This window comes from Vanessa atalanta, chromosome 12 (assembly GCF_905147765.1).
Source record: "Vanessa atalanta chromosome 12, ilVanAtal1.2, whole genome shotgun sequence".
NCBI lineage: Eukaryota > Metazoa > Arthropoda > Insecta > Lepidoptera > Nymphalidae > Vanessa > Vanessa atalanta.
The window spans coordinates 8,318,268-8,427,093 of NC_061882.1; the positions used below are offsets into that span (position 1 = coordinate 8,318,268).

At 31.3% G+C, this 108,826-nt stretch overlaps 2 protein-coding genes across 8 annotated transcripts; both read left to right on the plus strand.

Moving 5' to 3' along the window:
* The first annotated feature begins 4,438 nt into the window (after positions 1–4,438).
* On the plus strand, positions 4,439–62,227 carry LOC125067936 (protein unc-13 homolog A). 7 transcript variants are annotated; one of them, XM_047676834.1, is made up of 28 exons: positions 4,439–9,164; positions 11,228–11,271; positions 11,355–11,445; positions 12,103–12,111; positions 12,830–12,904; positions 13,325–13,544; positions 16,336–16,468; positions 17,358–17,464; positions 19,015–19,156; positions 19,276–19,402; positions 19,852–19,992; positions 50,776–50,954; positions 51,240–51,390; positions 52,166–52,324; positions 52,590–52,715; positions 52,831–52,998; positions 53,438–53,551; positions 53,987–54,154; positions 54,807–55,028; positions 55,613–55,779; positions 55,862–56,006; positions 56,661–56,792; positions 57,031–57,174; positions 57,371–57,590; positions 57,697–57,795; positions 58,601–58,763; positions 58,923–59,049; positions 59,196–62,227. In XM_047676834.1, the coding sequence occupies exons 1-28, from the start codon at positions 4,629–4,631 to the stop codon at positions 59,367–59,369; spliced, it is 8,283 nt and encodes a 2,760-aa protein (XP_047532790.1). In that variant the 5' UTR covers positions 4,439–4,628; the 3' UTR covers positions 59,370–62,227. The 7 variants fall into 7 exon arrangements, with proteins under 7 accessions (XP_047532790.1, XP_047532791.1, XP_047532793.1 ...); XM_047676835.1 differs by lacking the exon at positions 17,358–17,464 and adding an exon at positions 17,609–17,715; XM_047676837.1 differs by having other exon boundaries at positions 16,348–16,468.
* A 747-nt stretch (positions 62,228–62,974) lies between these two features.
* Positions 62,975–97,506, plus strand: LOC125067767 (actin-binding Rho-activating protein-like). Its single transcript, XM_047676520.1, has 5 exons — positions 62,975–63,133; positions 77,078–77,214; positions 82,043–82,220; positions 95,270–95,362; positions 96,036–97,506. The coding sequence occupies exons 1-5, from the start codon at positions 63,077–63,079 to the stop codon at positions 96,147–96,149; spliced, it is 579 nt and encodes a 192-aa protein (XP_047532476.1). The 5' UTR covers positions 62,975–63,076; the 3' UTR covers positions 96,150–97,506.
* The last annotated feature ends 11,320 nt before the right edge of the window (positions 97,507–108,826 follow it).

Sequence of the window (108,826 nt, forward strand, 5' to 3'; positions counted from 1 at the left end):
AGCATTAATCGATATTACAATAAACTGAATTAAATGATGAATTAATAATAATAACTAGTAAGGAAAAGTATCATCTCGTTAGTATCTCACTGCTGCGCCATGATCTCATTATCATTCTGAGGAGAAAGTTTAAATCTCGGCTATGGTCATGCACATGGACGAAGGACTTCACTGCCGAACACGAGATGAATTTTTATTACAAATTTAGTACATTAATATCAAGCGGTACTTGCCAGGGCTTTAACCCCCAATCTTTATCATTCACATTTCAAATACTAACACTGAACCATCTCGAATTTCGATAATATTAGTAAAAGACAAGAAATATTTTTGTACGTTTCCAGTGCCCATCTTGAAGCACCACGTCATATAAGTTCGTGACTTATAATTTCATTTTATTCCATAGAAGCTAATTTAAAATCTAACGCGAAAATATCTAAATTAGGATATGTCTACTTATATTAATATGAGTAGCACTCGAGGTTATGATTTATAACACTGGAGTTACTTCTAAGGAATACACGAAAAATATTTTTTTATAATCGATTTGCGATCTTTGGGTCTAGGCGGTAATACAAACTCAAACACAAACGGGGTAGTATGCTATAATTGACAAATATATCATAGATATCCGATTGACTATATTTCGAAAGTATACTCATACATCAAAAAGGTCACAGCGTAGGGTGAGACGTCAAACGAGTTTATTAAACCGCAGCTTTGAAACAATCTAGTCTTCTGCAACATCTGGTCCCATGTTTGAACGGTTGCCAACAGCTGCATTTTCTTTCTCAGCCACCCTTCCATAATAATCTGTAGTCCATTTGTACTACATTGATGTGGCGGAACTTGGCAAGCGTTGTCTATATATTCAAAGGTGATTGGTACCTTTTCGGCAACTGAAATTTTTTGGCCAACTATTGTGTTAGTATTTTCAAGTGTGTTACTAACAAGATTATTTAGAGTTGTGGTTTAAAAAATGTTTACTTTCTATGTATGTACAATGCATTCCATATGTATATTTATGTGTGTGTGTATATAGTGCATGATGAGCAAATACAACAAAGTAACAATTATTATAGGTTGTATTAACGGTATATCTTATTTCATTATTTGTTTTAATAGCAAAATAATAAATACAGAATGTATTTATTGCCGCTAAGGGTAGCTCTTTGTTCGTTAGCTTTGTTGAATGATATATAATATCACATTTATTTATTTATTCATAAAATCGTTTTTTTTTTTTTTTTAATTAAGGCAACTTTTAATTCATACACTTTTGGTCAATGATTTCAAATGTTTTTTAGCTGATGTTTATTGTTTAGCGACCAAAGATATAATCTTCTTTTATTATATTTGATTTGATTTTCAAAATTAGAATGTTGTTTAACTAATCGGTAATCACCCACCGAAGTAACGTATATATAAAACAACGTTCGAATTTTAAATACACCCGTGTATGTCATTTCATACAAAATCTTTTTACTACAGTTATTGTTGTACATAGTACACGTTTTTAGCAATTTATTTTTAAATTAATGGCGCGTTTCAGTCATATTTTACCTTTCATGACAGTGGATTTATGGTGGCGAGTCTCACGCAGGGTTCAGAAACTGCGAAACGTTATTTAAGAAAAACGAAACGAAAATCGACTACACGTGAAATTACGTATTTTTTAACAATAGAAAATGTACTTTAGATATAATTATCATAACTTTAATTGAGCAAAATGACATTGATATGCACTTAGTTCAGAAAAAAACAATTGACGAAATAACAATGACGCTTAGTTTAATTTTTGTTCAGATCATTCAATAAATAGAGACACTAGATTTATTTTTGGTTTAGAACAATCGACAGCATCAGGTCTAATTCTGGAAATCTCGTCACGAATTAGACCCATAATAGCTCTAGGCAAAGCTCGATTAAACGACTACGACTAACATAGAATGATACCTAAGCAATTATTTTATTATTAAATATTAGACCGTAATCAAGAAAAATACTGAAGAAAGTTATTTATATTCGATATTATTTATAAAAATAATCTCAAATAAGTAACATAACATTAAAAATACTTCTTTTTCTTCATAACATATACAATATTTTATTAAAAATTTAAATAGATATCATATATTTATTTATGGTTTTGTTTTATCCATATTATAATATAAAGGATAGAAATATTATAAGTAGGTAGGTTCAGTAAAGATTTCGATATATTCCTTAAAAATGTTTTTAATTTGTATAGTAATTAGGAAACAATATCAAATTAATTGTAAAATAAAAAAGTAGAAGAAAGTAAATATCGGTAATAAGTACATACAAATTACTGCCATTATCTATTTAGCCGTACCGTAAATAGTCCTGACAAATAAAATTGGCTTCGAAAGGGGCAGTCTGCAACCAAGTAAATATAGATCGACTGAAATGGAAGCATTATACATTATTTACTACCTAATTTCTCAGCTTGCCTTTTCAGTTCAATTATTTTTACCGTAGCAGACATTTATGGCGTCTATTTTGGTTTAAAGTTTTGCTTACAGTTGGAAGTTGTATCTTATCGATTTGAAATAGGTACATGAAACATGCTCTTTACCTTAACAAGATTTAGAATATATATTAATATTAACACTTTAGGATCTTGAAAATAATAAATTACTCATGTAAAAAAGCATACTTCTATATATAAGAGGACAAAAAATTAGAAAAAGATTAAAATGTTACAAAGTTTTTTATAGAACTATTTTTTTTTTTGATACAGTTAAAATTAACTAGACATCAGTGCGTCCTAGTTGCTACTAGGGTCTTAATGTGCAAGACTCACTGAGTTTTCAGGTGTTTATCAATGTAAATAATTCATCTCGTATTAGATGGTAAAATAGATGGTGAGGGTCATTGGATATCGTGTGTATCCACCATGCTACCTTTGTTAGATAATATCAGAATACTTTTCTTTATTATATCCTATACATATTATGGGTCACAGCAAAACACAACACTGCGATGACGTATATTAAAAGCGTCAATAAAATATAACTAATTACATTATTCACTAATTAATTAAATTACTTCTTTGTATATTCCCTGTGAAGTAGACTACAAATCTAATTAGTGTTGAGTAAAAGTTCCAGTGGGTTTTGGCCAATCTCCAGCCATTTCAATCGGAGATTGCTATTCTAGAAACTTTATATCCCAGTTCATTGCCACTAATTTAGTTTGGTGTCGTGAGACGCAAGACAATTACTAAGGGATCACTTTGCATCGGTCGTAAAAGACCTTTAAATTGAGTCATCGACTAACTTGACTTAAAGCGTCCCTTAAAGCCCAGTTATATCAATAATAATAAAAACAAAAAACATTGGAATATTTCAATTCATCAATTTACACCCATGATTATACCAGCATTTAATTATACCATCGATAATTATATTCATAAAACATTACATAGCAACCCCAATGACACCATCACCATATAAAGAGTAGTTACTTACAATGAATAGTTTTAATTAAGTATCAATTAAGTTCTAGAACTTCGTCTCGTAATTTCGTGTGGTCTTGTCATGAGTTATGGGTGTGTTGAAGAATCATATTAGACTGACGAGATTCGTCAATAGAACAGAAAGCAGATAGAACGTTCAATATATTTAAATGATTATCAACAACGATTTTATGTTTTAATTATTCTATTCAAATTAATTATTCGCAATTAGTCTTGTTTATAGGGTAATTCCGGTTTAGTATAACTTATCATAAAAATAGGATGAAATGCATATTGATACATCTGTTTGAGATTATTATACTTTGACATCGTTTGACTTATTGACATCAAATGTGGTATATATTTTACATTTTGGTGATTTTAATGCGTTATCTTTAGCTGTAACTCTAGCCACAAGATGGCACGGTAGTTTTACAATTTCTATATCGTCCGGCTGATAGTCATGACAATAATTTAAGATACATTTAAAATATTTAGAAATTAAGTTAATAATAAATTTCCTTATATCCTAAGTGAAGCGGTGGTTGAACCTGGTTACCCCCCTAATTCATATCCCGTCCCCTCCTTAGCCAGGTGACGCCTTCCACCTCTGAGATTTATATACTCATGTGGAATCTTACTCGAACCGCTTAGCTGCCTCGTTTAGAAACATGTCAACTCTTCAAGCTAATATAATAAATTAAGTGTTTTTAATAACTATAAAATATAGCTAAAGAAAATAATTTTTGATATTTGACTAAAACAATATAGTTTACATGTTTCTATGAGGTTTATATCACTCCTTCTACTGGCTTGTGCATAAATCCGTTTATGAACAAACCAGTGTTAACTAGCAGTGGCACTGATACCCATTTTTGTCTTTTTCAGAAAAGTGTTTTACAGTTTTCAATATTAAATAGTATATTTTTGATGAAAGATAAATTAATTTAATTCCGTCTAAGTACAAAGTATACATAAAGTGTTGAAACGTTTTAATAGTTATAAAAGTGAACTAAAGCTAACAATATGTGTTAAAAATTAAAAGTGATAAAATGATCTTAAAAAGAACTGACCGTTACAAGGAACTGTTTTATGTGAAAAGTGTTAAAAGTAAAACGATATGGGATGAGTCATAGTGAGAGATGTTATGTCCAACCCACTGTCCATACAAAAGATGATGCACGAAATTCACGACAATGCTGGAGCAGGTGCAAACGACGTGATGGAGGAAAACGAGGGCGGTGGGAGTGGGGATGCCGAGGTCGATATGGACGATTTCGGCTCCCTCTCACTACCCCCCGATCTTCCTCCATATTCAGGCGATTATATTATCAGTGACTACATGGAACGTCTTGGAACACGTCTCAACATCTTGGAAACCGAACTAAAATATGCGTGGCGAGCTCTTGATCTACTTAGTCAAGAATACGTAAGGATGTGGGATCGATTAGAGAGGCTCGAGTCATTACTTGCTGATCAACAGGGTGTAATATCGACTCTTCTTGATTTTTACGCGTGTCGCACTGTCACATCCAGAGATCCTATGTCCAGGTTAGAGGTAATCAGAGAGATATTAGGGAATGGTACGGTAGAGGATGGTATAGAAGAAGGCTTAGACATAGGAAGGAGTGCTGTACTACTTGACTCTCAAGAAGAAGCGATGGAATCCAATGAGGCCTTTTATAGAAGCTTAAATCAGGCTTATAGAGAAGATTTGGTGTGTGATGAAAATTCAAGACCACCTTCACAATTGGATATGATCTGGGAAGCACCAGAAGAAACTGATGTAGAAATTATACCAACTACATCACGACAAATTTATAGTGCCAGTGATTATAAAAATTACTGTGGATTACAAGGTGGACCCGGTATAAGTGAAAGAGATATGGTACATCTCTCTACCTTAAGTACAATAGATCAAATTACAGTAGATAAATTACATGAATTAGATAGGTTGACAACCCAATTACATAAAGATTCGAGAGAGTTAAAAGACTTGAAAACTAGACTTCTTAGTCCGGAAATAAAGAAGGCAGCAAAGCACGACAGAGATATTGAAGCTAAAACATTGGTGGAAGATGGAAATATCATAAACGAGCAGTTAAAAAATATATATACTGGTGGTGACAACTGGGGTATAAATGACATGATGAAAAGTTTTGATGATTTTATTTTAACAATACCCAAAGAAAATACAATGAGAGACAAATCTCCATCAAGGTTGTCTCTTTCCGAACATTCGGGAACGGATAGGACTTTAGATTATTTGCCACCCACTTTATCTCCTCGACGAAAATATGTACATGAAAGAACAACAACAGAACCATATACAACCGTAACTGGGCGTTTAGCATATAGTTCAGCGGTAGCCAATGCTGAAATAGCAGCAAAATCGTCAAAATCACCTAGCGCAATATCAAGAGAAAGATTTGATTACACGCAGTATCAAGGAACCGATGCGACAAGGCAAAATTATTTTTCCACGAAAAGTACAACTCAAACTTTGACTGAAATATACAAAACAAGTACCGAACAACACTCTCCAGTATCTGTTCATGATATGTATACTGTACCACCAGAAAACATTATAGAGATAAACTTTGAGGAAAATAGATTACGAAAATCTCCCAGTCCACCGCCACCTGCACCTCCTAATGGAACACAACTATTTTCGTCAATCGATAATAACAATGAACTTTTGTCAGCTCACTCATCTATGTTAACAACAACAATACCAACAGAAGGTATGCGTTTAAGCCCTCGATCACCTAAATCTCCTAAGACTTCTCCAAAACACGTAAAAAGAGATAGTACAAATATAGTAGCAGCAAAATCTGATTCCGGACTTTCTTCAATGAGTGGCTGGTCTAGTTTGGAAAAAAGCCCTGGTTCCCCTAAAACAGGTAAAATTGGTCATTCTGTACATGACAGTCACAAGACTAGAATTTCTTCTCCACAATCTGTTCAAAAAATGAATTTTGAATTAGATTCCAAGCCGTACTTAGAAACACTTGTGGATTCATACCAGTATGAAGACAAAAGTGTCCAAAGAGAATATAACTTACGAAAAAGTGACAGCTTTAAAGACACTACTATAGATTTAAATAGGTTACAGGAAAAAATGGATTCTAGTTTTATAAAAAGTGATATTCCATATTCAATAACGGATGAAAGTACACTTAATAATATAGAATATTATTACCAAAATGAAGCTCCTTCAATATACTCTGTGGCCGGAAATAGGCAACCAATTTTTACTACAGTTTATAGTACGCCTAGGGGAATGCTTTCAGAAGATAGACATTTTTCCGAGTTATTAGATAGAAATGAAATTACGGAGCCGGTTCCTAAGCAAATAATTGACTCTTATCCGCCTGAACCTAGTTACCATGCCCAAACTGTTGTTATTTCAGCTTCAAATGTAAATAAGAAATCTTTGACAAGAGCAAATACGGTTGGGCCAAACGATGTTCATTTGCATCAAAATGGATATAAAGCCCAGAATCATCGTTCTGGATACCCAACGGGAAATCTTACTGATGCATTGTCATACTATCCAACATCTACTCGATACGATTCTCCTAAACGTGTTTCTGTTGATGATCGAATATCGTGGCAAAGCAATAGATCACCAACAAGTTCAATGGAAACATCTAGTCTAAAATCTCATTCATTGAATATAACAGAAAGGAAGCAATTTCAAAATCAACTACAACAAGAATACTTTAAGCAACAACAATATGATCAACGAAATGGTAATGTTATGAATGACGTGCAAGATGAATATGATAAACAAGCTTTAGATCATAATATAATGAGGAAAGAACAATATGTTGATTCTACAGGCATATTGGTTTCGGAATCAGGATATTTATCAATTTCATCTAACTTAAAAGGAAAAACACATGATAAACAATCAAAAAAACCGAAAAGAACGTCTTCTTTAAAATCCGCCATGTCTTCTATGAGCCATTGGCTTCCGGATTTACACTTACCAAAAAAGCATAGATCGCATTCTTTGCCTTCTGGAGTAGATACCGTAGAACAGACTCAACAAGAAAAATCTTTAAAAGAAAGAATATTATCGGCTCAAAGACGAAAGAAAAAATATCATTTAGTTGCATCAATGTCAGGGTTGTTGCAGAAAGCTAGACGAAAACAACAAGCTAGTCACCAATCATTATCTGATCCAGAAACTTCTGAAACGGAATGGTCAGGTGGCCGCTCGAGTGCTCAATCAGAGGATTCTGATAGTGTATTTTCTGATTCAACACATGAAGGAAACGTTTTTGCAAAAGTGCCACTAAAACCCAAGCAAAGAAAAGTTAACCACCAAGAAATAATTGAACAGCAACAAATGATTCAAGAGTTACAAAAGCAAGGTGCGGAGTTTCATGAAGGAGATAATGGTGAAAATATAATGGAAGAAACCGAAAAATTCCAAAGTGGAGTATTGCCACGGGATAAGAGTGATGATATTGACTTTCATTTCGCTCGTGTCAGTCAAATGAATCAAGGTAATATAACGGATTTGGAAAAACTGGATATTGATACGGATATATCAAATATAGATCCCTTTGAGGAGGAATTAAAAGATGATAATAGTGGGCCTGCTTCTCTATTTGCAACCGTAGGTGACGTCAAAAAAGCAGCTGCTTCTTTAGATGAAGGATTGCTTGAAAACAATAAACCATATAATGGGAGCTCTCAAGAATTCGCTGTATCAAGAGCATTGGGCAAATATCGATTACGCAAATCTTCATCCGTTTCTGATGATCAAATATCTGACACCTCCCCACCTAAGGCTGATTCAGTCATACCTGAAGAGCCAAGTCATTCAGTAAATCAAAAAGTCAAAAAACCAATGAAAACAAGTCCTCCTGAAATTATCAGTAGCTCAGTTCCTGAAGAATCAATGACATTTTCAGAACGTAGTCCATCTATTCAAAGTTCTCGAGGTATTCAAAATAAGTTTCAACCACGACAACAACAAAGTTTAGATATTCCCAATAAGCACGATGATGACGATAGTAAAAGTACTCATTCATGGAGAAGTGGTTCTCGTGTGTCTTCTAGACGTCAAAGTACAGAAGATAGCATAGATTCCGAAGATGAATGGTATTGCTATGAATTAAAAAAATTAGAAGAAATGGAACAGCAGTCGCATCTAGAGGCAGAGAGACAGAAAACATTGGAAGAAGAACCTGAAATTGAAGAAGAATTACCAGAGGAACCGAATGAAAATTTAAAAGAAAAAATGTCGTTTGTATTAAGGGAATTAAAACTCAAAACAGCTACGATAAAAGTAAAGTGTGATGAAGAACCTGCAGAAGATACATGGAAGGATGTGACAACATTTCCAGTAATAGATGAAAAAGCTGACAGCGATGTAACTCCAGAAAGAGAATCAGATGATGATAAATCGTATGCGGACTCGGGATCGGGTGAAACATCTGGCCCTGATAGCCCAGTCCAAAGTGGTGATGAGTTCGATGAGGATTACGATATGCCACAACCACATCAAGACCCTATCCCAACTGAACCAATTCCACAGCAAGATGCTCCAGTTGGTAGTAAATGGAAATTACTAAAAGCTTTAAAAGACCGTAAAGCCGAAGAAAAAGCAACTGAAACGCCTGTCGCAACTACTCCGTCTACCGAAAAGGATAAAGTTAGCGCTGGTGTAAGTTATCTCATGCAAAAATTTCACGAAATTAGAGTTAAAAGCTAAGACATAAGCTCTTAAAGCGAATAAGGTAGTTGTTTAATACATATTATATGACAGCTTTCAAAAATGTAATAAGTTAGTTCTACAATATTTAGCAGAAAACAAAATAAATTGCTTAAATATTTATACACATATAGCAAACATAAATATAATGTTAACACAAATTAATATCAATACGTGTACATTTACGATACTATTTAATCTAATAGTTGAAGATTTAATGTATTAATACGAAACCATTTCCTTATCACTGATACGATATGATTTCAAGGCATTTGAAAAATATAATTGAAAACGTACTTAAAATTAAAGAACCAAATAAGCAAAGGTTGTGAATTTGATTTATTACTCAACAAATACAACGCAATTGATAGTTAATATTATACATTCATTGAGTCTTAATATAGAAATAAAAATGCATTTACTATTTCAATAAGAATGTTCCTGCCAATATTGGTGTGTAATGATATTCAGGACGAATCTTCCGTTATTGTGAATTTAAATTTTGATCAATTATAAATTAATAATTTAGAGATTGAGCATTATTATTATTATTATAATATACATATAAAATCTGCCATTATTACTTGATAATAAATACGATTGAGGCAATAACTAGGTTTTACCTCCGCAATCCGTACTAAAGACTTTCTATGATATACATTAATAATATTCTTACTAGAATTTTATAAAAGCTTTAGAAATATTCAACTTGAAAATGTTTTTACAATAACTCATTATTATACATTGCTTAAAGTAATCGTATAACTTAATTATGAAACTATTTGTAACAGTATAAAAATAACGTAGTCAGTATTAGATATAATTTAACTACTTGGTGTTTATTAATAGTTAGTGCCGAGCGCTAATTCACAGAGTAAATGAGAAAATACATATGTTCATTTATTATTATTATTGCTTCATACAAAAGTTCGTAAAGCATAAAGGTACAAAATTTTTCGCCGTCATATCACGTCATATCATAAAGAGAAATTCTTCTTTTTATTATAATCAAAATCAGAAAATGTCATATATTGCTTCTATTGATCACATGATATATTTACTCATAAATAATAATATTTTAAAAATAATAATCGCAAAATCTTATTTATGAATACATAAATGGAAATGCTTTAAATGTCTATACAATTTATATTTGTATACCATAAAATATAACAAGACAGTTAAGAATGTTTGATTATTAAAGCTTAAAAGTGAAAAAAATACTTAGCATAACGTGTGAACTTGATTTATATTACGTATCGGTTAAAGACATAAACATAATTAGTTTTTATTGCTGAGGTATTAAAGTCCATTATCATACAATAAATTTACATCGTGTAATGTAGCCTAGAATTAACATTACATAGGTCGTTCAATCATATAGTTATCGACACCTAAAAACTTAGAGGGCACTAAATGTACTATCGTTATTATATCTAGTAAAAATTAGATGTTATACATTATTCTCTGGCCATGGATTTAAATGATTATTAAGAGCATTTGCCATTATTAAAGACGCTTTCGTTAGAAGCAATATTATTATGGGACGCTGTAACAGATCCCGCTTTAGCCTAATAAACTTATTAAAGAAACCTATTGCTTTTAAACGAACTTATTGGAAAATCTATAAAAAAATAGGTACTTCAACAGCTAACACATCTCCATGATAATTATGTTTAGTATTACTTTGTTAATAAGTTTAATTAAGTATGTTAATAGTTATTAATTCTCCATTTGCAATTGTGTGATTAATTGTCTATGATAAAATGTTCATACAATTCATTTTAAAATAATGACGACGTAGCTGATATTTGAATTTTATAGTTGTTCTAATACAGCTAACGTTTACAACAACAATTGTTTTTGGCGTAAGAAACTTAAGAAATGTATGGAAATTATATCTTTATTAATGTTGAGATTATTGTTGTTTTTTTTATTTTGTTATCAATAAATGTTAGCGTTTTGTTTTCTTTTTCTTTTTTTGTTATTAATTGTTATTTTTATTTTTATTTTAGAATGGCACCGGCGGTTTCAACGAGCAAGGCGGCAGGGGGAATGGGTATGATTAGTTTTAGTAAATAAAGAAAAATAAAAACAATTTTGGAGGTGCTTGTAAACATTTTTTTTTTTTCGTTTTATTAGACACCCCGGGGATAATCCTTTCTATAGTAACATTGACAGTATGCCTGACATTCGGCCGAGAAGAAAATCCATTCCATTGGTATCGGAACTTGTAAGTAGCGATTGTAAATGTTTTATGTTATCTAATAATTCTAGTAAAGATCAAATGGAGCTATATCTTTCTTTCTTTGGCCGGTTTCAATTGACTATCTTAACATTACATGTTTCAAATGATAAATGGGGTCAGCTGTTTGCAAAAGGTAGATATTTGAAACTGGTCGTAAATGTTTACAGCTCGCATCGACGTGCGCTTCCTGATGCTTAGTAACATTAGGCGCGTAATAAATGTTTTCTTCTCAACGGGGAGTTTCTATATAATAATTTCTTAAACAATTCACGTACAGATCTTCTAAAGCTGTGACTAAACACATTTCAATATTTTTTATTAATTAATCTCGGATCTGTACGTGTATTGGTTTAATGATTTTTGTTGAAGACTTTCGACGGTCTATACAAACCCTTCTATTTTCTTTGATGTATTACTTTATATCTGTGATTTATGTGACTCCCTTCTAATGCTACTTGTGTAGGTGGTCTTTACCTACGTATTTTTAGAGGGCCTTCCAACACCAAATCACCTGCAAGATATAGTGGATATAGGGGTCACCTGAAATTTATAATAGTGTAGCGGAACCATATAATGCAAACGAAAATTCCTGATTAAAATTAATAATCTCATTGCATTTTACCCCTAACCGTGGACCCGCAGGTTCTCAAGGTATATCTCTCCCAATAACACTTTCTTCTATGCATGGAACTATTAAAATTTAATATAAATGCTTTTGATATGCAGTTTTTGTTAATAATTTTCTAGATAAACTGCTTTTGATTTTTAGTTTTTTCTTAAAGTAAGATATTGTGATGGAAATGATCGCCTCAAGCAATTGCATGAAACTGCTACATGGCTAATGACTTTTATTTCGTTGACTTTATAATTTAATGATGTAAATTCAATTGTTACAATTAATTATAATTTTATTAATATGGATACAATTAACGCAGTGCACGAGCTTCATATTTTTTTTGTTTCCTAGTCAAATATTTTTTGATAGACAACAAACCAAAGACCCGTTCACGTCGGGTGTCAAAGATGCCATTTTTTTATTCTGCATACATTTTATTTTAAAATTTGCACAAAATTAAAAACTTTTTAACGCATTTGTACCTACTTTGTTTCACGAAAAATCGTGCAAAAGCTAAACTTCGATTTTAGAATAATAGTTAAAAACTACATACAGGCTTAAAGAACAGCTTAAATATTATAGCATGAGTAGAATAAAGAAATCAGAATACAAAATCTAATACTAGAAAGTGTTAAGAAAATAAATAATTTCTTATTATTCCACGTAGAACTAATATTTAAAGAATCAAATGAGACATTTCGTTTGATTTGATGATTGTTTGGATGAATTTAAAGCAAATATTGTACTATATAGACGATGGCAGCCACAAAGAGGAACGCAGGTTTAACATCAGCGGTTCATCGGGCTACTTTGAATGATGAAGAATTGGTAAGTTACAATATTCTGACTCCAGTTGGTATTCTGTATTTAGAAACTCGAAACTCAGTGTAAAATACGAGCGTGAAATGTCAAATATATGATCAAAACTGATTGTAAGTTGGTAGTCAACATTTTACGAGTAATATACGAAATTAAATCTTCCAACTTCCGACCGACTTTATAACGTATAAGATTTTAGTACTCAGTCGGATTAGAATATTTGATTTAGCTTGTTATTTCAAAAGCTGGCGGTTTAATTTGGTTGTTAGTATATCTATTTAAATTTGGGTTTCTTATTAATAATAATTACAGTCGAAATGTTATGGATATATCCACAACATTTCCATTATAAGTACTAAAGTATAAAGCGATAATCATTTTTATTTTACTCACTACGGGGGTGGATTTAAACTTTGAAGTGTATTACAGAAAATGCACGTTTACAAGAAGACATTACAAGCGTTAATTTATCCAATATCATCAACGACACCACACAACTTCGTCCTATGGACAGCTACGTCACCGACATACTGCTACGAATGTGAAGGCTTGCTGTGGGGTATTGCAAGACAAGGGGTCAGGTGTACAGAGTGCGGTGTGAAATGTCACGAGAAATGCAAGGATTTGCTCAACGCTGATTGCCTTCAGAGTAAGTGTTGGATCAAAATTATGGCTTATACACTACGTACTGTTGACAATTGGTTTTATTAATAATATATATCATACTATTGAGATCTAATATCAATATAATTTAATTAATGATTCTGTTTTCTATTCTCGTATGATGTTATGTTTATAACGTTCTTTCGAACCTTAAATATAACAGTTACGAATCAAAAACCAATTTTCAAATAAATTGTGAATTTAATGAGACAATTAAAAAATAGTGTTTTTTGAGAAGAATAGCAATATCATACTTTAGATTGTAATTTGTTATTGTCACAGTAAAACACACCATACACTAGGAAGTCGACACAGGAACAAATTGAATGCGATTTACCTAAATGACGGACCCGTCCTCAATGCTAAGGTCGTTACATCATAAAGATATGTTCTACTTCGATGTTTCTACTTTTCTGGCAGCGGCAAAGCGCCGTTCTCCTTATTAAGTTGAAGTAGTGTCAAGATGTACTCGTAGCGGGTGACATCGCAGACAAGATCTTTGTTGCCGAACGACGCCGAAGGCGATCACGTTAATTTAAAAGATTTTATAAATACTTTAATAGTCGTAATGTATAAATATTTAGAATCATTATACATAATAATAACATTTATCCTTTACAAACTATAAGTAGTTCTAAAATAATCGCTGAACAATTATTTATCGCAACATTAAAAATATTTTTCATCGTCATCACATATGACTAAATTTGTATTCTTTTAAAGGTATATTATAATATATCTCTTGACATAATTTTGACACGAAAGTGCATGAAGATAGAGCGGATGTTCAAAGAATATTCCGAACTCTTTTAAACTTAAGGAGCTTTGAACAGCACTTGACAGGTCATCTGACTTCTCAAGATCTTTGTCCTTAACGTTTGACATCAATTAAAATTTATGGTCAGTAAAATAAGTTTAATTATCTGTGCCCAGCTGGTAGAACTAAAATCAATAAAGACAAATACTACAATTCAATGATTTTAAAGTGAAATAAGCTTACCAAAACACAATTCACATTTTGTTGATGATGTAACGATCTCATGTGTATAGTTTATTTCCTACATATAATTAGATTTAGCAATCTAGATGACATCTTAATATAAGGTAACATTAACATTTGTTGTGTGTTTATTGATTGGTTCAACATTAAAATTGTCGTCGTAGTCTAAATTATTACTATTTACAACAAAGTTATGCATGATTTAAATTCCTGCATGATTGTCGGTGGCTATTTGTGAATCAACGGCCTAGGGTTATCATATAATACTATTCAGGCCAATAACATTTTCACATTTTTTTTAATACTTCGTCATCTGAATTCACGTGATTCAAGATACTTGAATTATTCTAATATTTTTTTCCTATTGACGTTGTCTTTTAATTTTACTGTTTCCTTCTTTTATGTGTGACCTCATATAATAAAGCATGAATTCCTCCTACAAGAATATGGTCCTTTTTGCTTAATCGGAGTGCATGGCTATCGGTATAAAGTTCAGTACATTTTCAAAATTCAGATTCGAATAACATTCGTCTAGATTCACATTTGCACCATCATTTAGGCGGGCAGTCGGTCTAGTATTATTCAACTAAATAGTTGTTCTCAACCTTTTATAAATTTGGAAAAAATAAAGTCGACTGCGCGTCATCGTCATAATAGTTTACATTTCAAAAGCATTAATAGTAAATACATTTATCTATTTAAACTTTTCATGAATAGAAATTAATTAATTGGTTTTATCCATATTCTACGTATTGTATTCATTTACTTTTTATTTGATTATATTTTTTAATGTTTCTCAACATTTTAATGTTATATAATAATCTTATTATGCAATTTTATTATTTTTAATAAAGATGTTTGCTTTTCTTAATGTATATGTAGATAGGTATTTTCATAAAATATTTGAGATATATGATATGTTTTTGAAATGTATACTATGATTTTCACTTAGGTAGGGATACCGACCCTGTTTGTTCCTCACGGGTGCCCCGCCCAGCGCCGAAACTCGTCAAGAGCCCTTGAACAGTATTTTTTTTTAATTTTCTTTATATATTACTCAACATTCCACACTTATTTACACCGCTCGTTTTTTTAATAAAAAGAGATGCCTTCAAGCTTCGTGACACAAGCGCCCCAAGTGATAAAAATCCAAATTGTGCCTGTTAGCAATGTGTGCACGCAGTCCAAATTTCTGTCCACTTCAATATTATATGTGGTCTTAGTTTAATTTCTTACGTGTTTTTTATTTATAGACTTCCGCGTTTTATGTTTATTTTTATTATTAGTTCTATGTTATATTTATATATTATCTTCAAAATATTGCATATATTTATGCTGATATTCGTTAACAATGAGCACTGTGACAATATTTAAAATTGGATAAAACAAAAATACTTTTACAATTAAACGCAAGGGGAGTACCACTCTTGATTATCTTAACGCTATTTTCATCATTTTCTTTTGTGAATTATTGATATTTATTTCGTCCATCTTTATTGATAATACACAAAAAGTGATTAATGGTTACTTTGTAAATAGCTTTGGGATACTTTTTATTAAAAGGCGCCGTGCTCAGGTTTGCTCCGGCTGGCGCCGCTCTAGGTCGTCGACTTGATTAGATCCAACAGTAATCAAATCATTATATTATTACGGTTCTAAGTTGGAATCTGATTAGGTTGTGTCCTATGGGTTGTCGTAGCAGGCCTGACTGCAGGGCGGGGAGCCCTCCCGGCGCAACCCGCAGTTTTTAAGAATGGTATTTGCATCGCCTGAGCAGTGTGTTTCGCAGGGGCCGCTGAAAAGTCTTCCAAACATGGCGCCGAAGATAAGGCCAATTCCATCATCACTGCCATGAAGGAACGAATGAAGCAACGAGAGAGAGATAAGCCAGAAATCTTTGAATTAATCAGGTACATCAAATTAGGTTAGGTTATTATTGTGGTTCGGAACATTGAGACTTTGGAATTCTTCGTCAATTTGCCTTAGTTTATTTATTATAATATTATTTAATTATTATATATTTCTAGATTTAATCGCAGAAAAAACAGGTATTATGAAGCAGTGCCTTAAACAAATAATATAAACAATTGTTAAATATTTTTTTATGGTCACAGCACTCACCGAATAATTCAAAATGTGGTTTTCATATTTAAATAAGAATAAAGTCACCGAATACTAATTTCATACTTTCTTATTATATATGTTATATTTTATTAACTAATAACCTTAAAACGAATTCATTTGCAAATGGATAAATGTCTGCAGGAGCTCTTTATAAAAGGATATTTGAAAACGTGGAATGGAAAATTTTGTTATAAAATTTAATTTTGATTTTCAATTTGGAACTGTTTTTATAAAAATATACATGTATGCATGGTTATACATAATATGCTTGTATCATTTTCATTATTACTTCAGATTTGCCATGCCGTGCAAAACCATGCTAAACAGAGCTTAAAGAAAATATAAATCCCAAAGACCTCTTTTGTTATATTAAACATCATATTAACTGCGTTGATATGCGTTGCCGCAAATTATTATGCTTTAAGACATAGGACCAAGGTAATATCTATCCAGCGGCAAAGCCAAAGTGATTTCCAAGAATACAATATACTAAATCCGCTATTGGCGCTATTATTTTTGTTTTCGTATTAATCTCATGTTTATTTAAGGAAAAAAATACAAGTGTAATGTTTTAATTTACCATTTAGTAATTTTCTAAAATAAATTTCTCAAATAGTTCGGGAACACGTAACCGTAATATAAAAGCAGTTTTTGACATCTGTGTATATGCAACAGACAGGTGTTCAGCATCGAACAAGAGGGGCATTCAGCACACATGAGCACCGTGAAGCAGTCCGTCCTAGATGGCACGTCGAAATGGAGCGCGAAGATCGCCATCACAGGTTCGATGATGTGTCGTGGCTAATCACTTCATTTTCAGATATTCTAGGTCTCCCGTCCAGTCGAACCGGTCAAGGACATCACAGAAACACAATACAAACACGACACTAAATTGTTTCGTGTCTTTCGTTTCATGTGGCGGCCAGGCGGACTTTTAACGTCGACCCCGACACTCACATAGACAGCCTCGATCAGGCTGAGCAAATCACTATTGAAGGGACTTCAAAATGGTCCTGCAAAATCGCCATCACAGGTTTGCAGTGGTCTTTTGCGGATACAGACCGCGCGCTCGCAAATTTGATTCTATTAGAAATGACTTCGCCTAATTTCTCTATACCACTTTTTTGATGTTTGCTCAAATTTAATAATACTACAAGTATGTGACCACAACCACAGAATATAAAAATTTTAGCAAATATCAAAACTCTCTCTGCAACCTTACTTTACCTACCTACTAACCCAGTCCATTCACGGTCGTTAGTGCACCGCCTCAACTCACTAATTCTCTTGATAAAATATAGCTTTAAACAACCATTAACACAAGGAAATTCCACGAATCTGACACAAATGATATTTAATTATAGCTACAATAAAAACAATAATATTATGCACACACAAATTTTATGGTATTTCCTACACTCAAAATATTCACATTCAATTTGATCATGACTGCAAACCATAATTTGGTAACATATATTTAAATTGACACGGTTGCATGAATCACATGTTACTAATAATTTATTACTATTACTCACTTCCAGACCCGACACTGTTATGCGGACGATAGTATTGGTTGGTGGATTCACACCAAAATATCAATAATTTATTCCCTTGTAGATTTGTACCAAAATAGGTGAATGCATTTAATTTTAGCGACGAAAGCATGCAGGATACGAAGCCTGTAAGAAAAAAATACCTTTTCTCTTCTTCCTTCTGCTATCTCTTCTAAACAACTTTCGATTCGTGAAAATTCCACTTTAGATTTCATCCCCGTGCATATAATTTATTCATATTTTGAATTTTACTTGACCAAATTTGCATTAGAATTTGCGAATGTAGTCGCTATGTTCAAGTTGTTTTAGACTCGAATTTGGGCATATTTACATAGACAACATTTTGGTAGATTTGTTGCTAGTGTCCTCTTTACGCGTATCGAACAGTACAACAGGATACCAGCATTTAGCCATCGCCGTTTGCCGTAATATTACCATCGTTCCGGTAATAAGGTAAGTAATTTTGCTAGGAAATATTATATGTATATTGGCGTAATTGAATTGCAAATCTCATCTCATAATTGATAAAAGATAAAGCGCAGATTATAATCCAGTGTCATTAATTTGCGTATATTTATATTGTTTTATGTAAGAGCCTGAAAATTGTGTTGCCTATGCCAACAGCTTTGATATTTTTGCTAATTGTAAAGATATAAAGGGTTATACAATTCAAATTGTAAGAGGTAATAGTGATGTAAGAAATTGACTAATATTTAAATGTTTTTGTGTACAATTTTAAGTTTTTGAATATAATACTAAAATTAGTTTTTCATGGACAGTTATCTGCGCTCAAGGGCTGATAGCCAAAGATAAAAGTGGAACCTCGGATCCGTACGTAACCGTCCAAGTAAGCAAAGTTAAGAAGAGAACCAGAACCATGCCTCAAGAACTAAACCCAGTTTGGAATGAGAAGTTTTACTTGTTAGTATATCATTTTAAAAAATATTATTTTATATAAAAGAGTAGTTTTTATAAAAGAATATTACCATAGCAGTTGAAGTTATCGATGTCGCTTTTCTAAAATAGCCGGTCTTTTTTAGCGAATGCCACAATTCCTCGGATCGGATAAAAGTAAGAGTTTGGGATGAAGACAATGACTTGAAATCAAAACTTCGCCAAAAATTGACAAGAGAATCTGATGATTTCTTGGGTCAGACCATAATTGAGGTAAGCATTTAAGACGCCAATAGTTTGAACAAACTTGAAAGAAAAATGTTTTTACTACTTTGGTTCACATTTATTAAAACTGCATTTTATATGTTACACGTAGTATATCAGACAAGGATTTTTCTTTTTTGTTATGTAACAAAATATGCAATGCATATGCAAAATGTGTTTTTTTTTTAGAAAACACTATGCGGGTGTAGCATGTCTCTCGTGTCGCCTGTATTTATAAAAAATGACAGGAGAGATTGCTGTTCCTGTTGTTCGTTTTGCATATGTGTCATGTCACGTTTGGTGTATGACTGACATAACTGGTACCGATACTATATCCATTTATGATATTTCTACAAGGCTGTACCATTTAAATCGGTATATCGTTCCACATAGCAATCTGGATAGTATTTCCAGATAATCTTATGAAAAACAAATGAAACTGTGCATTTTTGCGTTAGGTTCGAACATTATCCGGTGAAATGGATGTCTGGTACAACTTGGAGAAAAGGACAGACAAATCCGCTGTATCCGGAGCTATCAGACTTCACATCAACGTTGAAATAAAAGGAGAGGAAAAAGTCGCACCTTATCACGTCCAGGTAAGTGTTAATGTTACGAAATTAAACTTGGATGCAAAATACTTAATCAGAAATATATGGTATTATTTAGCCGTTTTAAATTTTAAATTAGCTTACAAATTACTGATCAATGGTATATTGTGAAGGTACACGAAAGCTATGAAACCTTTGTGTTCATTTTACGGTTAATTCGTGGTTTCCTAAGGCATTTTAATTGGCATTCATGGTGATGAAGTTTACATTTCATATGAGAAACTCAACAGGTCTCAAAATATTGGCACCATGCCTTATGGCTTATTGCCAACATTTCGGTAATCACTGAGTAGTGCAGCAATTATTAACTTAGAATAAATATCGGAGCCGGATCATGAATAATGATATTAAATGTAGATTTATTTTTTATACTTTGTCCTAATTAGATGGACACCTTCACTTTTTAAACCGAGTCGGCTAAAACTCGTGAATCTTAATTAAAGATAGCGGGGTGAAACTCAGTGAAACACAAGTGAGTTTTCATATTTTCAATCTGTGTTTATGGAATCACACAACTTGAGGTTATGGTGAAAACAATTTGATAAGAATCCTGTTTCAGATGTAAATCTGTTGTCAGATGTAATCAGCCTCACGTATATCTGAGTTATTTGGCCTGAAGTGGGCCACTTGCTGGCTGTTATTTTATTTAATTTAAACAAAATAAACTTTTACCCGAAACTACACATTTCTCTTAACCAAATAATAATATTCTCTATGAAAATTTCAATAAGTATACTATAATCAAAATTATAGGTTGCTGTAAATATGAAATTACGTAAATATTAGGTTTAATCCACGCGGATTGTAGAAAAATCTGTGCCGATGAAAAAAGATACTCTGATAGTTAAAGGCATAAAGTTTTTATTACAATTTTAAGTACTTATAAGTATTCAACTCTTATATATTCTAAATTTCGATAATAATAACCACGACTGATAACAAAGTTTGATGGGCGAACTTTTCATAAATGCTAAAAGTTCGTAGATGCGACTAAGCCAAACTGCTGGGCTGCCGGATAATATTTAAGTATAATTTAATCTCTACTTTTGGAAACATTTAGATGCAAATTTTAATGCGCCAATGCTTTAGTGCTCGGACTCATCAATATAAATATTTTACTTGGTTTTGTATAGATTATAACAAATATACGAATTCTCACAAGCTCCGAAGGCCAGTAAGTAAAGTGTATAAGTCATAAAATTTACGTACAATCACATGTTAAATAAAGTCTCGTTGGCTATTAATTGAATAAATCTATAAAACATTATTTAAAAATAGAACACACGTTTGTATGCCGCTGTAATTGACATCGTCGAAACATCAATACATAATTCTCTCAGGATAAATAAATGTGATTGGTTCAATTTATTTCTGGTCTATTTTAATTAAAATTATATGTTTAAATGTTTTGTTTGATCACAAGAAAAAACAAGCTGATGAACGTATATATTAATATTGTCAAGAAAAAAAAGAGATAAAATTTATCGCAAGTTTAGTTCGTGTGTTTTATTAAAAACCAAAATGTTTAACTAAGAAATTGAATGGCTAAAAAGGATTTTGAATAAACGCAAAATTTTATTAACAAACCCAAAGTGTATCTACAGCATGTTCTGCAATAAAAGCTAATAACATAGGGCGTTGCCATCTTACATCTTTTATTATATAAGAAAATTATATAGCATCCCTCCACTTAGCGGTGCAATGTTCGCGCTCTCGACAAAATCCAATATTATTAAAACTTACACCAATGAGCTGAGTACGAGTTTTAAAAACTTCGGCCTCGCGGACTGTTGCTTCGAAAATTACAAAGTCTGGTTCAGAGAGACGTGATTAATCTTTTTTCTTGGCTTGTTTTCAATAACCTATTATTCTGTTAGTGACAAGCTGTTTTTCAAGAGTTTAATTTTTATCTATGCTTTCGTCGAAAGTGAACGTCGTGAAAAAAACACTGCACGTTTCTTTGTCATGTTTGCCAATAATATTTAAAAACAAAACTGGCCTCGGTAAATGTTTTGAAATTAGAACGTTTTTTCAAAAACATAATATTTCTTTTGACATAATTATAATAATCTACTTTTTAATAAGAACTCACATTAATTCGTTAATTATTAATTTAGGAATTAATTTCACAAAACATATATTTTAAATAACTCGTAAAAAATTTAAATAAATGTGATAGTAACATTTACAGCTGTAAAATGAAAAACAAATTCGCTGTGGTCTCACGAGTCTTGGCGCTGGTTAATTTCTGGATAAATTCGTCCGGTAATTAAAATTGTAATTAAGACCATTAAACGTTTTCTCGCTACAAAATTATGATTTTTAATATAATTTTATTTACGTTTGCAAAAACGTGAAATAAGTATTTTAATCATTACGCATTTTAATAATTTAATAACTTTTACGACTTTATACGTTTTAAGCTTATATTGTAATGGAAGAAAAACGGTAATATAAAAAACGTAAAGTTTACTTTGATTTATTTTATAATTCTAGGTTTTATTTTACCTTTTATAAAATTTATTACGAAATTATCAAAATGAAATATCAACGAAATTAAAAGCAAATTTTAAGCTATAATAAAATATTGTGTTACTTCATTAAAACCTTTTATTTTCTTTAAACATTTCAAGAAAAAATATAAAATACCTTTAAGAAAAACGATACATGAGAGAAATATTATATAAGGATGTTGGATATTTTTTTGCTGTTTTGTGTTCCGTACTTGACAATTTTTTATTTTCCGGGATATAAAGTTCTATTAGGATTTCGCTAGGAAAAAGTGAAGCAGGATTTCACTAAAAAACTCCTCAGACGTACAGACAATAAATATTAAATGTTATAAGTAAAGGTTAAAATTGAAAGACTTATATAATATATTTTTCAATTGATTATTTTTTAATCACTTCTTCGGCCGAATATCAACACCGATTCATTTTAGATGCGAAAAACAGAAATGTCTATGTGTTATATGCTTCCTAATTTTAAAACTAGGTCGCACTCAGTTTAAGACATCTCTCAAGTGGATTACGAACTAAATACGAGTTCTAAAAGTGAAAAATAAAACAAAAATTCCAACGGATATCCGTTAATTCGAAATGCCCCACATCTAGTGAATTACTTTTACAACTTAGTTAAAATAATTCGAAACTAAATTCTTGAGTTTAACTACTAAATACGGCTAATGTGGCGCGGTAAGAGGAGCGTATTCTCTTTTACTGAAACAACATTGTTAACTTAAATTCTCAGACCAATATATTTCTGTTCCAATTGATATTGGGACATGTATATGTTATAGTTTGGATTCGGATTCATCGGGGCCATCTGATAATAAGTGGTAACAACCGCCCATAGACAATGGCGCTGTAAGAAACATTAACCATTTCTTACATCGCCAATGCGTCACCAACTTTGGAAACTAAGATGTTATGTCCCTTGTGCCTGTTATACACTGGCTCACTCATCCTTTAAACCGGAACACAACAATACTGAGTATTGTTGTTTGGCTGTAAAATATGTGATAAGTGGGTGGTACCTACCCGGATGGGCTTGCACAAAGCCCTTCCACCAAGTATTACTAAGTACATGGACATAGTCTGTATATAAATGAATTTCCGTATGTCTGGTGTGAGTTCATATTTCCTTTCGCTTTCCGTAACCTGCGAGAGTGATATCGTGAAACGGACCAATCTAATGATCGGGCGTGGTGCTAGTGCTGGCCGTCGGTACCAGTTCTTTTTCTGAGTACATAATAGTTAATGTTGCTTATTGCTTGCTTGCTTGTTCCCTATTGATAAGCCAAGACAGCCCAGTGGTTGTAAAGCGTACATCTTAACCGATGATTGGGAGTTCAACCCTAATGATGCACCACTGAATTTTCAAGTGCTTAATTTGTGTTTATTCACCTCGTGCTCGGTGGTGAAGGAAAAATATCGTGAGGAAACCTGCATGTGTCTCATTTCAACGAAATTCTGCCACATGTGAATCCACCAACTCGCACTGGAGCAGCGAAGTGGAATATGCTCCTAATCTTCTCCTCAAAAAGGGAAACAGCTTAGTTAGGCCTTAGCCTAGTTGCTGCTTATTGTCCAGGTGAATTGTCAGATATGTTATAGATGTTATCTCACATAAGGTACATAGGTATAAAAAACAATTGTTCGTTTTTCAATCCAAAAATATCCCAAAATCGAATACACCTGATACTATGGTATTGGGTTTAATGTAAGCACGTCAAAACCCTACCTACTTGGCGTAGGCTTTGGTTGGAATGGTATTTCATTCTCTGATTAGTTATTTAAATGATCCTTTATAAACGTTAATACTTTTTTCGTGGTGTGTTCCAAAACGAAGGGTAAATTAATTAGTTTAAGTTTAGTCACAAGGGATAAACGGATACGCATAATTATGTAAGTCTATCTTAAATTTTCGGCAACGCAATTGCGGTGTGGGGAAGGGTATATTCAATTACATATAGCGCCAACTTTCAGCGACAGATGTGTCTACTTACATTGTATCCCTGTGTATCCCTGTGTATCAAACACATTGTAGCCCTCTATACTTGATATAAAAAAGGAAAATTTCAAAACCAAATAATCATATAAATTAGATTTAATCATTGTGTTCTAAATATATTCGAGTTGCTTTCTTTTTTAAATATACGTAGGTATCTTACGGACTATTTTTAAAACTTTTTAATAACAAGTTTCAATTATTAAAGCAAAAAAAAAGCATCAATCATTAGAATGTTTTAGGTCAGTCAAAAATATAATTTAATAATTGTATTCTTTGAAAAGGACACTCACACATTTATGATATAAATTAAAAATGTATTTTAAAAGTTTTCACACGGAGTAACGTTCTTACATAGAATAATTTAGAGTTCATTTCCGGTAAGATATGAAATGTAAGTACTGGTCGGACTTGAAATCGCTTCGGCCACTTCCGCAATCAACCTATATTTATTATAATACTTATGCTTTCCAATTTACCTTTTAAAATGTTCTAATACGTTTTTAAATCAAATACAACATCCTTAGTTTTCCTCTTATTAAAAAAAAATTAAGAATATTTCTTAGGGTATAACTAGTGTTTCAGAGACCTTTAAATCAATGCATTAAACATTAATCTTATTTTATGTTATATATTTTATATCGTTATATAAATGTATATTTATATATTAATCGATATAACGATATAAATTTCCTATAATTCTAGAATTATTGTAACTACAATTCCGTAAAAGAACCCGAAGAATCCGAATCCAAGATTTATTTTAATGGATGTTATTGACTGGTATACATTGTAAATGATGACATGTAAATATAAACTTTAAATTATTGTATCGGAATAAGACGTTGAACATCTAACTAATACAAAATAAAATAAAATACATAAGAAATGTGCAAAATTAAAAAAAAAATACTGTAATTCTCATGTATCCAGTATAATAATGTTTGTTTCGAATAAAGATTTTCTGTCTTTCTATATATAATGATAGAAATGCTAAATATTTTCCATTATTAAAACCAATATAAGTAGATTGGGATTTCCAATAAAGAATAAGTATTTCACAAATGGGAATCTTAATTTTGACCTCATGTAGAGGTCAATCGGTTTATGGATTAAACTTCGATTCTTTTGTCACAAACTTAAGAACCTTATCGAGTGATTTAAAAAAAAATAAACGTTTTCAGTTTTTTAGCGTATGTGTACTAAGTCTGTGTTAATGTAAAAACTTTCAAACACACCGACTGGAACTTAATCTACAATATATAGGAACTTATGCAACACATCTGTTTTCATAGTAAGTCGTACCATACAGTCGACGGACGACTTAAGTCAAGGTCTTATAGGTTTTTGAAAACTTTATTCAGAATGCCCAACACTTTTCTTCCTTATGTATTATCTAGGTGGACTCTCAAATGGGTCACCCGATGGTAAGTGGTTACCATAGATTGCGTTGCACGAAATAATAACCATTCCTTACATCACACCAAGCGCCTTGGGAGTTAAGATGTTATGTCCCTTGTGCCTGTAGCTCCACTGACTCATTGTGATCTAAGTGATCTAAGTGTAGCCGTTTGGCGGTAGAATATCTGATGAGTGAGTGGTACCTACCAAGACGAGCTTGCACAAAACCAATAATAGTTTACATTTCAACAAGTCATAAATCATGAGCAAACCGGTTTAGCGATTGTTAAATCCTTAGCCAAAATATACGATACATTTTATTCAGAGAAATGTATGGTTCATTCCCTGGGGTGAGTTAAAAAACTATATCTTCATATTTAACGTTCACGCGATCGAAATCTAACACAGCTAGCCTGCAATAAAAATGGAGCTACGCATAAAAAAGAATTTCAAATGTATCCGTGAACAACCGAAAATGTGTCGATAAATGCTGCGTCAGGATTTAACAGAATATATTCAGCAATAAAGAAATTTGATACTTAATTCGGATAGTAAAATATAAAAAATAAAGGGATACTATTCATGCTCGAAATTTAAAATGATAAATTAAAATTAATCTAGTGTAAAAATAACTGGGCTATTCCATTGACTTTTAAAGTTGATGTCGACTTTTGAATTAGTTCTTATATATATAAAGTCTTTAATTATAAATAATAATCATTGTTATTTATATTGGTATTTTATTAAATAACATTATCTTTATATAAATACTACAGAAAAAATAGTTCAGTACATTTTACTTATCAGTGTTTTCGCGTTTAGACCCATATATGTAATAGAAGTAAAACTTCTTAAAAAAACTACAGCACAATTCGTGTCTGGGGCATATATCTATGACGCGAACATGCGCGACTATTATGTTCTATCCCTTTGTATCGTTGCCGTTGAGTATATATCTAACTGTTTCACTCCACTTTCAAAATTGTTAGACACGTGTCTAAACGTGACGCGTTTTGAAAATATCCTCAATTTTCAATCACTTATCGTATATCGAATCGCCTTCTTAGAAGCTACTGATTTCTAAATGTGTGGAAATCATATAATTATGCAAATTTATAATAAACTTTTTCCTATATATTCAAATTTAATGATCAAACTTCGACCACTAGGTAATCATAACGATTGCTACTACTTTTAATCGCATCTTATTTAATTAGTATTAATTAATATAAATATCATAGAATATAATAAGACTATCCTATATAATGTATTTCATCAATAAATTTAGATAAATTGAGTTCATGATTCTGAAAATAAACTCCATTTTGCTTTTCATTTACAGTATATAGTGATTACGAATATTCGCTTCAAAAACTCTAACTCGCTCTGACAGAAATGAAATTAGTAAGTTGTTTATGTAGCAGTTTCCTAACAATGTTGACACAAAACATTTCATTTCCATTCCAGGACTCCAAAGATTATAAAACCAAAAGCTATTTGTAAATTTATATTATAAATTTAGTTAATATTTAGTCTGGAACGCCTACCATTTCACTACGTGGAAACCAGGAAGTTACCCGTGTACGTCGGGGGTGCAATCGGGTTATGTGGATCGGGATTTGCATTCACTAAAACTAATACGATGACCGTCTTCAGCATAGATCAGAGAGGATACGCCGCGGCTCTTCCCGTGCTGTGCTCCACTCGTAACTCGGCAGGACTCTCCTTATAGGGCAAAGATGATTTTTCACCTAATCTGGACCCGTCCCGCTTTGCCATGAATGCCAAAAATTATCTTCTTTTTTTTTCTTTATATAAAGATAGAAATGCTAAATATTTTTCATAAGTGGGAACCTTAATTTTTGACCTTATGTAGAAGTAAATTGGCTTATGGATTAAACATGGATTTGTTTCTCACACACTTAAGAACCTAAACAATTAATTTCCACGTTTTCTATTTTTTATACTTACGTGTGTATTAGTTCTATGTTAGTCGGAGAACTTTCAAACACACCGACAGGAACTTATTTTCGAGTATATCGGAAATTATCCAAAACAACTGAACTCAGAGTATTTCGTACTAGACAGTTATCAGACGGCTAAAGTCAAGCAGTCCAAAATAATATCCTCGGTACCCTTAGGTATACAATTGGAAAACTTAAATATATATATTTTATAACTGAAAATGGTCCACCTGATGATAAGCGGCTACCACTACCCTTAGATTTTGGATTTTTGATTAATTCTATACATCGCCAATGCACTACCAACTTTGAGAACTAAAAGATATGTCCCTTGTACCTACGGTTACTTTCACTCACTCATCCTTCAAAGTGGAACACAACAAAACTAAGTATTACTGTTTGGGGGTAAATATGTGTTGAGTGGAGTTATATTAATTAAATATGACGACCGAGGTGAAGTAGTGTGTACACCGGTTTTCATGGGTACGCCACTCCGAGGTCCCGGGTTCGATTCCCGGCCGAGTCGATGTAGAAAAAGTTCATTAGTTTTCCATGTTGTCTTGGGTGTGTTTTTGGTACCGTTATTACTTCTGATTTTCCATAACACAAGTGCTCTAGCTACTTACATTGGTATTAGAGTGATGTATGTGATGTTGTCCAATATTGATATATTTATTTATATTTATATAATAACTGCATTTTAGTAATTAGTGTACTTACTAACATATATAAGCAAACATGTAACTTGGTAATATATTTTTAAATTAATTAGATCTTCAGAGTATACAATATAATGTACATTACTTTTAAGTTACAATATTTATATATTATATAACTGCTTCGTTGATCTAGTGGCTCGCTTTCGTTACTTCAGGTTCCAAAGTCCTGAGTTCGATCCCCGAGTCAGAGCAACAAAAGCGTTATCAAGTTTTTCTGTTAAGAAATTCTCAGCAGCATCACTGAGTTTGGAAGTTCGCAGTGTTTAAGCTCTCGTAACTCGGAAAGCGCGTAAAGCTGTTGGTCCTCTTGACATCTTTACAGTCGTGCCGGATTTGCCCTCCCATCGGATTACGGAAGTGAAGGAATAGAGAGAGAACATGTGTTTGCACACACAGATAAACTGCGTTTTTGTCAAATCGCATATGTCTAGTCTCGCTTGAGAATAGACAACGGTCGAAATCCGTCAGGAGGACATCATCGTATTAAAAATATTAGTACTTCCTGCTGTTATACATTTAAATACAAGAATATAAATTTAAAAACAAGATTTGTTAGATTTTTCAAAACAAGTACAATATCGTCTATTTAAAAAGCTACCCGTTACGTATCGTTTCTATTAAAATTCGCATTACTTCAGTGCCTTGGGTGTTTTCGTAACAAAATATGCGAGAATTTTATATTATTTACTGTTGTTTATTGTTTTCATAACAGTGTACTAAATTTTACCTCACAGTTTTAATATCAAGTTGACTTTATAAAACAGTTATACAATATTATATTATAAACATATTATACCCTGTCCAAGTTAGCTTGATCTTTTTGACAGACGGGCTAGTGATGGGAAATAGAAAATATAACATATAAAAAAGTCGATGAAACGATGGAATGCGTAATTCAAATTAGAATTCAAATGTTTTTTGCCTTATTTTTCTAAAACGAATACGAAATCGAAAACATTATACCAGATAAAGAGACCCCAACCACTAGCCAAAGAGACTCCAACCAAAAGGACCCCCGTTCGTAAGAATAACTTAACAGTGATCTTTAATAATTATTTTTTGCAATCGATATTTGTAACAGTTACCGCCTATCATTCGCGTCCCTACCGTCCGACCGATGTAACATTGTATAAGTATTATTTTCTAAGTTTCTATTTAAATTTTACTTTGAAGCAATAAAAAGTCATAAAATATTCGGATAACACTTGAATCTTTAGGGACTTTTGTATTTTATTAAATATTGTTACAATTTTTAAAGTCATTAAAGTAAGAAAATAATATATTCGTCATTGCAAAGTAATGTCGATCAGAAAAAATTGCATCTGTCAAAAAGATAAAGCTAACTTGTACAGGGTATAGTCGTTTGTTTTAGGACATTAATAGTTTAAATTTTATACAAAATCTATAAACTAGATAAACAGAATCATTATCCTTAATCAATACTTACATTATAAATGTGATAGTAACTCTGTCAGTGTTATTGTTTGTTGCTCTTTCATGGCCAATCCATTGAGCTGAATTTGGTTTGAAGCAAGATTAAACTCCAAGGAAGGACATAAGTTAGTATTTTACGCCTAAAATCTAGTTATTCATAAATGTAAAGCCAAGATACCAAGCGTTTAGAACAATGAATAAAAAAAAATTGCTGATACAATCCCGGGTAAGCACTACTAAATTTTCAAGTGCTCAATATGTGTTTATAATGCATCTCATGCTTAACGGTGCAGAAAACCTGTAAGAGTCGCGTGAAAAGCTAGCACGCAATGGGTCAATTACAAAATGTTACTTTAATCTTATTATTTAATTGAATGTTATTTTTGTAACGTATTATATTTTATTTTATTTTCATTAGGACAACCAACAGTAGATGCAATATCACATCCAAAATAAAAAATAAAAAATACATTTCAAAATTATCAAGGCAAAAGTTCTACTACTTACAGATAGTCTGGTGAGACATGCATTATCATATTACACAATGTAATTATTGAAAATATAAATTAAACATAAGCATAATAATTAAAAATTAGAAATATAATACATTTTTAAACTATTATATAATAAATAATAATTAATAAAACCAATAAGATAGACCATATGATTAGAATTGAGCACAAATAAAATGCTTTATTTTTCGATTGAATTGAGGGCGACTATCGTGACATATGTCTAAATCTTTTACTTTAATACTGATGGTGATGTATAACAATGATAATCTCGATATGATGGAAATCCTGCCAAGTTGCGTTTTATATAATCTGATATAAAAGAAATGGCTCATATTACGGGAATTAATGTGAGGGACGTTTAAATAGAATATATTTCAGACTTGTGATTTCGACTCATGACAATGGGAAAAATAGTTATCTATTATATTTTGAGTTTTGCGTCTATATTAAACTGAATTTTAGAAATTGACAATCTTCAGTCTAGTACTTCGGAGACCAGTTAAATTAATTGGCTTTGAACCTAATCTCTTTCTATCCCTATCGGACTATTGTGAGTAAGAAAATGGAAATAAACCTGCACTCTGCACTTACATTTGCACTTTAAAACTTCTCAGATGGCTAATCTACAAGATTGACCGTAATTTGGCTAGAACATTATTAAACACTAAATGCGATTATACGAGTAACGGTAGTTACTTACGTACAAAACTGTTACTAAGTTCCTTAACAAGCAATTAAGGTAATTTAATTAGTATCGCATCACTTAAAACGAGTACACAGAATGTCTTCGTCGACAATCTTGTTAATCGATGTATCGAACTAAATAAGTATTGTGTTTGGAAAGTGTTGTAACGTGATTAAACGTATTTTTATTCTTTTTATTTCATGTTTTGGAATTCAATTCGTATGATTTATAAGTAATTTATATTCAATATTGAAACCAACACAACGAACCACATAATATGGTGTCTTTAAATAATCAGTAATTTATATTAATATTTAATATATGTAAGCACTTTTGAATTTTGAGGCTGTTAATATTTATTTCATTTAATTTCCACAAACAAATATAATAACTTAACTAACTTCTGCCACATGTGTATTCCACCAACCCGCATTGGAGCAGCGTGGTCGAATGTGCTCTAAACCTTTTCCTCAAAGGGAGAGGAGGCCTTAGCCCAGCAGTGGGAAATTTACAGGCAACACAACAATACTGAGTACTACTGCTTGGCGGTAAAATAATTGGTGAATGAGTGGTACCTACCCGGCCGGGCGGGCACAAAGGCCTCCAAGTAAAGTGGGAATTAAGACTAAATTTGATCATGATATTTAATAAATGAAACTTATAAGTAAATAATAAACAAACTCAAACTATTATTATATATCGTCTAGATGATCATACGTCCATGGCACATATTCTATTTAAAATAACACATCCATATATGCACACTCAATACAGCAATGATTTTAAACAAATATAAACTTAAATTTCTCACATTGGACTTCGTCGTATGATCTCAGCATAAATAATATTAAAAAAAAAAACATGTACACGGTGTCGCTACAGTTTTACGTGTGTAGATAAAATGTACTGCCTCATACTAGGTGAGAAGTAACGCAATTAAAACTTGCTTGCGTGCGACACTCATGACCCCTTTTACGTAATTAGCGTCAGAAGAGCTTATTAACTTCTATGCATAGTAGGAATCAACAAAAATTACATCTTAGCCAATTATTAAGTGCGATGACTTCATTAGGTTCGTAATCACTTCTTTGCGTGACAATTAATTACGTAATATTTAGTAAAAATGTTTTTAATTTTGGTATATTACGTTCTATCATGCATGTTAGGACTAACATTTCTTGACAGATTTTATTTATTTTTATGTAGGGTACCTGATGATAAGTACTGCCCATAAATATTGGTAATGTAAGAAAAAATACCATTCCGTATATTATAGTCATGTCACTAGCGACATGCGCGGCTTCACATGGGTTCCATTTATTAACAAAGAAAATGGTATGATATACTCTATAGAACTCTCTATGTAATATTGCTGTGTACTATTTTTTTATATAAATTTGGTTTTTATTTAGATTACATATATACAAATAAACAAATTTTAACTCTTTATAATATTATATTATAAATGTCGGATCATCAGAAGGGCCTTTAAAATGTTCTTGGTTGTTATCCTCCATGGTGGACATGATATGTGATAATGGCAGAATATCAGAAATAAAGATGCGTTGTTATTGTTATAAATACATAAAATATAATACGGTTAGGTTGATTTATTTTTTATTTTATTTGAACCTAGATTTATATCTATAATAATATATCATATATATTATTATATTATAGACCAACTGTCAACGCTGATAATTAATATTAAAATTGTCACACACACACACACATCATCCCGCATTCATCCACTGCTGGACATAGGCCTCTCCAAATGCACGCCACTGTGGTCTTTCTTCGGCAACTAATTAAAATTGTCACTATAATCAAACTATCTCACTAAGCCTTAAAAACGAAACACAGATATACAAAATAGTGCAGCTTGGTGGTACCTACACAGTCAAATTTCAAAGCCCTACCTGTATGTACACTTACATAAGGGTATCATCATTCATTGACTTGCAGCGAGAATGAAATCTAATAAGGATATATACATTTTTTAATTAATTTATGTGGACTCTTGTACACATCCTCACCGTAACTTTTAGTACAAGTCCTCTACCCAAAGGTCGCCTGAAGGAGATCGCTATTTAAGACTGCCTTTCGTACACAATTTTGTAAAGTTTACCTCTGTTTGTTATTTTATATTTTTAGTGCAATAAAACATATTTGTACTTTTCTTACTAATAACACAAGATATCTTGGAGTTTTTATAGATGTATGTATTTTTGTACGTAATTGTTGTGTGTATATATGAGTGTATATATAGAAAGTATTTTTCGCATATACACTTGGAAATAGTAATGGAGTAGTTGAGTATATATTGAATTTATGTATTGTATAATATGTAATTTCTAATTTACGAGTATTTACTTGATTTCATAAAATAACCTGTATTAAAAGAAGATAATTTTTCTTCATGGGCATCTTATAAAAACGAACACACGATTGTGTGGACGTACCAACTTGCACTCAGACCAATTGACAATATGTTACAGGTCATGAGACTTGACGTTACAAGTCCACAACACATAAGTTGATACGTATATTGCGGGTTCAAATCCAGACAAGCACCGCTAAGATTTTTTGTACTTAATTTCTGTTTATAATTCATGTCGTAATTGGCGGTGGAAGATAACTTGGTAAAGAAACTTGCACGTGGAAAGGTGGAATCTGCCTAAAATATTGAAGAAGTGTCTTATGAACTTATCCCACATAAGTACTTTTGAATTGAAAAGAAAATTGTACCGAATAAACTTCAAACCTTGTCCACAAGAGGAGCTCTTTGCTCTGCAATGAGACGTAATAGGTTGTTACTACTTTTTTGTATCATTCATGCATAAGTTGTTTTAATTCAAAATATCACTTTGTCTTGCTATTTTTGGTTTGAAGAATGAGAAGTTGGTCAATGAAAAGAGATATAAATAGCTTAAATCGCACGCTTAGCAACATTATAAGAATTTGGAAAAATAATACAATTCTTATAATTATGATTCAGGCAAAAAAATAAGAATATTTCGTAAGGTGTTAAAAGGCAAGTCTGCCTTTCTAACCAAACGATAATCCAATTTAAATTCTTAACATCTTAGTTATAATTCATGTATTCTCGCTAGCCTATGGCGGCAAATGTTCGCAGACAGCAATTTCTGAACGCTGTTTTTTTACGGTCAATATATTTTACTACAATTAATACTTCGATATAATAATTTTTGTCGCATTGTATGTGATTCTACTAAACGTCTGCAGGCGCTTCAATTTTAATGAAATATTGCATTAATTAATTAAATTATATTCTTTTTTTTATTAATTGTAAATAGACGGCATTCTGGTTCAGCTTACAGGCGGTTTCCATAATTCTCAGTCTCAATTCTTCAATAAAAACTTTGCAAACTTTATTCTTCTACAAAGATTATTAAGAGATGCTTTTCATAAATATTAAACAGTAAAATTGAAATATCTATGAAAGAATAACAGAAAATTAAAAAGGAACAATGCAAGTGTTGAATATAAATTTTAATAACGTTAAAAAAACAAGCAGCATATTCGTTGGACCCTCATCACCGAGCCAATATTAATTCTTACAAAAGAATGTCACGATTTTTTATATCGAGAGAGGTTGAAAAATTCGATAGAGATTTTTTTATGAAGTGAACAATGTTAATCATAAATTTTTTTGCGAACAATGGGACGTTTAATTCTACCAATTTGCACTCTAATTAATTGTTCTGGTAACACAAATTATTTTGTGGTTGGTTGGACATAATCACTGGACAATTTTTTTTTTTTATTTGTGAAGACGACAGTACATTCGTTTATGAATATTTCATTTGATCATCGTCTGTTCAATGTAAATGAAAAACATCCAAAATTGTAATTTAATATTATGTAAAAATGTGAAGTAAATAACGTAAATTACTTGTTCAGTAAAATCTTAAGCCTAAGTAAAGAACGTACGTAGCAATATAATAACATTTTTTCGCTTTAAGTATCCACATAAATCACACAAAACACGCCAACGACTGTCAGGCGTTCGGCAAAACATACTCCTGACAAAGGAAATAAGGTTTTTTTGAACATTTCAACAAAAATCTCTCAACCAGCATTTCTGTCTAGTGAAGTAAGATGAATGTGACATAAAAAAAAAGTTATAAATTACCGAACGTACTAATAGCAGTATTATCTGTAAAAATATTATATTGCACGTGTACTTGCAATGTTACTAATTAACAAGCAACCCCTTCTAGTAAGTTCTTCTGAGAATCTTTTTAAATATTTTCATATTAATTATACTCTTAGTCAGTGTTATACGCTGATCAAGTATCATTTTTCACAGTAATTTTCAAAGCGCTGGCAACGATCGATGGTGTGCAACATTTATGTCGTTCAAAGCCTCTTGAAATGTCAAGTCTGTACGTTTAGAAGTCGCTGAAATTGCGTGGCGATATTGGCTTCAAGCCTGGCCGAGGCTGACTAGCTTTTGACTTTATTGACAGCAATATACCACTATCATGGCACGAAGTTCGTGTAGACAGATTTTGGAATTTTAAAGACAATACTTACTTATAAAAGTCATTGTTTAATTTTATTTATTTTTTGGCAAGTCTTGTCAATATAAAAATATGCGGGACTGTGCGAGTGTACATTAAAAAGTTGAGCTTCTTTCACGCGCAATAAAATTATACTAATATAAAAAAAAAACATGAGACAATATGACTGCAGCTAAAGTTGTTTTATGTATAAATATATGTCTGTATAAACAGTCAAAGCTGAGAACAAGTCGAGTAAAATAGTGGCCAACTGTTGTCCTCTAAGTACACGCACACTGCTAAAGTAGCATACTACTAACGTACATTACATAGATATAAAAAATTTGGCTCGTTTGTTTTAGTTTATTCTTTAATGCAACACTCTATCTTCTTATAATATAGAAATAATCTAAGCTTGAATCCGAGAATCCGATTAAATAATTTAATCGAACACGACTGACAACTATGGAACTACTCTTTTTGATACGATGTTCTTTTACGTGGTATTCAGTAGAATTTACTTGCAGAAATCGTCATGTATGGAAGAAGCGTTATGCCCTCTCTGGGCGACTCTTCCTATTACATACGGTTTTATATATATTTTTGATCTTGTTTTTCATTCACACGGGATATTTTAATAACAATTTTCTTTCTTATCATGAAAGTATTTTCGAACCTTGTTAATTAAAAGTTAGAATAGAAATTGAATATTAAATATTGTATGTTATTTAACATACAATATATGGCGAAAGCAACTTCGTTCCAACTGCGTCCCACGATACATTTCTTATTTTTGTAATCTGATAAAATTACCCTCGATTTGTATATTCGTGTAGATTTTCATACGATCCAGGTAACATAACTTGCTTTTATCTGGAGACAAAAGTAACGTGAGTTAAATAATTCGTTTTTAGATATGAAATAAGGAAAAAAAGCGATATAGTAACACTAAAATGCAATGATTTTGACCCAAACAGCCAAGATTAAAAGGCGCAAATGGATCGAAATATACTTTTAAGTGAATTAAAAAATAAGCGTGTTATTCCCGAATATTGTCTATAGAAATATATTTTATGTTAAGTAATAAAATAAAATAGATACAGTTTATTAAGAAAACTACGAATAAGTGGCCATTATGATAATAAATGTAGAAAGTTGAAATAAAATACGGTACTTATCCTTAAATTGAATCTCTCCTCACTGATGTCTATAAACTTGAAACATCGTTTAATTTGCTTATAGTTTTGAAGACGCGTTAAAAGTTAAAATTAATTTTATTACACAAAGATGCATCATATAACAAGTACTTAAGCTGTGGTCTGCGCTATATCTAGCAAATGTAAACACTAAGAGTAGCCACATAACAGCAATGTACCTAGTAGTACAGTAATCACTAGTTTTATTAATTTTTTTATTGAAAATGAATACATGTCAAAACATAAAATATTTTAGTAACAAAGAATAAACCACGGGACAGTGTAATAAAACCAAACGTAGAATGACCTAGTGTTGTACTGAGCTATTTTGCGGTAGATAAGGTTGCTTATTCTAATACGCTGCCCCAATTCGGGTTGATAGAATATTTGATATGCAGGTTTTCTCCCAAAGTTGTTTGCAAATCCAGATCACGAGAATAATGAGCTGCTGTCGTTTTTAGGTACCCACGCATCATATATCATACCGCAAAATAGCTTGGTATTGTTGTATTCCGCTTTGAAGGAGTTAGCCGTGTAACTTCAGGGGACATAACATCTTAGTTCCCAAGTTTGGTGACACATTAGGGATATGATGAATGTTTCATATTATTCTAATAATCCCCCTATTATTATAAATCACATACTCAATAGTATATCTATAATGCGAAAAAGTTACAGTAAAGAATCAACGGCGAATATATACGATGACTTATAAAAGCTTTGCAGAAGACCGATCTGAGCCTACATTTTCCAGAAAATCTTTAGATCCCAGATTTACATCGTATTAGATTACGAATAAATTTGATCTTATGCTTGAATTTCATTGAAGTTTGAATCCTGATTTATCAGCGTCAGATGCTAAGTGCATCTAAAAACGCATTTTATTGCCCAAATTTAATGAAGCAATAATTCTATACAAAAATCCTTTTAGCGTATTGAAGATGTCGATATTATTAACCTCTTAGCAATATTAAAAAATACGGGAAGTGCGTTTGAATGTGCAGAAGTATTTACTTAAAGCCCCAAATAAATTAAACTACGTCACTTACTTTGGATAGTTGAATTTGCAAAAAATAACGTAATAAACATCAATCACTCAGGATCGAAGGAATGGATTCTATTAATATTGCATAGGAATAGCTTATATAGTGAAGTGGGACGTTTTATAAAAACTACTTTTGAACAGAAAATGTGCGTTAAGTAAAATAAATAAAGTTCGTTAAACTGAAGTATAATGTGCCATATTAGATTATATCAAATTTGATGTAATTTAATCATACTTGATTTAATATCATTTAAATAAATTATTATTTTTATCACGAAAATATAATTAAAATATTTTATAAAAAATATAATCACTGCGAAATTAGGACTCCGTTTAAGCCAATAACTTTAAATATTCTTAATTTTGTAGTTAAGGGTAATTTTACATCATAAAGCTGCAATGTCCGTGTGTTTAAAGGCGTTTACTCAATTGTTCGTATGAAATAAATATTTAAATATTAATTACCGCATCGTACTTATTATCATTTATTTTTATATAAGAATGTATCTAGAAGATTATTTTCAATAAAGTTTTTTTTTTTAAGATTACGAATTAAAATAGATCCATTTAAGTATTATTTACTCTGTGGCGTAATAGATCATCTATTATTTGTTGGATAAGAAAAATATTTTGAATTTTCTTGGGTTGGAAGTAATTCTCAAACATAAATATCATCCATTTCCCAGTGAAGCAACGTGATGGATATGTTCCGCAATAAATCGTTTGTAAGGAAAAGAGACACTCGTCACACAATTTTACATAAACTTATCGTACAAGTACTCCAAATTTGAGCATTGTTATTGAACAATCATGATTTTAAGTCTAAAATCTGTTTTAATCATCGAATTATTACATTATCAAGAATTATTTTTTTACCACTGGTTCGGACCTGACCTCAGACCTGAGAAGAACAGGCGAAAGAAACTAAGCGGAACTTTTCCTTTTTATATCTTCTTTTTCAACAATTGTGTTTACAATGTGATTACACAAGAATCCTACCTACCTAGTACTATTATTTATCTGTCTTTGATGGCAATTATGATGAGGGTCTGTTCACTCAAGATGATGCGTCCCACCGAGTTAAACTGCCGCAGTACTCTAGCAAATCGCAATTGCAAATAAAGAATTAATCCTTTATTTGTTAATTAGTTACAAGAAAACTTTATTAGGCCTGTTAAACGCATTGTAACACGTAACAAGAATAGTTGATGAATCGAATAAATTTGAGGCGCGAAATGTGCGTATATTAAAACACCTACTTCGCCTTCCCGTTAAGGGGTTGCGTTTAAACTAATTTATCTTCTCTTGATTTATAAAGGTTCCTTAATTAAAAGCAAAAATATCGGCACGACTCCTCCGAGGGAATTATACGAATTAAGAACATGGATTCCTTAGACTTGGACTTCTAATTGCTATTTAGTTTTTTCATTTAAATACTTACGATTTTTTTTTACTGAACTAATCTGAAAATATTTTATTAATTATATGCATCACTGTTTAATTATAACATGGACTTATTAGTTTAATTAAATCATCTTTAGTAAGTATTAAATAGTATTATGATAAAACAAAAAAAATCAATTATGAAAATAATATTCTGTTAGGGAAGCCAATATTTTCTAGTATTTTTAAAGAAATGTTGTACTTAAGGGTAACTACATCATATAGTTGAAAAATACTCAATATCACTTATCGTTATATAATTATATACATAGTGTAAATACAGGCACAAGGGACATATCATTTTAGTTCCTATAGTTAGTGGCGCTTTGGGGAAGTAAGAAATTGTATATGTTTATACCAGGAAACCTATTCTCGCCTATCTCAAAAACAAAATCAATATTCAAAACAAAAATCAAAATCCTCATAAATTCCGTACATATATTTAATATTAAACTCACACAATGTTTTATTTCACATCCTTATATATTTCATTACAATCAATCTCGATTATCAAATATTAATAGTATAATATGTCACTGTGATAAAACATAACTAGATTTTTAATATTTAAAAAAAAAATCCATATTTTGAACCCGCTAAAAAAATACGCTGATATCCTTTGGCCGGTTCTTTTTAGATCTGAGATATATATTTCCAAGCGTAACTTGTAATGTTTTTTTTGACTAAGGCATTGTTTAGGCATATAAAAATATATTTGAGAGAATCTTTGATTATTGACTGTCTAGATAGACAGTCCAAACTCGTCGAAAGAAATTCTAGCCAACGGCTGTCAAGCAAACCAAGATAATAAAGTTAGCTCGGTTGTTTTTGTTGTGTTGTAGTGCATAACTCTAAGTGAGGAGTTTTGTTTATAAGTCATTTTAAAAGAAAACGAATTTGGCTCTCGTACTTGAACGTCATTAAAACATTTTTCAGAATATTAAATAAATAACAAAACTAGTATAGTTCGTTAATTTTAATGAACTCCAATAGCGAATGTGTACTTCAAATGCTAACATTCCGTATTACTCGAAACATTTGCAAATTATTTAACCTATTCAGAGAATTTAATCGTTAATTGCCACATGCTGTCTAAGGCGTCTGAGAGTTATATGACTAAAGGCCGGCAACGCACCTGCAAGCCCCCCGGTGTTGCAGATGTCCATGGGCGGTGGTAGTCACTTTCCATCAGGTGAGCCTCCTGCTCGTTTGCCACCTTATGACATAAAAAAAAAAAATAAAGAGTGATAGTTGAATCTAATGAACGATTACAATTGAAGCCAAAATTAATCAATGTGTGCGTTAGCAAAAGATAATTATATTCATCCACTCACACTTGTGTCAACGAAAGGAAATTTTCGGTAATAAAAACTTTACACCCAAATTTTTTATAAATATAAAAGATAGCTTCAAGAAGCTGAAAGTATCTTATCATCAAAAACCACATCAAGTTTTTCTTTTATTATCTTCAGAAATATAAACAATACTTGTCAAAATCTGCTTAAATTGTCTAAGAGCAAATAAAAGCAAAGACGAAGACGACAGAAAGAAAAGAAAAACGATGACGAGAAATGATATAAAATATTCCGATATCTATAAATACTGTAATTGTAATGGCGTCTTTCACTTGTCACTCTTGCAAGTCTGTAGAATTTACGATTTATTTATCAGTTTGAATGGATGTAAAAGTGTGCGAGTTGTCCTAAGCGACAGGATTTTAATACGGTTTTCTTACAACCCATGGATCTAAGTCCATTAATTATTACTCAATTGATCATCAACTATAATCAAAGCGTGTTTGGTAACACTCTAAAATAAAAATGATATCCTCCTTAAAACGATTAAGCGTAATGAGCATTTATAGCATTAATGAAATATAAATTACCCACAGTCGTAAAAGCTCACACGTAAAGCAATTAAGAGTTGACGCAAGCAGCTGCTAACTGTTATTCCAGAAGAATAATTACAAAAGATAAAACTCCTTTTTAAAATGTCTCATACTGAATAAATTACTGGGAATGTACTAATTGCCTACGTTTGTTTTACAGAAATAGGAAAGAAATAGCCGAAATTAACATTAAGCCTTTATGTAACAAGCAAATCCAAAAAACTTTATGTAAATAATCGTTTTGAATAAAGTGTATAAATAACAAAAGATTTTCGCTTCCTGCATAAATTAAACCAAATGTTAACGAGTACTTGGGAACTTAAAACAATAAAAATATTTAAAAAAAAAAATAAGAAGAAAACGTCATATTGGAATGATATAAGCGATCCCTATAAGCTTACTAAAACAATTGCATCAATCGTCTTATGAAAATCCTTTAGCCAATATAAGTGAGGAAGTCGAAACTCAGCGCAAAATATGACTTTGAAATGTCAGAAAGTGAAATGCGACATCGACAATTATAATTATAACATTTAACGAATGTATAAAATAGCGTGACGTTTTCAACATTTCAAAAGTGAGATCGAATTTAGTTCTTACAGAATGACACTGCTCGTATCTTTTGTAGTACTAACAATCTACTATCAAATTTGATTTAAAAAAAGTGTTCCAAATGGCAAAATTAAAAAAAATAAATAAAATATATTTCTTACAAAAAAAAACGCTGCAACCAAAAACTTCGAATCATATTTTGATTACATTTTCCATTGAAGCGTACCTATATGACATTTTCCAATTTATAGTTGCCGAAAGGACTGCAATATCTATTATATTTATTAATATGTATGTAATGTAGTCCATTTTAACGCGCTTTTCAAATTAAATGTCGTGTTTTATAAGAAACAAGTGTCGAACTCCACAGTTTTCCACCATTATAGTCCCGAGTGCTATAGTAGTAACTATTTTATTGGAACGAAGTCCTTTTACACGACTAACAGTCGAGTGAACTAGCATTATACGTCACGTAAGGAAAAAGCATTGTACCTCTTCAGGCGAATTTTCCCTCTCTTTCTCTCTCTCTCTCTCTCTCTGTCTCTTTCGGTTTTGTATAAAATTATTTAAACTTATTCTTTGTTGTTGTTTTAATTCATACCGGATTTTTAATAACAATTTTATTTCTTGTTATTGAATTATTCTTAAACGTCGTTTGTTTTTTACGTTACGTTACGTTTACGTTATTTATCTAATTGTCTGTTATTTAATATATACTTTATAACGAAAGCAAAACCATTCTAATCCACGACAATTTTTTTTTCTTAATTCAGGTACGACCTCGCTTCTCCGAAATACAAAAAAATAATATCCACAATTTGATAACCTCCTTAATTTTTTAGGTCAATTCGGTTGGTAGGTAATTCGAAGATGAAATCTTCCATATTCTAAAAGGTAAAGTTTGTAAGTATGGATGTAGGATGTGTCATCCGAATCTACTCAATCGTTTTTATTAATTATTTCCTCAAAATTTATAATGCACCTTCAGAGTAGACAAATCTATATACTAACAAATAAAAAGACTAGAAAAGGCTGGAGACTAATATTGCAACTTAAGTCGACTAAAACGTCTGACCTATTCCGTTATAAAAAATACCAATGCTCCTCAGATTATGAACATATTTTTACTGCGCAAAACATTATTGAATAAATAAAAGTTAACCACAATTGGCTCCGAATTTGCTGGATAAATTAAATTGAAACTTTGCAAACTTTTTTTTTTCGAGATACGATCTTTGCGCAAATTGGTGTTTACGAACTTTCGTCCCAGTTTGATTTGCAAGTTGAGATATCTTTTATTTAACCTTTATATCGGGGGGGTTGGTTTTATTGCTATAATATTTTATTGTGATAACTAACTTTCATTTCTTACCGGCTAAAGATTTTTACATTATTTGCCTCTAAAAATTAGTAAGTATTTTTTATCCCACCAAATTTCGTACATAGTACCCCAAAAATATTACGTTTAACATTTTATAGAAGTTCATAAACCGTTGCTCTGTCTGTTGTAACTAATTAATTGTCAAGGCGAATGGTATTGAAGTTGAACTGCTGCTGCAATCTAAAAACCTTCTACATAAATACGTTTAAGTACCAAATTACATGATAATCGGTATTTTTCTTTCGAAGAATCTTTCGTTTATTTTCTTCTTCTTTCTTCTCATCTTTCTTTCGAATTATTTCGAAGCCAACATCCATTTTCATTAACTAGTGTTGGCGCAATGGTCGAAATTATTTAACTAAATGTTACGGCCTTATTATTTTAATTACCCAAACTGCACAACACTTTATTTTTCACTAATACACTTGACTTTTTGACTTTAGGATTTTAATTATAATTAAAATCATTTACTACTTTTATAATATAGGTATTTATTTGTCAGTTCACCTTTCTTGTTCGTATCTAGCCAAACGAAGGACTGCTTGTCCGACTTAAATTTCTAGTCAAAATAAAAACCATATTATTAATCAAATAAATATTTAAATCTAAACGGAAAGAATCAAATTAAATACTAAAATTTTTGTAGGAAACGGTAACATAACTAATCATATTCGAATGTATCGTACAACTTTTTGAAGTTATACTTCTATTGAAGCGTTATGAAAAATTTATTCGAGTTAATATATTGTACACACGGTATGAAAACCACATGACAAAGTTCGTTCTCGTCGTTCGAAATAGATAACTTCACGCATTATTTTATTTTACGTTTGTTTACAATTTTAAATTATTTAGATTTCAATTTGTGAGTGATTTTTTGCCACTGCTATAACACAGTAATAGTGTAAAAAAAGATATTACATCTATCATAATAAGAATAATAATGTTATTATTAATAAGTGAATTATTATTATTTTATTCTAATTAATTATTTGCATGAAATGAAAATCTATTTATAATTACGAAGTAGTACTTTTTTCCTAAATTTAATTATAAAAAATATTGTTAGCTACAAAGCTCTTCAATGGTCAAACGAAATTAAATCGGTTGACAAATACTCGATAAAAAGTACTGACAGTTCTGAAACGTAACGTAAACAAATACAAATAACAAATTCGTGTATTGTACGTGTAATGTATTGATTTTTCGTCGTGGTTAAATAAATTGTATTATACTACGAAACATATAATTATTCATAACTCAATAGCGGCATCACGCACGACACGCAGGGCAATTTTAATAACGACACTTTATTGATTAAAATATTTCGAAATAATGTTTCTTGGTAAACAAACAAAGTATTTACTTTTAATATTGTACTGTAAAAATATAACATCGTACATCAAAAGTACTGAATGAAGTATGTTAAATTAAAATATTTTAACAGCATTAAAACGACAATTAATTTTGTTTTAAACGTCCTTTTAGAACCTGATATTTTATTATAAGTAGGAAAGTGCTTTTGCAGGAAACAATCAACTTGCCGCCTTGTTTAAACGCCTCTGCTAATTTATTATTATTTGATTATTAATTCCAGGACCCCATCGTTGGATTTCCATAATAAAAGACGTAGCTGCCAAATTTTGTTAGTTACAAAGTAGTAAATTTTTAAGCAAACGTTTGGCCACGTTTATTTTTGCTGAAAATATTTGATAAGGTTATTTTGGGTTATTTTGTGAAAATTAAACGTGACAATACAACCTCTTTGTTCATTTGAAGTTACCTAAACCTTTTTTTTTTAGGTAATGTATTAAGATTTACAACGTTCATATAGTTAAACGTCTTACAGTTTCCAGATTTTGATTAAAATCAATCCAAAATTTTTTTATAAATTAGAAATGTTTACAATCTGAAATAAGGTCCTATCATTTCAAAATTTATTATTAATTTATAAAGTCCTACAAAAATCATAAAAGTATATCACGCATAAGTTGCTGAACTAATTTGTATTTTGATCAGATTTGAATAGAGATAGCATTTACCCAGATTTAATATATCTAAGTCTATTTAACATATACCAACACAACAACCCCGTCCTCCTCACCACATGTTTGTAGGCGAAGCAGCGTTTGGAAGCAAAATAAATAAATAAAAATTATAATAAAAAATACTGAAGCATTTCTGATTTAACTATATATCAGGTACCTACAGAACGATATGCCCTTGGAGTAGGTACCGAATAACTAACATTTGACAATTTAAATAACTTAATTTCACAAAACCGCATACAAATATTTAAAGTTAAATTGATATTATTTTTGTAAAACTTATAATAATAATCGTAAGAATTAAAATCATTTAACGCTTCAGCATAAATGTGACCCATTTGCAAAGTGACTAACAATTTCGTATTCAATAATAAAACGCTAGTCAGCAAAACAAAATGGTAGAATACTTGCACTATCATCAGTTTGCCGCATCGTCGTTAATCCAATCATGAACACGTGACACAAGTTTGTCCTTTAATTATAAAATGTTTCACGTATTTGTTTTTGTAACTGACATTGAAAGGAATTTTTATCATTCACTAGCTATGTCCGCAATGTGTATGAGTGGATTATGGAGTTATTAAAATATTAATCTACTAGATGAAAACCCGTTTCACTCGGGTAAAATAAATAAAACTATACAAATACGGTTTATCATTTATTAATAATTTATGCACGAAATTATTATTTGGAACACACTTACTGAACGCACCCGTAAACGTCAAACATGGCTGCCGGTTGAACTTCATGTCATTTAATATTATGGATTTAATATCGAAATATCTGGATTATACGAATTTTGCGGATATATGTTGTCGACTAAAAAAAAAACCAATATTTTTTTAAGGATCTATAATTTTGAATAGATTTCTATCGGGTCTATCTTAGACCTGCACGAAATTATTACTATATTTTAATATATCGAATTCATGTAATTTACAAAGTAACTAAAATAACTTTAACACAATTACTTTTATTAACATAAGAATTGATAACATTAAGTGCTTAAGTACATATACAAATATGAATTAAAAATAGTTACTGTATAAACCTTATTTCAAACTTACGGGCATAAAAATTAATTAAGCTGATTGGAAGTTGGATATATTTTCTTCTTTCTTTTTTTAAAGATTATGAGCATATGTTCAATTTGATATCATATATCTATTAGCATCGTATGCCGTGACGGCAGATGACATGACATTTACTCATGACGTCATACCTTGATCCTTGACTTAAGACTTAATAACTTATACGTTTCAATGTAATATTATAAAATTTGGAAAAATATATCAAATTTATTTCATTAACGAATCTGAGTTTTTATTTCTTATTTACTTATTGGTTTTATTTAATTATAAATTTAAATTTATACATTTCACATCAGGCCCGCGTCTCGTGTCGGCCGATATACAAAATTAACTTACAAAATAAATAATAAATGTTTTTTTTTTGTGTTAAAGATTTTTTTTTAATAAAATTTTAATTCGTTCACACTTCGTTCTTTAACTATCAAGGTTAGTGTTGTATTTGCGTCTTTTCTTTTACATACAATACAATAATCGTAGGGTAGGTGACACGTAAGGTAACGCCACTTTATCAGGCATTAGGTAGTTTTAAATAATAATGGTCGACTGTAACAAGTTTGCAGATAGGCAAGAAGAACTTAGTTTATTTCAATGTAATTTAAATGAACATAACATATTTAAGCATTTTTCTGCTTATCTTCAGTATACATTAATTTTTTATTCAATTATCAGTAAACAAAGAGTATTTGTTCTTTCCTTCAAACCGAATATCCCTCGTCGATTATACGGCAACGAATGTTTTTTTCTCATCCATATGTTTATACTATGATAATACATGTTCGCTTCTTCAATATATTTTAAGGTCGTCCTTCATATAGAAGTAAAAACAGCCTTTGTAACGTGAGTAACAGTTGTTTTTTTAGCGCAAATTGCGTGGTGTCCAGTGTAATGGACGATCGATAATAACTCAATTTCTCAACATTGTTGTCGCGTTTCCATCACAGAACGTACTGTTGCCAGTAAAAATAGCATATTGTCAATCGCATTTGAACCGCAATCGTTGACAAATTGAAAGCAATTCTGATTGGGAGCGTTTCGGTAAATATTTACATTGTTTCATTTTAAATGAAACTTCTTCATTTATATTTTTCAATTGATTGTATATTATAAATACGGACACGCAAAAAAAAAAAAAAAATAGAAGTATACACTTACTTTAGATATATTTAAAAGTCTTCGTTCGAATAAAATTATAATGACTCCGATTTTTAATTTCAGCAAATATTTTTTTCATTTTGAATTTTCTATAATTATAAACTGATATTTAGATACATACGTATATAGGTATGTATGTATTTGTAGGCATATGGATGTATGTAATCTTAAGCGTTTCATTGCAACGCTCAAAGCAATCTTTATATCACCTCAATTTCCCGAAAATTATATTCAACGGAACTAGATAAATATAAATGAACATTTGTATGCGGGAGTGATCCCGTGACACCCTACCATGGTGGAGGTATTAGTGAGTAATTTGGCATTCAGTGAGAATTCCCACATAAGCCAATAGTGTCCATAAAACCAGTTTTAAGGAAAAAAAACCGATTTCAAATACGAAATAATAGAGCTATATAAGATTTTAAATTAACATGTTTATTTTTATTATTACAAGTATTTAAAACGGGATATTTACCATGTGTTTTTATTTTTATTTGGTGGAGCTCGATATTTCGACATTATCTACGAATGACTTGTTCACGAGACTCTCGTAAATGGTAAATATCGACTTTTAAATACTTGTAGAAATAAAATAGCTATGTTTAGTTTCTACTTTTATGTACAATTCAACGTTTTATCAGAAAATAAATAATTGTACGGAAAGATATTGCACTAAAGATATTGTTATTAGTGTTCGACTAGACTAAGACTTCTCTGCTTTTAAGCAAAAGCTTTGCCGCTAATTTCACAACGGTGCTCTAATTTTAAACTGTGGATAAACGTATAAAAATTTATTAACTAAGACTTCCCATTGTTGCCTCTTTAATTTCCTACGCAGCCATATTTATCTATATATCTATATAAAAATAAATTAAACAAATTAAAATTCAGTGGTATTTATCTGAACCCGTAATCTTCGGTTACAATTCACCTGCTCTAACGACTGGACTATATCGTCGCTACTGCGGTATCATGCTGTATTTATTAAATAACTTCATTTCCATATATAATTAAATTATTAACGTTTGAAAGCGAGTAGCGATATTTTCAATTTATTGAAAATATAAAACATAATAGCCGAATAATAAATTGAATCGGTTGAAAATAAACGTTTTAATGCATTTATTATTACGCTTTTTATCCATTTCATTTATCAATTATCGTGATTAATGAGTTCAGTACAATTTCAGAATAACGAATTATGATTTAAAAACATTATACCATATTTCAACGTTTTGTTTATAAACGGCCTGGAATGGTCCAACTGCTGGGCGAATCTTTTGTTGAATTGGAGCAGAGCGGTTTGATTTACACACGTGTATATTTCCTTCTCCTATCTTCTGATAAGTAGTCAACACCGTCCGTAGACATTAATCATACCTACATCGTCCAAGCGCCACCAACCTTAAAAGCTAAGATGTTTCGACCCTTGTGCTTGTAGACTGGCTCACTGAACACACAATGAAAATCCATGGCATATACGCTTGGTCATCTTTTTTCTTAAATTGCACAGTGATATCATTTTTGATTCGATTCGATTGTTACGCATAAAAAGTCTACGAACTTCCTTGGGGATCAAACTTGTTTCATACCAAATATTATCAAATGTGATTCAGTGGTTTGGTCATGTGTGAGTAACAGACGGACGTACAGAGTTACTTTCGCATTTATAATTACTATAAATAATGTCTCATTAATACTTTAACTTCGAAAATTATCGTTATACTCAATAGCAATTATTATGAAAAGAAGCGAAATTTAATTTGTACATAATTTAAAAGGCACCGTCCCTCACGTATGAACATAAACGAGTTACGCTAACTTTGACACAGACAATATATTGTATAAAATAATTTAATTTATTGTTAGGTAAACAATACAGATATTGAAACAAGTATTTACTTAACTGTATATATTTGAATGATACATTCGTAAATCCAATTTATTTTTGGTTTGCGTTGTGATTTCAAACGTCAATTTGAGTTTAAGTAAATATATCGATATATATGTAGGTATATGAATAAGTTACTACGGTCATTGGAATGTTTAATCTATACATTATCTAAATGCGATACAATATAAATTTGTATAAGACTTCTTCGTTGGTGTAGTGGCTAGCCTATAAGGCTATAAACGCCGAGGTTCTAGGTTCAACCGGGTCGGGGCAATAATAGTTTGGTTTTTCTGACGAGAGATTCTCATGAACAGATTATTCTGGATTATTCTAGATTTGTTCAGTATTTACACTTTCTTGGCTCAGCACGTAAAGTAGTTAATCTTGCGCTTTCACTATCAGGTCCAGGTTAAGAATTCCAAATTCAAATTTATAAATTAATTTAGCTGGTACATTTGAGTTTTTAAAGTATTCATTCATTTGCTATTTCTTCATTATTTTTTTCTTTCGCTTATTACCGCACAACGAAAAACATGAAATATCGGTAGCTGCTAAATAACCGAAATTGGTCCATTGCTCTAGACCACTGTTGATTCACGACAAAGCAAGACCACACACTGCACAAAAACAACCACTGTGTTAGATGAGCTACAATTCAAATATCTGTGACATCCACTATTCTTCCCGGATCTTGCTCCGTTTTTTCCGGAATTTGGACAACTTCTTACAAGGAAAAAAACAAATTGAAGTTTTTCAGTTGAGCCTTCAAAGAGTTTATTGATTCTCGCCCCCATGGTTTTTTTAGTAAAGAGATCAATGAGATGGCAAAAGTGCATAGATAACAACGATGAACACTTTAATTAATTAAATATATTTTACAAAATAAAAAAATGGTTTTATATTTCTCCCGTCCAAAACGTCAATTTCATATGTAAGGACCTAATATTTATAGTTGTGTAGGATTTGCCGATCTATCAGCTTATGAGAATGAAGGGATTGCGCTTGTGAGAATGCACTATACTGTCACATGTTCTGGTGTTGGTGGTGGAATAACTCAAACTGACTTATCTCCGGACTCACCATCGTTTGGTCCGTGAACATTTCACAGTAAAGCGTTTTCATTTATAAAAATGGAAATCACATTTGGTCGTAAATTGTCGCAGTTATGAAACATTATGATCGTATTAATTCAACAAAACATTTTTACATTAAAAAAAATCAAATAATAAACATATTTTTATCGTACATTATCGTTCTTAAAGATTGTCGAACAATCTCTAAAAAACAAGAAACGTAAGTCAAGTTTAATTTTTTTTTATTCACAGTACACATGCCTTCACGAGAACCTATTCCATTATCTCTGTGAGGAAAACGGTGGCGCGGTTACTTTGCCCGCCGCGAGAGGTGACGACGCGTGGAAGATCTACTTTAATGATATACCAGAAGAAATAGTTGATGAATTTGCAATGAGATACGGAATAGAGGCTATTTATCAGGCAATGACGTAAGTTATTTTTTATATGTGCAGTTATAATTTATTACAATTACAATGAACGTCTGCAAGGAAATTACTATTAACATAAAATAAGATCCGCATGTGAAGAATCAATTATATTGTTTTAATTGTAACTTTTTATGTTTTAGTGTGTGTGTGTGTTTTTTTTCCCCTTATTTTATTTTAATTGATAATTCATAAAAATAATAGATTGTCGATTTGTAATCCGTATCGCATAATATTATTAAACATAATTTAATTTGGACTTGAATAAAAACATAATTTTGCTTCCAGACATTTCCACTGTCTCTCGACGAAATACCTCTGCGCTGGAGTTCCGGCTGTCATGTCTACGTTGCTAGCTAATATCAATGCTTACTACGCCCACACTACTGCCTCCTCAGCTGTATCGGCCTCAGACAGATTTGCCGCTTCCAACTTTGGTGTAAGCTCTTTATTATTGTACTCTACAATGTTTTTCATTAGACATGACTAAGGATTTAGCCATTGAAACATCTGTGACGAAGAATACGCAAACAAAATTGGAGCATCAAAATATTTTTTGTCATGCGTTTATTGAAATATCTTGTGATATTATAGTTAATCAAAGATTAATTTTGATATTTTATTACCAAAGAAATAATGACACTTATGTATTAATTTTGGTGAAGAAAATTTGGCCAAGGATAACTCTTGCGCCAGGTCAACAATCCCTATATCCCTAATATAAAAAATACAATTACAAACAACGTTCTCAATTAATTTTCATTTACAGTAATTGTAATAAATAGCATCATTGTATAGATATAAAGGTTCTCAATTTATATTATAATGTAAATAAAGATACAATAATATTTTAAATAAAAGTATCATGAAACGACCAACAACCAAATTAATAAGATGAAACCATTTGACACCACTTAAAGTCATTCTATAAATTCCAGTTTATAATTACAGGCTGAGGTTAAGTTTTATTGCGTAATGGGAGGCTTCGTGAAATTATCCCAACCCTTTTGAGTGTAAACATAATTTAAGATAGATGAGGTATCTAATTTCCACTCCCCTGGGCTATCGTCCAATAAAATGTTTAATTAACTCAATTCCTGTGTTTAAGTGCAGTTTAATCTTGCCAACTAGTGCAAATTATTTTATTTTAGAAATTGCAACTCAATATTGTTTTTTAAATTATTATTTTCACGTGATTTCTATCGAATTTACAGAAAGAAAAATTCGTCAAGCTACTTGATCAGTTACATAACTCTCTCCGAATCGATCTATCAATGTATCGAAATAACTTCCCGGCGTCGAGCGCTGAAAAACTTATGGATCTTAAATCTACCGTCGACTTATTAACGAGCATCACTTTCTTCAGGATGAAGGTAAAAATCGAGTGTATATAAACACACTATAAGACATCTAAAGGTAATTAGATCTGATATGACGTCATAACCAAGCCACAGCTAAATTTTAGTGGCTTTATTCATTCGTTGTAAATTACGAACAATTTTACTATTTTAATTATATTTTTACTTAATGTCTCAATAAAGTATTAAATGAGGTCCTAACACTTTGAAATGAATGACTTAATATACTAAATATTTTTACTGATTTTGCTCTAGTAATAAAGTTTTTTCGTTATTTTAGGTTCAAGAGCTCAGTAGTCCACCAAGAGCTAGTACTGTTGTCAAGGATTGCGTTAAAGCCTGCCTTAGATCGACATATCAGTTCTTATTCGAAAACTGTTATGAGCTCTACAACCGTGAGTTCCAGGTAAATAACAATTAATAAAAAATATATTTAAGGTAGAAAATAAAGTAACAGTAATTCTATTTCAATATTTTTAAGAATATATCCAAAGATACTTTATTACAATTTATGTAACCAGGTTGATCCAAACGAAGCCAAACGTGATCCGTCTGATCATGGGCCGCAGTTGGATTCCGTGGATTTCTGGCACAAGCTGATAGCACTCATCGTATCTGTGATAGAAGAAGATAGGAACAGCTACGCTCCTGTCCTTAACCAGTTTCCTCAAGAATTAAATATTGGACAGGTAATTATTTACACAAATACAATTAATAAATGAAATTGCAAACCAAATTGTATGAAGTAACTGCTCAAATGTTAACTAAAGTTACAGGTACTCAAATATTCATGAAATTTATCTAATACCATTATAATATATTTATTTACCATTTTTCTACATACGTAGATTCTTCCGAGAAGTAAATGGGAATTTGTACACGGCTGTCTAAATACCCACTCATAAAATTTGTTCTAATGCTCAAATCTTTCTGTAGCATCAATACTTCGTATTCCAGTTTGAAAAATAGTGACCAATTATTAAAGACATACGAACGGACATCTCAGATCCCATTTTCAGTAGCACTTTGTCAGTGTAAGGAGAAAGTTAATTTTCTGGGATTGCCAGTAATTTGCACCGTATCGTCTTTGTTATTTAATTCAAAATTCTGTTTAAATCCCTCCCGTAGTTGTCAGCAGCAACAATGTGGTCTCTATTTGCCGTGGATATGAAGTACGCTCTGGAGGAACATGAACAGCATCGGCTCTGCAAGTCTTCCGCTTATATGAATCTGCATTTCAAGGTACAGTAATAATTTAATATCTCAATTTGCGCTAAAAAATTTGCAGTGACATTTCCATTTACAGAGTCTGTAACTTTAACCAAGCCCGTATTTTAACTTATTCTTAAATTAACCTAAATTTTATTTTGTATGCATTTGGCATAATTGTAAGCCACGAAAAGAAGAAATTCCTCAATTAGAATACAATTTGCTGGATTGCATTTACCAATGCATATATTTTTTAAGTTATGAATGAATACAGAATTCAAAATGTTTTTCATTAACGGAAGTGAAATATAATTACATTGCGCTTTACCGTGAAAACTAAAGTAGAGATATTACATAAGAATACTCCATTAAAATCTGTTTCAAATTATTTTATTTCAGAAATTATAAATTAAGGAGCATTTACATTTAATCTTTGTAGCTTTAGTTTTGAGAGATTTTTGTTTTTAGGTAAAATGGCTGCACACAAACTATGTAAAGGATGTTCCTCCATATCGTAAGGCAGTCCCCGAGTATCCAGCATGGTTCGAACCGTTCGTGATGCAGTGGCTTAATGAAAATGATGATGTATCCTTGGAATACCTGAATGGAGCCTTCAATAGGGATAAGAGAGACGGGGTTAGTGCTGTATTTTGTGTAATTTATTTTTAAGATAAGTAAAATACTAGGTTTTTTAAAATTTCTATAGATTTATAATTGTTTATCATTCTTTAATATTGCCCTGTTATTCTGAATGTATTTAACCCTTAATATTATCGATAAGATGCCTATGCCTATTTTGAATATTCTTATGACTAATAAAAAAATATAGAGAAAAATCTGTCATTGCTATAAAAAAATATACATATGACTACATACTACTAGGCAGTAGAGAGCCGAGATGGCCCAGTGGTTAGAACACGTGCATCTTAACCGATTATTTCGGGTTCAAACCCAGGCAGGCACCACTGAATTTTCATGTGCTTAATTTGTGTTTATAATTCATCTCGTGCTCGGCGGTGAAGGAAAACATCGTGAGGAAACCTGCATGTGTCTAATTTCAACGAAATTCTGCCACATGTGTATTCCGCCAACCCGCATTGGAGCAGCGTGGTGGAATATGCTCCAAACCTTCTCCTCAAAGGGAGAGGAGGCCTTTAGCCCAACAGTGGGTAAAATTTACAGGCTGCTAATGCTAATGCTAATACTACTAGTGCAATTTTTTTCTTTTTCAAAAATATTATAGTCATACGTTATTTCCAAAAATATTAACATAAATATTTGTTTACAGTTCCAAAAATCTAGTGAGCATGTACTCTTCAGTAACTCAGTGGTGGACGTCTTCACTCAACTCACTCAGTGCTTCGACGTGGTATCAAAACTTGAATGTCTTGATCCGGAAATTTGGAAGAGGTATATGAAGAGATTCGCCAAGACCATCGTAAAAGTACTCGTAGCGTACGCGGACATCGTGAAGAAAGAATTTCCAGAACATTTAAAAGAAGAGAGAGTGGTATGTCTTAAAATAGGAGTACATATAACATATTTGCTAAATATAAAGTAAATTTCAGTTATCTATACATGCATAAAAAAATTGGTGTCTGTTTATAATATTAAAATAACCACTTTTTACTAAATGCATTTTTACATTTTTTACAATTTTGTCTGTCTGTTTGTTCCGACAAATCTCTGTAACGTCTGGACCGATTTTGACGGGACTTTCTCTGACAGATAGCTGATGTAATAAAGAGTAAATTAGGCTTCAACGATAACTTATTTGTTAAATTTAAACGCGCATGGAGTCGCGGGCACAGCTAGTATATTATCAAAATGTAGTATAATATGATAAAATTATAGTTATAGCAATTGTAAATTCACAAAAAACGTAAAAATCAAATATTATCCTCAATATGATTACTTTTCAAACTCAAAATGCAGTTAAAGCATCAGATTGAGTTTACAATCTACAAAAGCAAAAGTTAAATATCTTATATAAGATGAAACGAGTCGTTCTCATTTGGGAAGACGCATTAAATTAAATGTAAATATTGCAGTTTTTAAGTATATAAATAACAATTTACTTTTCTCCCATTACAGGCTTGTATTTTAATGAACAATATCCAGCAATTGCGTGTGCAACTTGAAAAGATGTTCGAAGCCATGGGTGGAGAAAACCTTGAACGCGATGCAGCCGATATCCTCACTGATTTACAAGCGAGCCTTAATAGCACCTTAGATGAACTCGCTTCTATGTTTGCTAACAGGTACGAAATATTTTATAATGAAATCAATCATTTAGTTTGACAATTTTACGGTGAAACAAATAAGCAAATAACTGTTTCACAGTTTGGAGACGCGAATCACGGCGAGCGTGAAAGAGCTCGGTGAGTTACTGCAGAAAGTAGGCGGCGGTGCGGCGGTGCCGGGAGCGCCGCAGCCTCCCGCTCACCACGAGGCGGACGAGGTGCTGCGACCTCTCATGGATATACTGGTCAGTACTCTACAGCCAGCTCACCAGGGTATTAAATAAAGGCCAGTCTTTTCTAGCTCGTGAGCATTAAAACATATTTTATTGTCATAGATAATACCAGAAAACTTCAAATTGCCTCTGTTGCTAACTTAAATAAAAAAAAATTAAGAAATGTCTCTGTGAATTTTAATATACACACGTTGGAATAAAACTGTCGTCCCAAAGTTATTTCTTTATATTGAAACTTGCAAACAATTGTTAAATTTGACGACACTAAAATCCCGCTAGATTTCATATGCTGATGCACCTCATGATGCTGGTAAATTAAACGTTAGTGTTAGCTTTTTTTAACGGTGATAGTTCTTACGTTGGCCATCAATCAGGCGCATCCTAAGTGTATTGTTTCTTAAATTAATAAAGAAATTTAAATTTGCTATTCATTCTTAAGTCGAATAAATTAATGTAAATTCCCCTATTTTGTCGATTTACAAACGTGTGTAACCGTGACCCAATTTTTTTTAATAAAAAAAATTGGGTCTAGAAAGTATACTTTTACTTTTTAATTAACAATGGTTTTTCAAATATGAATTTAATACATTTTTTATAGCAATGGTTTTATTTTTAGTCTGAAAAATGATAATTATGATGAGCTATTGTTTAAATTTTTTTTTATAGGATGGCTCATTAACTATGTACGCGGTATCTTGTGAGAAAACAGTCCTCAAGAGGCTTTTGAAAGAATTGTGGAAGATCGTAATGCAGATACTTGAAAAGACTGTGGTCCTACCTCCAATGACCGATAAGACGGTAATTATAATTACTACAAGTTTATACTATAGCCAGCATATATGTTTATCTTCATTTCATTACGACATTTATAATGACCTTAATAAATATGTCATTAAAATCCTATTAATGATTGTACCAATTTGAGTTCTTTGAAGCCATCTTAAACCTCAAATAAAAACAATAAACATAAGTATGTTTTAAATAGAAACAATAAAATATTCATAAAATAAATTTAACCTCATCGTTTTATATGTAGATGATGTTGAAGAATCTGACAAACAATGCAAAGAATTTAGCAGCAAATGCGAAGATCGAAGATATGACGCAGCTTTTCAAGAGCACGGTCGGTAAACAGGATGTCAAACATGCACTTTCCGGCGTTATGGATATTTCGAAGGAGGTGAGTCATTATTCAGCTTCTCCGAACCAGTCATATTCGGTATACAGTAATATCGATATCTTTGTTAAAACAAAAACGGTCATGTATATTGATCGGATTATCACGAAACATTATTAATAAATAAGGGTCGGAGGTTTTATTATTTTCTGTTGTTGTTGCTTTTAGTATTGGTCCAAATTCAATCCTTTCTTTCCAGCACTTATCGGCAGAGAAGAGTCTAACGCCAAAGCAGTGCGCGGTCTTGGGTGCAGCGCTGAATACCATCAAGCTTTACTTCCACGCGGGTGGTAGTGGTCTCAAGAAGAATTTCCTAGAAAAAAGTCCAGAGCTAAAATCGTTAAGATATGCACTAAGTCTATACACTCAGACCACTGATACTCTCATCAGAACGTTTGTCACCAGTCAGCAGAATCAAGGTAACCAAATAAAATTTAAATTATGTTGTCCACATATTAACAATAATTTACATGTAAAATGTGATGACAGGTGAAAGAAATCTATATATTAAAACTATGATTTTAGATGCAGCGGTTGCAGAGGAAGGTAGCGTAGGCGAAGTTTCACTTCAAGTAGATCTGTTCACACATCCTGGTACGGGTGAACACAAGATAACAGTGAAAGGTTAGTAATTTTTTTTGATTTAAATTAAAAACAAAGCTAAATGCATATTGATCGACTAATCTAAAAAGTATTTAAACTTATTTACGCAACACAATTATTTCAATGGTCTAATAGTATGATGACTGTTACAAATTAAAGACAGGTAACATAATTACTGAAGAACTTTTCCAATAGAAATAGTAGCTTTTTCTAAATCCAGAAAATAAAAACTCACATACAACAAACTATTTATAATGAAGTATATTTTTAACACTATTTGGCTACAAGTTTTGTTCGAAATCACCAGATCCCGGGATTTTATTTCTAGTCGGTCCGATAAACAGTGTTGGGTTTTTTGATTAAGAACTTACCTATAAATATTAGCAATTGATAGTGTCACTCACGTAGCTAGGCCCTAATACCTCCAAATAATATAGTTAAATGTAATTTAACGTAAAATGTAATGTCCAAAAAATATTAGTACCGACCACTTCAAATTAGCCAGGACAACCAATTCAATTGAATCTAAACCATTAAATCCTGTCCTAAGTGCCCGTAAAGTAATCAAAGCTATTGAGCCCACACCTGAACTCCTGAATTTCTTCCAGTAGTGCTGTTTCATAGAACTTTGAAGTGAAGAAATGAAGGAAAGGAAATTACATCCGTATTACACGTATACAAACGCACACTTGATTTTACGATTTATCCAGCGCAGGTAGTAATAATGATCATTATGAATTACTGCCGTGATTAAAACAGCAGGAGGTCATTATTACTACAGATTTATTTCAAACTGTATCTAACACTTTGCATATATAATTTACAGTGGTTGCGGCAAATGATCTGAAATGGGTGATCGCTAGTGGAATGTTCCGTGCATTCATTGAAGTGAACCTGATTGGACCACACCTGGCTGATAAGAAGAGAAAGTTCGCCACCAAGTCGAAGAGTAATAACTGGAGTCCTAAATTCAATGAGACTTTCCACTTGTAAGTTTAATCAACCTTCTTGTTGAACACTTATCTATTTTAAAATAAAAAAAAAATATATTTAAAAAAATACGCTATTTAGTTACTCAGACAATATCTTGAAGAATTATAACCGTTATTAATGGTGTATTTATTTAATTTACATACATACAATTCTAGTATGGTGAGCGCTACGGAACAGCTGGAGCTGTTTGAACTGCACGTGTGTGTTCGAGACTACTGCTTCGCGAGAGAGGACAGGCTCGTAGGCGTCGCAGTCATGCGTCTTGCTGATATTGCAGAACAGGTAATACGAAAGAACTAAGACTTTTCCCCATAAAAAAAATCATTTAACACCACACAGAGCCTTAGATCGAATTTGTAAATTTCTATTTCTTTTATTCGAGTTACTTTTTTATGCTAATTAATACATTAACATATGTGGTTTTAAAGGGAGCATGTGCGTGCTGGCTTCCACTCGGCACTCGCGTGAAGATGGATGAGACCGGCTGGACAATACTTAGAATCCTCTCTCAGAGGCATAGCGATGAAGTAGCGAGAGAGTTCGTCAAACTAAAATCGGAAATGAGAGCAGAAGCACCTGCCGGTAGCCAAGGACCTTCGTGAAGACCTCCGTAAGGAATCACCGCGTGATACATTTCAGCAAGCCATTCCATTTGGATCTTCCACACCTAGGATTACGACTGGAAAAAACCGGTTGTGATATGTTAAATCATAGTGCTAATGGGGCGACCTCAGCGTTTTGTCCACGTCGGACAAACCGAAGATTAGAAGACGAAATTCAAAGCTATTTCACCATCAAGAGACAAACTCAAGATCGAAATATTAATAACAATTCGGCGCTCCGGCGGTTACCGGTCAGTGCTCGTACGTTTCGTTTATAATCTCGACGTCGAGAGAAATCGTTTTGTAAATAAATTTACGATGTTAAGTTACGCGAATAGTAGAATATTTTGCACAAATTCGAATCATTAGCCAAAAAGACTGACCGTAGGCGGCCGGGCGCTGCTACGTCCGCCGATCTTAGGCATACAGCAAAATAAAGATTGTTCAAATATATCGCCATTGAATTGCGGAAAACCGTATCCGTTTGCGTTATATCCATGAAACTATTCAAATCGAGCACAAAATTTATCTATAAACAGAGACGTATTTTATTTCTTCCATTACGTATTATAAAAATATGTATATATTGTAATCGTTGATGCATTGAAGCTTGAAGCGTTATCTTTCAGACTCTGAGTTTCATGGATGTTGACATTGTGTAATTTTGCTGCATACCTAAAGTTTTGTGTGGACATTTCGACACACGATTAATGTATTAAATATACTACTTGTATGGACCAAACCGTCGTTAATACGGACGCATTACCTATTTCCTTAACCCCTAATATTAAATCAACATTATTTATCTACTTAATCATCTTATCGTTATACGTGTACAGTAAATAATATATGGCCTTATGTAAATTATTTCCTTCGTTTGTTGGTATACATAATATGCTTCTGTCGAGGAACATGTAAAAGTATTAACGTATTATTGAGTGTTCGGATGCGATGCGAGTTATACGTTTTCCGTTACCGCGTGGTGTTTGTCATGCTCGAGTAAATGCACGTTTAGGAGATGAGTGTTCTAAAATTGGATTAATATAAGTAGTATGATTTATCGTAAAATGTACGGTCTTGTCATCTTTTATAAAAAAACTCCTTTATGTCCCGTTTTAAGTGATCCGCATTGTACTATGTGATCTTCAATTGTATATAATAACAAATAAAATGTTAAAGAATACGTATATCACCTATTTGCTCTTACTTTTTACGCTTGACCTGTTTAAACATGTTATTCTAAATCTCCTGTCTTTTGTATATTATTGAAAATTGTGATATTGTTATAAAATGAGAAACAGTTATCGTAACTGTGGATATTTATATGGACTTGCTTTATAAAAGTTCATATTGTGTGTTTATTGTTAAAATTGGCTTCTAATTCGTTTGTTGTTCCGAACGGGACCTCGATACTATATCCGTTTTATTCACTTTCTATATAATTCTAAATATTGTTCGTAAAATCCTTAAATATTATATCCTAATGTTAGATATTCAGTGCTCAAATATTTTTTTTGTTTAAACGTTAGTATCGTTATTGTAATGTATTCATTTGCGATGGCAAAATAATATTAAAAATTTACCCACTCCAGGCCAAACGGTTAGCGAATTACACGGAGTTCGATAAATTCACATAAAAAAAACCATTGTGTTTTCAATACTACATTTCACATTTTACTCGCAAACAACCGTAAATAAGATAAAAATCAGTTTTTCTGAAATATTTTGTCGGAGCTGTTTGACCTTCACGCGTGTCGACTCATCGGAAAATAAATAAAGCTTATCATGTCGGTAATTGAAATATTACTTATAAATAATAAGCACACGATTTAAAAAGGATCGCTTCTTTTACACAAAATCGTATTATAATAAATCGAGGTGTAGCGTTGAAAACACAAAACAGCACATCACTTAACAAACACGGGAATTAGATTTTCTATATATTAGTATTTATCATGGATTACATATCTGTAGAATGTGGTTTGTCTAGTCCAAATCTCAATAATATATTTAAAGATATATTTACTCGTCTTATTAAATAAATTAAATCATTTCTTGAGTGATTTTAGTGTTTTCGGACTGAATACGTTCGTAGTTTCATTCTCCTTTAGTATTTTATTTTAAAGCACACAAACACAATACGATTACGTAAAATGTTATATAAAATGTAATTATCGTTTAACAGATAATAAATAAAATATATCTCGTGTGCTTTATTATTAGGAGTTGTTTAGAAGAATTGTTTTAGAAAAATGTACCTTATGAATGGATAGAATTGATGTCAGATAAATTATGTATTCAATGTTTATCCTCTCAAAGTAATTAATGGATATTTGGTTAAAAAATTCATTTCAATAAATGGTGACTATCACAAGGTCGAATAGTAAACTTTTCAAAGTCAGATTTCTCACTTTAATTAGATATCCAATACGGGATAATAGATTTCCTTACAGAAAAAACGTTTTGCATTGACGATAAATCACGACTGTATAATTTTGTATATAATTGCAAATGTACGACCATCGCATTGATTGTAAACAAAGATCCCACTATCTGCATAAACTTCCAATTTCATTATAAGTTTTCTTTTTTTTTAAGATCTTTTATATTTTACAGTTTTTTATTTAAATTAATCGGTTTATGAAGATACTGCGATCGAGCCAGCAATAAAGAAAAGCGCACAGCCTTCATTCAACTTCATTAATATTTTACTCCATATATCATTGACACATTAAAAAAAAACCTTTGCCATTTGACAATACTTGGTAAATATTATTTTTAAGTGTAAAATGTGATGATCACGTCATCATAATCATTATAAGACGTTTACGCTCCAATTCTAGTATTAAATCACTAACATTGCATGTATCTTTGTATAAATGCATATATGTAAATGTTACATGTTTAAACACATTATTGAATTTAGAATTTTTATGAAAAAAAATAAATAAATATCCGTATTTCAAATATAGCTTGGTGTTTTCTTTTATTGAACATATTTATGGGTAAATACATGTATAAACAGTAATTTCTGGATTTTTTTTAATAATATTTATCTATATAAAAATAAAAATAAAATGTTTGTTCAGAACTTTTTTATGTGTTTAGAAATATAAGATATAATCATACATATTTATTGTTCCTTTATGATTTTATTACATGTATTACATGTGCATTCATTAGATAATAATTTTTATTTTACCCTTGATTTTCATTCTGAATCTGCGAACACAGAAACAGCAAGAAAACTAAAATAAACATAATATTAATTTACACTCTCATTAAGGAAGAAGTATTGAAAATATGTATTTCAATCTACCTAAACATTTTTTTTAGTCTACAAGGACCTTCAAAATTATACAATTAACCATTATTCATTATTCTAATATTATATCTAATTATACACACAGTTATCTCTAACAAGTACATCTTATAACATTTTATGAAATAATTCGTTTTATCGTAAGACAATGAAACTTTCTCCGAAACCACGACTGATATTATGGTTATTTGGGTAGCATAATGGAACGTAGACACTCCCACACGCGCGTCCGGCCAGTGACGTCACGGAGAAGTGGACCAAAGTCGCCTATTTAAAAACGTCACTCATTCATAAACCGAACACATCACTGCGGACTTGACCATCGCGAGATACACACGGCTTGTGTTATTTTTATCTAATAGTATTAACGTTGGTGTTGTGTACAATGAGTGGAAACTTCCTTACTATTCCCGGCGACAGTCCGATGCAAAGACGATCACGGGTAAGGCTTCGTTTATGTAATTGCATGTAAACATTGTTGTTTATTGTTATAGACGGGTAATGTAATAAAGATTTGCTACTTAGTAGTCGAGAACGAGATGTTTTTGTTATTATAATTAAGTTTCTGTGCGATATGCATATTGGTTTTAAATATTTTTTCAATTAAATTAATAAAATTTGATTAATTTGTTTAAATATTCATAAGGAAAACACGCTCGGTTCTGTATCCTGTAGATTTACAAGTTTGTTTAAACAAGACGTGACGGTTACAACAAACGAACACTTATTAGAATTTAATTGAATATAATTCATGCAATTGTCTGCGATCTACAAATATTTTCAAACAACAGACTGTTTTCTTTATAATTTCTAATTTATATGCATCTGAGTATTTGAGGATTACCTTCTCAGAGTAACTTAATTTGATAGGAAATAAATATCAAAACATCAGTCGGATTTGTGAACTTTTATCTCACAAAATTGAATTTTGTGTAAATAAATAATTATTATGTACTAGCTATAATTTGAAAGTATTATTTAGAAACCTATCCCTGCTGATTTTATGATAAACACCAAAATATGTTTGTTAATTTGTCCTTCTTTGACTCAGTAACAATATTTTTTTAAATAATTAGATAATTAGTGGCTAAGACATGATTCTATCCCGTAAAAGATCGTTATCTTCTTGACAATAATACAAAAGAAATTTAATACTTTAGTTTTGCAGAAAATTGCCGCTATGTTTTCTATACTTCTACACCTAAGTCTGTCTTATCACAATCAAACCATTTAACGGATCATGTTGGAGATTGAGGTTTGTAAAAACATTACATGAGTTATGGGATATACCGAAAACAAAATATGATTTGGTCGAATCATACAGGAAGTAGTTACAAAGTTTTATATATTCGAAGTTCAGAATAATTTGCAAAATTTATAAAAGTAAAACAAAAGCCGTTATAGTTCGCCGCGCTCCCATTGTGGCTTCGCGATAGGTTTTAACTAATAATGTCATCTCAGATTGTTCCATTTGATCACATTTCTATTTCAATCAAACAAAAAACTTAATTAAGAATTCATTGTTCAGTATTGTTTCTATTTATATTATATTCTAGTGATAGGATTCTTAGGATAAATAGAATATCATGTAGTCCAAGTTTATTAAATTGACTGCGTCATTAGTTATTTTTCATAGTATAGTACCATAGATGTTTACGGTTATACGGATAACCATTTATGGTTATAAGGATTTTTGTAGGTCTGCTACCAAATAGTAAGAGTTTATATTGATATTATTCTGTATGAAGGGTGAAGTACAGGCACGAAAATATGTCATCTTCTCGTGCCTGAAAACGCGGCAGGAAGAGGATTACCAGAATTGGTTTATACTTATCATAGTGTGTGCCAGAGTTAATGGATGCTTTAAAAGTACTTACCATTAGCAGGCCGCTCGTTGGCCTCCCTAAAAATTATTTATAAGAAAGTAAATAAATTATAATGACATTAGGTCCTATCATTGTCAAGTTAAAAAGTTTTAATGGGTAGTTGTCTGTTTAATGGCAATGGCATAATTTGTAAAATCAATTTTGTCAACAAATAACTTTGCAATTAGTTTAAAACTAAATTAAATATTGATCAATTCCGTGTTCCTTAGTGAATATTACAAAGAAAAGTTAACTTGCGTCTTGTTTGAATTTTGACGTTTAATTCAATAAAGAAAGTTCAGACGGAATTAAGTCGGTTACTGTCTCTTTGACTAGAATCTTAGGGTGAGAGTTGAGATGGCCCAGATCATAACACGTGTGAATATAACACAAAGATCACAGTTTCAAAGCAATGCTAAATTTACATGTGCTTAAATTGTGTTTATAATTTATCTCCGGCTCGCTGGTGAAGAAAAGCATCGTGAGAAAACCTGCATTTGTCAGATCCAAATATGATATACATGTATGTAGTCAGCATTGCAGCAGTGTAAAAAAAAGCTCTTTTTGAAGAGGGAGGAGGTCTTTGCCTCCGACTGTTTCTTCTTTTAAATAAAAAGAAAACTATATCCATGTTACATTTTAAATGTGGAAGTGGACTTTGAATTGACTGTTTGTTTGACCTGCTTTTACGACTCATATCTTATACCGATCATTATGAAATTTAGCACAAGGATAGATTGAAAGACACGAAGAGATGGATATATACTTTTATTAAGAGAACACCAGGGAATAATAATAATTTTTTAATTAGCATTTCTTTTTAAATATGCCATTTATCTGACCTCTGATCAATTCGATTCCTTTATGTTTAACTTAAAACGTAAAAAACTGATTTGCATGGAATTTTCCGCACCGAATGCGATACTACTAATACTACAAATATAACAATAATTTGCAATACTTGGAAAAAGAGGCCAAATCATTGATTCATATTAATTTTGTAGGAGTAATTACGCACACATTATATGATAGTCGTACTGTTACTTTAATTAATATTATAAAATAATATAATAAACTTGTAACCTTTTTAATTGATACACATAATCACTGAATTCCAACAATGACACGACACTGAACTAGACAACTATTTGCTACAACGCCGCATAGCTATGGAACTCGGCCAACAAACGAGATGTGCGCCGTCGTTTGATTGTCGCAAATAAAACGCAAAATCAAATACAATTTTTTTAATTACAAAATATACAAACGTAGCTTTAGCTTAAAATACAATCACTATAATAAACATCTATTTGTAATTAACCTTAAATCTTCAATCCACGGTGAAATATTTTTACACAATAATATGTGAACTAAGTTTGTGTTACTATTTCTGGTTTTTTCGTTTGTCTAGTGACAAATTAGGTTTAGAATCTAAAAAGATGACATGTTCACAACTAGTACGGTAACCCCCGAATCTTTCATGCCATATGCATGCCTATATTTAATTTCATCAGAGATGTTTTCCTTGATGAGAAAATATCGTAATCCGAAAATATGTAGAATGATAATCTGCTATATATTAAGAACATGCAGTCCAGCAATGTGTTAAAATATACATTGAACTTTCTTAACTGAACTTTTAAAATACCCTCGTATTGTCCTGCCATGGAGCATTTACCCGTCAGGTACTGTATATTAACAAATTCACATATATTATCATATAGTATGTTATATCAATAAACTTAAAGCAATTACATATTTTACAACATATTTCATAAATAGTAACCATGGCTTATAGGGAATGTGTCATGTAATGTTTCATTTGACTGATCTATTAAAATTAGACAAAGTTATAATCGATTTAAGATTTCCGAGTAAGCGAGTGGAACAAATTGCTTATAAATTCGTGTTCCACGGGTAACTATTAATTAAAATTTAGTTGTTACAGAAAATTGGATCGAAGCTCGATCGAATATAGTCTGGTCAGGGATTGTGGCAAATTATGACTATAAATTATTTTTATCTATAGCTATGTTAATGGTGTGTTTCCACAAAAAAAAAATTATCAATTTCTGTGTTTGAAACTTTTGCAATTCATTATAAAGTCGACGAAAATTGTGTATATATATATAGTATATATATATATATATATATATATAGTATATACACACCATTAAGTTTCGTTGATAAATTAATTACCGCAACTGCAGCATGCAGCGTGTTGACAACACAAATGTTTCCAATTTTCTTCTTTCTTACTTCTAGTAAATCTTTACTTTCTGAACCACATGGAATGTTGATAACAACGATAAAAATCTCAAGCAATTAATATAATCATCACAATTTACGAAGGATGACACAAAGGTTATTCGTTGTACAGAACTATTTTTTTATTTAAAAATTTAAAATAATTTCAAATTCACTATTGGTAAATATATCCTTAATCGTTGAAACTTCAAAATTAAAGATATAACAAACAATTCAAGCAAATTCCATAATTTGCGCAAAATCTAAACAGAAAACGATTTACGTAACAAGGAACGTATTCAAACGCGTAAACATATTAGATGCCTAATTTTAACTTCTAAATACCAGAAACATTCCTGTTAACGCTCCAAGAGTCGGAAGTTTGAGTCATCTCTCGTCGAAGTGATCGCTCTGAATACAAGCCGTGCAAGGACGGACAATAATGAGTCATATTACCATTCACCCGGGACCAGTACAACTAAGAAGACGGCAATTCGATTATTTCGGACTTTTGGACTAATAACTGCAGACGATAGACCAGATTGAAACCACAATTACAGATCATTAAAAAAATAATTCGATAAGATATTTCGATATTAAATCCAAAAAAAAAAATTGTTTGGGCGGCCATGTTTGATGTTTATGGGTGATGTTATAGCAAAATAAAAAAGTTTGTTATCACAATGTTTGAAATGAAAGTTTTATTTCTATTTTTTTTAGTTCCATTTATTTCACCGAGTATACATGTGCATTTCATAGTACCAAGAACTCATATGAAATTGATTAAAAACTACTATACTAAAAGTGAAATGAAATAAAATATATACAAATGTAAATTTATTGTACGGTTTTTTAAATTTTTTAATATTGGTTCATGTCATTAAAAACTATTATTGTTTTATTTTCATAATAATAGAGAACGAGGGTCATCTTAAAATTAAAATTTTAAATTTTCAATAAAAGAAAATATATCAGTTTGCATCAAATATTTCTGCGTTATATTTTCATATAATACGTGAGTTTCCAACAATAACAAACTCGCTCGGTTTGTTTATATTAAACTATATATGGATTTGAAATCCATTCAATAAAAGAGCAACAGATTAAACAAAATCATACCCACAGCGCCCACGCGGCTATGTTCAGGCTTACAGCAGTTTATGTATCACCATATTAATTTAGATCGTTTATATGAAATGGTTATTAACCTTCATTTAAAATCGTTTACAGACTAAATATTTTATACGCCATTTAACATTAAATGATTGAAAATTAAAGCTTATATAATCTATATATAATGTATTTTGATCTGAATATTCTCACATTGTTTTTAGTTTTAAATTAATAGAAAAGATTATTAATTATTTTTATTAAAAAAAAAATGGTAGAAAAAGTAATTACTGATTTTCTTGCTGGGTTTTTCTCGGGATAATCAATTTTCCAAACCGGTAATGGGCTTACATTTAATTAAAAACTGTAACAGGACGATTCAAAAGTGCTTCTTGAGCTGAGTTGAATAAAAAATATCTTGATTTTGATTTCATAATCTGTTATCATATAAATTTAAAGATCTAAGAATTGTATTAGACAATTCAATATAATTATATAATTATATATGATTCAATTATTTTTTGTTCGTCATATATCGCTTACTCGTGTAATATGATAATAAATTACCTAAATTTAATTATACAATATATAAACGCACAACAATACCGTAAGCCTTATTCATTAGATAAATATTTATATTGCAATAAGTTCACGGATCTGACTTACCTATCTCATATTTACGCAACGGCCTACGGCGCTCGAACACGTTGAGTATAATCTTTTACGTCAACATTTCAAATGCTTTACATTTTAACATTTGAATGAAATGAAACTAGTATTCATTTTCTAAAGTAAAATGAAATATCAAATGAACAACGTCATGTCATATTAATATATTATTTTATATCATCATGTTTTATTTCTGTCTTGTTGCTTTTAAACATAATTCATATTTGGATAATTTTATTTTTGCTGTAAAATAATTGTTTCATTCTTGTTAATCCGCAGGGCGTGTTTATAAGCCAAAAAAACAAAAAATACGTGGAATAAATATTCGTAATAGTTAAATTACGTATAAAAAATTATATAGGTATATATAAATAATAAAGAAGAATGGTAGCAATGCCCCATTATAAGGAATTACTAATATTTATACGTCAATTTAAGCTTAAGTGTCAGGATCGATCCTGCGACTATTAACGTCGCTAGGCGGTTCTTAAACCATTGCGCTATTGACGTTTATAATTTAATTTAATTAACACACATGTCTGATTTGGTGGAAAAGAGTAGACCTTTCTTGTCTGAACGTTTTATTATAATCAACTTTCCGAAACAGTAGTCGAGCTACATTTCATTCAATACTCCAACAATGATGCTTCGAAAGTGCTTTTATAAAGAAAACTAGTTAAATCCAAAGCGATCTTGAGAAATTTATATCCACTATATAGAATGAATTATCTTTCGAGAACAAACAATTAATCTTCCTCTATATATGAGAAAAGTTGTTTATTGTACTAGAGGAAAAAAAATACGAATAGTAGTGAAACTTCTTAATACAACTTTCCTTCTCTCTCTCTCCGTCGTATCTATCTTCTCTCTCGTGTGATTAATTTACCCTAAACGTAACGCGTTACAAGTTTGATCTTACTTTTCATGCGCATATTATCGAATCGCTGCCCAAGAAGTTAAAATTCAATAATAATAAATTAGACCGTACACATAATATATAAATGTCATTAATATGTGAGTATCGTTCTCAGTAACTCTATAGGTTATGTTGTAAAGTGTATTAATATGATACTATTGACAAATTGGAACTCTTAGCATGTGACATTACGAAATATTTAGTTTGAGATTTACACATATTAAGTTTTGAACGCGTACTTTTATCTAAAATGAAAGGTAGACTGGTAAATTGACCACCTGATGGTAAGTGATCACCGTCACTCTTACGTTGCCATTGCCAGAAATGTTAACTTTTCTTAAGTCGTAAATGCAGCACCAACCTCCTAAACTAATATGTTAGGTACATTAATTATAGTTACACTGGCTTACCCTCTCAAAGCGGAACACAGCAATACTAATCATTGATGTTTGACTGGATTACGTAATAAATGAGTGGTGCAACTGATAGGGATTAAACATTAATCACCTTATCTTTTATAAATTGAAATATTTTTCACCAAAATGCATTCCTTATGTTCCGTCAAACATGTATCAGATGTTAAATTAACATGGTTATTTTTATTACTAACAGTATTTAAAACGGGATATTTACCATGTTTTTTATTTTTATTTGTTGAAGCTCGATATTTCGACATTATCTACGAAGATAGATATCTACGGTAGATGTTAACGGCATTAGAAGTGTCCATATCGGACTAGCTCCTTTCTCGTACGTTTGCTGCGTAAACACTGGTTACCACTAACACTGTCACGTTCACCCTTACTATATGTTTTATTTGCACTCGAAACTCGATCCCATGTTTTACAAACGAAACTCACCGTATCGATTTGCGAATTTTTTATATTATTATTCAAGGGTTTGCATAACTTTATCACTGGATTCCATACTTTCGACAGTTGAAACCCACCTTCCCTATTGAAACGCAAACGTCAGTCTCGTGAACAAGACATTCGTAGATAATGTCGAAATATCGAGCTCCAACAAATAAAAATAAAAAAATATGGTAAATATCCCGTTTTAAATACTGTTAGTAATATATCAGATGTTTGTGAATTGACTATTGAAAAATTGAAATCTCTTTTAAACAAGACATTGGTAAATAAGGCATATTACTCTATACAAGATTATATTTAAGATAATTAAAGATAAAAAAGACTTAATATTAATTGATTTCTCAGCAGGTTATATATGAAAAACGTAATTTTACTTTACTGACATACTGTAATTAAAATGATGGAAATTAGTAACTACTGAGTTTCTTGCCGGTTGTTCTCGGTATCTATTTCCTGAACTGGTGGTGGCTTTACGTTTAATTCAACACATGGCGATTCGGAAGTGCTTTTATGAGCTATTTATATTTCTATTTTGACCGAAAAGTATCATCAAAACCAGAATGTAACAAGAGCCAGCATTGCCATTCAACGTTATAATAAATGTAAAATTATATTAGTTTAGTTATATTTATTTGATAAATGGTATCACATCACAGTCATGTGCTTAGGAGCTAACTGTTGTATAACTCGCTCGCGTTTCATTTTAACGCGGAGATGAATTGCTCTCACGTCCAAACGAATCTACAATCCCGCACGTATTCCCGGATATTATTAAACACGTCACAAGACTAAACTGTCAAGATATTTGGCTAACACGAACAATAAGTAATTCTATCTGTTTCGCTTTGAAAAGTTTGTTCGAAATATCTTGTAGTTTAATATTTCGATGTGATCACATCTATTAGCATCGATTCGCATTTTATCAATAGAAAATAGCTATTTTGTTTTAACACCCATTCATTCATTCTTCAGTCTGCATTGATTCTACTTTGATTTTTTTTTTTTTTATTCTCTACTGTCTAATCTACCTGTCTTTTTGTCAAACGCCAACTGCGATGCGGTATGTAGAATACATTAGCAGCCCGTAAATGTCCCACTGCTGGGATAAAGGCCTCCTCTCCCTTTGAGGAGAAGGTTTGGAGCATATTCCACCACGCTGCTCCAATGCGGGTTGGCGGAATACACATGTGGCTGAATTTCGTTGAAATTAGACACATGCAGGTTTCCTCACGATGTTTTCCTTCACCGCCGAGCACGAGATGAATTATAAACACAAATTAAGCACATGAGATTTCAGTGGTGCCTGCCTGGGTTTGAACCCGAAATCATCGGTTAAGATGCACGCGTTCTAACCACTGGGCCATCTCGGCTCTTATGTAGAATATTATAATTATGTGGGTATGTAGAATAGGTAATACTAATAGGTAACTCTTTACCGAGTTTAGGTATATTATATAGCATCTTGTAGCTCCGCCTTTGACTCACGATGCGTAAGTAAGCCCACCTTAATGCGAATCAATGCTGATGCGACTCAGGCGTTACTCAAATTGAAACTAAACAATAAATTTCTTAAGAAGTCTTAATAACTAATTATCATCTAAGTGTTTAAATAAGTACATCGTATAAAAACTAATAATTACCTTATAGTTTTAAAGACATTAATACTGTGCCTAAACATTTGAACACCGATTATGATAATTATTTAAAACTAGCTACTCGTCCCGGCTTCGCACGGTTAAAATAGTCGTTTTGAAAAGTTTATATTAAAGGACAAACATATAAAATAAATCTTATATTTAATTCAAGGAGGTTGAGCTACTACAAAGTTACATCATAATTGGATCAATGGCTTAGGGACCTCATAGAGGAGAATCAACAAACTTAACATTTTGATAGATATTTGGATTTTCATATTATATTGACATCATTTTTTGTTAATTTTTAAAGTCATTGAACTTCCATTTTATATATTAAGGTATACTCGAGACTTAGTCTTTTTTAAGTACTATAAAGAAGTCAAGTAGTCAGTAGTTTTTTACGAAACTATTATCATTAACATGATATTTCAACAAAAAAAAAAAAATTCCTTGTTTTTAAAGACTCGCTATTATGCCAAGAAGAGTCGTACAATTTATATTATTTTCGAAATAGGTACGGAAGTCGAGTAATATTCTTTTAAGATTAAGTAGAAATCATTATTTTGTAGTATCAGGCCCGACATTCTATGAATATTCTCCCTTTCCCGTTATACAATCAATGCTACAATTTATAAAAACAATGCTATGACAATATTGATTAAATTTAATCAGCCATATTTATTGTTATTATAGAAAATGATATTTCAAGTAGTGATGAATTATTGCGATCACCAAGTATGTATTTTGAGTCCAAACGTCGGCAGGTGTTGGCAACCCGTCAGGTATAAATCTTTCTAGTTTTAATTAGAATTTATGATGAAAACCGTCAATTACTTTGTTATTCTTGTTGCATATTTGGATGAAATAAATTCCAAACGAAATACCATTCTACAGTTTATGGTGTAAAATCATAAACCGATACTAAATTTTAATCCGTTAAACAAAATAAACTTAAATAAGCTGAAAAGGAACTTATTTAAATACTTTTTTTAATTAAAATAATATTAGCAATAACCCAATTTAATTTAACTGTTTATATATATTATATTACCAACCTATTTATGCCTTATTTTAAGCTTAAAGTTTGTGTTGGGAGTAGGGACGGCAATTGCCCAAAGGGTCAGGATCGATCCTGTGACTTTTTACATCGCTAGGCGGCCCTTAAATAATTGCACTATTGACGCTTAACCTTAATACTTGATACTAATAATTCAAATAATTAAATTTCATGCATGCATTGAATTTGATGATTTCTTAATATCTTAATTTATTTTATAACAATACGTTTCTACAGAACAGAAAATAAAGTAAATAAAAAATGCAAAGCTACCTTTGCTTAAGTAATAAAAATATTCTTCAATTGCATACAAATAATTAATTATAATAAAATAATAATAATCTAATTATTAATAATACAATTATGATCAATAACAATGATCCGAGATAAGAGCCGAGATGGCCCAGTGGTTAGAACGCGTGCATCTTAACCGATGATTTCGGGTTCAAACCCAGGCAGGCACCACTGAATTTTCATGTGCTTCATTTGTGTTTATAATTCATCTCGTGCTCGGCGGTGAAGGAAAACATCGTGAGGAAACCTGCATGTGTCTAATTTCAACGAAATTCTGCCACATGTGTATTCCGCCAACTCGCATTGGAGCAGCGTGGTGGAGTATGCTCCAAACCTTCTCCTCAAAGGGAGAGGAGGCCTTTATCCCAGCAGTGGGACATTTACGGGCTGCTAATGCTAAAATGCTAATGCAATAACAATTTTATCGTCACTAGTATGACACTCGCTCTTTAAGCATTCACGATTTAAATTTGTAAGATAACAATGAGATTACTTGGAATTGTCTATTACGAGCGACTTGACACTTGATTAAAAGTTTAGCGAGCAACTTCATCATGAAGTTTTCAAGTTTTCAATCATAAGAAGTCATTCTCATCATTTTTTTTTTTTATAAAGCTCATCAACAAATATCACTTCAATAAGTAAATTAAATAATTGCATTTCGTGCATATGAATTAGAAGTCCTTAATTATACATATTACTTGATTAAAAACTGATCATTAGTTATACTTTAGCATTATTCTGTTCCGATTTGAAGGGTGAGTCAGCCAGCTGTTATGTCCCTTGTGCCTGTAGTTACTACAGAAAGAAGTCAAAACTATTTCGTTCCCAACGTTGTAAGAAAGGTTTAATATTTCTTTCAGCACCAATGTCTATGTCTATACCTTCCTATATGAGATAAAAAAATATAATAATATTAATTATAATAATATAATAATTATTAATTTGTATTGTACTACAATTTAACCAAGTCGCCTCATTAATATAATAAAATTAGTTTAAAATAATAATTAGAAATTCAAAGATATATTGCAAACATTATAATTTAAATTCTTTGCTTGCCTAAAAAACTCATGAGAAAAAGTTGCAGTCTAATTTTGATTTAATTAACGTAACTAACTATAGCTGAGAACGAGCTGCGAGTTCAATTAGCCTTTTATAGTTTATCATACATTTATCTTTAGAGAAGATATTTAATAAAAATCATGCTTCAACCGGATTCGAGCACGAAGTGAATTATATGTAAATATAAATCAAGCATATTTATTGAGTAATGTCCCAGAATCATCGGTTAAGATTCACGCCTTCTAATAATTGGGCCATTACGGACCTCAATCATCATACTTTGCTTCATGATATTCATGGGTATGTTTTCCCAATGCATGTTAGGTTGGTTGGCTAAAACCATACATATAGATCAGGTGACAGCTATTTGTTTGATAAAAACAAAACATCCAAAATACAAGAGCCGATGTGAAGTCCCCTGATGTAAAGACCAGACCAGACCAGACTGACATAATAAGCCACTAGACCAACGAGTCTGTTCTTGTTCTTTATGTCTCTACTATACATAAATAAAATGATTAATTGTTTAATATTAAAATCAAACAATAATAATGATATATGCATTTAGAATTAATTTAAAGAACGGTACGTCTTGTTCTAATTCCTAGGAAAATTAACTTACTAGAAACATTATTGCATAGTTTAAGTTACCATTAAACTCGGTTCTGGAACTCCTTTGAGCTATGTATTGATTTTCCTCGTATTTGAAATTTTATCAACTAACCACAATTTCGTATATGCAACAAAATGATACACCGATTTTTAAAATATCAACACTTTCAACAATCTTAAGATTACAAGTTTTTAAAATATTTATAATACTAAAAAACCGAGCAAAGATGCTTGCAATCGCTAGTTTAATATTTCAATAAAATTTGTTTAAATTTTAGCTAAAGCATTAAAGGTTTTAAGAGATTTACACAATGTAGGTGCTGTTAATTTCGGGATTTCGGCGTTATCTGGCTTTAAATAATTTTTCATTAAAATATTTTGCATTAAGATAATATTTTATGTATAAAATAAGGTAGACAAAGTTTATTTAAACTGATATATAGAAGTGCTAATTAGCTTAATAGATAATTATATTTTTAAATTGTAAAAATATAGCAATTAATACTTATTTTTATTTTTTTCGTAACGAGCTCTTCATTCACGCTCGAACGACGAACTTATTTATAATGCTTATTTTGAATTCTAATTAAACAATTGAACGTCTCTGAGATTCAAACATAAAAAAAGTAAAAATTAGTTTTTGTTTGCATTAATAAAATTAAAATCAAACTAATTTCAAAATTTAATTCGAATATGTGAATGAGATCACGACCTTGTTATATGTAGACTAAATTGTTTACAATTCGCTACTAAATTATCAGTTTCTATTTCCTTTAGACAAAACAAATCAATCGCTCGGAATCGGTCGTGGTCAATGTTTAATGAATCTAGAGAGTTGATAATTAATCTTTGTTGCACATCACTGAGAGGCGTTCTTTGTTCATTATTATTCATCTGGTGATCTGCATCTCTGTTTCTATATTCGGTTCTGAATATTTTACACGTGAGTCACTTCATTTTAAACGCAAGCTGTTAATAATAGTGACATAGCTTGTAACTGCTTAAAAAAAATACTAAATAATTTATCATACTTGAAAATTAATTTCACACGCTTTTTATAGTCTAAATCTATGCGCTAGATGCGTTGAAATTTTTATTAAATTTGATTTGTAAGAAACACGTCTTAAAACGTAGAACGGCGACGCACCGGAAGAATTATAGTACAAGAATGAAATAAAACGTGGTTGGAACGTAACGTCAGACAGATGTGGAACAACGTAACTATGGGTCACTAAAAGAATAAAAAATAACCAATAAATAAGAAATATAAATTTATTTATAAATAAAATATTATTTTCTTATTATTGTGACAATATACAGAAGTAGAGAGCGGCAGCACTGAATGTTTATGACAGCATATGATCGTCATTCGGTAGCCGTCACGGCATACGAGTTGCTTTTACCCCCGAGGCACCTCGCCAACATCCCAACAACAGCTAATCAAAGTTTCATCTCAATCGGATAAACGATGATTCAACGCATATAATATGAGCAAAAACCTTGCTTGTTTAGCTTATAATACTGCAACCATGATTATCATTAGGAATAATTTTTGGTTTTACATATATTCGCAAATTACACACCGATATGTACCTAAATAGGTTGTTGAACATGAAGCCACATTTATTTGGTTTCAGACGAATAAGTGAATATGAGTTATAAAATTTTTCCTTCAATCGCATTTAACTTTTTCTCGTTCATCTTTTGTGTTTTAGAATTATATTTAACTGAAGTGTAGTCAAAAATAAGTAAAAAACTTCGTACCGTATTTCGTGTTTCACTTTGTAATAGTTCTTATTATAAATATATTTTAAAATTATACCGAAATTTTGATATAAAATTTCGTTATCATAGATAGTTAGGTGATAAAAATGTCGTTACGATAACACTAAATACTAAGAAAAGATGCATTATAAAATATGATTAATACAATAACAATATATTTGTCATTTTTATAGCTATTATTAAACGTTAAACATATAAAACGCTGCCAGCGAATTTCACACAGTATCTAATAATAATAAATTCCTTGTTTACAGAGTTCGTCGTTAACGGATTTAATATCAGCATTTGACAACAAAGCGCAGGCGCATACCGAATTACAGAAAATAACCGCTTTCAGCGGCCATTTTGTCAAAAATGCCAAACCGACGTTTTCAAAGGATGAATATGGAAAGTGAGTGAAGACTTTATTTTATTCTTATATTACATTATAATTTATATATTTATTTACATATATAAAATATACTTTAACTACCTATGAGATATAACTGTATTGAATTCATATATTATGTTTATTTCTGCCTTGTACACCCCTACCTCTTTCTATATCTGTTTCTTTCCTCTACCCTAAGGTTGCCTGGAAGAGATCGCTGTTCAGCGATAAGGCCGCCTCTTGTGCATCTTTCTTAAATGTGATTCAACTTTTTGTTTACTGGTGTACAATAAAGAGTATTTTGATTTGATTTGAATATGCTGTACGGATCTAAACAGTTACTCTTAAATAGAATGAATGTAGCATTCAGCCGTTGAATTAAAATTCTGTTAATTGAATTACATATATTGAATAAGCTGTAATAATCTTTTATTATAAGTTTATTATTTGAGCTTTGTAATTTTGATTTTAGTATATTTATGATCCGGTTTGAAGGGTGAGTGACCCAATATAACTACAGGATATACTCACAAAGATCATAACATCTTAGTTCCCAATGTTAGTGGTGTGTTGGCGATGTAAGGAATATTTCTAACAGCGCCAATATTTATAGGCAGTGGTGATCATCTACTATAAGGTGGTCCATTCATTTTAAACTATTGAAAACTTTAATTAAGATAAGATATATTGATTTAACACATAAAGTCGGGGCAACTGACTAGTCCTTATTATAGAGGAAGTAATCATATCTTTTATATTATACGCTATTCAAGTCCTATCCATACACAATAATAATATATTAGAAGTTATTTTCTTACATTATTACAAATATGAGATCAATTTATAAAATGATATAATATGTTTTTGTAATATAAAAGAAAAATAATTAAGTCCGCAGTATGAAAGCTTATTTATCTAGACACGCGGTAGCGTGTCAGCCAAGTTCAAGTAACAGAACTGGCGAGCAGCACCGTGTGTAATATTACACGAACCATTTGGAGCCACTTTTGACCTCCTCATAACTCGAAAACTATTTGACATGAACGTGTAAAATTTGGCTCATATATTGAAACTCGTGAGATACATACGTGCAACAATATATTATCCTAAGTTATAAGAAGAAATGATATTTTATGTAGTTATAAATAAATTCCAGGAAGGACCATTAAACTTAGCACCCATTTAGATCTCACTTCTTTTGTCGTTGACGGCAACAACTTAGGTATATATCATAATATTGGACTTGGCTCTCATTTTTACATTTATGTTTTTGATGGGATTTAATATACTCATACTTTTTCTAATACACTCTTTTAGATGAGAAACCCTCATCTTTTTGTTTAAGAGATTTTTGAATGTGTATACAAAAAAATGTTATTTATAAAATATACAACTACAAGATTTTGAAAATCATTAAAAATTAATTATTATTATTTATAAAAAATAAAGTATAGCTTGTAAATATCTAACTGCTGGGTCTTCTCTCCTTTACGATTTTATCCTTCACCAAGCACGGGATGAATTATGAACTTAATAATCATATGAAACTTGTGCTTTTTGGGATTTCAACCCGTAATCTTAAGTTAAGATCACGTCTTCTAATCACTGAGAACATTCAGCTGTAATCTAATATAATATTATTATTGTATTATATAATTTATTTTATTTGAAATCCAGTAAATATCTCATTACTGGGTTAATACCTCCTTCCTTTGAAGAACTGGTTTGAAGCTTAATTCAACTAGCTGCTTCAATGCGGATATTGGATATTAGTGGAATAAACTAAACAAACGTGTGGCAGAATTTCAATTGACATAACGTGCAGGTTTCCTGACGATGATTTTCTTCACGACAAAGATTTAATGCGTCACATCTTTAGATGGTCCGGTCGTTGTGGCGATCTTTGGGGGAGGCCTATGTCCAGCAGTGAACGTCCTTCTGCTGAGAGATAATTTTCAGGTCATATATGGAACAGATTTTGTTTTGATTAATAATTATTTCGTGATACAAAGTATTTCTGTTCAATCGTGAACAAATTAACATACAATGATACACACGATCAAATGAACAAATAATGAACGAGTGAACTATTCGAACGAAGATATTTTTTAATATTTTTTTTTCTGCCAAGTATAAATAAACCCGTCCACTATATATAAGTGGTCAACGATTCATATTTTTATTGTTAAATAAAATATTCCAGTACCAAATAGGAGCGCGTAATCTTAACCTTCAATCTACACACACAGAAACAGATAACCAAACACACACAAAAAAAAGAGCCCATATGGACCAGTTGTTAGAATGCGTGAATTTTCATGTGCTTAATTTGTGTTTATAATTCATCTAGTGCTCGGCGATGAAGGAAAACATCGTGAGGAAACCTGCATGTGTCTAATTTCAACGAAATTCTGCCACATGTGTATTCCACCAACCCGCATTGGAGTAGCGTCGTGGAATATGGAATATGCTCAAAACCTTCTCCTCAAAGGGACAGGAAGCCTTAGCCCAGTAGGGGGAAATTTAGCTGCTAATGTAATGTAATAAATGTACACAAAAAAATCATCAAGCGTTGTTTAAGAGTAATTCACTTACATAAACAGTGCTAAAAAATTATATAAATAAAAATTATGAATCAAACTTTTGTTCGAATAAAGATTTCTATGAAAAGGACGTTGCAAATAAAAAGTCGTAATAACATATAAATTCAGCTGATAAATAGTCGTTCTGATTTTCAAATACGATTTGGTGAAGGTTAATTCAAAGTTATGCGAAATGTAAACAGTGAATTACATCAAAGTTTTTTTTTTATAATCATCTCTTGTCACTATTTCCGCGATAACCGACTCGGTTGCCAGCTGTTCTTGCTTTGTTCGATAAACATTCCTTTGTAACCTTGAATTTTATTTCTCTTCTTCCGTTCTCGAACGAAAATAACGAAACAATAACAGAGTAATATCTTAAAGAAGCGTTTCGGTTTTTTGTTTCTTATTCATGCCAAGAGTTCTCATTGAGTTTATTTATGTTAATGGAATCTTTTAATACGTTACTCTTTACCTCACCGAACAAATGGGTCACTTGATGTTGATCATTATTAAACTTAATAATCGACAATCAAAAAACTGCAAGGCGTTCGGAAATATTTAGCAGCATTTGATTTTTTTGTCAATTTTTGCGAACAGTGTAATTTATATATGTGTGTGTGCATGTATATTTATACATTAATTTGAAGCGTTTTGGAGGCGATCGTTTCAAGTTATAAGTACTTCTTCTTCCAGACTATAATCTATAACTGTACCAAATTTCATAAAAATCCATTCAACTGTTCTAACGTGATTGAATTACAAACAACCGTCGATCCAAACTTTGTATGCATGTATTAATAGTTTACAATTTTTTACCAAAAAAGCCATCATGTTTTGTAAACTGTATAGACCTAATTACTCAGCGATCGGACCTAAGTTTTGCACACACATTTGGTGCTGGTACTACGTTCAACTGTACTGTTTATTTAATTAATATACAAATTTATTTGCATAACATACTCTGCAATTTTAATAATTTTAGTATGAATATTATTAATAGTGATTCTTATCAATTGTGCATTTCGGAAACCATGAAAAATGTAACAACTTCAGCACACCCATTTAGAATTCTTTACATTATATCAAAAAATAAATTAGTTGTAAAGTATAATAGATCAATTGCTAAAACAAACGTAAATGAATTCGTGTTTACATCATTAATGTCTAATTTTTATTCATTATCTATTAAATAAACCAGTTCTTTAAATACACGAAACTTATCTTCAAAACATATTTTTAGTCTGCAGTTACTAAAAATATTTAGAACATTTACAGTAATGTACGTAACAGCAAATGTCCCACTACTTCACTAAGGCCTTTTGAGAAGGTTTGGAGTTTATTCCATCACGATGCTCCAATATGGCTTGGTGGTAAATTTACATCCGACATATACACTTTTCTTCACAATTTTTTCTTTCCTCACGAAAAAGTTAAGCACATGAAAAATCGATAGTCAGTAATCATCAGTTAAGATTCACGTTTTCTAACCACTGGACCATGTCGGCTTATGCATTAAAATAGTTTTATATTTTAATCGACTTTGATATACTTTCTGAAAGCTCAGACTATATGTACAAAACAATTTTGAAACTTTATGTTTAAACGTGTGGGATATATACATTTAATGAGATTTATAATATCACAAAAGTCTTGATTGCTCTTTTGTGTATAAGTAATTGAAGTGTTTTCGTACTCAAAGTGTTACAAAGGAAAATTAAAGGGAAAATTTTGATCGCAATCTTAAAACAATAAAAAATATCACCAAGAATAACGTCTTGATGTAAATTTAAAATTGTTTTTTCAAAGTAATACGATAATTGCGAAAGTGTGTACGCTATACAATCACAATTTTTTTTGGACGAATTCTTATACGATATTGTATATAAATCGATTATGTTTTGGAATAAGATTACGAGCACATTTTAATTCTTCTTCTTGTTCTGTCTGGCACTTATTAATCCCGGTTATTGCCAGGGTCGACCTTTCGACTATGTTTACTCCACTTTGCACAGTCTTTAGCTCCATCCTATGTAAGTCCATTGGCTCTCATGTCCTGCTTCACGAAATCCAAATTCCTTCCTTTCTTCCTTAGGCGGCCCGAAGGCCTAGTTCCAGGGTCAAACATATCAAGGCACTTTCTTCCGACATAGTCCTATGGTCATACCAGTTCAGACGACGCTCTTGCAGCTTATTCGCTACGTCACCGACCAGCGACGAGTATTATTAAACATATTATTTTAAAAAAAAATTTTTGCTTGTTTAAGACCAATTCCGGGTTCGATGACAGAGTACAGAGGAGCAGAGGCACAAGCCAGAGTTTGCACAGAGATGAAGGAGTTATGTGAAATTATTCACGAGTACGGCAAATCTCCGTGCAAGAGTCTTCTCCCGCCTGAACTAAAAGATGCTACTAAAGTTATCTCGTTTGGTGAACTTTTCACGGTGAGTATTTTTTACGTATACGTGAAATTAAAAAAAATGTTTTTATTTTATTTGGTTGTATATTTTAGTAACCAAGTGGCTTTATATACATCTTATTATATTGAATAGAATATATTAATATTTAATAAATAATAATCTTTGTACGATTTATGTGTGAACACTATCAATAATCATCTCATAAGCTTGTATGAAAATTTCCCTATAAAACGGATATCAATATCATAACGTGACCTCACGATTAAAAAAGAAAAAAAGATATATTCACAAATACATAAAAGTACATACACAAAACACACAGAGACGTCCTTGCAAAGCAAACTAACTCGAAAATAGTGGAATTGTAAAAAAATCTGTAAAACTCAAGCATCGAATTGGACTTGCGAAAATCAGACGAAACAACTTCGGAATATGAGTTAAAAATTGCTGAACCTCTATATTTTCTCGGGTATAACGCCTAATTGCTCTGTCAATCAAACTATTTGACAAAGTGAATATAGAGCCGTTTTTTACGTCAGCTATAATTTTTTTCTTAAAGAGTCCGTTTTGCCATTCAAAAAAATTTATAGAAATCATGCGCCTATCAATCACTACGTTTATGCAATTCATTGAATTTAATTGCATACGAATATTTAATTACCTTAATTAACTACTAATGAATAAAAAATACATTATATGATAAATGCATATAGGTAGACATTTTATTGCCAATATCAGGATTGCTCATGTTAAGCGGGCGTATATTCAAATTATTGTTCACAAATTCAATAGGTTTTTAATTGAACAAATCTATTAACATGGATAATAGCGCAGTAGACTTAAATATCGTTTTATTAAAATATAGTACACAAAAAAATATATAAACCCACTGGTTTATTTATTCTTTATTCTTTTGTAGTAAATTCAGTAATTTACTACAAAAGAATAAAGATACTCTCGGAAATGAGCGATTCGTCGCATACGTGGTGCGCGGGAAATCTTGAATGTAACCGTGCATTCAAGATGGCTGCCTCGCTACCATCGACGCGACGCTTCACTAGAGTGCCGTTCAACTCCCATTGACACTCTTTCCAACTAGTATGAAAAAACAAGATGGCGCACCATGCGCCGTCATGTATTTTTTTTATTTTCAACACTACGCAACAACAATCACTCGCAAATTTTAATATTCACAAATTGAATTTGTATAAAAATAAACACTGTTAAATAAGACAAGGTATCAAGTATTCTATTTTGAGCAACTTGACACTTAATTGGCGGCATAGCGAGCTACTTGGTCATGTAGTTTTAACGTCACCCTGTGCGAAGAAATAGAACTTCCAATAATTAAAAAAATTAATTGCTCATAATTATGTCTCAAAACCTCTTTGAGACTTATTATTAAAAGTATTTCATTCAGAAGATTCTAAGACCGGAAGAAGAAGAATAATATTTTAACTACCCACTTCATTTCGGAGAAAGTAGACAGATTATTATTCCTTAATTAAATAACTTCGTGTTTATCATAGAGCTGAATTGCATTAAGAACAAAAACATTTAACATAACTTCGGATAAAGAACTTCGATTAATTGAAATTGTTGAAGATACAACAAAAACATTAAGAATCTTGCAAATATATTTTTGCAAAGCTAATTTTACAGACTAATAATATTTTATCGCGTTACAATTTCAACCGATAAATGTACGTTAGTGTGCTATAACAATTAACAGCGAACTATTTTCAGAAGTACATTTTTAATAGACATGTTCGGCCACTAATATTTGGTTACATTTTCTAAATTTATTTTTGGAAACGAGCAAACGTTTGCGTTTTCTCGCTTGAAAACGCTCTTACGAATTTTCCAACATAAAGTGAGTGTCGTTATTTGGTACCGCGGTTCTTACCATTATAACCTACCACCAGTAGTTTTTGTAAAATTTCTTTAGCCGTTGTTATGTTTTATTCTTATAACAGTAGTTGCAAACTATTCGCCCATGCGTTTTAAGGAAGATTTAATTGATGAGTATTTAACCAACTGTTAAATCAATATTAATTTATTTAACGAAACTGTGTGAACAATATCAAATAGATATATAATATACAGTAAATAATATTTACTTTAGAAATCCCTCATCATTTGACTTTATATATAACTCCATTACGGTATTATATGGATTATTAAGTTTTTGTATTTACATTTATATGTATCGTGGTCCGTCATTCTTTCATTTTCTCGACCTTAAGGCTATGTGCTTACAATAAGTAGTATTTATATTGTTTCTGAACGAATTACCCTTTAATTTATCATATGATAAAAAAAATATTGCTCCATATCAAAATTAGGTTTGCTTTGCTTATGTCTTGGTGTTTTCTGATCTTTGATATTATTAACCTTAACATATATAATATAAATAAAGTTTATCCTATATACATAAACGGTCATATGGGGACTCACGTTGCCGAGAAGATAGTACACGTGAATTTTAAATGAATTTTGCAGCAAATAATTATATCTGCATTTGTCGACTTTAAGTCCACCTCGTATGTTTACACAAACACGCACTGGTGCGCGCCTAAGCCTTCCTTCTACAGTAGACGAATCCTTAGCCCATTAGTCAGACATAGAGAAGCTGTTACTATTATGATGAATTATTATTAGTTTTTTTTTTCGTATTGTTAAAATAACAGGAACGTTATTCTAATTCCTGGGTGGTTCATACCGCGAACATAAACTCCTGGCTATTGTTTTATAATATTTGGTGCACAGATTTTCATATAAGATTTGCATACCTGAATAAGCGCAAAATATTATTAGCACCCAGTTTGTAAAGAATAAATTAACATTTTGACAACAATAAAGTAATTTAGAAGTACGTGACTTCTATTTTAAGCCATTCTTAATTTTAAACTTCACATTAAAGGATAGAATCCGACACTAAAAATGCTTGTACATGTTATCAAAAATGTATGTGTACCAAGTGTCTTAGATATAAAGAATATTATTATTATTAAAGATCTATCAACAAGTATTAAACTAATTCCATTCAATACGCATTATATTTAATAGCAAACAATGCATTTGGATATCAACCTCAATTTATTATCTAATACTATTAACTAATTAAACATTTTAATTAATTTCCACATAAAAGATATCAACAGTTAGATGCCGTAGTTAGTTGTTTAAATGTGTGGGTTGTATAATATACCTGTATCATATAATATATACGTATCTCTATGAAAGTTTTCAAAACTAAATCGAAATTTATTTATATATTATTATATGTATAATATCATAGTATATAAATGAATTAGAAATAAAGGTTAACTTCCACGAAGTTTGGAAATGGGTGGGTGTTGGAAATTGAAAATGTGTGTTGTCTTAATCGTTTCCAGACATATTTAGGGTTTCGTAGCCAAATGGCTAAACGGAACCCTTATAGATTCGTCATGTCTGTCTGTCTGTCCGTCCGTATGTCACAGCCACTTTTTTCCGAAACTATAAGAACTATACTGTTGAAACTTCGTAAGATGTATTCTGTGAACCGCATTAAGATTTTCAGACGAAAATAGAAAAAAAAAACAAAAAATTTTGGGGTTTCACATATTTAAAACTGAAACTCAAACTCAAACTCGTGTAGGGTATCTATGGATAGGTCTTCAAAAATGGTATAAAGGTTTATAATATCATTTTTTTCTTAACTGAATAGTTTGCGCGAGAGACACTTCCAAAATGGTAAAATGTGTGTCCCCCTCCTGTAACTTCGAAAATAAGAGAATGAAATGAAAAATTATATGATGTGAAATGTACATCATCATTCAAACTTGCACTGAAAATTGGTTTGAACTAAATCTAGTAAGTAGTTTTTTTTAATACGTCAAAAATCGTAAACCGCAACCTTTCATTCAATCAACTCAAATATAAAAAGAAAACATTGAATTTCATAAACATAAACCTTGTTACTTGCTGCTACGGAACCCTTCATGGGCGAGACCGACTCGCACATGGCCGCTTTTTTTTCATTTAATTAATTTCTATGCATAGATTATCCAAACATCATCCCTTACTACTCATAAAAGTTATCACTATTCGCACTTCTATAGAAGTTCGTTAACCAAGCGACAACAAAAGGTATTATGACATCATTTATATTGTAAGCACGTTTACATAAAATTTACCACTTTGGTGTATTGTTTATATACTCTTGGTTTGTTGGTTATTAATCAAATCACTTGCTAAAAATAATATCATCTTAGTTGTTTTAAGACGTAAATACAAGTTTATAAGTATATACCGTATGCTGTAACTCTGTTCACATGAAAAAATAAGCTATAATAATAAAAATAAAAAATGAAAAGAGGTCGATTATGAATCGATTCTCTAAACGTGCGGACAATGCCTGTGAGTTAAAAGGACTACTTAGTTAATTGTATCTTCGAATGAAACGACGAACATATAATGGCTTTTGTTGTGGGATCTAGATATATATATATATATGTCTTATTAATGTCACCTAAAATGTCCCCCGGGTGAATAGAAAGACCTTTACTTTTTATTTTCCATCTCGGTTAGACTAGTATAAATGGCAATAATTCATTTGATTTGCCATCTTCCTCTTTCAAAACCTAATAAGTGAAATATTACAATGTAATATCGAATAGAAAGCAATGTTTGAGAAACAGTGATAGTTGCCCCAATGTGATGCACACGTAGCAAATATCCATCTATCTAACATGCAGGTTTCCTCGCAATGTTTCTCTTCACAGCCAAGCATGAGATTGAATATAAAACCAAATAAGGACATGAAAATGGAGGTGCTTGCCTCGGTTTGAATCCTTTGATTAGTGCTCACGTGTTTAAATGCGATGTGAAAATATATTGTACTACATTTTAAACACCCGCACCACCTACATGTCCGAAAATCCACAACACCGCAATTTTTAAGACATTTTCTGCCTCGCACAACCACTTTATGGAATCAGTTTTCGCCGCCGGTTTTTCCTAACCGATACGACTTGGGAACTTACAAAAAAGAGCGTACTTCTTCCTTAAAGGCCGGCAACACATCTGCAAGCCCCCCGGTGTTGCAGATGTTCATAAGTGGTGGTAGTCACTTTCCATCAGGTAAGCGTCCTGATCGTTTGCCACCTATAACATAAAAAAAAACACAATTTCGTTCGTACGCATACTCCTACATAAAATACTTTACGTACGTCGTTCTGTGTATATGTGAATCGTACAGAATATTTCGAATTTATAAATACAAAAGTATCTTTAATGGTATATTAAATAAGATGAATAAAATCAAAACGCTTCAGAATAAATGGTATTTGCTTAAATTTTAAAACAATAGGCAGATGGGGCGCGTGAACCTTTGTAGTGAATACACTATATCGTAGGACTTTGTGCAAGCCCGTCAGGGTAGGTACATTACATTATTACATTAGCAGCCCGTAAATGTCCCACTGCTGGGATAAAGGCCTCCTCTCCCTTTGAGGAGAAGGTTTGGAGCATATTCCACCACGCTGCTCCAATGCGGGTTGGCGGAATACACATGTGGCAGAATTTCGTTGAAATTAGACACATGCAGGTTTCCTCACGATGTTTTCCTTCACCGCCGAGCACGAGATGAATTATAAACACAAATTAAGCACATGAAAATTCAGTGGTGCCTGCCTGGGTTTGAACCCGAAATCATCAGTTAAGATGCACGCGTTCTAACCACTGGGCCATCTCGGCTCTTCTAGGGTAGGTATTACCCACTTATCAGGTAGTCAGCCACCCAACAGCAATATTTGATATCGTTGTGTTCCAATTTGGAGGGTGAAAGACAGTGTAACTAAAGACATAACATCTTAGTTCCCAAGGTTTGTGGCGCATTGTGCGTTGGCGACCACTTAACATGAGGTGACCTAATTGCCGCCTACTTATTACATTAAAAAAATAATACAATTTCCCGATAGTGCATCACGGCTTTATTAATACGTCATGTAATGTCACTTTAATAATTATTATGTTCCGTTACTCTGCCTGCCTTTTGTTTTATGGTCTGAGGGTCCTCGCTATAGAAATTACCGATTGAATGAGAACTGTAGGCACCCACAACGAATATCGATATAGTCATGTACATACTCGGTATATATAGGATATTTCTTCGTGTTCTTCTGAAAGATTGAATAATTTTACTCCAATATATGGAAGTGCATTTACACAAATACATTGTATTGTACATTGGACAACTATACATTTGTATTTTAGATAAGTGTCGAAAAAGAAAATCATAAATCTTGATCCGGTTAGTGGTTTTGAGTTCAAATCTATTATTACTATATAAATAGTACTAAACTCTTTTTTTTTGTGGAATTTCGTCACAAATATTCGTTTTGACGCATATCATCACGACGCAATCAGTCTCAGATCTCTATAAAATTTGGTATACAGTAAGAACATATGATTATGCAAATGATAAGCTATATATCTATCTATATCTATACTACTATCTATATAAATAGTATACTACTATCTATATAAATCTGTATAGTATGTCTGTTCACTCTATTTTTTAGTGAATTTTTTTGAACGAGTGACAGTTGAGGCAGGTTCAGAGGCCGAGAAAGTTTGTCGCGAAAATTCAATTTCTTTTTAAATTTGGTGTTCCTGTTATTAATTTTATTATTTTCACAATTAATTATTATTCTATTATCTTATATGTTCAATAAATGTATTCAAAATTAAAAAGTATGGCTTCCATTTATAATAATAATAATTATCATAACTAGTTTTAAATAAATTTTAAAACGACCAGCGAAACGGGCGGTTAACAGCTAGTTACCTTAGTTAGTTTAGTATAAAGTTCCTTATTTTGGGAGTGAGTCCGTGATGTCTTTTATTAGTATTTGAATATTGTATTATATGTTGTATCTGTAATAGTACATTTATTGGAAGCGTATAGTTATAGTATATATTTTAGTATAACGACATGCTTCAAGTGCATTGGCAAAGTAAGACCAGATGTCAACACTTAGTTACCGAATGCGCAGTAACTCGTCTACATTTACACTATAAATCAAATCAAATAAATTCACACAAGCTCAAAGTATCAAGATATAAATAATTTTTATATAATTTTTATATAAATAAATACATATAAACTTTTCTTTAATCTAACCATCAAACGAGTAGGTTAAAATAACATAAATAAAAACTTTGAGCTCGATAGAGACATTTGCTTCGTGAAATGTCAAAGGTAAAAATTAGCAAATATTCTATCCTCTCTCAATCTTCACCGACACCCAATCGACCCGTTACAATATATATAATATAATACTATATGTGTCATAAATATTGACACATATATTTTTAGATATATTTTTAATACTAATATATTACTTTAACTTATCTAAACTTACATGTATACAGAGGCTTAGGTGAGTTAATACTAGTAATATAAAAATACATGTAATTTTCATCATCTGATGGTCAGTGGTCACCACTGCCCATAGATATTGGTACCGTAAGAAATATAATAATTCGTCACAACACCAATGCGTCACCAACATTGGGAACTAAGATGATATGTCACTTGTGCCTGTAGTTACACTGACTCACTCACCCTTCAAAACCGAAACACAACAATACTAAGTATTAATGTTGATATTGATCTAAGAACCTACTCATCATAAACTAATATACGATGAGTGGGTGGTACATAGACGGGCTTTCCCAAAGACGTACCACCAAGTTATATTAAAAATCAAATAAAAAAATTAACGCACGAACGCCTTTATTCTTTTAAACTATCCGCAGACAAAGACGCTACGTTTGAGCTAATACTATACTATATAAATAAACGTCTCATAGTATCGATTCAAAAATAGATAAACAGGTATCATATGTGACGGTAATTATCTTGGCAGCTGTTGGTATGATACACGTTTGAAATATTCAGCGTTAGAAATGTTCTTGAGAACGCTCATTGTCTTTTTGGACACTTAATTATAGACGCGTTGTCAGTAGTTTATCTGTTATATCCGTGTTGCTTAAATATAAATTCATACGTATAACAATAGAGCTACACGACAATAATTACGTACAGGGTTCCATAGCTGACAAGGGGTAATGTGTACCAACAAAATTTCTTACTAGTTCAACTCGAACTGGTAAATAATTTTGTAAATAAATAAATTATGCATAGTGCATTGGAACATAATTATTCAATAAAAATAATATAGATTCGTACGTAATGGTTTTATTTTGTAAAAATTAATTTAATTAATATGATTTAAAATGCACCGAGTAAGCGCCTCCTCGGTTTGGTTAATTAAACTCGAACGTAGGGGACAATTAGCAGTGGGTAGAATTGCCCCCACTCTCCTCAATCCCCTCTGCGGATAAAGCGGCCACATACAAGTATATTAAAATGAATAATATGAGCTTGACGTAATGAAACCATATTATTACTCAAAACAAATGACTGCGTTATTAATGCGTTAATTTTTCATCGGCTTTCGCAGCAGTATTTGCAGACACATATAACGGTTCCCAGAAAAACATACGCCAATAGTATATACATCAGTTCTTCCTTTTAAACGGTAAAAAAGTCAATGTATTTTTAACCAAAAGGGATTATTCGTGGTTTATATTACAAATATCAGCAATATAGGTAACTCATTTAAATCTATCATTCTATTTATAGCAAAAAGAACGCAGTACTTGTAGTTAAAACAAATATTTACTTATCTTTATTTGAATATTTAAGAGGAAACAAAACAAAAATTGTACTAAAATTTTTATACTTTTTTCTTATATGTCCAGCATCAATTTTATTAATACCTAAATACTTAAAGGGTTAAGTAACTTTTATATTTTTCTAATATTTAACTTTCTCAGTGAGTGATTTTTGTATAATATTTTGAGAAAATAACCGTAATAAACTTTGATAATCAAGATATTATTGCCAATGGCAGACTGACGAATGTCGGATTAACTGTACGTTAATATCAGGTTCTTACATATTATGAAATTGGCAATTTGTGTTGGAAGAATATGTATATATATATTGTAAAATATATTTAATTATTCAAAGTATTAACCGGTGATATCTATGCATTTTTGCCATATCATAGGTAGTTCATTGATCCCTTTACAAAAAAAAATATTGGGTGGTTTTGACTGCCGCATCGGAGTTGAATTTTCTTCCTTTTAAGAATATGTCCAAATTCCGAAAAAATGGTAATCTGTTGGAGCAAGGTCCGGGGAGTACGGTGGATGTCGCAGACATTCCAATTGTAGCTCATCCATCTTAGAGGTTGTTTGTTGTGCAGTGTGTGTTCTTGCGTTGTTCAAAAGCCTGAGTTATCTCTGAAGTGCTTTGTGATGGATAGCTTCCACAATAGCCTTTTATTCTTATTTTTCCACTTTGGTCTCCGGCCTCCACGGGAAAACGTTGAAACCAAAAACGTACCGTACTTTCTTTTGCGACACCAGACTTCGATCTGCTTCTGCAGCACTGGTTCCACGGTAGAACACGTACTCGTAAATATACTTCATGTTTTCCATTGTGCTGTAATAAGCGACGCCAAAGAAAAAAAAAAAACAAATGAATAACAGTTTTCAAAATTCAAATAACCAGTTTGAATTTATAAATTTGAATTTGAAATTCTTAACCAAAGAGGAGATATTTCATATGAAAGTGGCTAGTACGACAAAACGCTAATTTCATAGATAAAGACCCAATATATACCACGAATATATTTTATTTATAAAAAGAAAAAGATTAAAAAGATAAAATAAATAATATAATAAAATAATAATAATAATAATAATAATATCTTAATGATAATATATTATTAAGATTTTTAGATTGGTGTAAAGATTTTATATATACATAAGTTGCAATAAATATGTTTGAAGTTGAAATTAAAAGAAACAAACATGTCAATATATTTCATTATTCTTAATAAATACAAATGTTGTTTATGTAATTCCATAAGAATTTATTCATTGAACTTTTCTCCGTAATGTCAATTAACAATGTGAAAGAAAGTTTATAAAAATAACTATTTTTGTTTTTAATTGTTTCATGGAAATTTATTTATTCAATGAAGTAAATTCAATATCGTAATAAAATTAAAGAAATTTGTTTTAAAAAAATCCTTTGATCCTTTGTGATTCTTTTTTAATAAAACGAAACTTCTGATTTTATTATTTCATATTTTTTGAAACTATGAATTTTACTGTACAATTTGTATATCTTAACCAGCAAGGAATATCTTGTACCTATAAATAGTCTATTCCAGGATTAATTAAAAATAAACTTTGTCTTTGATCCATTATTATTGGTTGAGATCTAGAATTATTTATGGTATTCATTATGCATTCGTATTAAGTGGCGTTTGAATTTCGAAATTGTTATAAAAACTTTGGAAGTAAAATTAAAATGGATATAAAAATAGATCGTATTATAAATAAATAAATATTAATTAAACCGCATGGAATAAGTAAAACTAAAATTTGTTATCAGCCCTTCCTTATAAAAAAACTACATTTTCTACCTCACGTCCTTGACCCATACTTTTAAACGATTATACAAACATATAAGGATGTTAAGATTTCTCTTTTTTAAATAATTAATAATCACACCAATAAAATAATATAGGCAACAATCTTTATATCCTATCTCCTTGTAATAAAAAAAAAACTCTCGATTTAATCTCGATAAGAACCAATTATTATAGACGTGATCAAATCGTGTTCATAATTCATCAAGCGCTCGACGTAACGGAAAATATACTGAGGAAACCAGCAACATATATACATATTTATATGTAATAAATTGTGTCACATGTATTTCCGTCATCACGCAATAAAGCGTACAAAAAGGTCAAAATCAACTGTATTTAAATTAAAAAAAAAAATATGAAAAAATTTTTTTTAATTTTAATGTCTCTTAGCGATAAAACTATTAACAACTTAACCCTAAAAAGATTCTGAAAAATCTAGTATTATACGCGACGGAATATGCAACAAAGACCTTTCTTATAACAGATCAATTTAAATAAACATTAATATATGTGCTAAAATTTTGCCTTTCCTTTATATTGAAGATTTAAAAAGTGCTAAGTGGTTCTTGGCAGGATTTTCTTCGGTTAGGTGTTGCGAATCTCGAGCAAAGTTGATTTCGTAGACTATTCGTTAACAAGATAACTTATATATATCCCATAAGTGCTTAATTACAATATCCAATTAAGAATATGACAGGCAATAACACAACTGTTTACCTATAGGTACTCAAGAAAATATCGTAGAGTTTTCAATAAGGTAGACGTACTGACAAATGGATCTTCTAATTTAAGTGGGCACACTATCGCCCTTAGGTATTGGCATTTATAATAAGTATTAACAAATCCTTACATGACCAATGTGCCGCCAAGCTTGGGAAAAATGTAACCTCCCTTGTAGCTATAGTTACACTGGCTATCCTATACAAAGTACATCCTACCATAATACAAGATATCATACCATACTTCATATTCGTGACGTCACTTGACATTCCAACCGTCACGGCCGAGAGTCGGCCAACATCGGCCAAGATTTAAATTTGGCATACGTATACTAATGACCGCCGGTCCGCTCGTAATTAGCAACATAAACATTACTTGCGCAACCGAATATGGAAATGGGAGCGTGCGGGATCGAAAATAAGTCTGGAGCTCTTTCCGGTTCAACTTGTTTACGATCAACGGTTCAATGTCAGGCGATTGACGTTAATACGAAATGAATATTGATTTATTACGACCATATTGTAATTTTAGATTTTGTCTATAGTTATGTAAACGACAATATCCCGAATAATGACTATATTAATACTGACATAAAGACTATATTTGAGTGCTGCAACTTTTACAATATAAAGCCTATAATAATATTTTATTGTAAAATTAAAAATATTTACCGTATAAATCTTTACATGAATATTTACTAGGTAGGGATTTGTGTAAGCTCCAATTCCGATCCTCAGGGCAAAAAACGAACCAGGCCTCCTATCACCAGTGGAGACAATAAAGCGAGGTGTTAAAATATAAGGATTAGACTAGACTAGACTTTTTATTGAGGAGTTTATTGTACCTTCTGATCGTCAGCTGCAATACTGTTTAAATTTTCATTATTTTAAGCAAGCCAAGGTGAAAAATATTCTTTATATTGTTTGATTAGACAAAAGTATCACACTCAAACAATTTTACAGTCACCGTCTTTATAAAATTGCAATATATATTTTAAATATAACCAACATTTATTTACATTAAGCTCTTAATTATATACAAATAATAATGAAAGAAAACGTCATGAAAACGTCATGACCGCATATGTAATGACAGCGGCATTTCGTTGAATCGGAATTCCATTCCTCTGTGTGAAAAATGTATCATTATACCCTGTACAAGATAGCTTGATCTTTTTGACAGATGTAATTTTTTCAGTTCGACATAACTTTGCAATGACGAACATAATATTTTCGTAATTTAATTATTTTAAAAATTGTAAAAATATTTAAAAAAAAAAATACAAAAGTCCTAAAGATTTAAGCGTTATCCGAAAATTTTAGGACTTTTTCTATTATGTATTATTGTTTCAAAGTAAAATTTAAATAGAAACACTGAAAATAATAGACGCTTATACAATGTTACATCGGTCGGACGGTAGGGACGCGAATAACAGGAAATAACTGCTACAAATATCGATTACAAAAATCCTTATCAAAGATCATTGTTAAGTTGTTGTTACGAACGGATTATTGAATTCAAATTTGAATTACGCATTCCATCGTTCCATCGACTGTTATATATGTTATATTTTCTGTTTCTCATCACTAGCTCGACTATCAAAAAGATCAAGCTAACTTGAACAGGGTATAGTGGTATATGTAATGTAGGCAATATTATTAAATATCGCTTGACAGCGGAGGAATTCGTTCGGAGAAAATACATTAATATATATTTTACTTAATAGTGTCAAGACTCAACTCCCGAGATACGTAGACATCTATCTTACAAAGTGAAACTTTATTACAGATCTACACAGTAATCTCAGACAAACTCGTCGGGATCTTGCTGAGGACGAGAAAACATCAATTAACTTTCTTCGAGGGCGAAGTTCTATTCCAGGTAACTTAGAAGTTTAAATTATAAATAATTGATCGCAGTGAAGTTTGTGTGAATTTTTCTAGAAGAAATTTTAAGAAGATCACGAGAAAAACAAAAACCATTTAATATACAGAAAGTCGAGATAGTCCAGTGGTTAGAATCTTTTATAATTATCTGTATTATATGTATCTCAATTTTGTGTTTATAAAAAATTGCGCAATCGGCGGTAAAGCGTGAGAAAATCCGCATGTCTTGAATGAGTTGCCCTTTAGGCTCTAACTTTTACCCGTTGCTTCGCCTGCTTGTGATGGGAGAGGGTGTTTCAGGTATTACGTTCAGTTTCTCTACTATAATTTATATTTGTGCCAAATTTAATTCATATCCGTTCATTCATTCTTGCTTGATTGTGTGACACAGGTAAAAGTGAAAAATATTTTTTTTTAGAAATTATGCTAATTTTGTAAGTTATCTGTGTCAGTCCTCTGGCATAACTAAATAAAATCTCGTATTCGTCTTCCTATCTGTTGTAGTTTATTATTTATTTAAATAAATATCGAAAGAGAAAAATGTACTGTTAGCTTATACCTATACATTAAAAGTGTATAAAACTGTCCATACAACCTTTTTGGATGGAGGCAACTTTCAACATAGAAATACAATGAATATTTTATTTATGATATAATCTATTTTTCAGAAACGAGACGACGACGTGCCCGTGTTCCTAATGCAGCCCATCAACGACATCAGGGAATATTGTAACAACAAAGCCTTACAAGCTAGGCGATCAGTGTCACCTATGCCTAATTAAATTCTATAAATATAACTATAATAAAACAAATAAAGACCGACGCCGACCTACGGAGCATAGCTCACATAAATATTAGACCTTATGTTTATTCGCAATTAGTTCAAAATTGCTTGTATTTATCTCTTATAGAATTATGCCAACTCTTCACATGTGTACTGTTGGTTTAAAATAGGCCGAAGAAACTGATATTGCCATTAAGTCTGCTAATAATAAAATAAGAATATGTGAAGATAAATGCCAAGAATGCGACGCGGTTCTGTCTGCATAGTGACAGTTGTAATATGGAAATAAGTGGACAGTCCCTATGTTCAGTTCAATAGAAATAAAATGTTTTTTAATTAGCAATTACTCGCTGATAGCTGTTGCTGACTGAATGCGAAAACATAATTAAATATACCTGTAGTTATTTGTTTATTAGATAAAGCATATAAATTATATATAAATATCGTCTTGGCTATATATCATTAAAGTATAATTAAGAATGAAGTATTATCGTTAATGTATTCGTATATAACATTGAACCTAAAATTCTTTATCGCTTCGAATTGCGTAAAAATGCTAATGTTAAATCGATGAGAGAATATTTTCAGACGATCTGTTTTTATCCGAAAATCAAGGAAGAAATTTATTAAGGCTAAGAAAAGATAATTTTAGATATAAAAAGATAGATAGAATGTTAGAAATGAAAAGAAGGGACCTATCGTAGTGCTTTGTTATCTTGTTGTTTTACGTAAATTTATTTTTATTTCAGTTTAGTGAACGATGTTCTTTTAACATATTAACATTTCTTAATTCATTTTTGTAAATGACTTTCTCGTTAGTTATAAGAAAATGTAATTAGTTATTCTAGTCATTATTGGTTATTTTAGATTATATTTACAATAAGTTAATGGAATGTAATCAATCGCACACGACAAGATTATCCTAAAACAATTATTATTAAATTTAATTTGTTATAAAAAATATAATAATTATAAAAAAATAGTTTCTTTTTAAGAGCAATATTTTTATTAGCGAGTCTTTAGTTATTTCAAAGATTTTCGTCTTATTCTAATTTTTTTTTTCCAGTTTGGGACTTTGTAGGTAAACAAAATGTTTTCTATTTGTAAATGTCATATGAAATAGACTAAACTAAAAATTCGATAAACAAAGTCTGTTTATAAGACCATTTGACATTGACAAATAACGAAAATTTTCTTTATATAAAATTACCACTCAAAAACCCGAACCTATGCAAAATTGTAAAACAGCTCAATTTAAACATAAAATTGATAAAATTTTATGAATATCACAAATAAGTTTTAAGATAGTTTTGTGCGTAGGTTTAAACTAAAATATGTACATTTATTTAACATGTTAAAATAATATGAAAATATTTTTAAATAAATACTCTTAAAAAAGACTAATCATTTCTGAAATTATTTTAACCCAAATAATATACATTTCGAATCAACTAATTGGACTGTCTGAGCTCCCTCGTTTATCTAGAACAATTATTATTTTAAAAAGGTAATTTATGCAGAGTTTATGTGAACCACTATCCAAGCGTTATAATGGCGGCTCATTTTGATGTAACTTGACGTGATTTTTTTTTTTATGGTATAGGGGGCAAACGAGCAGGAGGCTCACCTGATGGAAAGTGATTACCACCGCCCATGGACATCTGCAACACCAGGGGGGTTAAAGGCCGGCAACGCACCTGCGTTGCCGGCCTTTAAGAAATAAGTACGCTCTTTTCTTGAAGGTTCCCAAGTCGTATCGGTTCGGAAAAACCGCTGGCGAAAGCTGGTTCCACAGAGTGGTTGTGCGAGGCAGAAAATGCCTTAAAAATCGCGCTGTTGTGGATTTACGGACATCTAAGTGATAACACATGATAAGGTTCATTTATTAAAAAATGTACAATTACCTTAATTTCTCGCGCACTTCAGCATAATTTAGATGTATTTGGAAATCAAACATCATATAATGAAATTTTAGAAAAATGTTCACTTTATGCTCCACCCCAGTATAAATGACAAAGTAAAAATTGTAAGAACCCCAAAGCTGGCTCTGCTACACTGAAACTTTTTTTATTTTGTAGGGTATAATATATACATTAGTAAACGTACCCTTATTCTATACCTTTGGATTTCTCCGAAATTATGTAATAATAATAAAAAAAGCAATTTATAATATAAATATGTTTATGTTTATAAATATTTGAGATTTATACTATTTGAGATTCTTAAAAATGTCACGTGACCACCTATTTGTCGAAATTCGAATATAACTCATTATAGAATAAAAATAAGTTTTTAATTCTAAAGACTTACACACAGATTATAAAATCATAGTACTATAATGTAAATTGGTAAATACATCAATAATATAATCAAAGTATTTCATTTGTTCAACAAATTCATTTTGCTCTACCGAGAATTACGCTCTTGATTTTGCATTCGCTTTTGTTGCTTCACTTTAATAGTAGTCACGCTCCATCTACCTTTTGTTTAAATCTGAGGGCTTACATTGGACTTCGGTAAAGTACAAAATTCAACTAAAGTTTCAGCGATTATCTGCTACAAAGCTTATTAGCGTTATAATAACTTTTCTATACGAAAGATAGAAAAATTGGCTGAGCTGAATGAAACCTTATCATTGTTACGATAAAAAAAAATCTGGATAAATTAAATATACGGGGATGTTTTTGTCACTGGCACTGTAAATGTTTTATTTTATTGTCGAAATAATCTGTGCCCTCCCACACAAAAATGATGGTTTATTTTGTACAAAATAATGTATTTGTAACACACGCCTACATACATTTTAGCTTTCTGTAATCCTACGCACAAGTGTCGTCGCCTTAACAATTTTATGTTTGATATGTTATGATAAATCAGAATTGCTAAATTATTATGACTCTGTTTTCCGATAAGTTTTCAAATAAGTTTTACTATGTTGGAACAAACTGTTCAATAAAGCAATGTCTTACTTTTGTCGTATAGCATGTCGATGTGCTTCGAGGCTGTTCAAATAGACTGCATAACCAGCTGTATAAACTTCCGTTTAGCCCAACATTCAACTTATCTGAGTTTTCTAAAACATATGGATTAGACGTGCTGATAACGAATACGACATACTTATACGAGTATTTTGCCAATCATATACGTTACACATGTATACCAAAATTCTGATCAATCGTAGGTATGGTAGCTTTACAGAGTAAATACTTTAAGCAACATTTGTATAAGATTCATTTTGTAACATTGGAACACATAACAAAAGTTCATTCAACTTCTTAATCTTAGCCAATAATATCATTTGTGGACCGGTAACATTTCGATGCTAGTAATTAGACTCTTTCCACCATATTAACCTGTACTGCAGTAAATTCCCTGTTAGTTGAATATGATTGATTCCAACAACTTTTGTGCTGTACTGCTCTAAAATTAAAATGAGACCACAACCGATTTTTTTATGTGTTGATAAATAAATGTTGATAAATATTATTTGGCAGTACCTGTTCCATTGGATGGGATATTACATTTTATATAATATCCCATCCAATGGAACAGGTAATGTATTATAATAGAAACGCAGGCTGCTCATAACCATTCCTAAGCGCCTCACTACTATTAGTAGCAGGTAATGTTGTAACTTCTAATATGCTACTATTATCAATTTAAGCCTATATTTGGTAGTAGGGCTTTTTGTAAGCTCGTCTAGGTATCATACACTCATCAGGAATACGGCCCCCTAACAGCAATACTGGGTATTGTTGTGTTCCAATTTGAAGGGTGAGAGAGCTAGTGTAACTACAGAAACAAGAGATATAATATCTTAGTTGCCAAGGTTGGTGGCACATTATTTTAAGGAATGGTTAATGTTTCTAATAACGCCATTCTATGGGTAGTGGTAACCATAGATAGGTGACCCATTTGCTCGTCTGCCTACCTCACATAAAAAGCTCACTTTTTAACTATCTTACAGCTGATATTTAATAGACTCGACAAACTCGGTTAAGGTCATGAATTTACAAAAATAATATCATGTGTATCAAAATCTTCTATAAAGGTGTACGTTAGAGAAATCCTTATACCGTCTCTACGAGTGGCTAAGATTGAATCTGGTCGGTGGCGCTACGAGAAGTAGTAAAATTCTTATCTCATGCAGACGAAGTCGAAACGTGCAGCCAGTTATTATTTTAAGATGTTGTTGCAGTTTTGAATATTATTAAAAATAATTATATGCAAAATATACAGAAATATACAGAAATGATTACCTTGTCTATATTTTGTTCATATTATCTTTAGTAAAATCTTAATTAGCATATCTAAATTATCTAAAATAATAGTTATCAAAATTAAAATACAAACATAATATCACTTTCAAAATAGACTAGATGTATTCTATCTAGTCTTTGATGAAAATAAAAATAAAATAATAAAAATTAATACATATCAAATGAGTAGAGATCTGTCTTAATCAATCTCAAGTATTCATTTCATAGAATATTTTATTTCACCTTTTTTTATTGAAATAAAATATTCTGTTAAACTAAAACGTTTTTTCTTATCGAAGGTATTCTAACTTTTATTTTTATTTTAAAACTTTATCCTAATTAATAATGAGTGAAGAAAATATCCGAAAACAACCGATTAAATTATATTGTACAACTTTTGACCTAATTTATTATAATTTGAGACATTATTGGCATTGATTGTATAAAAATAACTATCAGCACTGCATAAAGTATGTTACGAACGAATCACGATCTAAGCTTATTATGTTCGCGTATTATATATTGATAGAAAATGCAATAAATTTTAATATTACATTGTTATTAAATAGTGAATAATCCCTTAAAAAGCCTCATTATTATCGAAGGCTTTCTTTTTTAAATTACCCTACACAAATAATAAAAGATTTATTTATTTTTAGTGTGACATATTTGATTCGATAAATCCTACTTATATTCTAAATGCAGGGCTTGTCTGATTGTGTGTTTGTTACTCAATAACGCGAAAACGGCTGGAATAAAAATAGCTTATTTAATACCTTGACTTAACATATAGCCGTACCTCTAAGTAAATGTCTTGATATGCTGAAGGAATAACAAACCAACTGTTACAAGTGAAATAAAAAATTACCCACAACCAATTCCAAAGTGCGCGTCTGTGTTATAATACGATTTTTTGAAATGTCTCCTTGTCACGTAGTGTAAAATAACAGCGTGTAAGTGCTCCACTTTCGAACTGGGTCATACACACTTGCCGACAATACCGCTAGCGGGCGACCTCTCGCGGTATTGTCGACAAACTTACGTCAATGACTTACGAGACGTTTCATTTGTATGTCTGTATAGATTTTTGCACATAATTTGTATTCTCTTAAAAAAATATGGTTGTATCAGTATTTTCCTTATAATAATATTATTGGTTGAAATTATAAAGAAGAAATAGAGGTAACATTTTGAAAAGTTATTTACAGGATATAATTCCTGCAGTTGAACAAACATTTTTATTTTTAGAAGTTTTCTGTTGAAATATTTATTTATTTACATATGAATTATTAACATTAAGATTATTATTGTGTATATTTAAGAACTTCAACTTAAGACTAACTGGTAATATAGTTTGACAAAGTTCCGTCCCATTCTCATAGCTAGAAGGAAAAACTTTTAAAAAGTGTTAAATATAATAAACTTTTATTATTTATTTATTTGGAAACATCGGCATTTGACATCGGTATATTCACTTAAACACTACATGGAATGATGCATAATTAACACTAATGTTGAAATAATTTAATACATAATAATTTGTTTACAGTTTTAGGGCGGGACTACACAGTATGTTAATATCTTGTTGCATATCTCTTGAGATATAATTTAATATGTAAATATATTCGGTCTTGTAAAAAGAGAAATTTTCGGTGCAGACACTTTCGAAGCGAACGCTGTGTTATGAAATATACAATAAATTTATGTGAGATTTACTAGTCTCCAAATTATCAAGTGTAATATTTTATTTTAGACGTGCGTCGGGATTAGTAGTTACAAGATTATTTTAAATAAAATAAAGAAACTTTAAATAAATTAAAGAATATAATTTTTTTTTAAGTATTTTGAAGTTTTTCTTATCAAAGGGCTGCCTTTTTGAAACAGTTTGAGTAATTTATACATTTTTAGAATTATACTTAATACATAACAAATGTTATATACTTTCGCGTGTATTTATTTTATTTTGGTTAGGTTTATTTTTGATATGCCTGCATTATTTTATTATCAGGTAGCATCACAATCGAAATTTTAGTATAACAAAGAGCGCAGTATATACTGATGCTAATTATTAATCTGTAAGTACCCTACAAACTCGGGCCCAATCACAATTATTATACCATCATAACATATAAGCATGTATTAGTACTTACTATAAATTGTAACTGTTCATTTTGTATTAAACTCTTTTGGCTTATTACATTTTACTTGATACTGAATTCTATGATAGTTTTCAACCGATTATAGAAATAAGATTACCATTAGAATTTAGTTATTACTTGGACTTCCTTTTAAATTTGTTACTGCTGCGAGATTAACGAAATGCATTGTGAGATCATCGCCAGGCAATGTTCCATGCAACACTCTCCATTAGGGTGTGGAAGGCAAGAGCACAGTACCTCGCACCTCTCAATACCCTGCAGATACTTACCCAGTAATCCAATAAGTACTTCTGTTAATCCAGGGACTCAAGTGGAGTCGTATCACCATCACTATCACTAGATCGGCTTATGGAACCCCAGGTTTTCCTCCCACTGTTGCCTGTCGCAGTATACTGTTCGGTAACTACGTATACACGTAATCGCTTTAGCTCTGAAATTCTGAGTATTCATTAAGTCAGTCTAATAAAAGAAGGCTTTTCGGTTACGAATTTATTAGTGGCAGCACGTGAAAGAACGTATAACTGTGATCCTGCTATTAAACTCTATTCGGCCGCGTCGGATTTCCCGTCCTATTGTACATGAGAGAATGCAGTGCCTGTACTTTATTTTGAGGCATTTTGTTTGCGCACATACTGGTGCACCAATGCACTGGTGCCACAGTTGGCTGAAAACGACCGAGCCGGTAAGAAAGAGATCTTTGTTATTTCGATTGAAATTATTTATCTATTTTTTATTTTATACATAGAGGCACATTTGGTGTTGTACTATTTATTTATTTTATAATCCGTTTTTAATCTCTTTCGACTGCATTTATAATATCTTGTTTTAACAGTACATCCCACTCTCAATCAAAAGGATATTCCTGAGTTTGACAACCAATATTGCAAACTCCAATGTATCCAACAGTAAGATAGCGACGATTCAATTGAATTCACTTAGCAACTATATTTGTCCGATTTTCTTCACCGGAAAATACATTTTTTGTGATTCATTTTCATTATTTTTTACAAACTCGTATGAAACTTCCACATGCCAATCGAGACTATATTGTATAAGAGGAGTATGTGCCGTTTTATTTAAGGCTCAAAAACAATAATATTTTTTTTTAATTTACAAACAACTTTAGAATATTCTATATTTATTTTCACTGCCTCGTTGATCTTGTAGCTACATATAATGCCACAGATTCGGAGGTTCTGAGTTCAGACCCCAAATTGGGTAAAATTACGTTTTACTGTCGAAAAATTCTCAGTAACAGCCCGGTGTCTGGAAGTTGGAAGTGTCGTCGTTAAGCCTATAAAAAGATACACTTCATTTTGTTATAAATAAATAATATTTTGACAACACGATAGCCAGACAAATTTTCATTTCATAAATATAATTTGACAAACAACTATTTAATAATTATATTGGTAAGATTGAGTTACAACATATTTTTTTTAAAATAACCGTAACTTTAATTGAGCAAGTGTATTTGTGAAACAATTTATTTTTTAAAAATGTAAGATTCAAATTTTCTCGTTTTCTTAATTGTTATTGTAACTAATTACATTTTACTTTCCCAGTCGGTGACCTACAAAGTGCTTATAAAATAAACTATTAATAAAAATTTGAAAGTTATTGTAATTTATTTGTTGAAATAATAATATTATTTCAAAATTAACATTTATTTATTATTGTACATTTAATCAATAAATTATTGTTTACAATTTATAGCCACATTATATTTGAATTTAAATTTTATTACTATACTTACATTGATATGATATTTCATTACATTGGAATAACCGAATTTGGTTAACCGCTGATTATTAAGATCAAAGGTTTCTTTTGTTCATTTATCAATCTACACAAATAAATAAAATTAAAAATTGTCTGTCTGTGCCCTAAAATAATTGCCCTTTTAAAGTAATATTCTATTCGTAAATTATAGAGACTAAAACACGTATTTTATTATTATTTCGTGTGTCCGCCCGGAGGGTAATCTTCATAAAATCAGTAGTTTCTCTTTTTTTTAAATACACACTTTTTTGTATTTAGAATCCCGCACCGTTGACCACAATTTAAGCACATGAAAATTCAGTCATACTGGCCCGAATTTGAATCAACCATTATTTACTTGGTGTTGTGATGTGGGTGTGCTCACATGTAAAAGCCTGTCTAGTCCACCCACGTATAACAAACTCTACCACCAAACAGCAGTAAAATGGAGTTCTGATTTGAAGGGTGAGTGAACCAATGTAACAAGCACTAAGGACATAACGTCTTAGCTTCCAAGGTTGGTAGCACATTGGCGATGTAAGGAATGGTTAAAATTTCTTATAGAGCCAATGTTCACTTACCATCTGGTGGACCACCCACTAGATGGTATGGTCCCACCTGCTCATGACGCCTCATTACGCCTGATATAAACCAAAAAAAACTTCATTTAAGCTTCATAATATATTTTAACCATTGCGCATTTCGCATTAATTTTGACTCAATTATTTACCCAGATTACCGCAGGCTTATTAAAATGAACAATAACTTTTATACAATAATTGTAACATAATACCTTATTTAAATGATGACAGTAACGATATATTAAAATTTAATACATTATATTAAAAAGTATACATGGTAATAATTTTAACTTTCATACAGCTGACTGGCTACGACCTGAGGAAATTATTGCGTGGGTTAACAATAAGTAATTAAAATCGTATTCGTATAATACATATACCTTTTGGAATAATTAAAGTAACATAAAATATATAACATTTATAAGAAGTATTTAATAAAACGAACGTAAAAAATATCTTTTATTTGGACATTATTTTATATAACATAAGTACAGATATATTTACTGCAGCTTATTATATAAATCATATTAATTTAAGAGATTACTCTTTGGTTTCTGAAACGCTGGTTAAACTCGGATACATTAAATTTTAATACGAATGACACTGATCGATCGCGTTCGATTGCATAACTACGCATAATTTATTTTATTTTATTTTAATATTATTTATTTATTAAACAACCCTCAGAGTACAACAACAACATACATCAGATATTGCACATTTCTAGTTACAAGTTAACTACTTTAGATCAATACATTCATTGAGTATAACACTATACATGACTATTAAATTGAAGTCAAATGATATTATCTTACAGCATCAAGACAGATCAGTAAATCTGTCTTTGATCAGCGTTTCAAAAACCGAAGGTATTGTTTATTGAAATGAAATACTTAAACAAATCAGCCAAACAATTGAGGGTTATTATATACTAATGTAGTTTGAAAGAGATAAGAAATTTATCATTTCTGTAAGAGATTAGTAGAATTGTTTCGTAACAACCTCTCAAAGCCTTAGATACCAATAAGTCAACGAACCCTCGAGCAAGGATGTTTGATCCAAATAACAATATTGTAAACCTTAAAGGGACTTATTATTTTATTAATGTCTTATTAAATAATATAACATAAAAAACGTATTATTTTTAAATTACTATAGTGTTTTTAATACAAAAAAAATAAAATATTTAAGTGACGTAAATATTTTTTTTTTCTTTGTTTTACAAGAACACTAAGACCATCTTAATTTCTACTATCTATTTTTCTTTGGCAACGTTCTTGGAGTCGGCATTTTCTGTAACATCTAATATCGTTTATTTTTCGATTGTAACTCACTTCTCAAACACGTCTATTTTAGATTGTAATGTAAACACTTCACAAACTTTCTGCGTCTCTAACTCTTTTGCTTGGCCATTCCAACTTCGTACAGGATCTGAATGAAAACTGGGCACAATCAAGGAACTTTCTTGAAAGGCTACGGTGTAATGACGCTGATATTTTGAATATGCCTGAAAGTTAAACCATTATATATGAAGTTGTTATTATAATTTCAAAAACTTCGTAATACAGTGAAAGCAAATTGATATTCGTTTCTAATTTAATAAAAAAAAAATATAAAAATAAATTAATAAATATATATAAAAAAAAAATTGTATCGGCGGAATGCTTTTACTAATGGTCCCTACAGCGCCACCAGACGGGGGTGAGTTACAGTTCTCAAGGTTGTTAGGAGCCCAGTTAAGAGCTCAGAATATTCGCGACGTAAGACTCTCTACTATGAAGCCGAACCTCGGCTTAGGACGCAGTCAACATCGGGAATGACGTGTGCATTCGCCTAGATGTCGACGAATCGAAATTAATGCAGAACCTCGACCGGCCGGCGGTGTACTGTGTGCTTCCTAATAAGTTAACGTTGTCGGTATTGAGTCTTTTGGTCTGTATGTTGGTCGTGTAAGAAGTGCTTAAGGCGCCTAGGGATCGGATAAGATAAATATAAAGGGTTATACTTGCTCGCCTCGGGCATAAGTTTGTTAGAGTGTTGCGACGTTTTGTCGACTTATCTAATTAAGAGGTCTTTAAATAGGTTAGCTATTAAATCTATCTTAAGATCCCTAAGGACGTTACGCATGTGCCACGGGCAGCCCCAGGCCACGTGTAGGAATGTTTTCTGGATAGCTTGTAGCCTAGCTACGTTGTGAGGGTTCGAGTGAGCGAACACTACGCTAGCATTGGATAGAATTGGCCGCATGTAAGTTTTTACGTTGTAACCTTATATATATATCTAAAGGACAACTTACTTCGCTTGACTTACGCTTGCAACGGGTACAATCTACTAAGAAGAACAAAGGCGACTTTATTCCTTATATAATATATACGAAGCGTAAACAAGTTCGGTCTAGAATTACACCTAGGTATTTGACCTCTGATTGCCAAGGGATTACCTTGTCATACGGGGCTTTTGACACCGGATGACGACGCGTTGAATGTGAAAAGTACAATGCTTTACTTTTAACGGGATCGACTTCGATTTATCGAATTTACCGTATCTTTTGGTAGGAATCTATCCTGTTAGTATATACTCCGATATGCGGTACACTTGGTGGACGCACGAGTCTCTGGAACTGAATCCCAATTGCTTGTTTATAATCAATTTCGGTCGGGCTAATATGATTCTTTTGTATATTTTACCCATCGAGTTTAATAGACTGACAGTCCCGTTAGTTTCGGCTGGAACCTCAATGGTAGGTTGTAAGGCTTGCCTGGTTTGTTAATTCCTCTCAATATGGCCTCCTCCTGTTTTAGTCAGGGAAGGAGCAACCGACCATTATATATAACTACTGGTAAGCATATTTGATGTCGGACATGAGAATACAGTGACAATCAATTTTAAGGTTTGTCGAACATTGATCGAATCGCATGCACACGATCTAGGCAATTTTCGTTATATGAAAGACAGCAAATTATATGCATTGTAAAAATATTGTGAAACAAAACGCAAAAGAAATCGCGAAATTATCTCATTTTAAAGTGGTTTTTAAATAATTACAAGTCTGAAGATTTACAAAATTCTTCAATTTCAAATTTAATTGCATATGTTTAGAGAGAAAACGTTAAACTATTTTAATATTCCGAGCACCACGAGCTTAAACTAAAGGAGCTTAAGATAAAAACATTCTGTATTAAAATAAAATGAATATTTAACACTTTTAAAATATTTTTGAATACATATTATATTCTGTACACATTACTCGTACTTACATATCCCCCTTAGACCCCAGATCTTTCAAATATAATTTATATATTTTTATTATCACCTTGAATGCCACGCCGTTAAGTATTATTTAAATTCCAAGTACATAATATTGACTTACACAACAGTTTATATCAATTTAAGTGTTTCTGTCTTACATTTTATATTAAGAGGACATTCCTTGCGGAACGCTAAAATAGCGCTTACTATTTTTAAGATATCTTAAAACTGAAGCATTGATTATGGATAAAAAAATACATTCAGTATGTGAATAGATATATCTCAAGTTTCACCGGATCATATTTATAAAATATATATCAATAACTTAGTAAATTCATCGTCAACATCACTCCAAATACTGAAATCGACCTTTTCTATTAACATTTTTAAGCTATTTAGCGGCTAGTTTATACATGTATTTTTGGTTAAATGGGGACACAAAAGTGTAAATAATAAATTCACCATGTTCAATTTCTATTATATCACACAATATTATAGTAATTTTTATTTAAATATTGCTTACTATTTGGCATTCGTCGTCCATACTATTTAGTATGGAGAAAATAATTTGACGGTTTTGACTTATTATTCGACATTTCTTTCAATAATTTTTCAGTCCCTCCCCAGAGCCCAAGGTGAGAGCACGTCAGTTTTTATTTCGAGCCG

Bases quoted from the DNA above. Each gene is read 5' to 3' on its own strand.
- LOC125067936 (XM_047676834.1), top strand. From the start codon at position 4,629: ATGTCCAACCCACTGTCCATACAAAAGATGATGCACGAAATTCACGAC. The intron at 17,465-19,014 runs GTTCGATGATGT...TTTCATGGACAG, and splicing joins CGCGAAGATCGCCATCACAG to TTATCTGCGCTCAAGGGCTG. The intron at 19,157-19,275 runs GTTAGTATATCA...GGTCTTTTTTAG, and splicing joins TGGAATGAGAAGTTTTACTT to CGAATGCCACAATTCCTCGG.
- LOC125067767 (XM_047676520.1), top strand. From the start codon at position 63,077: ATGAGTGGAAACTTCCTTACTATTCCCGGCGACAGTCCGATGCAAAGA. The intron at 63,134-77,077 runs GTAAGGCTTCGT...CCTTGTTTACAG, and splicing joins CGATGCAAAGACGATCACGG to AGTTCGTCGTTAACGGATTT. The intron at 95,363-96,035 runs GTAACTTAGAAG...TCTATTTTTCAG, and splicing joins AGGGCGAAGTTCTATTCCAG to AAACGAGACGACGACGTGCC.